General features: G+C 41.3%; 3 protein-coding genes across 7 annotated transcripts; 2 read left to right on the top strand and 1 right to left on the bottom strand.

The window, feature by feature from the left end:
• Positions 1 to 25,285: 25,285 nt before the first annotated feature.
• Positions 25,286 to 55,436, bottom strand: AREL1 (apoptosis resistant E3 ubiquitin protein ligase 1). Of its 2 annotated transcripts, XM_054971587.1 has the most exons (20): positions 55,144 to 55,435; positions 49,181 to 49,434; positions 48,407 to 48,466; positions 47,559 to 47,785; positions 46,750 to 46,987; positions 45,344 to 45,513; positions 45,085 to 45,265; positions 41,639 to 41,886; positions 40,661 to 40,738; positions 40,063 to 40,204; positions 39,142 to 39,263; positions 33,502 to 33,577; positions 32,877 to 32,986; positions 32,150 to 32,329; positions 31,919 to 32,044; positions 31,441 to 31,570; positions 31,285 to 31,343; positions 29,477 to 29,566; positions 28,366 to 28,541; positions 25,286 to 28,102 (listed from the first exon to the last, which is right to left on the bottom strand). In XM_054971587.1, the coding sequence occupies exons 3-20, from the start codon at positions 48,420 to 48,422 to the stop codon at positions 28,000 to 28,002; spliced, it is 2,472 nt and encodes an 823-aa protein (XP_054827562.1). In that variant the 5' UTR covers positions 48,423 to 48,466; positions 49,181 to 49,434; positions 55,144 to 55,435; the 3' UTR covers positions 25,286 to 27,999. The 2 variants fall into 2 exon arrangements, with proteins under 2 accessions (XP_054827562.1, XP_054827563.1); XM_054971588.1 differs by lacking the exon at positions 32,150 to 32,329 and having other exon boundaries at positions 55,144 to 55,436.
• A 36-nt stretch (positions 55,437 to 55,472) lies between these two features.
• Positions 55,473 to 65,520, top strand: FCF1 (FCF1 rRNA-processing protein). Of its 2 annotated transcripts, none has more exons than XM_054971589.1 (8): positions 55,473 to 55,534; positions 57,810 to 57,877; positions 60,319 to 60,390; positions 61,189 to 61,337; positions 62,362 to 62,434; positions 62,582 to 62,669; positions 62,973 to 63,067; positions 65,278 to 65,520. In XM_054971589.1, the coding sequence occupies exons 1-8, from the start codon at positions 55,532 to 55,534 to the stop codon at positions 65,324 to 65,326; spliced, it is 597 nt and encodes a 198-aa protein (XP_054827564.1). In that variant the 5' UTR covers positions 55,473 to 55,531; the 3' UTR covers positions 65,327 to 65,520. The 2 variants fall into 2 exon arrangements, with proteins under 2 accessions (XP_054827564.1, XP_054827565.1); XM_054971590.1 differs by having other exon boundaries at positions 55,504 to 55,534; positions 57,810 to 57,929.
• Positions 65,521 to 68,617: 3,097 nt separating this feature from the next.
• Positions 68,618 to 138,706, top strand: YLPM1 (YLP motif containing 1). 3 transcript variants are annotated; one of them, XM_054970828.1, is made up of 22 exons: positions 69,199 to 69,720; positions 78,517 to 78,747; positions 89,490 to 89,684; positions 90,435 to 90,729; positions 91,495 to 91,651; positions 93,201 to 95,312; positions 96,322 to 96,436; positions 99,505 to 100,003; positions 106,143 to 106,235; positions 106,964 to 107,141; positions 109,844 to 109,980; positions 111,827 to 111,981; positions 113,415 to 113,477; positions 113,830 to 113,949; positions 115,341 to 115,517; positions 116,405 to 116,488; positions 117,104 to 117,187; positions 118,925 to 119,005; positions 128,920 to 128,971; positions 134,121 to 134,251; positions 137,580 to 137,761; positions 138,324 to 138,706. In XM_054970828.1, exons 1-21 carry the CDS (start codon positions 69,205 to 69,207, stop codon positions 137,724 to 137,726), a joined length of 5,622 nt encoding a protein of 1,873 aa, XP_054826803.1. In that variant the 5' UTR covers positions 69,199 to 69,204; the 3' UTR covers positions 137,727 to 137,761; positions 138,324 to 138,706. The 3 variants fall into 3 exon arrangements, with proteins under 3 accessions (XP_054826802.1, XP_054826801.1, XP_054826803.1); XM_054970827.1 differs by having other exon boundaries at positions 68,618 to 69,720; positions 90,435 to 91,651; positions 109,847 to 109,980; XM_054970826.1 differs by having other exon boundaries at positions 68,618 to 69,720; positions 90,435 to 91,651.
• Positions 138,707 to 144,179: the final 5,473 nt, after the last annotated feature.

The following is a 144,179-nucleotide window of genomic DNA, read 5'->3' as shown; positions in this document are numbered from 1 at the left end:
CAGGAATCAACAGTCACATCAGCAGAAGAGAACTGAATGTTCCAATGGTAATGGGAGTGGGAAAATTTTTGAAGTTTAGCTACTGGGCAGCAGCAGTAGTAGAATGCGACATTGGCGGAGGATCTTTCACAGACAATGGCAGTGTCACTTCAACTAACCCTGGTTAGTACTGCGAAGTGGAAGAAGACAATGGTAAACCACTTGTGCTAAGCTCTTACCGTGAAAACTGTATGATGAGAGAATCCAAAATGAAAAAAGATATAGTGCTGGAAGACAGGACACCCAGGTCGGATGGCACTCAATTGGCTACTGGGGAAGAGCCGAGGACAAGTATGAATAGCACTATTCTTAATGATGGGAGTGGATCAAAGCCGAAAGGACATCCAGTTGCGGACATGAATAGATGCAAAAGGAACGTTCCTATTATGTGTGACACGCATAATAGGAACATGGAATGTGAGAAGTATGAAAACAGGTAAGCTAGAAATCGTAAAACAAGAAATGGAACATTTAAACATTGCAGTCCTGGGTGTGAGTGAACTACTGTGGACCAACTCAGGACATTTTCAGTCAGAAAATCACAGTGTTTACTGCAGAAATGAACTCAAAAGAAATGGTGTTGCTCTAATAGTGAGATGAGACATTGCACAGGCAGTTAAGAGCTACAACGCAAAGTCTGACCGAGTAATATCAATCAGACTTCAGGGAAAGCCTGTTAACATAACCATCATTCAAGTTTATGCTCCAACTACAGTTGCTGAGGAGGAAGAAACAGAAAACTTTTACACAAGTGTCCAAGAAGAAATTGACCATACACCTAAACAAGATTGATATGCTGATAATCATAGGTGACTGGAATGCAAAAGTAGGAGATAAAGCAGAATCAAACATAGTTGATTTATGAACAAATTAAATAGCACCAGCCCCAGTACCAAACCTTGTGGGACCCCACCCACTGCTTACTTCCCTCCATTTGAGAATTGTCTGTTTATACCTACTCCCTGGTTCCTGTTATTTAAACAATTTTTAATCCATAAGAGAATCCATCCTTTTATCCCAGTTCTGCTAAGCTTAATCAGGAGACTTTGGTAAGATACCTTGTCAAAAACTTTTTGAAAGTCCAAGCATATAATATCTACTGGGTCACCATTATCTACGTGCTTGTTCACTTTCTCAAACAACTCCAAAAGGCTGGTGAGGTAGGATTTCCTTTTGCAAAGCCATGCTGATTTTGTCTCAGGAAGCTTTGTTCCTCTGTGCTATGTGTTATGTGCCATCAAGTCACCTCTGACCTATGGCAGCCCTATGAATTAGACCTCCAAAATGTCCTATCATTAACAGACTTGCTCAGATCCTGTAAACCGGAGGACGTGACTTCTTTTATTGAGTAAAACCATCTCATTTTAGGACTTCCTCTTTTCCTACTCCCTCCCACTTTTCCTAGCATTATTGACTTTTCTAGAGAATCTTGTCTTCTCTTGATGTGACCAAAGTATGATAGCCTCAGTTTTGTCATTTTAGCTTCTAAGGAGAATTCAGGCTTGATTTGATCTAGAACGCACTTATTTGTCTTTTTGGCTGTCCATGGTATCTGCAACTCTCCTCCATCACCACATTTCAAATGAATCAATTTTCTTCCTGTCAGCTTTCTTCGTTGTCCAACTTTCACATCCATACATAGTAATAGGAAATACATAGTTTGGATTATCTTGATCTTGATCCCCAAAGAGACATCTAGTTCCCTCATGGCTGCTCTTCCAAATCTCAGTCTTCTTCTGATTTCTTGATTGCAGTCTCCCTTTTGGTTGATGATTGAGCCAAGGAATAGAAAATCTTGAACAATTTCAATTTCCTCTCTGTCAGCTTTAAAATTGTGTAATTCCTCAGTAGTCATGACTTTTGTCTTCTTGATGTTCCGCTGCAATCCTGCTTTGTTCCTCCATGGGCCTAATAATGTTTTATCTTTGATTACAGTTTCTATTAATTTGCCTGAGATAGATGTTAGAGTAAGTGGCCTGTAATTTCCTGATTCCCCTCTGGACCCTTTTTAAAAAATCAGTGTAGCATTTGCTACTCTCCAGTCTTCTGGTACAGAGGCTGATTTTAGAGACAATTTACATGTACTGGTTTGTAGATCAACAATCTCATATTTGCATTTTTAACAACAACATTTTGAGTGTATGCTTTCAGAACTTGGAGACTTTGGTTTTTCATTTCCTTAGTTATTACTTATAATTTCCTTTCCAAGTTGATAGAGAAACACTATTTTCCTACTTTGGGGAGGGAACACATTTGGTGAACTTAAGAGATCTCATTCCATTTCCATATTCTTTGATTAATTTAAAACATCAGCATTTCCATAGAATTGTCCCAGTTTAAAATCAGAAAAAATGGCTATTTCCATGATTGTGTAAAAGAGAAACTTCTCAGTTCTGTTCCCTGGGATAAGAGGCCTCCTGTTCTGCGCCTGGGGCATGGAGAGAATACAAAGAAGGGGGTGGAGTAATGAGTCCCTAGAAGATAATGAAGCGAACAGTGGAGACACGTCCTCTCTTGCAAGGACAAAACCGCCTCCACTGCTTGAAAGTGCATTGTATTAGGAAACTGCTTGTCTGCCAGAGAAATCCCTGGAAACAATCCATCCTGCAAAGGTTAGGAGAGGAATGTAGGGCTCCTGGGAGCTTTTGTATGGCTCCCCCCCACCCCGTACACATTTTTTCTAGGTGGCCCAGGGAACAACTCCCCTCCTGGCTCCCAAAGAGGTTCTATCTCACTATGCTACTGGGAAAAGGGAAGCCATATTTAGTACAATAGAGTCCTGTACAATGCATAATTGTAGCTCCCTTTCATGTGCAGAAAGAGAGGGCTGACCCTAACAACTAGTGGCAACCGAATGATGAAGGCCACTGTAGCTTTATCCAGGGAAAGCCCATATGTGTGAACTCACTCTGTCAGGAACCAACAAAGACTATGGGGTGGGGGGTGCCAGCTGTACCTGATGGGAAACAAGTCCGGAACGGTCTCACAAAATTAAAACTCAGCAGCCTTTTTTTCAGCCTCAGAACCCCCACTGAAATTAAAATGTGCCTGAATGGAATATGGTCCTTGAAATAAACATATGAACTAGTATGTATTTTATTACCATTACTCTATGAACTGTATGTATCTAAAAATACTATTGGATTCTCTTTGTGGAATTCAAGCCATGAGCCCAAGCCTTTGAAATGTTATATCTTTTTTCTTCTCTCTTCAAAGGTCTTGTTTGGTCCTTTCTAAAACTGGTTACATGTGTTACTAGTCCTTTTTTTAAAAAACAGCTTCTCTAAATTTCTTGTTTGGAAATCTTACATTTTGCAATTCATACATTTGAACTAGCAGCTATCAATATTGCTAGAAACACAGCTCGGTGTTCCAATCACATTGGTTATATCCATCGTTATTATTATCATTTGCTGTTATCACTATAATTGTTTTTCTGTATTGTTGATGCTCAAGACTGTAGTTGTAAGAGCAGAGAATAAAAGAAAATAATACTAGAAAAGCACAATAAAAACCCAGTCTCCTGTAATACTAGGCTTATCAGTTGCCCGTCAGTAGTGGGCAATCTCTTGGGGGTTTGCTGGGTTGCTTGCCGATCACTGGTGATCAGCAGGAGGTGGTGAATCCCCCCCCCCAGTAATTGCCCACCACCTGCAGGCAACTTGGAAAAGCACACACTGGGAGCACTCCTGGGGATGATGACATCACTTCCTGAAGTGCTCCTGCAGTGGGCTGATTTGGGCCCTAAATCAGATACAGCCCATTTGAGGCCCAAATTGGCCTGCTGAGTAGCCCAGAAGCACTCTTGGGGCAGTGCAACGACATTATCACTCCTGGGAGTGATGTCATTGCACCACCCTGGGAGCACACCCAGAAGGCCTGTTCCCCTGCCTTCCCTGGTGGTGGCAGGGGGGTGGATCTGGGATCTGGGATCTGGGATCCCTACTCCTGATGCATATGATCATGATTTTGTCTTGATGGGGCAATGTTTGTATTTTCAGATTTGATATACACATTGTTACCACACGTGGTAAATTGTGTAGATTAATTGGAAGAAAGGAGAACTATGTAAGTTTTGGGTCCTCAGTGTGGAGAAAGGCAGGATATAAATGAAGTAAAATAAAACATAACTGAAAAAGGCTATGGTGGGAGAGGAAAGACAGCTGTGCCAGAAAAAAAAACAGAATGTGTGTCATATTTTCCCCTTGTCCTTATTTAATTAGTACCAGTACATTTTTAGCCTGCCTTTCCTCCAAGGAACTCAAGGCAACATGCATTATTTTTCCCACTTCAATTTTTTTCCTCACTACAACCCTGTGAGGAAGAAGGGAGCTTTGACTCTTGAAAATGTAAACCTTGAAAATTTTATTAGTCTCTAAGATGCCACTGGACTAAAATCCTGTTGCACTACTGCAGAACAACACAGCTACCTACCTGTGAGGTAGGTTAGGCTGAGAGAGAATAACTGGCCCCAGATCACTGAGTTAGCTTTGTGGCAGGGTGGGGAATGTGAACCTGAATCTCCAACATCCTAGTCCAACACTCTAATGCTTTTTGATGCAAGATGGCCAAATTGCTGCACAACTACAACTTCCTCTGCCTGCAGATAGCCCCAGAATGGCAGTGTAGAGTTGTCACCTGCTTCTGTTATCCTGAGCAATAAGAAGAATTATGCCTCACATCAAGTTAGATGTGCAGCATTGTGTTAGTAAAATGTGGCATCCATATCTGTTTAATTATTTATTTGTTGCTAAAAAAAGAATGCAACAATCACTGAACTCCATTTTTATGATTCCATTTTAGTGGGATCAGGCATGCAGCTGCAAGACAGTGTTGTCTTTTGAATTTAATTTAATTTCAGCTATTCAGTACAATAAGAACATTTTTATTAATGATCTCCAGAAGCAATCTTTTACCTAATCACTCCCAATGCCTAATTCTCCCAGCAGGAATACAGAGATTGTTCATTCTCCAGTGCTTAGGTTTTTCATTTTTGCCTATCTTCCTTATGCCATTTCACTCTCCCTGTTTCTCTGGTTCTAATTTCTTCTGAAGAACTGGTGCCACTTAGACATATCATCTTCCTAGCCCTTCCCTCACAGCAGATTCTGGCATTCAGACTTGATTTATGAGATGCCCCAATGGAAACAGTAAGCACTGACAGTTATGACCCGAGGATACCCCATACATGGGAAATCCATATGTGGATTTGCAAGCACAACAAGCAGAATAAGAGTTCTCTCGTATTTTCCAACAAGCTGAAGAGAATACATGGGAAATTAACTTTGCCTTATCTTTGTTTTCCCTTTACTCATAACTGAATCAAAAGACTGGCATTGGTTTAAAAAGTTGCCAAATAAGGACCAAACGGTTTACAGAAACCTGATAGATAATAACTAAAATGCAATTTTAATGAAAGTGCCAATGAAATGAGTGCAAAAAGTGCAGGGTAAGTATTCCAGTATATATACTCCAAAAATACTAGGGACTATCCATCTGCACGCATGTAGCCCCAGTGCATGGAATACAGTCCATACAACTCATGTATAATAACATGCATATAAATAAAAAGTTCGTCTTTCAAAATGTACAGTTCCAATGGGTTGTTTCCTCTTTCTTACAGGCAAACTTGCCAATGAAGGGCGAAGAGGGTCCGAAGGGAGCCAGAAGGTCGATAAGGAAGCTTCCGGGCTGTTGGCAACGGGTGCGCTAGCAATTTAGACAGCCCGTTTCATGGTGTATTGCTTTGTCAAGCCATTCCTCTATTGCCTAAAATGTTAACACTAATACAATGTATACCATAAACAATGAACCGTACAAATGAAAAGGTCTGTGTCCATTTACTTACATCATCTTCTCCAAACAGCATTTTAACCAGCATTGGTAAGTTTCTTCCTGAGTCATGATGAGATAATGGGAGGTCAACCTCTTATATTGACTCAGTCAAGGCAATTGATGGGCAGGGAATTTTAAAAAATTTATCACAATGAGTCAGCAATTTGGTACTGCTAGCTAAATTTAAAGAAATATCATATATGAGTCAGCAAATTGGTACTGCTAGCTGAACAGCCTAATTAAAGAAATATCACTTATGAGTCAGCAATTTGGTACTGCTAGCTAAGTGGTATTATAATCCATTATAAAAAAGATGTAAAATCTATTTCATGGTTTAATCCTGCAGGAGCCAAACTGCCCAATCTAAAAATCCATTCTGGTTCCATACGCAACAGAAATTTATGAATGGCTGCACTCGGCAGGGATACCGCAACATGTATTACCGAAAACTTCAGTTCTCCTTCATGATGATGAAACTGACTAAAATGTGAAGTCAATGGAGCTTCAAGAGACTTATTTCTAATTTTTGAAAGTTGCTCTTGAATCCGTACCCTAATGGGATGTGTTGTACTCCCTACATATTTTAGACGGCCCCCTCTTAAAAAATCACGAGGGTTAGAATACGATACAGTCCTGTTCCTTAATGTCCAAACATTTGGTAGCTCGTCCCCAGATAAGTTATACTCCCCAGGACTGTATCGTACTCTAACCCTCGTGATTTTTTAAGAGGGAGCCGTTGACCCAGACAGGGGAGATTTTGAACTTAGTTTTTAATATTTTGGATTGACCCCTGATGGATATGGGAACACAGGTTCTTAATAAAGGGTTGGGCTTTGTGCCCACCCCAAAGTACAACGCCTTCCGCACTAGGGTGGATTTATTTAAATTATTTCGCCTCATTAAACTTAAAAAGCACTTTGGTAATCAGGACTCTCTAACTAGGATTGGAGGACTCAAATACAGGTCTACTTTTGTCCCCAGAATCACTGATGGGTTGATTGAAAGCTTTGAGAGACTAGTGCATAAGGATATAGAAAACCTTGAAGCAGCTAAGAGAAATGTTTGGTGTAACTTATCACGGACAGAACGACAAGCCTTAGATAATTTTAGCAAGGACAGTACAATTACTTTAAAGCCAGCAGACAAGGGCGGGGGTGTAATTGTATTAAATACTTCGGATTACTTAAAGGAAATTGCCTTACAACTTAGCAACAGGGCAAATTATAGACCTCTGATGCAAGATCCCCTCACTGACATCCAGAGGGTGATCAAAATAGTCTTGGATGAGGCTGCCATTGCAGGGGAATTGGATGGTAAGACTGTGAGATTTTTAACACAAGAATCACCGCAGACTCCAGTCTTCTATATATTACCCAAAATCCACAAAAATGTTTCTCCCCCCCTGGACAACTGATTGTTTCAGGTTCCAGTTCTATTTTGGAACCGCTGGCTTTCTTTTTGGATTTTCATCTGCAACCCTTAGTGCAGGCTTCTAGATCCCATATCAAGGATACCACATCCCTTATTAATATTATTGAGTCTCTCCATATTCTGAGTTCCGCTTGCCTCTTGACTCTAGATGTTGAGGCTTTATATATGTCTATTCCTCATGAGAAGGCAAGGCGTGTCATTGAATTGTATCTCGCTGACAGAACCGATTTGATTCCACCGACCCACTTGCTATTAAGCTTCCTTGATATCATTTTAGAAAGAAATTATTTCAGATTCAAGGACCAGTTTTTCTACCAAACTAAAGGGGTGGCTATGGGGTGCCCTGTGGCATCCAGTATAGCCAACTTATATATGACCCACTTTGAAAAATCAGCCTTTTTGAACTCCTCCATTAATCCTTTGTATGATAAAACTCTGTATTATGGTCGTTATATTGACGATATCCTGATGGTCATTGATGAGCGGAACTATGCCACACAACTTTTGGATTGGATGAACACCATAGATACCAATATTAGATTGTCTGGTACTGCACATGAGCAATGTGTAAATTTTTTGGACGTTGTTGTATTCAAACGGACAGCTTACACATTGGGAGTTAGGCCATTTTGGAAAATCACTGACAGGAGAGCTTATTTACGTTACGATTCTTTTCATGCCCGATCCCTCAAAGAAAGTATACCTCATAGTCAATTTTTGAGAGCAAAGAGGAATTCTTCTAAGGAGTGTGATTTCCATAGAGAAGTTGATAGAATGGGAGATGCATTCACTTCCAGGGAGTATCCCAAATTATTAATTGATCGGGCTAAGAGCAGGTCCATCAATATGAAGAGGGATAGAATTTTGGTACAACATCCCAAGAAAGCAGAACCCAACATCAAATGGTCTATAGAATATACACCATTAGCATCAGGGATAGTTAAGATCATCAAACGTAACTGGCATATAATTCAGAACATTCCAGGTTGTGAATTACCCCCTGTGGTGGGGTATAGACGCACCAGCAGCCTGAGAGAGAAACTTATACACTCTGATTTTAAGAACTATAGGAATAAGGATCGGTTTCCTTCAGGTCATCACGCTTGTGGGCACTGTAACGTGTGTGCTCTTTCTGTGAATACCAATTCCATCCTTAATCCCAAAACAGAAAGGAAATTATTTACCAATTCTTTTTCCACTTGTTTAACCTCCAACGTGGTATGTGTTATAGAATGCTTTTGTGGTCTACAATATGTAGGGAGTACAACACATCCCATTAGGGTACGAATTCAAGAGCATCTTTCAAAAATTAGAAATAAGTCTCTTGAAGCTCCATTGACTTCACATTTTAGTCAGTTTCATCATCATGAACGAGAACTGAAGTTTTCGGTAATACATGTTGCGGTATCCCTGCCGAGTGCAGCCATTCATAAATTTCTGTTGCGTATGGAAGCAGAATGGATTTTTAGATTGGGCAGTTTGGCTCCTGCAGGATTAAACCATGAAATAGATTTTACATCTTTTTTATAATGGATTATAATACCACTTAGCTAGCAGTACCAAACTGCTGACTCATATATGATATTTCTTTAAATTTAGCTAGCAGTACCAAATTGCTGACTCACTGTGATATATTTTTTAAAATTCCCTGCCCATCAATTGCCTTGACTGAGTCAATATAAGAGGTTGACCTCCCATTATCTCATCATGACTCAGGAAGAAACTTACCAATGCTGGTTAAAATGCTGTTTGGAGAAGATGATGTAAGTAAATGGACACAGACCTTTTCATTTGTACGGTTCATTGTTTATGGTATACATTGTATTAGTGTTAACATTTTAGGCAATAGAGGAATGGCTTGACAAAGCAATACACCATGAAACGGGCTGTCTAAATTGCTAGCGCACCCGTTGCCAACAGCCCGGAAGCTTCCTTATCGACCTTCTGGCTTCCTTTGGACCCTCTTCACCCTTCAATGGCAAGTTTGCCTGTAAGAAAGAGGAAACAACCCATTGGAACTGTACATTTTGAAAGACGAACTTTTTATTTATATGCATGTTATTATACATGTGTTGTATGGACTGTATTCCATGCACTGGGGCTACATGCATGCAGATGGATAGTCCCTAGTATTTTTGGAGTATATATATTGGAATACTTACCTTGCACTTTTTGCACTCATTTCATTGGCACTTTCATTAAAATTGCATTATTGTTATTATCTATCAGGTTTCTGTAGACAGTTTGGTCCTTAATTGGCAATATTTTGTTTGAAACCTGTCCCTACATGTTTGTGATACATTGGTTTAAAAAGACCTACATACCAAATGGCCCACCTTTCATTTTCATATGGATTGTATATGTTCTGGGTAGGACATTAGAAGTGGACAATACTGATGGAGACAGTTTGGGCAAATTTTTTGTGATGTCAGAAAGAATCATATACACAAAGAGCTGGATTTGAAGATTAAGTTTTTTTTTAAGTGTGGGTGTTTAATCTAATAGCCATGCACATACTATGAAAAAGACATCAGTGCAACAAAGGGGAAGAAATTTAAGGGAAAGTGAAGTCACATAGTATAAGGTGTTCTTAAATGCACAATTGCAACTCAAGATTGATAACTGGAGTTGGTAAGGGAATATCTTATTACCCAAGCTGAGTTCAAGTCTCCTGAACCAAATAAGTTATATCCTAGTAGACTGGGAAATGGAAAGGGCCCTGGAACAAGCACAGCTGAGCAGTTCCTGCTGTGCTATTGCAGGGCCAATCAGCTCAGTGGAGCTGACAATGGGCATTAGTCAATCCACTGCACGATTCCCCCAAACTGAAAGCAATGCAGGAGGAGACAGCTAATGAGCTGACACCAACTGCCATAGCTGATGAAGGGTCTGGGCCAAACAGCCCTTGAGTCTTGGGCAGAATCGCCACAGCTTGGCTGTGCTTGTTCCTGGCTACCAGTGACTGTTCAGGGCAGAGGCCCAACAGGAAGTTTCCTTGTAAGTTAAACAGTCTGCCTCCATCCTATGGTACAAGTAGAATTTGCTGTTGTACCCTCAGAAAATATTAGAATCTCTTTCTTTTAGAAATCCTGGAGAACAGGTAAAGTGCCATCTGATTGAATATGGGCAGATGTTGTTCTGATCTTCAAAAAGGAGGAAAGGATAGAAAAATCACTGTGACCTTGATACCAGGAATGATACTAGAACAGGTTATGAAATAGTCAATGTGTTAAGAGTCTTGAAAAAATTCAGTGATTAGTAGAAGCCAGTGTGGACTTATCAAGAATAAATCCTGCCAGACTACTCTCTTCTTTTTATCGGGTTACTGTCTTAATGGATTGTGGGAGTGCCATGGACATATTTGATTTCAGTAAAACATTTGACAAAGTTCCTCATGGCATTTTGATAAACTTATTAAATTCAGACTGGATGAGAGTATGGTCAGATGATTTCACAGCTGTTGGAAAAACTGAATTCAAGGAAAGATGAACTACCACTTATAATATGGAGGGGTATTTCAGGGTTCTGTCATGGGCCCAGTACTCTTCAACCACTTGTATTACTGGCTTTGATGAAGAGGTGGAGAGAATCTGTATAAAATTCGACATAAACCAGAACTGGAAAGAAATTTACACCTTAGAAAACAGAAATAAAATTCAAAGGGATCAATCTATAAGCATCTGAAGGACCACTCAGTGATCCAGGGAAGTCAGCATGGTTTTGTCCCTAACAGATCTTGCCAGACCAACCTGGTTTCCTTCTTTGATCGAGTGACCAGCTTACTGGATCGGGGGAACTCTATTGACGTGATTTATCTGGATTTCAGTAAAGCTTTTGATAAGGTCCCCCATGACATTCTGATGGGCAAACTGGAAGACTGTGGACTGGACTATAGGACAGTTCGGTGGATAGGGAACTGGTTAGAGGACCGCACCCAGAGTGGTGGTCCACTGCGTTTCATCAGATTGGAGGGAGGTGTCCAGTGGGGTGCCACAGGGCTTGGTTTTGGGCCCGGTACTTTTCAATATTTTTATCAATGATCTGGATGAAGGAGTGGAAGGGCTGCTCATTAAATTTGCTGATGATACCAAATTGGGAGGAGTAGCAAACACCCAAGAAGATAGAATTAAAATTCAACAAGACCTGAATACTCTGGAGAAGTGGGCAGCTGTGAATAGGATGCAGTTCAACAAAGACAAGTGCACAGTATTACATCTGGGCCACAAAAATGGGAAGCATAAATACTGGATGGGGGATACACTTCTGGGCAGTAGTATATGTGAAAGGGATCTTGGGGTAAGAGTGGACTGTAAATATGAGCAGTCAGTGTGATGCAGTGGCAAAAAAGGCTAATTCAATCTTGGGTTGTATCAAAGGGGCCATAGCGTCGAAATCGCAGGAGGTCATAGCCCCTCTCTATACTGCCTTGGTCAGGCCGCACCTGGAGTATTGTGTGCAGTTCTGGAGGCCTCACTTCAAAAAGGATGTGGACAAAATCGAGAGGGTGCAGAGGAGAGAGACGAGGATGATCAGGGGTCTGGAGACTGAGCCCTATGAGGAAAGGCTGAGGGCCTTGGGAATGTTTAGTTTGGAGAAGAAAAGTTTGAGGGGGGACATAATTACTCTCTTTAAATATTTGAAAGGCTGTCATTTGGAGGAGGGCAAGGAGCTGTTCCAGTTGGCAGCAGGGGGTAGGACCCGAAACAATGGGCTTAAATTACACACACAAAGGTACCGGCTGGATATTAGGAAAAACTTTTTCACGGTCAGAGTAGTTCAAAGGTGGAATCAGCTGCCTAGGGAGGTGGTGAGCTCCCCCTCACTGGCAGTTTTCAAGAGGCTGGATGAATATTTGTCAGAGATGCTTTAGGCTGATCCTGCACTGGGCAGGGTGTTGGACTAGATGGTCTGTACGGCCCCTTCCAACTCTATGATTCTATGACTATGACTATCCAGGTCAGGGCAAATTGATATGTCTTAATTTGCATCTTAAAATAAGTGACAGATAGTACCCATTTCTTGGGGAGGGGGGATATTCCCATTTCCCAAATTTAAAATGATTCAAAAGATAATCTTGGCTCCTAGTGGACACTTATCATACCTTCACAGAACAGGGTGCCTTGAGGAAGGCTCAGATCTTACTCAAAGTTTATAATGGAGAAGACATTCCATGAGGTTCTTTGGAAACAGACCATTTAGAACTTCATAGGGTAAAGCCAGCATCTTGATTTCTAATACTGAATTTTCACTAAATTTTCTCCACACGGCATCCAGATAGGTGCCTTTGACGAGCAACCCCCATGTACATGCTGATTGCATTAACTAGTACTTGCTGAGGAACAAAATTATACTATCCCAGCAACAACATATTGTGGTTGCGGCGCTGACAGGTTTAACTTGAGCCAAGGCTTGCCAGGACCTATTTTAAATGCCAGAAACATGTAACGTTTTCATTTCTAAACATGTGCAGAGCACATTTCCCTCACTGTTGTGAATTCTATTCATCTGGGATTAGGAAACAGGGCTTCTAGGTCAAAGAATGTAACTTCAAGAAAGGGCTGCCCCCTGGAACTCTTATCTAGAAATTAAGCATTGAAAATTAAGGATGTAAAATATCTTTAAAAGGTGCTCATAGAAGGGGAGCCAGGAAAATACAGTTTCATTTTCCTATTGACTATGACAATTAATGACACATTGGAATTCTCCAAAGGATCAATATTAGGACTAGTGCTGTTTAATGTTAACGTGATCTGGAGTCAGAACAGAGCAATGAGGTAGCCAGGTTTATAGATGAGATCAAATTTTTCTGTATGGTGACAATCCAAGCAGACCATGAAGAGCTCCAAGAGGCTCCTTCGAAGTTCAGTTAACAGGCATGATTGGGTTGGATCCACAGGAAGAGGTCGTGGAAAATATTGGCAGAGCAGCTCTTTCTTTGTGGCCTGAAGATTAGTTTGTCATTCCCTGTAACTTGTTCACTCTGCAAACAATCAAGGTGGAATATCTTGTCAGCTTGTCTAGATCTGTAAATAAATACTGCCAGAGGCGGCAAACAATCAAGGTGGAATATCTTGTCAGCTTGTCTAGATCTATAAATAAATATTGCCGGGGTGGCGCCAGGGTTTCTGGCACCCGCAGCTGCCCCTACGTGCATGCGCACATGCCCATACTGTGTGATGATGTCACTGCGTGATGCCATCATCATGCAGCAAGCCGGCCCCATTGGCCGGCGGGTGGCTGGACAGTGCAAGGAGGCTGCCTGCACTCCCAGTCGGGCATGGCAGGTAGCTAGGGAGGTTCCGCACACCGCCCCGGACGCCTGCCATGCCTGGCTCACGGCTGCTGTGCCCGGCCAGGGGCGTGTGTTGGTGGTGGCAGCGACGTGGGGCTGGTCGGCTACAGCAGCTGTGTGCCAGGCACGCCAGCTCTATGGCGAGTGCCTCCGCCCCCAGCACCCCCTCTGGAGCCCCCTTTGGTGCCTCAGCACCCACGGCACCCACCTCACCGCCTCAATGGTGGCGCCAGCCCTGAATACTGCAGAGAAATATAACTCTGATTATAACATAAGAATCCAGATCAAATGTCCAGCTAACCTGGCACAAAATTTTCAATAGTGGCCAATCAGATGTCCTTATCTTTGGAAAGTCCACACATCTCATGCCACAAGCAGGGCATAAAAGTAACAGCTCCCCTCTACTATTGATCCTTAGTGCTGGCATTCAGTGGCATGCTGCCTCTAAGAATGAAGGCTCCATTTAGCTGTCATGGGTAATAGGTATTTATAGACCTCTCCTCTGTGAATTAATATAATTTTCTTTTAAAGCTGGCTGAGTAGCCCCTAGCACATTCCATAGGCTAATTATGAATTGGGTTGGATCCCACCTGGGTTTCCGCAGGTATGGGAGGTGATTTTCCCTGTTCCCTCCCTCATGCACAGCCCCAAACACCCGCCAGTGCTGCTCCTGGAAGATGCGGGACCTTCAGGAATAGCTTAGGAAGGGAATCAGAGGTATCCTATGGGAGGGGGAATTGATGAAAAATCACCTCCAACATACACAGAAATTTAAGTGAATCCAAGCCATTCTGTAAAGAAATAGTTTCTTCCATTCATAGTGAATGTAGTGACAATCACTTTCATTAGTTGACCCCAAATTCCTCTATTATGAGAAACAAAGAAAAAGATTCATTTTTCATCTCAAACATAATTTTATACATTACCGGTTGGATGCAGCACAAGGATCCCGTCTTCCCTGCTCTCCAATCTAACCCACAGCCATTTCCAATCCTGTGGTGTTAAAAACTGTGTATAATATTCCCTCCACAGCTGGACTATAGATTTATACAGTCTGTTTTATTTTTATTCCTTTCCAAATAATCCTGAACATGTAATTGAAGTGGCTTAAAAAATAAAATACCATCATACAATGAAGTGATCCGCCATGACCCCAAGATAAGTTACCCTGGCATGAGAAACACATTTTTTAATAAAGAAAAGAATTATGCGCAGCTAATTTTTGGAAGCTGAATTAATATCCTACAGTAACACTCTAGGACATACATGTTTAGGCACTTGCAAGCTATAGCATTAACAGCCAATGCAAACATACAAGTCTTGTCAACGCTGCAGCCCAGAACAAGATGACAGCACTTCGTAGTATGCATGACCTCTCCAGACTCTTCTAAAAGTGTTTGTTTTGTCTGGAACTTGAATTTTCCAAAAGGAAACTGGCTGTTTATGGTCTTTGCTACGTCATAGTCCTTGCCAGTTCTAGAGAGCTTACTGAGGGAAACAGCCAAAGACCAGTTTCCTTGGTCAGTATAAGCATCATAATTAAGTCATTCTGACCTACACAAACTACAATGGTGGGAATGTATTAACCAGTTCATAAAATAAATGGGCACAAATCCCTTGGCTGCTTCTCTTTACCTTGGGACACTACATCAATAGAGAAATTAAGCTTTTAGGGACATCACCTAGGTTATGAATGCCTCTTGCTTCCTCCTCAAAAAAGAAGAGAATGAAAGCCTCGTGCTTCTCCTTGTATGGATTTCGATTCTAAGCTCCTTGAGACAGAGATGGACAGGCACAAGCAAAAGTCTACAAAGCACTAGGGTTGTTGATGCATAGCTATTTAACAGAATCCTCATTTTCATCTTCTAGCACAAATTTGCATTTCATTGCACGTTTCCTGCAGGCTTTGCCCCATCGTGAGGTAAATGTAATTCCAACAAATAAGGAAGAGCTATGATTCTCCCCAGGGAAGTGGAGAGCCTTTCAAAACTGTGGAAAAAAGGAGATGAAAGAAGAACAGAAACAATCAAAAAGAGCTTCTATCCTTGCATAAAATCTGTTTCCATTCTCTGAAACTCAGGGCTGCTAGCTTTGCTAGGTTGGAGGAGGGGCCCCCAGTCAAGTATGTTTGTGCCATTCTGCCTAATGGGGTGTTTTGTAACAGTAAGAGAAGTGACTGCATCAGGGACCCCAGCTGAGAACAGAGACTCTAAGCCCGCAGCCCAGAGAGATCTTGGAAAAAATATCTACATCTGTAGTATTGAATTAGGCTTATGGCTGCAAGGCTGACAGCTGACCCTGGCTGTTAGTGATGCCGAGGTGCGGTCCTTGCCAAATCAGCGCCAGGGAAAATTACCCTGACTAACTAGAAAGATGAGAGGCAGCCAGGGAGAATGAGCTAGAAATGAACAGACCACTCAGGCCCCCAGGGAACAGAAAAGGGCAAGTAACCATAAGGCTAGCATTCCGATTCTGGACCTGGCCCATGTCAAAGCATTGCCATCCTCCAGGGCCAAGGTCTAATGCCCAGTAAAATGACACAGGACAGAAAGAAACTAACTGTAGACAGAGAGGTTTAAAAAGAGTGAAAATGGAACCACCATCATGAGCCCATTTAAGATAATCTTAGTAAAGCTCTTCACTTATCTCATTCCAGTATTTTTAACAAGAACATTTAAGCACATCCCTTGTGTTTTTTTAAAAAAATTGACTCTTTTATAACAAGCCATATAGTGTCCATATTATCTTTTCGTCTGCTTTTCTGAAGAAAAAAAATTAAGCGCTAAAGGAATTTGCCAGTCTGGCCAATGTCTTCTTTTTCTATGTCAGTGTTAGAACAGCTTTAAAAAATCTGGAAAAAGTTTATAATGTAAGATTCCTTGCATTTTTGCTTTTCTTACAAACACAATTATAGTAAACTGTGAGGATATAAAGAATTTCATCTTTTTATCAGTTATTTTCCAATTTGATTTATTATCCTGTTTACATTTTTGTAAATGTTTGCTTTTCTTCATTTTTGATTGCTGAAATGCCACAATAAATAGACTAATGGTAGGGAGGGGGAAAGAGAAGGCATTGTAGCAAGGACTAGGATCTAATGGAGCATCTACAACTTGGGTTTAGATGGTGGTCATGCCATTAACTGCGCATTGGTATACCACTAATATCATCTCATCTTGCTTTAAGCAAAACATTGCAACAAGACTATCAAACAGATCATTTGTAGTTACGCAATATTATCTCTTCCCCAACTGTTCATTCAGCAGGGTTATTTCTCCCCCATTCAGTGTGGCCACGATATTGCACCACCACTGATACTGGATTCAAACAAGCACTATTTTAACTCTAATAAAAACCAATTCTTGGTGTAAGCTAGAAAGGTCCTAGGAAATACTTTTGCATTCTCGAAGGCTGACTCTAGGGGTTGCAGCTAACAAGACAATCAGGTTTTGATTTTCACTGACCTATTTGTCTCAACCTGCTGCATAACTTCTCTTTTTCTGTGGAAGACACAACTTTGGTCTAAACAGGTTTTTCTTTGATAATGTAATACAACAGTGGGGCTTCTATTCATACAAAATAAGATTTGAAAACAATTGCACCTGTAACATCTATCTATGTCAGAACTAGGGTGGGAGGAGGGGAGCAAAGCAATCCCATTCAATGAATTTTCAGTGTTGGTAGCAGGCAAACATGGTCACGCTTCTTACAGTGTCCTGGCTTCTGTTAAAAAGTGCCTGTGTACAATTTTTCTGCTACCTTTGTTGCTTCCTAGCACTGTTGCTGTCTTTGCTGCTTTTTCATTGCTAGCAACAACATTATTTACTAATTAATACTAAATTTAGGTGGGTAGCATGTTGGTCTACTGTAGGAGAACAAGATTTGAGTCCAATAGCATCTTAAAGACCAACCAGATTTCAAGGGTATAAGCTTTCAAGAGTCACGTTCCCTTTGTCAGATATACAGGTTAATACACATTGCCTAGCATCAGACAATTCAGTTTCAGAACTAGGAATGTCATTAAAATGGTGGGCAAGAGCCCTCTACAGTTGCACTTATGAGCCCCACTATTGTGATGGTACAATGACAGTGAATCATTGTTGGAGGAGGACCAGAGGGGTCTAACACAATAAACAAAAACCTCAGAGAAAGGCAACATAAGAGGGCAAATAAAACAGAGCAAAACCCAGCTCATCTTCTAAATGCCGAAGACGAGCTAATTATTCAGTATCTGTTTTTGCACACTATGCAATTAAAACCTTGGTTTGCTAACTGGTAGAGGCATTCACACATTAAAGCACACATCTAAAATGTACGTGGAAAGGCCTAAGTATTATTACATGCTCTTCACTTCCCTGAGTGGTGAGAAGGTACAGGGGCCAATTAGTGCTTACTTGGGTTAGTTTGCCATTTGCTTTATTTACAAATATAGAAGTAGCACACAGGTAGAGGTAAACAGGCACACTCATAGGGTAGCAGATCCACTACCTTACACAGTCATTTCACAAAAGTTTAGACCACTGAGGAGGTATCTAGTGTTATTCAGCAGCACTACCATTCTTATGTCATAGGTTCCGGCTTCCCCAGGTGTCATGATCTGGCTGTGCCAGGAAGGCCTAGCAAGGCCTCAGAAGCCTGTTAGCAGTGGGAGTAGACCTGCCTATGATTCCCAGGAGCCCCTGGGCTGTTTTGGCGCCCTTTTTAGCCAATCAGAACACAGGGGGCTAGTGCTATATAAGCCTGGGAGGGGAAAAAAGCCTCTGTTCTTTCTCCTGGGGAGCAGGCCAGAGGAGGATTCTGCTAGGGGGAGAGGCCCTCATCCAGGTAGGGTGAGAAGACAGGCCTGGCAGACAGAGGGACTGGGAGTTGAGTTGCACTAGGGCCTTTATTTTGCTTTCACCCATCTATTGTTTCTAATGCACCTTGCTTCTTGTTTGCTTGATATTAACTGACCTCCTTGTAAATAAATCCTTTTGTTTGTTGTTACTCTGCTGGGTCCTCATGCCTGTTTATTGGCCGACCTACAGAGGTTGGAAGGGTTGGGAGGGTACTCGGGGCCTTCCCAAGGGACCCTAAATTCCACAGTGGTGCCAGTGTAAGGTGGCTCACCCTACCTGAGGCATGACACCAGGACATCCTCCTTTACACTAAGTGCCTGTAGGATAGTCTAATTTAAAAAAAATTCCATGGTAACACGTTGAGCAGTTTTTTGTTTTGTTTTTGCAGTAGAAAAGCATTTGCATTCCGGAAGATAGAAGAGGTTTAGAACAGGTGCCTTTGCAGCCTGGCTAACAGACTTGGCTGAGCTTAATAAGATTAGGCCAAGCCAATTTTAAGTAAATTGAGACATTCTCTCTTCAGTTACCTCGATAAAGTGCCCCATTTGACTTGGTGCTTTTCAGCCTCACACAAGACAATAGACACTTAGCTCTCCTGTAATTAGCAATTGTAGCTTGGAAAGACTCAAGCTAAATGAAGTTGTCATTCTTTGATAATAGTGTCACACATAACCATACAGAATCATAAATTGTAGGAGGCAATTGCTGTATCAAGAGAAAAATTCTAGTGTCTGGTGCAATTAATATTAAGAAATGCAGACCAAGATACAAAGAATCAAGGAACTAGCTTGGTGAGCCCAAGGGGACTTTGGATTTGTTTCTTTTGAATGGCAGCCCCCTCCCTATGCTGCAGGGCAAACAACTTTTGAAACTAAGATTTCAAAAACAATGCAAGACAGCAAAGAGAAAAGCAAAACATTCTCCTTCTAGCCCCTAAGCAGCTTTTGGACCCCAGCAACAGCTAGTGGGCAAATTGGAAAAAAAAATCTTCCCCTTGGCCCACCCATCTGCAAGAGATTTGGTCACAAGAAGAAAAAAATTCCAAAGCCACACAACATGTTGAGCAGTTTTTTGTTTTGTTTCTGTAGAAGAAAAGCACTTGTATTCATTTTCACATTTAAGGCAAGGATATGCAAGTATATGCTAAATTGATGTAAATCATTGGTTTGGATCCAATGTGCCACAGAAGTTCACAGAGGTTTCCTGCCTCCCACTAGTACACCCGGAAATAATGCTCTTACTATTCTACGTTTCAGATAAATGGCAACTAGTCTTGCTTTTAAACCACATGCATCAGGGAAAATCAGAACCATATTTATGTAACAACTTTTGGTGCCATCAGAAATTCTCTTACGATGAATGCCCACCCTTACGGCAATGGAGTACTCAATACAGATGTGACAACATGCTCAAATATCCACTCACCCTTTACTCACAAACCTGAGTGGCAAGAGTATTAGAATATAGAATGAAAGTCTAGAAATTGTATATGGGATGTGTACCTAATGCCACTTGAGCTTTGAATGGAATTATTACCTGCTCTCATAATTACAATTCTTTATGTGCATTAGAATCTTTGCTCCACCTATCAATATCAGCTGAAAGCATGAAGGAAACATACTTTTGTTATGCTCTTTAAATGCCTAGGTGCAAATACAACAGGTTTTCTATGGTTACTAACTGTTCCCCTTTGTCATTTTAAAGTTGCATATATCTGTAGAGAATTATCTTCTAGATCAATGATGAATATGGGAATATGAGGGACTGAGGGTGCAGTTATTCTAGATGAATTATTCAGAGCTAGAAAGGATTGATTTTGTGTGTGTAATAACACGGATGCAGCGGATAACAGCTCCAAAAACTGATTTTATTTTTTAAAGTGACCAGTTTAAAGTATAGGCTTCCCTCTAGTGGACACAAAACAGCAGTAATTCAACTGGGAATTCAGTAAATGCAGTAATTCAGCTGAGAATTCAGGTACTATTATTTTCTTCTGCATCATCTTGACTGTCTAAATTGCAAAGATTGCTAGAAAAAGAATACTTCATGAAATCACCACAAAAGACTGCAGGACACCCAAACCTTCCCCACAAACACCTAATTAAAAAGTGATTGAGAGAGCAGTAGCTGACCAACTCCAGATCTTCTTGGAAAACTCTAGTGCTCTAGGCCCTTTCCAGTCTGGATTCAGACCAGGGCATGGGACAGAGACGGCACTAGTAGTGTTAGTGGATGATCTCTGTCTAAATATAGACAAAGGCCACATCTCCTTATTGCTCCTCCTGGATCTGTCTGCAGTCTTTGACACAGTAGACCATGCTGTCCTGATTGAAGCATTTAAAAACAGAAGTGGGCATCAAAGGATGTTTCTCATGGAACGGACTCAAAGGGTTGCCGTCGGAGATCAGCTATCTCCAGAATGGGAATTACCTTGTGGGGTCCTGCAGGGCGCAATCTTATCTCCCATGTTATTCAACCTTTGCGTAAAACCTTTAGGAGAACGCATTCACAGCTATGGAGTGGGATGTCATCAATATGCAAATGATATCCAACTCTATATCTCGCTATCTAGATCCCCACAGGATGCAGTAGAAACCTTAGATCACTGCATGACAGCCATAGTAAAATTGCTGGAAAATAACAAATTAAAATTGAACCCAGACAAGGCTGAAGTGATTTTTGTTGGGAAGTCAGAGATCTTGAAAAATGTACTCCCCACCTTTGATGGAGTTCGTTTGACCCTTGCAGACTCGGTGAAGAGCCTAGGGGTTATACTGGATCCCGCATTACTACTAGAAAAACAAGTAAAGGGAGCTGCAAAAAACGCTTACTACAATCTCACTCTAGCCTGGAAAATGGCTTATCTTGACACAGCCGACCTGGTCACCTGGATCCATGCTATGGTAACATCAAAACTTGACTATTGTAATGCATTATAAATTGGTGTCCCAAGTTAACTAGGAGGCTCCAATTGTTGCAAAATGCAGTGGCTCGATTATTATAAGGAGCGAGCAGGAGCTTGAACTCTCCCATCCTACAGCCGCTCTACTGGCTACTTATCAGTTACTGTGCTCAATTCAAGGCAATGTTTATTACATACAAAGCCCTTCACGGCCTTGGTCCAGCATACCTACGGGACCTCCTCTCTCCCTATGCCCCTCCACAGCAGCTTCGCTCATCTGAACAGGGTCTCTTGCAGGTGCCGGCCTGTACATGGGCGAAATCTTTCTCTGTGGTGGCCCCTACCCTATGGAACAGCCTGGCTGAGGAGGTCAGGAGAGCCCCCACCCTCCTGGCTTTCCACAAACAATGCAAAACTGAATTATTCAAAAAGGCCTTTTTTCTCAGCTAAGAGGGTGATATGGTAGGAAAGGGATCCCAGATGTTTCACTAAGGAGTTAGAAACCACAGATTTCACCATTATATTGCCTAACATATTATCTGTTGCTTTAAATAAGTACTCCTATATCTTACCTGTGCTTTATGTTCAGTGTAAGTCCTAGAATTATGTTCTGTTTCAGTAATTCCTCAACCCCATACTGGATCCTTGCTAATACTGTATCTTTGTAAACTTACATTATTTTACCCCATGGTATTGTTTATGGAAATGTTCTTGACGGTGTATGGAAATGTCTTCCCTTGTCCTTGCCACTAATTGTACTAATCTCACACAATGTAATCTGCCTTGAGTCTCAGTGAGAAAGGCGGAATATAAATTATATAAATTTAAAAAATAAAATAAAAAATTGTCCCCCTTTGGATAGTTTATATGTTGTTTAATATGTCAGTCTTGGAATTGTTTATGTTCTGTTTAGCATTTCTTCAACTCAGTTTTAGATTCCTAGTAGTTTTAAAGCTTTACAAATGTTCATTTATATATGGGATTACATTGTTTATTGAAATTGACTATGACTCACACTGTATAATCCACTTTGAGTTTCAGTGAGAAAGGTGGACTATAAATATCATAAATAAATATAATTCAAATTCAGAACATGTTACATTATAAAACATATATCATATACTAATAGCCAAGTGGCCCTGATCTGTGGATACTTAAACTTGGAAATTGGAGCCATGACTGGACAAAACAGATCTTCACACACACTAGCAAAATGCCCCTGGTTTGGAGAAAAATCTGAAAAAAATGGGTGTTTAGAAAAAAGCCCAAAAATGATAAAGAGGAGTTCCTGTATAACAACATAACATTCCATTTATATACTGCTGTTCAGGATAACTTAACACCCACTCAGAGCAGTTTACAAAGTATGCTGTTGTTATTCCCACAACAATCGCCTTGTGAGATGGATGGGGATGAGAGAGCTCTAAGAGAGCTGTGACTAACCCAAGATCATCCAGCTGGCTTCAAGCAGAGAAGTGGGAAATCAAACCTGGTTCTCCAGATTAAAGTCCTGCTGCTCTTAACCACTACACCAAACTATCCAGCTGCTCTCATGGCTGTTGCTAGGCAACCATAACAGTTTAGCCTCTATTCCAGGCTTCGTTTGAGTCAGTAAAAAGCAGGAGAGGGGGCAGGGCTCTTTTGGACATGCCCAGAAGCGAACATCAGGTGACTTGATACCACCTGGCATGACTCACCCAGGTTTAGAGTACAATGTGGGATACCCAGGTTTGAATCACTACTTTGCTGTGGAAGCTCACTAGGTAACTTTGATCCAGTCACACACACTCAGCCTAACCTACCTCTCAGGGTTGTTGCAAGGATAACTGGAGGCAAGCAGAATGATGTAAACTGCTTTGGGCCCCCATTGTGGAGAAAGGTAGTATATAAATGAAGTATATTAATAAATATAAATGAAGACAATTGGCATATAAAAGGTAAGTTTAGTAGGTTTGAAGGAGAGAAGGATATAGGTGAGCATATGGAAGCTGCTAGGAGGAGGGAAAGAAGAAATAGTGTAGGGGAGGGAATATGAGAAAAGTGAAGTGCCCCCTGCAAGTCCTTGCAGGTTCCCCACCATGCAACTGGGCCATAGGGAGAGGATGCTGGGTAGAAGGGAGAAAGAAGATGGGGGCAATCAAAGGTGGGTGAGGAAGGAGAGAAGGAAACAGGAACAGGCTATGGTGGGCAGGGAAGGGAAATATGACGTGGTGGGATATGGGAAAATGAGATGTCCCCCTGCAAGTCCTTGAGGGTCTGTTAGCAGTCAAACCTGCCCTCACGTTAATAGAAGGCTTATGAAAATGACAGTGTCATACGCCACTCTCCTTGTATGTTTTAACCATAGAAACACTGCCTAGCAAGTGGGAGCTGGAAAATTACTGGCATGAGTCATCAGGTGAGACTAGCTTTCAATCCCACACCCCTGGAAATGTGTAAAGATAAGACAAGTGTGTCTTCCAGGAGTTCCTCAGTCAATCACCTTCACACCCTGCCAATGTTCTCCTTGACTGCTTTCCCATTCTGGGCTATCCAGGGCTCTGATAGCACTCCCCATCTAGCCATCAGGGATTATCAAACATCATCGATAAACTTTAATTTCACTTAAGAAAGCTTAATCAAAGTTTCCCCAGTTCTTTGTCTCACCCCGGAGATGGCCATTAAGTTGTTTTGGGCAGAAGATTCAATCCTGCCACAGGATACATTCCACAGTATAATTGGGCTACCCTTCCACATTCGGATCCAGCATCCACCCTCAGACCCCCATCTGAGCCTCTCATTTTCCTGTCACAAAGTGTTGGTCGCTCAATGCTACTCTCTCAGGAACACACCCTTCTAGATTGGTAACTATTACCCAACCCAACAAATCTCATTTCCTCCCCGTTTTTCTAGTTTGCTGTGTGCGTGTGCATGTAGTGTGTAATCTGTGTGCAATTGGTCTTTGTTATTTTATAAATAAAATTCTTTTTGGATGAACATCCGCTTATTTATTAAAAGAGTTCTCTCGAGGAACAATCCCCCATATACACAGGTGGAGATCTCGCTCATTACCCCCTCTCCTTGCAACCGAGACCCCCATTTGGGTACCAGGTCCCCCACTTGTTACATGTCTTCTTTGGACCCCTCTAACAAAGTTGAGGGCAACAAACACACACATCAGCTGTATAACTAAACTGTGGGTGTTTGAGAGCTCTGCCTGGAGTTGGCAGCTCATTTTGTGTATTACAACTGCTACTGTGGTCTGCTGCATTTCTTTTGTACTATTACTGTATAATGCACACTTTTAAAATATGTTGCAGAGCTCAACATGGGTGCACCGTTTCATTCTTATTTTAATTCTTTATTTGTTGTTGATCAAACAGCCAGTTACTGGATAATTTTCATGTTATTTGGGTCAAATGGTTATGTTTTTATTGTATCTTTTAATTATGTATCTTGTTGGAAGCTGCCCTGAGCCCGCTTGCGGGAAGGGTGGGGTACGAACCAAATAAAATAAAATAATTTACAATTCAGGAGTTATAAAATGCATATCCCAAGTGTCCTAAGGATTAATCTGTGGTGTGATTATCATGAATACCCATACCAGAGTATGGATAATAGGTATTCAACAGTAATCACACAAAAAAAACCCTTTTAATCTGAAGGAAACCCACTACTAAGAAATAGGCAGCAAGTAGAATAATCCCAATTTAATGCTGGGGCCAATTCAAAACCTGGCAGCTGGTGAGTAGGTAAACTATTCAGATATTCTTATAGGCTTCTAATGTGCAAGTGTGGCTGTCATTTCCTTGTGAAATCTCAAAATCAGTCTGAACACAGTTTGTGCCACAAGAGAATGTCAAGAGCCAGTTCTAAAAGCCTGAGGAACAGTCACCATCCCATCAACTATTTAATGTAGCCTTACATGGGAAATAATATGAGAATAATTCCCATTATATGACAATCACACCATATTTTAAATATTTTTATTTATTGTACAAACTATTTACATCTATAGAGACTTACAGAATCTCACTTGAATACAGCCTGGAGCTGGCTAGCTGAAAACAGGCTCTGGTCTAGCTAAACTTAATAGATGTTGGTTTCTAAAACATGCAAGCTAGTTTTCAGAGACAGGGCAAGATCAAAGCCCTGTGGTATCCATTGCAATTCCAGCATTTAGAGACCTACTTGAGACAGTACCATAAAGTTAACCTCTACCCTGGAAACTGACATAGTTACATTAGATGGAACAAAGACAGTGAGAAAGGAACTTCAAAACTCACACATCTGCTATAGATGGCTAGAGCACAGCCTGTATCATGCCCCCACACTGGAATCCAGGCAACAGACATGGGTAGGAGAGAACAAGAAGCAAAATCAGATCCTCTGTATTGAAGTTATGAAGCCCTGGAACGATGGGACTGGCTAATGATGGGCGTAAAAGAACCCATGCAGAAGCACCTTATTAGCTAGGAACAAGCTGCACCATCCACTGTTCTGACTGTGCTTGTGTATGAAGAAAATCCTTGGCATCTGTACAGCTGCAAAAAGGCAACAAGTGCCAAATACATATTGTTATAGGAGAGTGGTTTCAAGCAGAGGATACCTGCTGAATTACCAGCCACTCGGTCCTTAGTATTAAAAAAGGACAGGATTCCTGAGGAAGATGTAGCAGAACCAACTTCAAGCCATGGCTGGAAAAAGCCTTCAATAGGTTAGGGAACAAGAAAAAAAAGGACAGCTGCAACAAGCAGCTCTCCTCAGCCATTCACTACAGCATTATCTCCTTTTGGTCCCTAAGGAGAGCAGTGGGTAGGTGCCAGAAGTCATTCAGGAACCTGAATTGCACTCTTTATACAAGTCATCTTTAGTGCAATATGATGGCATAAATATCAGCTTTGAAAAAGAGCTATTGCCTGAAGAAAAACGTCTGCCATGAAGGAAAATACAGTGGTGGTCTCTAAACAAGCCCCCAAAGGGAAAAGACTCCCTGAGCTGTCCCAATACTCAGAGTACTAACATTTTTTGGCAGAGTGATGGCTTGTACTTCTGTACAAATATGATCTGCATTCACCTATAGGAAAAAAATGAAAGCCTACTCCCCCCTTTAAATTCATATTATTTCATATTATCTTTAAAAAATGTCAATTTGTCATCTCAAAAAGCTGTAGCCATAATCTGGTTGAACTGGAAAAACTGGCACCACTGTCAACTATTTTTATTGAGTTCAATTTTATGAGACACCGAATTGAGATTCCAGCCTTGGGGGAAATCTCCCTTTGTCCAGACAGTTACAGTTGTTGCCTCCTCTCATTAAATAACCACCCACCAACATCTCTTTCTTGACTACAAGAAATGCACTTTAGGTGCCAACAGAGTATTGACTTCACAATCCACTCAGATTTTGGCTTTGCTGATGAGAACTGGCTACACCGCCAGCTAGGATCCCTGAATTCCCATTCCTTTATTGCCAAGGAAATAGGAGTAGTGGAGAAGTTGTAGTCAGAATTAGTCAGAGATACTGATCAGTTATACATGGCTGCTCCCACCATCTCCCAAATAGCCTGGAGAGTGGGTAGTACAGTAAGTTGTCTTGTAAGCCCACCTGCTTAAGTGCCTTATGGACAGCTCCAATTTAATCCCCATAAAAATAAATGGAATGTTTGGGACACAGAAAATAGGAGAACTGGACATGGGTTAACAACTCTGCCTGAAGCACGCTAATGAAATAAACTCTTGCTGTTTTGTGGTAGAGGTAGACATCACATCCCGTGGAAGATGAAGGTGCTAAGCTCTATCACTTGAATATACTTCTATACAAATAATAGCTGCCTCTTAACATACCACCATTACTTCCAAAGTACCCTCAAAGACAGGTCCTGGGATAGGCATTGGATCTCATGCACACTTATATTCATCCTGTATTAAGGAGGGGGGGAATCTCCTATTGAAGTTCATAATTACTGTCAGAACCAATGATTGAAAATTCCTTTTCCAGTTCAGTTGGTGGAAGTTACTGCTGCTGCCCAAATACATCCTGTTGCTAGCACCTGGCAGAGGTAGCACAGTGCCCCTGCCAGGGCCAGCCCTTGGGCTCCAGTGACAAAAATGCCACCTTCCCTTCCCAGCAAGCAATTGCAAGGTAGCAAAGAGAATTTAAAGCCCTAATGGATCAGGTACAAAAGGAGGAAGGGATGATTTTATGGTCCTTCTGCAATATCTAAATCGAAAAGGAATTATTTATGTGAAAAGTTGGGCCAATGCATGAAAAGGTATTAAGGCTTCCCATAATCTAGGAACTTGGAGCTCCATACTGGTCCATTTGTTCCCCAAAACAACCAATGTATTTTAAGTTAGAAGCCTTCTGCACCAGATAGCAACTTTTGCTTACATGCATCCTTCCTTCAGATGGCTGCACATATCACAACAGATGCATCTCACTTCATTTCATGTACCAAACTGAACTGAGGTGGAAAAGGGAAGAGGCAAGGTAAGCTCCCAATAATGTACTCCAGCTACTGGGAGGCCTCCATGAAACACTGCAGATAGACATTCCTGTTTGCATGATGCTTCTACTCCGCCTCCACTACTCCTAAGACGGGGTATTAGAATGAGCAGTGAAGTGGGGCTGGGCCTTGCCTGAAAAACAAAGGAAGCTAGATGGGTTTCTTTCTGGGCAATCAGAGCATGCCAAAACCCTCACAGCCTTCGCTGATGGCCAGTTGCAACATCTTGTGTACCTCTTCATAGGAATCGTAAGTGGGGAGGCACAGCTGGTTAAAACTGAAAGAAAAGAATAAATACTGATAAACACCACAAAACACCTACACTTGCATGATTTCAATAATTTTTAGGCAAGGCAATCTACTGCACTGGTATACAATAATATGCCATATATGTGAGCAGCTCAGTGGCCTTTAGTAGATCTCAAAATTGCAAGAACTAAAAGATACAGGAAGGGGCACTGTACATTATCAAAATACAGCTAACTACAGACAATTGAGAGACTTGCTATCGGTGTCTTACTGCCTCAAGAGGTAACTCACCAAGTATGGGCAGTTGGCAGTGTACTGTGCGTTGGAGCTGCAATGATCTGGAAAGATGGGCAGAGTGCAGCAAATCCTCCAGGAGGCAGCTGAGAAGAGCCAGTGGTGAACTGCAACAGCCTGGCCAGTTCTTCCTGTGTGAAACTGGAAACCACAGTCCAAAACCACCTCATAACCTAAAAGATGCAGTATGAAATCAGGGAAACAAAGGCAATTGCAGACCTCAGGGAGAAGAACCTTGTTAAAGTCCTTGCAAAACAAGCACTATATCCAGTTATACGGAATGGCCTATCACACATGCCAAACTGTTACCTCCTTACATTCCTGTATTTTTTTAAATGAATTTATATTATTTATTCAAAGCATTTGTAGACATGCTTTACCCTCAGAGGAGGTAACAATAAGATACATTATAAAACAAAATAATAATTAAAATAATCAACAAATTTAATTACATCTGATATTTCTTTGGAGGGGGGAGATATGATTTTGCAGCATCACGAGAATCTTCCCCAACAAAGATGATAAATAGTAAGATCACAGGAGCATGCAGATGGCTGTACTCCTCTTAATATTTAGACTGATCTAGGAGAGGTTGTTTCCTGTAAACCTGGCCTGAATAATATTTTTAATTCACTTTTATAATTTACTTTTATTGATTTACATAGTTTATACACCACTGTTTCCCCAGTGGGGACCGAAAGTGACTTATGCTGTCGTGTTCTCCATTTTATCCTCACAAGAACCCTGTGAGGTAGGTTAAGCTGAGCACATGATTGGCTCAAGATGGCCCAGCAAGGTTCTGTGCCAGAGTGGGAATTCAAACCTGGATGTCCCAGGTCCTACTTGAACACTTCAACCACACCACAGCACAAAACATGCATATAAAACAAAGAGCATTCCAGAGACTTTGGGGACAAAACCAAATGAAGATGTTATGAGATCATCAGAAAAGATGCACTTTAGTCTAAAAGTTTATATTCCAGTCTTTGCTTTTTCATTCATCCATATTTTCTACAGTTTTAGCATTTTAAATTTAGAAAGCATATTTTCCTTGTCAATGCACATTTGCAACCTTGATCCTTTGGGGATATGGCTTATTTCTACTTGCCTTTTCTCGGAAATGCCAGGAACCGCCCACCACCACAGCATGTGCTTTGAAATCACAGACACTGATGTCTCCAGTACCACACATCAGCAACTGAAGAAAACAAAAGTTAAGAAAACTGGGCTACAGGTTTTTTTCTTCAAACATCATTCAAACATAGCATAGCAAGTACATCAAGTGCTAAAACTCTGAGCTAGGGTCATGACTCTATATTTACTCTAATGGACTCCACAAAAAGAGTTCATTCAAGTTAAGAAGACTGAAAGGTACTGCTGTAGAAAAGAAGAAAAAGAAAGGGAGGAGCAACAATTATTGAAGCACAAAATAAAGGATGAGAATTCAGAGGACCGTAAGCTCTTAAAGAACCACAAGGTCATTTCAAAATAGTTCCTATTGTCCTCATGACTTAGGTGATAGAAGCTCATGTACTGCTACACAAAGTACCATTCCATAGATATCACACAAACCAGTATCAGCTATTATACATTTGGGCCAACCACTGCATAACCATTCAGTGTTACGCTCTTTTGGCCACAGCATTTCAAGGCCAAAAGAGCAGAAACATTCGTAAACAACTGCTACTCCCCATTTTAAAGCAACCTTAGGGACCTGGAAACTTGAGAAGACATCCTGAGCATATACAACATACAAGTTTGTGGTTAACAAAAATAATTGGCTTGGACAATGTTCATTTTCTACAGGAAGAAAGGCGTTTCGGTTGGGGATGTGGATTTCTTCCCACTAAAGACCCTCACTCATACCAGCACCATTCCTGAGGGTCCCTGAGCCCTGGCCACAGCATTTAAAGGGGTGCAGTGAGTTGTAAGGAGGAGGAGTTCTATTTTGCAAGGGGAGCTCTGCTTATAGCCCTCTAGATGTAACCTGTTGTCTAAATTTAAAGGACTCATAAGCAAGAGGCATTATTGGCTAAAATGCCCCTACTCCCAACTGCCTGCAAAGGTCAGTTTCCTCTTGGTGCCAGGCTGTATCAAAGAAACAGTGTATGAAGCTGCCTTATATGAAAATGGACCATTGATAAATCTAGGTCAGCACTGTCTACTCTGAGTGGCAGCAGTCCTCCAGGGCCTTAGGCAGAGAAAGGCCTTCCCCAACACTTGCCATCCAAGATCTTTTTGCATGGAGATGCTGAAAACTGGACCTGGAGCCTTCTTGTACTCGATCACCAAGACACAGCACACAGAAGGCACTACTGTTTAAGCTGTAGCTTCACAGATACTGAGGTTTGGAAGGAGGGGATGAAATGAGACAAAGGGAAGAGCAGTGACTCGACAGGGTTAGGGAGGCAGAGTGCTTTCTAAATTGCTCAGTGGTGATAAAGTACCACTGGTTAATCGATACATCCTTCTGAGTCAACATTAATTTTTATTGTGGGTGAACAAGATTTACCTGGTTTATGTGAACAGCTCTAAAAAGTAACTATGTACAGCATTTAATGCTGGAATTACAGCTCCTAATGCAAACTCCCACAGAGCCAGTTTGGTGCAGTGGTTAAAGAGCGACAGGACTCTAATCTGGAGAACCAGGTTTCATTCCCCAATCCCCATTCCTCTGCTTAAAGCCAGCTGGGTGACCCTGGGTCAGTCACAGTTCTTTCAGAGCTCTCTAAGTCCCACACACCTCGTAGGGCGATTGTTGTGAGGATAATAATAGCACACTTTGTAAACTGGTCTGAGTGAACGTTAACTTGTCCTGAAGGGTGGTATATAAATCAAATATTATTATTGTTATTATTAATCTGAGAATGAGAACAAAAATATGGCAGTTTCAAAGACGGAACCACCCAATCTTACCTCAAGTTCATTTTCATCAAAAATAGCTAGAAGGTTTTCAGGAACCAGCTCATTGAGACCTGAAAGAGAACAGCAGAATATGTATTTATTTAGAAAATAAGAACCATATGAATTAGAAAAGGACATCAACAATGTACACACCATATACTACATTACCTTTCAAGAAGTGATCTACTTCCTCTCTAACCTGATTGGCCAATCTGTACTGCGCAAGCAGATTCAAGTAGAAAATTTTGTTTTCATTAGTTACTGGTACTTGAGCACCGCCAGTTACCAACTCAACCACCTGAAACAATGAGAAACTGTTCATCTCCATGCAAATATATAACACCTCATAAATCCAAATAAATCCTAAATACATCTCTTGGGAAGGAAGGCAATATACTCATCAGATCTCAGAAGCTAAGCAGGGTCAGTCCTTGGATAGGAGACCACCAAGGAAGAATCTGCAGAGGATGGGAATGGCAAACCACCTCTGTTTCTTACTTGCCTTGAAAGCCCCTTGCTGGGGTCACCATAAGTTAGTTGTGATTTGATAGCACTTTACACTCACAATGTATCTGTTCCCTCCTGCTGAAACACTGTGGCATGCCAACTTTGCCCAAACGGTACAATTTCAACCAGTGCCTCTCACCTTCTCAAGTTGGCCCAATTTGTTGTATTTTTCCTCAGCAAAGACTAGTTCCATCTCACTCACATCATTGTTCAAGATGAAGCAAACTTTCGATTTATAAAACTCTGGGTCATCTGTCTCAAAATACTGAGAGGGAATGCAGCATGGATGGAAAGAGAAAAGAAATTAAAACATTTGCTGTGGAACCATGATTTTGTCGCTAAGCAATGCAAATGTGAAAAATGCTGTCACCTTATAATGCATCCGCAGTCCTATAATCTGAGCCAAGAAAGATCGAGTGAAACGAGCTCTCACTAGTTGCTTGTAAGCCCCTCCCAAAGATGACTCATAGAGACACTTTCCAACCAAGCGCCCCGCAAATTCATACACTTTCAGTCTCAAATGAGAAGGCCGATTGGGGTTGGGGTGCACCTATAAACAACAGAGCCCACAGTTACAAAAGTTACAACTTTGGTAACCTAAGCTACTGGGAAAGCACCCTTCTGCTCATACACTGTAGTCAAATGCCTTCACATCTTTGCAACAGTGCTTTTGAGGTAAAACTCAAGTATAGAGCTCTGTGAAGACTGGAGGGACCATCTTCTAGTCCGGCCCTAAACTAAAGAACATATAATTTAGTCTCAGTGCAGTACACAGAGATACTGTATGTAAAAGCACAGACATGGAAACATATGAAAACACATTATATAAGATCTGCTATGCACCTGAATTTCCTATAATTTGTAAAATGCTGCACACTGCCCATCCGCCAGCATTTTTACTATAAGCTCACACTAGTTTCTCCTCTAATTTAAATCTGTTTGCAGGTAGGCTCAGCTAAAGGGGTAAGCCAGCAGGTTTCCTGCCACTGAAAGACCTTGGACTACAGTATAAATGTTCAACCATAAGCCTCTGAATGGAAGCCTCAAGATGATATGCCTCTTCTTTTTCCACTAGTGAGTGAAGGAAAAACACTCACCAAAGCTTGGTTGTTGTCACTGAAGCGGGTGAAAAGCTGATTGATGGTGTCAAATAAAGTTTTGCAGATCAATTCAAACCACTCTCTGCGAGGGCCTCCCCAATCCAGGGCTACAAAACAGAAGAGGTTCAAGACCAATTAGATCTTGCAGCAGCACAACGCCTTCCAGAAATTAGCTGGCAAAAAAAAAGAAGAGATCCATCTCTCTTTGTGGAGTATTACTATAGTGTTTATGAAACATGATCCCTGACTACTTGGTGAGAGAAATGTAGCATCATTTTTTTCACATTAGTGCTTTGTATTGTTAGCCACTTTTGATAATAATGCAATATACTGAAGGGATATCTATAAATTAAAACTATAGCAGGGCTAAAAAAACTTGAAAGACCTTTTGGCTTTACTGCATATCTGCTACCTTCCCTTAAACTAGTCATGTAACCTATGCCCAATTTTTTTGATCTCTAAAATGAGAATTATTTTATATTGGATTTGTAAGATATTATGGAAAGCTTCAAAAATGTTGGTCATGAATAAGACAGTACAAAGCCAAACACTCCTCTTATCCTCTTTCCTTCCCCCCACCCCTCAAGTGCACAAATGATCTTGCAGTGGCAAATGAACTCACCTTCTTCATCCTGGAAAACGACTTCAAAGTTTTTGCTCCAATCAGAAACAGAAAAATTCCGTGTTGCTTTCAGAGACTGGGAATATGAAGGTAAGTATGTTAACAGCAATGACTTATATTTGTAAACCAGAAGGCAGACACGAGACCTTAGGCACTAACTCTAATTTTCAGCCAGGAAAATTCTTCTCACACTGAACTATAGAGATCACTTAATTTTGCAGTGGATTAATATTTCCCACTTATCCTCTGTAAATCCACTCCACCATGTAGTTCGCTGGATGACCCTGGGCCAGTCACTCTCAGCCTACCAAGCTGCACAAGGCTGTTGAAAGGATGAGCTCCTTGGAGGAAGTGCAGGATAAAAATGCTATGACAATCAGGCTTAGAACAGCAGTTAACTCCTGTTATAATGTCTTCTAGGTATTCAGATACAGTTCTCCTATTCTTCCCAGAACTACTTCTGCTTCCCTATTTATCAATCCATTTTGAATTTGGTTTCTATATTTATGTAAAGACACATACATAGCTTAGCTTTATGTTGAAAAAATGTTTCACTTCTCTGTTCTGATGCCACTTTATAATCTCTTTTTAGCTTTCTGCAATCCTGAAAATTATACTCTTGTTTTTCACCCAGCTCCTACATATAAAAAGCTGATTCAGTATAACTATACACCAGATGCACTGTATCTCCAGTTCATGCTTCTGTTCTGCTGGGATTGCATGGCACAATAAAAAAAATCCCAGTATAAATGCTAACAGAGATACAGAGGCATGGGGTGGGGAGAGAACAGGAAAACTGAATCCTTGTAGGCTTGTCACTGCCACCATTATGATAGCAAAGTGGGACCATGGGGAAGTGTAATTTTTACTGGCTTGGCACACATTGGTTTAATACAATTGTGCTCTTGAAAGGTTCATCACCTTCATTATTTAGCAGCATACTTTCTTAAATGCTCAGAAAACCAGTTGTTTCTTGATTCGTTCTCATAATACGTGCTTAACTTTCTAAAGCACTGATTCCACAAGACTAAGTTTGCTTTAAACAAAGCCTTGGAAGTGACTAGAAATACCTAGGCATAGATTCTCAACTCTTAGACTCGTGGGAACAATTGAGTAGTTGTTGTTTCTGGTTGCTTACACTTAGCAGGCAATGATTCTAAGCCTTTTTCTGCTAAGCAAAGGCCTACTCTCTGGTAATATTCACAGTATCATCCTCCACATCAAGTATTTTAATTTCACTCACATCAGTTCCCTTGATCAGATCTGTCATCAACAGCAGAACTAGAGCTAATTGTTTTTAAGAGTTTGCATAACAGAGAGACTGAGATTCAATGATAATTGCTTTTTAGAATTAAGAATGTTTTAACAGTGAGTCATTAGCAATAAATAACAGATCTATTTGGAGCTCCACGAAGAAGCTAAACGCAACATTACTGCATCATTTCTGAGCCAGAGTCAGTTCCTCTTGGGATAGCATACATAGCTTTCAAGTTGAGAAGAACTGTATGGACATGCAACAGTAAATCCTATGCAACTCTCAAGGTAACAATATGAATAACCCTATAGGTGGCCCTACGGAGTGGATACTCCTGCTCTCCACCAGCTTTTTGACATTTTGTAAAGTTCTCTTAACTAGCTACTCCTGATAGATCAAGTAAGGAAGCTATGAAGAATAACATACTCCTGGGCAGAAGCAAAATGGCGACAGACCGGTAGTACACAGGCTTTTGTGCTCCCACGCTGGCTGTTTCTGTGAAGGCAGGTTTATGAAAATAAACCCCAAGCCCGTCTCCTAATGATAGGAGATGTATCATCTAGGCATGCAGAGGAATATCAGAGGATATTTGAGTCCTTTTAATTAGGGGCTTAACGATCTTCTGGCTCTTCTTTCAACGCGACTACACCAAGCAAGAAACAGTCCATGCCAGCAGATGCCAAGTAAATCAGCCTTGCTAATTTCTTTTCTGGATCTTGGACTCGCTGGGACCTTATTTCTTTTTTCTTTTAAGTGATTTGTTCCTTCTCTCCCCCCTCCAAGAGACTGAAATTTTATTTTGTATCCTGTATCTGTGCTCAGGACGAAAGCTATTTCAACGCTATGTTTGCTAATCAACTTAGCATTGATGAATGTACTATATATTGTCGAAGGCTGTACTGACTGAGAGATAAAATACTGACTGAGATGAATGTACTGACTGAGAGATAAAATAATTGGGATTTCCTCTCTGGCAGGTTACTGATAAAAAAGAATTGAGTTTGGGAACTCAGCCAGTATTTTACTCTGCTCTTCTAATTGTTGGGAATTTTGCCAGATCTTCTCTGTCCTTCTTCTTTCACTTTGGGCTTGCTTTACTAAACTTTTTTTAGAAGGACTATGACAGTGTGTTTGTAAACAATCAGTTGGTTTCAGCATATTACATTATTGGGCCAACCTGGACTGTAAATCACCTAAAGGGAAGGATTCAAAACTCTTTATATCAGAGACTTAATAAATTTGTGGACATAAAAAAAGGGCGGGCGGGCGGGGGGGGGGAATATGGTGGATTTTGGAACTGTGTAGTTCACTATCTACTGCCATCTGCTGGACTGAAAAATGGTAGCCATGAATCAGCCTTGAGAAGAAATTATACAGAGGATCTCTTCCGCCCTCACAAAGAAACTGGAAAGTTTGCTAAGCGAAGTAAAACAAGATTATGGAAGTATTTTGGCCAACATTGGTCAAGGGGAGAAATATACACCAAAACTAAGTTCACAAGACAATGAACCAGTGCTGGTATCTCAACAACCTGATCAGGCCATGGAAGGAGTTCCTGAAGATCTTGATTATGGATTTGAACTATTTTCTGGACTGTCCAAAACAAATCAAGCATCTCAAAGAACCAATCAAGTCATCCAAGAACTCAAAAAACATTGGGAGAATACTACTGATGTGGGAAGGGGGACTGAATTTCGATATTCATTACAAGCAGATTTGGAATTAAGAAAAAACAATTTAGGCTTCCATGAAGACTCTGTGAAGGATCAATGGTGATCTTGACCCAGGAGGTTCCCCCCCACACACACACCGAGATTCCAAGGATGACAGATGCAAAGGAGATACTGAAGGCACACATTCTTTTATACGCAACTAGGGTTGATTATCTTGCAAAATTGACATCCATTTACTTGATATATAATAAGCAAAGTATGCTACATAGTAAAGTCTAAGAAAATTTGGTATTTATAACAAAAAATAAAAATTAGTTTAAGAGGTAAATTAATTAAATTAGAAATTTATGAGGCTAATAGTTTCTTAGAATGAGTAAATGTTGGAACTAATAGTAACTTTTTATTATATTATGTGCAAAATTGTCATCAATTGCCTCACATATAACAACTAAAAAAAATTAAAATAGCAATTTATGATAGTAAAAGCTTTCCAGAATGAGCAAATGCTGGAATTAAATATGGGGAATCTTCCCTTTAGATAAATGTAAAATTTAAAAGAATTTTTTTGTCTGTTTCTTCTCCCTGTTGGAATATCATTTCTCTTTTGCTGAAATATCATGTTTCTTAGTAGTTTCTTATTATTTTGTATGTTAATGGATTAACATATTAAATAAATAGCTAATTCTTTTACTGAAGATTAGTTTGCTAATTGTAGATAAATAACCATAAAAATGAATTAACTCATTGTTGACAGAGGGAAATTTTTTTATTGTTTTTTATTTTTCTTAGTTCAATTACTTATATACTTGCCTAGAATAACTGTTAAGTTTTGCTTTGTTTGAACTAATATGAATCTAATGTTGATAAATACTATATAGATGCTTATAGTCTCATTTATGTAGGATCTTTAATAATAGGTGGAAGTATAATCTGTATTGCTGTGGTCTATCAGCTTGGAATTGAGGAAGGGGTGTGAAAGAATGAAAAATAGTTCATATATTTTACTCATATTTTGTTGGTACTACAATGTATTGTTATTATTATTCAATGTATTTACAGCATATATAATCTGTTAGATTTATTTAATAGCTTTCTGTATAAGGTTCTATGCACTATCAATTGTTTTTTCTATTTCTTAAATAAAATCTACAATAAAAAAAAGAATAACATACTCCTGCAGCATCTGAACAAAACAAGTCAATACTTGGTGGCAGCAACAATGGCATCACCACAAAGGAGGCTGCCCAAGAAAAACTATGATCCTTTCTACTGTACAGGCCAGCTTTCCATTTCATTTCTACCATGTTAGAAAGGACAGATAATACAGAATTATTTGTTCATGGCCAATGCTACAAGTCTTGGAGAAGGGAACAGAGAAATATCATCCTAGCTACATCATACTCTAGCCTATTCTGGATCAGTGTGAAACAGGGCTCATTTGGAGGGGGAATGCACCGGAACGCTGTTCCAGTAGTTTCCCAAACAGTCAGGTGGCCCTGCCCACCTGACTTTGAAAAATTTGGGGCCGTTTAGGCCTTGATTGGGGCCAAAATGGCCCAAAACCGCCTGGATCGGGTTGGTGCCAAGCGGGGAAACACTCCCCTGCCTGGCACCAACCTGATCCTGGCTGTTTAGGCCCTAATCCGGGCCAAAACGGTCCCAAAATGGCCATTTTCAGCAATTTTGGGCCCGTTTGGGCCCAGACTGGGGCCTAAACGGCTGGGACTGCGTCAGTGCCAGGAGCAGGAAGCCTCCCCCATGCAGCACTGACCTGATCCCAGCCATTTAGGGTCTGATCTGGGCCAAAACGGGCCCAAAATGGACATATTCAGCCAGTTTGGGCCCGTTTCGGCCAGGATCAGGGCCAAAACCATCGGGATCAGGTCGGTGCTGGGTGGGGGAAGCTTTCTCCACCCGGCACCAACGCAGTTCCAGCCATTTAGGCCCCAATCCAGGCCAAAACAGGCCTAAAATGGCAGTTTGGGGCCCAATTCGGCCTGCATCCAATGAAACCGTCCTGATCAAGTTAGTATGAGGTGGGGGAAGCCGACCCGGTGCCTGCCATTTCAGTCCCAATCTGGGCCCAAAATGGCCATTTTTGGCCATTTTGGCCCCCTTTTCCACTGGGATCGGGGCCGGAACGGCCTGGATCGGGTCAGTGCCAGGCGAAGGAACCCTCCCCTGCATAGCACTGACTTGGTCTGGGCTGTTTCAGCCCTGATCCAGGCCCAAACAGGCCCCAAATGGCCATTTTTGGCCATTTGGGGCCCGTTTCAGCCGGGATCAGGGCCATAGCCCCCAGGATTGGGTCGGTGCCTGGTGGGGAACCCCTCCCCTGTGCGGCACCGACCCAATCTGTGCCTTTTGGGGACTGATCCAGGCCAAAACATGCCCAAAATGGCCGTTTTGGGCCCCTTTCGGCCTGGATTGGGGCCAAAACGGCCCTGATCAGGCCACTGCCAGGTGGGAGAACACTCCCCCCTCTGGCAACAGCCGAATCCAGGCTATTTTGGCCTGTTCAAGGGGTGTGTCATATGCTAATGAGCTATGCTAATGCGTTATGCTAATGAGTTCCAGCCGCTCTTTTTCTACGAAATGACCCCTGGTGTGAAAGAACATGAATGCCCTCTGGAAGAGGAAGGGAACAGTCTACACAGCCTGCTCTGAGAAACACACCACTTTCTAAAGAATTTGTATTATAGATATACTCACTGATTCCAAAAGACTGTGACGGCTGACTTTCAGAGTAACCTTGGAGTGGGGTCTCTTCATGTGCACTTGACGCAATTCCCTCTGGAAAAAGTTTACTTTGTCTTGAAAAGTTTCTGAACCTCCTGAAACCAATAATCTTATGGTCATATTTCAATTAACAAAGCACCACTAGCATCAAGACTATTCTGCCACGGAGAATGTAACACAACATTTGAGCTTCTTCTCACATTTATGTTTACAGCTAGTCAAGTCCATGACTCCCTGATCACAATAATTCTACCAAAACTGACAGGTTGCTTAAGCTGTCCCCAGAAGGGCTCACAATCTAAATATGAAGAACAAGAATATAAGAGATGGCTAAACATACTAAAACTGCAAGCATTATTTCACAAACTAAGCCCAACCTCTTTCTATCCACTCACATTTTCTTGTCCCATTATTCTCTCCCTTTCCCCACACCTATATTCTTGCGTAAATCCCAGCTCCTTCTCACATATATTCAGAGCCTCCAGGTTCAAATCTCTATTCACCTTCTTCAATCCTGAGACCATAAAAGGAGGCCAGACATTTAAAAAGGAGGAGGGAATGAATAATATCTACAGGAACATCTGCTGCAAATGTGCCAACTTCTTCAAAGGAATACCAGAAAAAAAAACAATGAGCTGGAAAGCAGGAGGATATGGCTTGTGATTGTTTTCTGGTCACTTAAACAATCCTGAATTAAGCTAAACTCCCTTTGCTAATAATTATAACAATATGTTATTAGAGACTGTGCAAAATGCACAAGTGATACAGTCTCCAAGGAGAATGCTTGCACTCTGTACCAAGTTAAAAATGCGAGTAGTTGTTTCTGTTATTTTATGCCAATTAAGATGCATTAGAGACTAAGCCATAGACGCTTATACCCCTTACTCTCTTTACCTATATTTTTATGTAGAGAGCGAATGAAAGTGGCTGCCAGGATGTTCCTCTCCTTGCAACTGAGCTCGACGGGGGGCTGTATCCCATCATCCACCACCAGTGTCAGCAGCTTGTGCACAGGATCAGGCCCATGGTAAGAAAACTAGCAGCAAAGAGATGCAGGAAAGGGGTGAAACCATCATTCACCAGAAAAGCGCAGCACACAGAGTAGATGTAGTAAGGTCACCCTCTGTACACATTCCCTTGCCCTTCTATCCAGAGCCAAGGCAGCTATCAAACATTCAGATAAGATGTTGCTTTTATCACCTCTGCTTCATGCAGGAAAAGCCTCAACAAGAGGGACCAGAGCTAGATGTTTCACAAGGGGCAGGAGAGAAAATTATAAAGACAGAAGATGAAAATTATGACCAGGAGCAGACTGCAGCATAAATGGAAACCACAGAAGGCTCCCAAGCTTGATACAGATATGACAGATGATTTCAAGTGCCTATGATTCTGGTTGATAAATGGGAATAATGCATTTTCCCAAAAGCCTCTTCCTCAAAAAAGACAGATACCAAAGTCCACCACTCTGCACACGGGAATTTCAAAAACCCACCTTGGTTCCAGGACAGACTCTAAAGGTAAAGAGGCGCCAAGGGATGATCTTCAAATAGAACTCCTTTACAGAGAATTGCTGTGAAGCCAAAGAAAGCTATTAATGAACGCAATACTGCAAAAAGTTTCAACAACAGACAAGCAAAAAAGTTCAATAATGGACAAGCCCAAAGAGAAAACCTTTTCTACCAGAGAGAAAAATGGTTTTAACAAGACTGGGCTGCACCAACTCTTTGTATGTACTTCCCTTCCATTAAGCTATTAAAATAAAGAAAAAAGGTGTATGTGTGTGGGGGGGGGGACTTTTGTACAGTATACAACAGCAGCACCTATGCTGCAATGACTGGGCAGACAAAGTGGAAGCCTCCCCCTACCAAAGAAAGTTGCATGAAACTATTAGCCTGTGGGTTAACATGTTTTCCAAACCATCCGATGCTGTCTATCCTTACTAACTTCATGCACTTTTGACATCTCAGCAACATCCCATGCTTTAATTGTCAATTTGTTTCTAGTAGGCATGATGACCATATTACATTAATTCCTCACAATTAGAATGTTTTAGCAACAGTCAAAACTAGTGATTTATTCATAATATTCATATGGCAGTCCCTCCCCCAATTAACACAAAAAATGAACACCGCAGGCTGGCAAACTGCAAAGAAATTAGTGCAATAGAAGATAATCACTTTACTTCTCATTTTCTCATCCTTAACATGGCAGCAGTGCTCTAAACTATATCTACCAAATTCAGTCACAATTCAAATCTCTGGTTAAAGGAAGGTTTGGACAGTTTGATTTTTAGTATCTTCATGCAAAGGTTCCTCAGCTGTTTTACAGTACTATGGATGATTTCCCAGAAAATAGTATCAACAGCCAAAGATCAGATTGAAGTGATTTTTATTAGTTAACAGCAGACATACAAAACAGAAGTAATAGGAGCTGTGCAAAATTTGTTGCCGTTTCCTTAATATATTCTTACCTTGGGTGAAACATAGCAATACACTTTTTTTGGTTTCTTGACTTTCTCAGGGGTCTGACTGTCAGAGGGAGAGTCCTCATCCTCATCTTCAGTAGCATTGGAAGGGCGGCGCTGAGAAACACCCAAATGGAGGGGTGGAAGGTGCCACTGTGTGTTGGCATAGCTACTAGCATTGTAAAGATAGGCCTCAAAGTAGATACTGACCCCTGAGGTAGAAACATTTCGCTCTACAATATTCTTCTCATTCTCTGCAACATACAAAAAGATGAGCATAAAGCCTAATGTGGCCAAAACTCACAAGGTGATATCAACACTGCTGCCTTACATTCACATCATTGGCCCATCAACGTCAGTATTGTGTACCAAACAGCAGCAGCTCTCCAGGAAGGTCATTCAACTGCTACATGATATTTTTAAATGAAGATGCTGGGGACTGAACCTGGAACCTTCTGCATGCAAAGCAGATGCTCTACTACTGAGCCATGGCCCCTCCATGAACTAACAGCTGGATATTTAAGCTTGACGGTGATTCCTGCGGAGGGGGGGCAGGGGGGCAGGGAGAATTATTGCAAGGGATCCACAAAAACATATGCACACTATGCATTTTCATTCTGATCTTTTTGCCATTATGTATCTTCGCAATCAACAGTTTCAATTACAACTAAATTCCTCCCCTCAAAAAATTTCACATATTCACTAGCCACTCATTCTTTGAGAGTTCTAAAAACAATAAAAGGGGCAGGGAAGCACAGTCTGATCGTATTTCCTTTAACATTATATACAATTATTCTTCTTTTGGGGTACATCACTTTTTTGCTTGAAATGCAAAGTTCTGTTTATTTATGATCATTTTAAGGTTGCACTTTGGATGCCAGTGTAAAAGATTTCTCTTAAATTTGATCCTTATTTATTTTGTTTTGGCCAATGGAAGAGAGGTTGCAGATTAGACAAACAGAGCTCAATCCAGAAATAGCAATTATGCTCAAATTCCATTGAAATCAATATTAGAAAAGGTTGATAATAATAATAACATAGCATTCGATTTATATACTGCCCTTCAGTACAACTTAATTCCCACTCAGAGCAGTTTACAAAGTATGTCATTATTAGACATGGGCACGATCCAAAAAAAAATACCGATCAAGCTGATCGTGCATCTGCGCTGGTGACGACCCCAGATCACTGATTCACTCCGATCAAGTCCCGTTTCCGATCTGGGAGGCCAAAGCGGAGGGGCGCGCCCCCCCACACACACTTAGAGCAGAGGGGGGGAAAGTTTTTAACCCGGCGACGAGCCGCCTCCCCTCAGGGAGGGGACGTTTTCTCACACACACACACACACACACACACACTTAGAGCAGGGGGGGAAGTTTTTAACCCGGCAACGAGCCGCCTCCTCTCAGGGAGGGGACGTTTTCTCACACACACACACACACACGCGTGCGCGCGCACTTAGAGCAGAGGGGGGGGGAGTTTTTAACCCGTCCCTGCCTCTCCAAATAGAGAGAGAGAGAGAGAGAGAGAGAGAGAGAGAGAGAGAGAGAGAGAGAGAGAGAGAGAGACACCCCGTCAACTAGTTTCAGCCAGCTTTTTTAAAAAAGCAGGGATAGAATCCTCCATTCCTCCCCACCCGATTTTAAAAGCAAGCAGCCAGTCTTCCAAAAGCATATTTTAAACAGGAAGAAAGTAAAACTAGGATCCACATGGATCCTCGCGGATCCTATGGTTTTTTAAATAGGAAAAACACAAATGAAACATCAAATCACATATCAACTTCTTGCAAAAAGGATGCAGACACATGGCTGAGAAGCCAGGAGGAGCGAGATATCTCTTTTCAGTGTTAACTCTTTCAACGCACTGAATGAACTCAGGAGGAGAGCGCAAAACAGCTTCAGTTGATAGCTGCTCTCAAAGCCAGGGGTTTTTGTTTTCATTCAGTGCGTTGAAAGAGTTAACACTGAGAAGAGATCTCTTCTCAGTGTTAACTCTTTCAACGCACTGAATGAACTCAGGAGGAGAGGAGCGCAAAACAGCTTCTGCTGATAGCCGCTCTCAAAGCCAGGGGTTTTTGTTTTCTCTCTCTCTCTTAACCCCTTCCTCTCCCAATCACTTTGCTTATATTTTTCTCAGGAAGCCACCTTTTCACTCACAACTGTTTGCTTTTCCTCGCTAGGGGAAATATTATCAAGTTTCTTGCCTTAAATTTCTTTTGCTAAAAAGTTAACCTCCGTGTGCAGTAAACCTCTGTGTGCAGCATGAAACCTCCGTGAAAGAAGGAGGGCAAACAGAGCTCAGGCATTCCCCTGCCTCCGTTGCCAGGGGAATAGATTGTTGGCGCCTGAATGTCTAGCTTCCCGATCCTATCACGATTGCCCCGGTCCAGCCCCCTCCCGACCGCTGGATCGTTTGCCGTGGAAGACAACGATCCACCAGGTCACGATCGGGCAATTGCCATTATCATGGAGTTTTTTTTATCGTAATGCAGGTCATGCCCATCTCTAGTCATTATCATCCCCACAACAATCACCCTGTGAGGTGGGTGGGGCTGTGAGAGCTCCAGAGAGCTGTGACTGACACAAAGTCACCCAGCTGGCTTCAAGCAGAGGAGTGGGGAATCAAACCCGGTTCTCCAGATTAGAGTCCTGCCGCTCTTAACCGCTACACCAAACTGGCTCTAGAACGTACGTGTTTGAGGGAACTGGCAACTAAAAGCTTCAATTTCTTTTCTTGTTGAAAAAGAAAAGCAACTTGGGGGAAGAGAATATATGAAGCAGAGAAGCAGTGGGGGTGGGGGAGAGGGAATGATTAACCCTTTTCCCTCCAGCTGCTTCTCCATTCCCAACTGTCAACTCTGAAAGAACTTTTTTAATTGAAAAGTTTTAGAGTACTGTTTACACACATATGCCTGCAATGTGTAGCTAAGCAATTTTTTTTTCAGACTGAACCGATGGGGAATGCACTTTATCAATGGAATGTTCCTATATAGTTTCACATTAGTAAACTCTTTATTCTTTGCCTCACTCAGGTACACAATTCAATGAACCCTTGTTCCATAATGGTTTTGCAAGGGTTCATTTGCCTTTTTTATCATCATTACCCCCATGAAATCAACAAGAGGACAAGAGATTCCACAAAACTGCCACTCTTCCAAGAGAGAGAACCTGTGAGCATGGTACAATAGCTACAATGTTAGGTTTGGAATGGGGAAACACAAAGTTGAAACCCCATTCAGTTATTAAACCCACTTGGCTGACTTGGGTAAGTCGCTACTTCCCTGCTTAGCTACCTTACAGATTTGCTGCATCACTAAAGCGTCAAATCTTGGGAGGAAGGGTGAGATATAAATCCAACAAATAAAAAACAATCAATGGTAAATGCTGTAGTAGGCAACAGCATTAAGTGGATGAGTTGAAATGGAGGCAACTGTGACATTCTTCTCAACTTACCACTTAAAACAATGATGTCAAACTCTCCATTGCTAATAGGCTGGCTTTGGTAGGAGATGCAGGCACGGAAACACCCCCTACGGAGCACGGTGAGTCTCAGGAAAACCTGACAAGTCTTTTGATTTGATACCACAGACTTTTCAAACAAAACATCAGAAGACTCCTCTTCTTGGGGACCAAGCTAGAGGGGGAAAAAGTATTTTATTAGGATAAATTGGTCTATTTCTGTCTTATCAGGGCCAGCACATGCCAATCTTACCTCATGGATGGAGAGGCTGTAATTGTGCTCATCTATCAGCGATACTGAGTTACTGGTAGGGTTATCATATTCATCTCTAGGGACTATCTGCAAAGTATGTGGCTGCCCACAAGTCAGCACCAGAGTGGAGAAATGGCAAACAATTTTGGTTTTGGATGGAACCACTGTCCCTGGAATAAATTAAAAAATTCAACTTAGCATCATGCTGGCGTTGTAAGAGACATTCATAGGGAATTAATAAAACATTGATAAGACAAAATGAAAAGAAGGTTACCCAAGTAGAATTTTAGCATCACCATCTGGCAGACTGTTAGTTTTCAATTTTGTTTGAGCACAGCACAGATTAATACTCTAATATGGGTGACCACAGTGCAGCACTTAGCATGGTGCTCTCTTAATTAAGGATTCAAGAACCCCAGAACTAAGTTAGAACCTGACTAAGGAATTAAAAGTTCAGAGGGTACAGCTAAGAAAAACTGAGACTATGTGCCAAGAAGGAGATATGTTAAATAGCAGTTAAATAAGTCAGTTACTGTAAGACCCTTTAGTAAATATCTGAAGGCAAGAAACAAGAGAAGTTCAGAAGTGTGTGGTTAAACTAGCCAAGCATCTATGAGGGAAAATTGGGGAACAGCTTGAGCAAAGTAATAATCAAAACTGGATCAACTGCTTGAAGTAATATGTAAAGATAGTGAAGAGAAAGGCAGTGCATGAATGCTTATTAATTATTAAAACTTGATTAAGCTTTTTCTTCATATGTACACTTCAAAGTAAGCGTCTTGGTCAAGATGTGGTGATACAATGAGCAGAAGAGACAGTGGCAACAAGATGGTGCAGCTGAGCTTCTGAGCTATTCGCCAAAAGTAGAGACATTTTCCCTTTAAATGAGGACATTGAGGCCCATGTAAATGGAGAAAATACCTAGACAGGAAAAACTCAGAAAGATACAATCCCAAGGAACCAAATCTGTTTCTCCAACTTCCAATGCAGCAGGGGCAGAGCTAGTTAGGACCATGGGTGTCTACTTCTTACTTGCCATCCTGGAGAAAACTAAACATATTATCTTTACCACTGAAATGAATGCCTGATCATCTTGTAGCTTTCAACAGCTACTATTAATTCTCTATGAGTGAAGTGTTTTTAGATATTTTAATTGATTGTTCACTACTGCTAGAAGAGTGTGCTATTGTGTTTAGCAAACCAGGTTGATTCATAAATCTAACCAACTGCGTGCAATAGAATCCTAAAGAGAACTTGGGACACTGTAGCTTACCCAGTGAGAAAAGCAGACTATAAATAACATAAATAAAATGCTAAATAACTGTTAAAAGAAAATAATAGTAGCAATGGGGCATATAATCAGTATGAACGTTTTCCCAACTATGTCTTGCTTACCCTGGACTTACCTGGCTGAAAGACTTTGTAATAAGGGCTGTATGCCACATTCAATCCCCCAATTTTTACACTGATCTCATAGCGCCCAGCCTTGCGCACAGTGAATGCCACCTTCACCACATTTGAATTGGATTCCTGAAGTACTTCCTGAGTCACTGGAATATCCACTGCTAGCTCGACGTGGCAGATGTGGACTCGTAACCCGACAGGACGATGAGCAGGGAAGGGTTGACCATTTTTATAGAACAACTGCATGAAGAATTAAGAAGCCCAGGTGAACAGCATGCCACAGACATAGTACAAACATGGTCAATTTTGTACCAGTGAAAAGGAAAGGACCTCAAAGCTCCATGTTGTGAATCATGCCCCAAATTAAGATAAGGTTCGTGTAGTGGAAGTAACTCCAAGCTTCCAACATGCTTTGATAGAAGTGTTTATATGATTTAAAAAGAAAAAAAGACAACTTTCTCAAAAAATGCTTCAACAAAGGTGATCTCCAAATTGTATGCCTGTATATACAGCAGTCTCAACAAAACTAAAGCCAGAAGCAAAGTGGACACAGCTACATCTTTTCAGGTAAATCATTAAGCTTAACTTGCCTAAACCTGGGAGCCCACAGAAACTTACTACAAAAGCATATGAGATGCCCCTAAACTTTTCTCAAGTCTTTGGTGATGATACACATCAGTATGGAAAAAAATTCAATCTGTGTAGTGACACCAACACAACAAGCTATGAGGGAAAGGTACTGGAACAGGCCACATACCCTAAACCTAGACCCACTCCCCAAAGTGTTGTGGAAACAGAAACATTCCCTTACATGCACTCGGAAGGCCATGCTGTGGCCCACCTCAAAGGGGTCCTTCCAATCCCAGGAAACTTTGCAAGAGCGGGGGTCCAAGTAGTTGCCTCGCACGTAGTCATAAATGGTCCGCTCCCCTCTGCGTTCCCGATCCTCATGCTGGAGGAAGCTGACTACACGTGCGGCAAGCTCAAAAAGGAACTTAATGGTGAAAAAGAAAGCTACCACAGATACTGTGATCCCACCTGTTACAAGCAGAAAATATACAGCAGTCAGAATTCAGAACTGCTGCTGAGGAAAGCACCTGATATTATTATACAGAGCCCCTAAAGAAGTGTCAGCGAAATGCATATGGGCAGTATATAGGAATAAAACTATTTTTTCCTCTGCACTACTGTTTTTTGATTCATGCACCGTACTTGGTGTGCTTCTCCAACAAGCAGAAAATACACAGCAGTCAGAACTCAGAAACACAAGAAGAATTCATAAATATGCAGCTTGAGAACTGCATGCTGCTCAGAACTACTCAAGATAGGAATTCATAAGCACCTGGAAGTCATACAGAGAGAACAATTCCACAATACAGGCAGCGTGAACAGCATATTATAAGGCATTGTTAAAGTATAGCTATATGTCAATTACTTTATCATATTTTTACTGGGGAGAAAAGGAGAAATTTGGATTTTTTTTTGTCTCTGGCACCAAAATGTCTTGGGTACTCTAACAAAAGGTTCAAAAAGGAAATGAGTGAGGACAATGGTATGCCAGAAGATGACATTCAAGGTCAATATTAACATACTGGACTTGGAAGATCACCTGACCTGAGAAAAAAAATGTGTCCCATGAGCAGTTAATTCTTTGCTTACCAATAACGTAAAACATTAGGTCCCTTCAATCAGACACACAGCCGAGGATCACAGCTGCATCTGGAATGCAAAAAGCAGAATCCATTCAGTATCTTACCCCCTTCTTTGCATGTGCGTAGCACTTATAAAATACAACATCAACCATTTTCTAACCCTTTCCAGCCTCATCCTCAATCTATTTTCTTCTTTAAAAAATTAAAAGCTGGTGATTTTTCTACACCATGAAATTGTAAAGTAAAATTGTAATGTCTGGTTGCAAGAACCGAGACAGTTTAACAATGCACAATATCTGACATATGTATTCCATAATAAAATAAGGAAAATGCAGAATGGCCTATAAAACCTTAAGCATGTGCGCTGCCTCTTCTTGGGCTAGCAACCTCATCACCAGCATTGTCCCAGTTTTAATCTATTATGCACAGTCTGAATCTATTATGCACAAAGATGTTAACACAGCAATTGTCAGTAGTAACCAGATTTTAAAAAGAGTGGGTCATCACACAGGAAAAGGAAGAGTTGTGTTTGTTTGTCTCTTTCATTTCACTTAAGTAAAAAATCAACATTGCCCAGGCTTCTCTACTCTAAACGGCCTGGAAAGACCCAGAAAGCACATAATGACACACCAAGTTTCTTTATGCATGTTACTATCTGCCAAAACAGCAGCAAATTGTTATGTTGAATTTTTTTTCTTTTCTGATGGTCAGTAATCTACAAAATTCTAACCAGTAGTTCACAGTTTGCCCAAGTAGGTCCTCCACCCCTGCAACCACATACCTTTACACAAACTCCCATGTCCTGAAAGATAGCAGGGGAATGCCCATTCCTCAGCACCTTTTTGTTCAGCACATAAATTCTTGGAAAGTGTCAAGAAGGGATGACTGCCAGGTCATCATGAAGAAAAGTAATTTGGGAGTTCACAATACAGGTTCACAGCTAGGGAATCACGCATACCAAAGAGCCGCCTATCCCAAAGAGTGGCACTCTGCATTGTCGCACCCTACATCCCTCAGATTTGCTGGCACATCCTTCTGAAATGAAAGACCAGAAATTAAAATTACATTTATGAAATGATCAAACGATTAGTCGAGCAGATAAGGGCAACATCCTTACTATTGCATTGTACACAGAGTTCCAATAACCACAAATGTTCTAGTGGAAGAACACAACATAGGAACACACAAAGTATTCCAACAGTCAAATGAAGGGAAAAGTACAGCTACGCCCATGCCTACAAAAGCATATCAATGAGTATCAAGCAAAAATTGGTGAAATTCCTTAATCTATGCTGAAGCACCAGTTCCCTTTCCTCTGTGATGTTTATAAAACTTTGGTGTTCTTCCTCTGCTCACTTCAAGTTTCCACATTCCTCAGATCCAGATGAAAAAAAATACAAGAAAATGTCACCAAAGACATTTAATTTGGGCTTCACAGAAGCCCAGTTTTCAAATGTTTCTCTTATACATAACAGGGAATATCCAACATGCTCAGGCACTTCTTCCTTTCCTAGCTGGGGATTCTAGATAGAAAATAGTGCCTAGTGCTCAGTTGTCTGTTTGAGAAATTAGACAAATTTTCCAGTTATGCACGACTTTCTGACATGCAGTCTGGAAAGGCAGTAGAGAGTTTCCACACTCAGCTGACTCACTGTACTTGGAAAAATGAAGGGGCAACAGACGCAAACAACAACTTGTGATACAGATTTGGAATAGATCCCCAAATTTTAATAAATATTTAGTAGAAACTTCTAAGTTTACAATGGTACAAGATGCTGAATAGAGGGATAATAGACACTATACCCTTTGAGCAGGCCTCTTAACTTTCCTGGAAAACAGTCATAAAGATCTACTAATGGTACCAATCCAAGTAGGCCAAGAACTCTTCTAGGATGGATGGACTGGGGTGGTGGTGGTAGGTCTAGGCCTTAAGACTAACTGGGAGTGGCTATACACAATTTTCGGTCAATTCCCTATAGTCAGTGGGGGGGGGAATCCTAGTTGTCTTTCTGGTACTGGATCCAACACTCATACTAGATGGGGATGAGGATTCTCACTGATGAAGGAAATAACAAACCACTCCATCCAAATCTAACCTTCCTGATTTTCCTCTCCACCCCAGCTATTTTCCTCTCCACCCCAGTTAATGCACACATGCCAGTCTCAGCCACAAGGAGAGTTTGCTTTACAGTCCGGGAGCTTAGTAATGCAAGGATCAATGCTTTTCCCCCTCCCAGGCTTTATCCAGGCTTGAAAGTTCCCTACCATCCATATAGATTCTGCCCTTCCTTTGGAAACCCTCCCATAGCATACCAAATTATCTATATATTGGGGAGATCAGAAACCAGACAAGGATGATTTTACCGCTCAAACTATCAGCAAATGGTTACAATGATTATAAAAATTCCAGATAATTTAAGTGCCATAGCCAAAGAGTAATTTTCCAGTGCAGGTTAAATCCAATGACTGAAACGTATTGTCCCCTTGGAATGCAACTTATATTTTCACGAAGGTGCTTACATGCATTGGGCTGCTTGCAAATGCCACTCAACAAGTTTGAAATTTTCCTTTCAAAGGAACTTCCAAACAATCATATACAAACATAGAACTTATCCTAGTCCTATGAGACATCATGGATCCCTTCTCCATAGGCCAGCCTACCATTAGCATCCATGTCTGAAAAATTACATAGGTATTTTCTGATTAAATTTTTTACCTGAAACCTGCCAACATCTTTCTTATTCTAGAGGTTTGTATTATGACAGCAATCTTTGACTATTTTTCAGTACACTATTTTAAAATTCCCCTTGCCTGAAAGCCTGTCTCACTCTGTAAGTAAATTTAACTCTGATTTCATTCGCTTTATGTGAAATGACAAGCAAGATGCCAGACTAGACAGACCAAAAACAGCAGAAGAGTTAACACATTCAAAACCTGTTCTTTTGCTCCAAATAAGCTAGAACCAGACATCAAACATATTAAGGGCACAGAGGATCAAGCTATTTTGCCCATTTAGCTAGTTTCAAAGACTCAAAAGTACAATGAAATTCATTATCAGATTAGAGAGATAATTCGACATCAAATGGATTGCAATAAGTAGGTACAAGCATAGGAACTAAGGGTAAAATGCCACATTACATGTAATTTGTTTTAAAAACATGGAAAAATAAAAGAACAGGCTACAGCCTTTGGGAGTGAAATTTAAATGGGAAAACTGGAAGGGGAAAGCATTTAATTCTTTGCCCTTGCACCTTTTCTGCTGAAAATTTACACTCCTAAACTGAATTTAGGCCTGCTTGGGAAATCTTATGGATGGTTCTATTGTAATAAAATCCAATCAAAAACTGCTTGTTTAAATAATTTATTATATTTATATTCTGCCCTTCCCGCATCAGCGGGCTCAGCGGGCTTATAGCCCATGTTTTATGGAAAAGAGACATTGTAATCTTTAGTTCCCAATTCCAAAACACGTGGATAATTCTTCTGTAACTCAAAGGAAGAATTTGATAATTTAAAAGCCCCATCACCAGTGACAATTTTTTTCCAAATAATCTGGAGATTCTTCAGATGCCCTAAATACAGTGCAATCTGATTTAGCATGTTTATTGTGGTTTATGTTTAGTAAACAAAGTTCTAAAAGTACTTCATATTAGTTTTCTGTTCCAGTGGCAACAAATACTTGAACTGCAATATTTGATTATTTAAAGAAAAACAAACAAACATGGTTTAAATGTAATATTCAAGCAAATTCAAATGTTTGTGGAAATTATGTTACTGAACTAATACTTACAATCATCTAAAAACAATATCACTTGTAATTTCTTTATATTTTAAATGTAAGAAAAAAATGGAAGAACTGAAAACTGTCGATATAATAATTGTAGCACATCCAAAGAACTGCACATGATATGTTGCAGACATGTGGAGCCATCATTTTCAACAGAAGCATACCACGGAGGTCATGGGGCACCTCAATTTCATTGTCACATTCTGTACCACCTCTTGCAGTACTTGTTAGTTCCATACCAGGCTGAAGAAAATCTGATTCAGATCTACTTTAATCATATTTCAAACTTCTCCAGTTCAAGATCAGACATAAGATATTGTGTTTGCGGAAACTGAAACAAAATCAGTCACAGTTTTGGTTGTGTTTTCACTTGTAGCCTGAGATGAAATAAGTTTGCCTTTGGTTTTGATACGACTTGGGCAGCCAGATGAATTCATAATTTGATTTTCTTATTTTGATTATTACACGCACTTGTGGTTTTATCATCACTCCATTTTCAAATCACTAACACACACGCACACATGCTTCTACACAATTCCTCTAAATATTGTTATTTTATCTTGTATATTTTATCTTCTGTTGTGACCTGCCCTGAGCCCGCTTGCGGGGAGGGCAGGATATAAATACAAATAATAATAATAATTAATTAATTAATAGCTGTTTATTTCACAAAACAATCCATCTTTAGAAATAAAACATTTTTCCATAGAAAAATTAGCAGTGGAAAATTACAGCCCCATATCTCTGCTATACTCCAAGCTAGATTCTAGGAAAATATCTGACATTTAAATGGGCAAATAGTATTAGGTAGACATATCACACAAATTAGTTGCAGCAAAACTAGAAGAGTCATATTACCACCTGCAGTATGCTCTATGCTCTTTTGCATGCTGCAAGGAGTTCTGTATGGATCTTCTTCCTGATCTTCTTGCCCTTTTGGATGCCATACCAATAAGCAGACATATTTTTACTTTACAGTTACCTGCAATTCAGCTTCAAGCAATTTTATATTCTCATTGAATGGAAGCATTAAGGGCAGTGATGTCTATGATGCAAAATCATAGACATCAGAATGCAAATAGAATTGAATCCCATCATTCTATAAGAGATGTCGTTTGGTGCTTTTTTCATATTTCCTAGAGTCTGTTAATAGATAATCAAGAATAGAAAAACAATTAAGCTGACCTGCACTCGCATCAACATTTAACCTCCAGCTGATTATAGCAACTTTATTTCCACTGTACCTTAACGTCAGCTAAGCATCGAGCTATGTAACAATGATTAACAGCAATTTGCCAACAACTGTGTGAAAAAAGCTTTACAGCCCATTGAACACACTGCACACCCTATTACTGCTTACGCAGTTAGAACCTAGACCACAAGCAAAGCAGAAATATATTTTAGCAGGCTTAGCTGGCAAATGCTGAAGAACATAAGCATCCATTAACTGTACATTCTTAACCTAGAATTGACATGGTATTACATGGCTGAGTCAGTACAAGTTGCAAAAGTCAAGTCCCTGTGTCACATCAATTGCCACCAATCCTTTGAAAAATCCTACCATTCTTGCAGGGCAGGAGCACCTTAAAGACTAACAAAATTTATTCCAGTTTGCCCATACTACAATGAATGTGCACATAGCCATTTCATACCATGTGCTTGGTAATTAGCTTTCTTTTGTGCTGGCATATGGTGAAATTGGCACATAACTCAGATCTCAGTGAGAAAAGTGGACTATAAATAAACAAACAAAAAATAAAATATACTAGCAACCAGATAAAATACAATCAGGGCTCTGCTGATCTTGGGAACACATTGCAAGCGCCAGTTAACACACAGGAATACTTGCAAATTAAGTTTAAAAAGAAGAATTTTCATTAGTCAGTTTTCACAGTAGTCAATGTAAGGAAAGCATAGGAATAGGAACAAACTATTACACGTAAGCCTAGAAACAATTTTAACCCACTTACTTGACATTTAAAACAAACCTTTTGTAAGACTTCTCTGCATAGAGAAGATTTTTACAAGGAGTAGCTATTTACAAGCCCATATTTCAAAACAACCATGCACATAAGAATAACTGCAGATAAGAACCACATAATCTATCTTCCTCCTACCTTATATGCAAGACTTACCAAGATGCCTTTTTACAGAAGAAGGGCAATATGGCACAGATTTTATAACATGACTTATTAGAAATATTTCATATTATGATTTAAAACATTCCCTTATGAATTTTAAATACCTCCAAATTACTGAATAAACATAAGGGGCAGGGGAGCAAAACTGCAACCGTGTTTGGGCCAGACAGTTCACATACAACAGTAAAAAGACACTGCTAGCTCATTTATACTGGGTAATTCTGACATCACCTCAGGCAAGCAGCACAAAAAAGTTCATGTTAAAGTACAGAAAACACGGTGGGAAAAAGAATTTCTTCCAGAACAACACTCTATTCAGGACAGCACCACCGGAACAATGAAGCGCCTCACTGCAGCAGAACAGGCGGGACATAAACAATGCAGAATCGATGGCACCAAAGCTTACAAGAACTGGGGCAAACTGAGATTCCCGTGTAAAAAAGATCAGTTGTTCTTCGGGGGGGGGGGGGAGATAAACATTTTACCACATCCAAAATCCTGAAACTGCCAACTCTGACTTTCGAGAGCGATTTAAACGACGGGAGAAGGACGGGACCCCCCCGCCCCCAATCTGTACAGACCCATGGAGGGACGAGGAAGAGACGCTAACGGAGAGAAGCCCTTCTTTCCAAAATCGCCCTTTCCCCAGCCTCTCCGCCGCTCTCCTTAGCCCGCAAACGGAGGGGGGTGTGGCGAGTAACAAAGCAAAAGGAACCAGCAACCCTCCCCCAGCGGCTTCCCTCGCCGGCACACTCTCTCTTCCAAACTCCCCTGCCCTGCCCGTTAGCAGGCTGGAGACTCCGGGAGGAAACCCACCGACGGGCCCGACTCTTCTGCGGGAGCGAAGACCGCCCAACCGCACGGCGCTCGGACGCGTCCCTTTCTTCAAGGCAGCAGAAGGAAAACGAGAGGAAGGGAAAGCCCAAGGGCGCCGCCCCCTTTCCCCACGGCGGTCGTCTCTTTGCCCTAGCTCCGAACTCGGCCCTCTCTGCGCTCCCCTCTGGAAGCAAAGCCTCGGCAGCGGCAAGGGGACTAACGGCACCAACTGTCGGTCTCAGCGGTTGCCCAAACCGCGGGCTACAGCCGCCGCCTTCTGCCCGCCCTAGTAGCCGGAAGTGACGTAAGAAACCATTGGGCGAACGAGCGCGCCGGAAGAGAGAGGAGGTACGGTGGATCCTCGTGTAGATGCCGGAGGGGCTACAATATGGTGAGTAGAGGGTTCCTCGCAGGGATCGGCTGATCTCGGTCTCAGCAATCCTGCCTATGGAAGGATTCTCACCAGATTCATGTGTGTGAATCCTACATAGAGTAACTTCAGTCTGTAGTAGCCTGTTTTTAAAATAGCTTTACGTTTTAACAACTTTATGCTATTTTATGATTACTGTTTTTGTGAGAGCCGTAACGAGGTTTTCTGAACTAGCGGGATATACACTTTCTAAATAAACTAGCCTAGTGGAGTAATTCTGTATAGGAATTCCTCTGAGAAACGAGTCAGATCAAGAGGTGTGTAATTCAGCATTCTGTTTTTGCCAGTAGCCAACCATGTGACCCCAGACTGCCCCCAACCAAGGGTAAACAGGCCAAAGCCTCTCTGTATTGTAGTCGCTTACCCTCCTGGCAACTGGCATGCAAAGATATGCTGCTTCTAGGAGAGGGGGGTTTGTTCCATTTGTCCATTATGGCTAATACCTATGGATAGGCCTGTAGTAATCCATCCCCTCTCCTTGCTGGAGAGTGCTCAAGAGGCAATGGGGGAAATTGCATGTGAGTGAGGGGGCTAGCCCACTTACCCCCTTTCCTCCTATCAAATGGAATAGGTTTCTGCTACCACTCAAACTTATCTGCATTTCCCAGGCTATCTGCTGTTTGAGGCACTGACAGTGATATCCTGCATGTGTGAGCACTCACTGTTGCACACTGCCCTTCCCCCTGCTCTGCTAGCCCTTTAGCCCAGTCAGGAGTACGGTCTGTGTTGTTGAATGGCTAGGTGCTTGGGTATGAACTTTTGGACACAGTCTGAGATCTTTAGAAGGGAAAAAAGATTGGCATTTGTTAACATAAACCTCTAGTTTCTAGGAGCACAAGAATATAGGAAGCTAGTCTCAAAATATTAGCAACAATGTTACAGAAGCTAAAGTAAAATAAACAAGCCCAAGAGCTAACTAAGCGTTACAAGTCACAGAGTTTACCTTGACATCCTTCCCAAGGGATGGACACAAACTAAGCTAGAACTTTGAAAGAGAGGCTGGTTGATACAGACTTCACTCTATTTTACCTTGGCTTGTCTGCTATCACAGTGTGTGCTAAACCTTGTAACTCTTCCTTCCCCTCTGGGAGGGGTTCTTTTTGATCTATCCTGAAATTGGATTTGATTCCCCATGTGTGCAGCCCTGTGCCTTTACCTAATCATAACATGATCACGTTCTCAGCGTTTATGACCCTAACTTAGGATATCCAATCTTACTTCTGCCTGGTAGGTGGCCAAATGGTCATCTCCATCCTGCCTCAGTTGTCTCCATATAGGGAAATCCTCTCATCTCAGCCTGAAATTTAAGGATTTTATTGCTTTGTTTCCAGGAAAGAGGGTGACCTGTCTGTGGACTAGTGCCTCTTATGTGTTTATCCTTGTATTGGTTTTTGGGCTCATTCTGTCATGCTGTTTGTTCTGTTCTAATTACAATGTATTGGGCAGTCAGGTTGTAGTGTTAGACATGTCTGTAATGAAGAAGGGGAGGAGAAAGGGGAAAAAACAAGAGCTCGCTAGCCAAAAGATATGCTGCTCCTTAAGGGATCTTTAAATACTTCCTGTTATTTTTTATGTTTTGCCTCATATTAATCAGTACATGCAAGTTTGCTCTTCCTTCCACATGATGCACTTTATGGAGGAACATGTTCTTGGGTGGTTCAGCTGGTGGGTAGTGGAATCAGTTGCTAAGGCAGGTTTTTAAATAAGGGCAGCTCTTGCAACATTAGAAAGAAGCAATCCTGTTCATGTATGGCTGTGTGATCCTATGGTTGTGATGTGCTGGAACAATGTCATAGTCAGGGTGGTATAGAAGATTTGGACTAGGAGAGGGAAGATCCAAGTTTAATTACCCATTCTGGCCAAAACTGTGAGTGATCTTGGAGCAATCACTCTCTTCAGTTCTAACTTGCCTCACGTGGCTGTTATGAGGATTAAAATGGAGGAGGGGAGAACCAATTATGTCAGAGAAGGAAGTTGGGGGTGGGATGACTTACACATCAGCCTAATTTGCATGAAGACTTGCTGAAGCTTTGATCCAGATGCTTATTTTAATTACTAGGGACATGATAATAAAGAACATGTATGGACTGTCTTTCTCTCACATGGTCAGTAACCATAAATAACATACCTGATCCTTAGGCAGGGTTGTGTTTTTGCATCTTTCATTTTATAAATCAAGCAAGACTCCATGATATTGCTACAGAAAAATGACTGTTTATTAATGTATACTTTTCAGGGGAAACAGAAGAAAGCAAGAAAATATGCTACTATGAAACGCATGATCAGCCTTCGTGACCAGCGCCTGTGAGTCTCTTGGTGTTACTAAGTGGAGAAAGCTGATGAGTTTTGAGATAAGGTTGTTGGTTTTAGTTGATCCTCCTTTAGATAATTAGTCACCTTTGAAGGACTAAAAATCTGGCCCTGATTAATTAGGTAGAGAGATTTTAAATTATGTTTAATACAAAACAGCTGGAGGTAGCTGCCATTTTAGGGGGGGAAATCCCACTGAAAAAAATTCTCAGACAGAAGGCAGGTTACACGTTACAAACAATGCAATTCAAGCAGTATGGAATTGCAAAATTAGAACAGTGCGCTAAAGATTATACAACATACAGTTAAAGTAGTAAAATTTATTCAACAAACAATGAAACAAAACTGGATTTTACAGAATTAGAGAAATGGTGTAACAGCATAGTTTATGCAATGAATAGAGCAATGACAACTCTCTATACATTTATTGACATTAACAATAACCCTATTCCTTTATAAAAAGGCCCTCCTGAACAATTCCTACACATTCTGTGGAACAATAGAAGTGTGGGAGCCTTACTGACCATATCAGGCAGGCCATTCCACCAGGTAGGAGCCACAATGGAGAATACTTGGGTAGCAGCAACTGTAGGGTGGCACCTTCAGAAGGCCAAGATAGCAAGACAGGATCTTGCTGTGTAAGATAATACCTCTCCTTTACTAGCATTTGTTACCTAGAGGTACTAGCTTGTGCTATTACATTGTGTCATTCTTGTCTGATACAACACAACCTCAAAAGAAATTTACTTCTGTTCAGAATAAAGGCATAAGGTTGGGACCTGTTTAAACAATCCAGAGCAGGGTAACTTTAAATCTGAATTGTAAGATTTGGCATCCTAGAATTTTGTAGAAAGAACTGAAGTATTCTGGAAAACTATCAAATAATCACATAGAACTAAAAAGAGGAAAAAACATAGGTAGTGTCTGGGGATGAGCTGTCTGCACCCCCCGGACTTGCCACTGCCACAGCAGGCAGAAAGCAAGGTGATGCCAGGGCCTGGAGGAGCCACAGATGAGCAAGAAGGCAGCCTGCAGATGCGGAGACCCAGGAGCAGCCCCAGACAAGCCCAAGATCTCTCCCCAGGCGCAAGGCACTGGAGGGCAAAACACCCCCCCCCCAAACAGCCTAGTAGACAGGCAGGAAATCCCCCCACCCAGGCACACGTGGTGTGAAGCCGGCAAGCAGGGCATCAGGTACACAGAAATGCCCCCTGCCCAGGGCACCTGTCTAGCTGCACGGGCGCCCCTGGAGAGGTGGCTACTAAGCCGCCTTGCCTGGAAAGGCCCTGCAAGCCCCATCCTCCAAGTAGGGAATAACAAAAAAGGAAGCAGACAGAGCTGGGGAGAGACACCTGGGAGCTTTCCCCGCTGGCCAAGATCAGAGGCAAGCAGCCCAGGAGAAGAAGGGTGCCGATCAGGGCAGGGAGGGATACCTGGAGGCCTCCCCAGCTGGCCAAGATCAAGAACAATCAGCCCAGAAGAGGAAGGGAGGAGAGCAGAACAGGAAGCCCTATATAAGTAGGTTCAGTAGGGAGCCAAAGGGGTGGAAAGTTGAGTGGATAGCGAGAGAGAAGTGAGTGTGTGGTGCTGAGAACAAACAGGAGGAGGAGAGATGAGGAGGAGGAGAATAATAATGGGGCTGCATATGGAAGGGAGTGAGAAAGGAGGCAGCAGGCTGTCAAGGCAATGGAGTGGACAAGAGGGTGCGTGGGTGATGTATACTCTTCCTCCGGCCATGAACTCAATGTGTGACGAGCCCCAAGGCACCTCCCCAAAGTCCCTGCCAGGCACGAGAGTGCCCCGTGTGGCAGCACCCTGGCCAAGTTGGGGCAAGGCTGCTTAAAGCCTCAGCAAGACGCCAAGCGTCCAAGTGCAGCTGGGCCCCAGCTGAGGCCAGGCAAGTCTGTTTACCTGAAGTCCCTGACAGGCAGCAAGGTGCCAGGTGTAGCCATGCCTTGACGGGGGCCTGACAGGTAGTATCATCTTAATTCCATGTTGCTGATATATTGTAGAAGGGTAAATGGAAGTATACTTTTCTATTTTGCTGTCTAATGACTGAATATAGAGAATTTTGTTTGTTTTACTACTTTGTGTTAAATTGCAGACGTTCAGGCTGTAGTTAAGGGTATGAATCCCTTGATTTTGTGTTATTTAACACCTGCCACTTGTTTCAGAAAAGTAAACAAAGTCCTTGCCCAGTGGCACTTATAGCTGGAAAGTGCCTTCCACTTAAAACAGATGCCACTGGAGTAACAGATAAGCTGCAAGCATCCCTGGGGTGCCACCTAATTCCAAGGATGGAAGTAAATGTGGCTCTTTGGGTTGATGGTAATTAGTAATGTGGTTCCTTGTAAGCCCCGGAGTGAGCTCCACTGGTATAAAGGTTTATTGAAACTGCAATACACAAATGTTCTGAAACCTTTTGTCATTCCTAGCAAGGAGCAAGACCGAGCAAAAGCCAAAAAGAAAAAAAAAGATGATCCAAGTGCTATCAAAGAGAGAGAGGTGTAAGTATTAAATGATTTCTTGCTTTCTGTGTAGTATTCACCAGATGCATTGTGGCAAATAACAAATATTCCATGTGTGTATCTGGGACCAGGTCTCATTGCAAGCACTGTGGATGTTTGATTAACTGACTACATTTTTATACCACTTTTCCTCATTGCTCAAAAGTGGCTTACAATAAAAACAAACAGATGAAAAATCTACCAGAAACCTAACGTATTTAAAATAGGTTACTTATAATACACTGTTGGCCACGCACACACATAAAGAGTGCACAATAAAATCCAATGAAATACATCAAATGAATTAACAGTTTAAAACGAAAACTACCAGGAAGCCTCCAGCTGGAAATGCTAGCCTCCATTTAACAAAACACCCTTCTAAGAAGAGCATTGTTGCAGGCCTTACTAAGAGCCAAAGAGATGGCTCAATCCCTGTCCGTAGGCTGTTCTGTCAGGTTGGGGCTACCCCCAAGGTACCACACAAGTATAGGCAGAGGCTGTTCTAACTACCCTGGGAAGCGGGCCAGCCAGCAGCATCTCTTCATGGCAAAGGAGTGTAATTGGAGTTCTGCTTTATAGGCAGAAATGCTTGGAAGCTTCCTAAACACGACACCGAATTTCTCTGGTTTCAGTGGTTATATTTGAGCATTTTCAAGATATTTTCCACAGCTATAAAACCTAACAAGAATCTGTATGCCAAGAAAAGGTGCTTTGAGGCCCAACAATTTGTAGACAGTATGTTTTGTATCCCTATTTTGAAGCAACTTGTCTGAATTTGTCTTGTATGTGTCTTTGCAGCCCTCAATATCCCTCCTGTTTGTTCTTCCAATATAACACACAACTAGGGCCTCCCTACTACATCCTGGTTGACACCAACTTTATCAATTTCTCCATTAAAGCCAAACTGGACCTGGTGCAGTCAATGATGGATTGCCTCTATGCCAAATGTAAGTATCTGCACTGTAACAAAAATTTTTTTTTTAAAAAAGCTCCATTAATGCAATAGGCTGAATCCTGTGAATTGTGAGCAGTAGATACATGGACTGGTGGATTTTCCCCATTCTTTGCCTTCCAATCAGCATCTCCTTAAGATATACCCATAAACCAATGTGTAGTGGTGGGATGGAGGGGAAGGGGCTTGTGATGAGAGAACTGAGCAAAATCACTAGACTACTACTTGGACCAATTGAAAGTTTCATTTGCCACTCTTTCTCCACTTACGGTAGGAACAAAAGTAGGGATGCCTTTGCCCAGTTCCCGTTCTTTACTTCAGGTGGATGTGTGTGTTCAATTTTATTAATAATTTTTTTATTAATGATTCAGAAGATTGTACTGAGATAATTTCAGGCAGGTAACCATGTTGGTCTATAGTAGAAAAACAAGATTTGAGTCCAATGGCACCTTAGAGACCAACAAGATTTTCAGGGGATAAACTTTCAAGAGTCCAAACTCCCTTCTTCAGCTATTGAATGAGTATCGAATCTTGCACTGAGATAATCCATCTCTTAGTGGGGCTGATGGAATGACAGAATGAGTGAATATTCATCACTATCTCTAATAGTAAACTGGCTGGGCCCCTGTCTGGATAGTGAAAACTGTACAACAGGGGCCCTCCACAGCCAAGGTAGCAGGGCTACCCTGGTATGCTGAAAAAGGGGGCATTGTAAGTGAACCAAAATGGGGGTGAGGTGGGTGGGAACTAGCATGTAACTGATTGCAAAAGCTCCCAAAGAGAGAGACTGTAAAGGGTTAAAGAAGAGGAAGAGAAAAGCCTGATCAAGACCATGAGACTTAGAGAATCCTGGAGGGGAGACTTTGAGGGGTGGGATTTCCAGACTGTTGCCCTGCCTGCAATCTGTTGCAAGGCCCCAGCTTGTATGATTTAAATCCCAGTATTTTTCTGTAATGTCATCTGTAGGGGTTGGTAGCATGCTGCATATTAGTGAAACCATATTTATTCTATTCCTGTAGGCATTCCCTGTATCACAGATTGTGTCATGGCTGAAATTGAGAAATTAGGACAGAAATATCGTGTGGCTTTAAGGTAGGAGCATGACAACTGAACTTCGTTTCACATTCTGACTCTTTTTTAGAGTAGACAAATTGTAATATTCCATAATGCTAGAAAAGATGGCTTCTGTTAGCAGTCTGCTAACTTCTACATATCCTATTTTTTTTTATGATTCTGCAGGATAGCCAAAGACCCACGATTTGAACGCTTGCCATGCACTCACAAAGGCACCTATGCGGATGACTGTTTGGTGCAGAGAGTGACTCAGGTAACCTTCTTGCTGTAGGACTTTCTATGCCATATTTAGAGGTACTTAATTCCTTTCAGTACCGGTGATTTTCAAAGAATCAGATTCTAGGTTGTATTGACTTCTTCATACACAGCCATGACCATTACAAAGAATTATTGTGGAAGGGAGATCCACTTCCTGTACTAAAACAACCTTGGATATTCCAGATACAAAGGCAGCCAGCATTCAGAGGCTTGTTGTTTCTGTGTATCCTATGATACTTTGAAGTCAAAGAAAAGTTGCCAATGTTGAATTGATGGCCTTCTCTCCCCTCCCTCCCAGCATAAATGTTACATAGTGGCTACTGTAGACAGAGACCTCAAGAGAAGAATACGGAAGATCCCTGGAGTCCCTATAATGTATATATCTAACCACAGGTAGGTGAGCTCTCAAATGGTAGTCTAACATCAAAGCAAGATTGCCATTTTGTTTTATGTCCTACAGTTTATCATTATAATACTGTTCTAATTTTTGCCAGCTCATATAGTGTACAGTACCCATGTGAAAAGGGCTTAATAATAAAAACAATATTTGCAACTATGGCATTTTAAAACTTGATGATGGAGTGAGCCATCTACACTGGCTCATCTAGGTCTGTATACAGTTGTCTGTGTTTGGCTGAATAAGCTTGTACATTACTATGTATTTGCTTTTCTTTGGCATATTGAATGATACTTGCCTCAAGTATCATGGCAGATTATAAACAGATCTGTGTTTGTGGCATAACTAATAATCTTAAATTAAGAGATGTACTGACAGGATATTTATCTGTAACTACAGTAAAAAGATGGGAAATTCTGAAAAGTGGTCACTCAAGACTATATACAGCCAAAAGCTGTATATATTGAGATGCCTCAGTTCTCCCCTCCTACTGAAATAAAGTAAAAGTGCTCATAACTGCATTTGTTCACATTCATGCCTTTTCCTGTTCCTCCTCTCTCTCTATTAATGCTTTCTCCCATTTACTCTTTCCCTTTCCATTTCCTTCCCTATGTCTTCTCTCTGCACCCACTGTTGAATTACATATATATTTCCAAATGGGGACCCAAAGTAGCTTATATCTTTCTCCTTTCCTCCATTTTATCCTCACAACATCTCTGTGAGGTAAGTTAGGCTGAGAGTGTGTGACTGGCTCAAGGTCACCCAGTGAGCTTCCATGGCAGAGTGGGGATCTGAACCTGGGTCTCCCAGATCCTAGTCTGACACTAACTAGTACACCACACTAGCTCCCTCACTGAATTTTGATATTTCTAAGCTCCTTGGGGATAGGGACTTTTTGTTAATGATGTGCAGTATATACATTAATAGTGTTGTATAAGTAATGTGTACCTTGCTCATTATTTCTATCAATATCAATCAATATATTTAATTCTCAATGCTGGCAAATCTTTGGATTCTTAAATCTGGAGACTAGGGCCATGAACAGAACAGACAGATCGTTCTAAAACTTTTTAAAAGCTTCAGATTTTCAGAGTCTGAACTCTTTTTTTTAAAAAAGAGTTGGAGAAGTAAAAGCCCTCACCCAAATAATAGAAGTAGCACTTGTAGCTTTAGGAAAAGCCCTCTGTGGTCATTGTGGGGGCAGGCACAACAGTATTTGCCAGCCTTCAAGCCTTGGTTTCTGTCAATAAAAGGCAGGAGGAAGGGGCAGGGCCATTTCCAGAGCTATTTTGGCCTTTGAGGGAGCTCATCAGGCCAAGCTAACCAGCAACCACAAGACAACTTGATACCACACAACTTGCATGATTAATCAGGACTGGCTGCATGCTACTATTCAACAGTAGCCATCCTATGAAAGCCAGCATTGTTTAGTGGTTAGAGTTTCAGAGATCCAGTTTTGAATAAGCACTCTGCTGTGTAAGTTCACTGGGTAATCTTGAGCCAGTTACACATTCTCAACCTAACCAACCTCACAATTATTGTGAGGATAAAATAGAGGGAAGAAGAATGATTTAAGCTGCTTTGGATCCCCCATTATGGAAAAGGGTGGGGTATGAAGAAGTAAATAAATATAGCTGAAGATGTGGGAGGCAAATAAAAGTTTGCTGTGTAGGTGGGAAAGAGAGAAGGAAGCAGGAAAAGTTGAGATATGGGGGCTGCCAGGAGGAAAGAGAGAAGTAACAGCATGCTGAGGGGGATACAGGAGAAAGTGAGGTGCAAGGCCTTGAAGGTTCCCCACTGTGAAACTGGGCCAGAGTTTTCCCAAGTAGCGCTTCCAGGGAGAGGGCTGGAGAGAAAGCTCAAGATGGAGGAGGGCACATAAAAGTTGACTGGTGGGTGAGAATGAAAGAGGGCCTGGGGGGGGCTTTCAGGGAAGGAAAAGAAGAAATAGTGGGAGAGGAGAAATGAGATGTCCCGTGCAAATTCTTGCAGGTCCCCTGCTTGTATAGTGATATTTATCTGTCACTCATTCCTGTTAGTGAGCCTAAATACCTCTTAGCTCACTAAACTTTTTAAAAAGTGATTTTCCCTTTTGTTCAGTTGCATCATACAGTTCCAAAGCCAACAAAGATCAGGCGGCCTCTCATCATGGCCTTCCACAGAGGAACTCTGATGGATTGCTTAATAATGTTTGTTCTTATTCTAGGTATAACATCGAGAGGATGCCAGATGACTATGGAGCTCCTCGATTTTAGTCTTGTGTTGGAAAGAGTCCAATATAAGCCTGCTGTGTCAAACCCTCAAATTCCAGAACTCTGCCTGCTGTTTCTAATTGTGCTGGAAGCTGAACTGATTTTATGGAGTTCCTCTGTTCTTCCAGAAAAAGTATGCTAGATCTGTTTCTTTGTTCTATGTTCCAGAATAAACATTGTTTATGGTTTAGAAGTGAGCTGTTGAGACTGTCTCCATTTATATTTACCTCATTTATATCCCACTTTTCTCTCCAGTAAGGACCCAAAGTGGCTTACATCATTATCTACACTTCCCTTTTATCTTCACATCAATCCTACGAGGTAGGTTAGGCTCTGTGTGTGTAAGAGAGAGACTAGCCCAAAGTCACTCCACAAGCTTCCATGGCAGAGTAGAAATTTGAACCAGTGACTCAGTTTGTTTGTGTAAAATTGTTGTGATCTACTCCTAAGACTACACATTTATAAATAATTTTCATTCAACTGGGACTTCTAAACTTTGTTTATTTAGGATTAGGGAATAAGATTTATTCTTTTTCTGCAGACGTCAGGCAGGTTGAGGGGGAGTCCTATGTTATCTCCAGTGGTGCATTAGTGATTTGGCAGCCAACCTCAGAAGTGCTGTCCAACATGCTTTGATGATTTTTTAAAAAACATTTCACAAATGGGAATTATTCTGCACTCTTTAAAAAAAATGCTTCTCCAGATTTATTTTTCCCCTTGACAAACATGCCCAGCCTCTTTCCTACAGAGGCTTCCATGTGCTTTCAAATAGTGTTTGGTGTGGGATGTGTGGATGTAGCTTATAGTACATGCACATGAATTACTTTCCAGAAATTGTTTGAGATAGATGTGCAGTTCAACTGCTACAGGTAACTGTAATTCAAATTCTTGTAAATACCAACTTTATGCCACACTGTAAGAAACAAAATCCCCAAATGTCACAGCCTATTAAAATTATCTTGGCCTTAACAACCCACAGCCCTAAAACATCACTTAACAACAGCACCCACCAACATTCTGTATAATAGTAATTAAAATTTGCTATTTTGATATGGATTCAAGACATATGCCAGAAGTATATGGCAAATATGGGGAGGGTGTGTTGCAGGGAAAATTTAAACATAACCTCTTAACAGTGCACTGTTTGTTTAGAAAATTTAAATGGTGCCTTTCCAGAGGCCTGCTCAAGATGGCTCACAAAGTAAAAACAATACTATAAAATCATGAAAAACATTATAAAAACTATGAATAAGAGGACAAGCCATTAAAGAAAGCAAGGGGCATTAAACTGACCTTTAAAAATGCAACAAGTTAAAGATGGGTAAAAACATTTTTGACTGGCACCTCAGGAACAGTCAACAGTGCCATCCTAAATACAATTACTCTCTACTAGAGATGGTCACAAACCACAAAAAAGGTTCATGGATTTTCACAAACCGGGAACTGGGGCAAGTTTACAGACCAGTTCGTGGTTCCTGGGGTTTAAATGCCTCTTTCCAGCTGCTTAGCAGCAGCAGGGAAAGGGCCATTTGACAGTTTAAAGGGCTCTTACCTGCCTTGCAAGTGGCAGATCCCTTTAAATTATCAGCTGGCAGGCAGCAGGGGGGGATCCCCCTTCACCGCATGTCAGCTGATAGTTTAAAGGGATCCGCAATCCATATACAATGATAATACAACAATTTAAACGCTCACATGAGCAACATTTCAACAAAGTGCAAGGAAAAAGGAGTACAGGCAAGCGTAGCTGTGGTGAGCCTAGATGTCTCAGGTAAGTGACCACCAGTCCCGTATAGGGTGTAAAAGCCAAGGGGCCAAAGCCGACAGGTAGATGCGGGGCAAAATTTCCACTTCCCATTTCGCGTCTTCTTCTTGGGCAATTATCTGGTGGGGCACTGGTCACCCGCGTGCTTGTTGCTCCATGTACTCACTGCACTCCAAGACCCAGCCCCACACTTACCTTGCCCTGTGGGCTCGCGGCGTTCTCCCCCTGCAAGGGGCAGGAAGGCTGTTTTTGGCCTCTTCCACTGCTGCGTAGGCCCGCAGAGTGGCGGAGGCCTTCCCGCCCCTCAAATGGTGGCTGTGGTGGTCATTTGAGGGGTGGGAAAGCCGTTTTTGGCCTCCGCCACCCTGTGGGCCCTGCAGAGGCCATTTGAGGGGCAGGAAGACTGTTTTCAGCCTCCTCTGCTGCCTTGCAGGCCCACACAGCGGCGGAAGAGGCCAAAAACGGCCTTCCCATCCCTCGCAGGAGGAGGGGGAGGATGTCGTGGGCCCACAGGGCAAGGTAAGTGTGGGGCTGGTGGCGTTGGGGGGCTGGGGTTTGGGCAGTTTAAAGGGCCCTTCGGCTTGCAAGCGGCAGATCCCTTTAAATTATCAGCTGGCAGGCGGCAAGGGGGGGTGTCCCCCGCCACCTGCCAGCTAATAGTTTAAAGGGATCTGCCGCTTGCAAGCTGCAGGAAAACTGCCCCTTTATGACCCAAACAAACCAGTAGACCAGTTCGTGGAAATGAGCTTCCACGAACCACTGGTTCATGAACCATAAACCGGCCTGGTTCGTGTGGGGTTTTTGGGTCATGATTCGATTCGTGCCCATCTCTACTGATTCCACTGAAGTCAGTGAGATTCGATAAGTGAAACTTTCATCATAGTGACCATAGTTTTTATAGCTTATGAATTGTTTTTTAAAAATCATTCTAAGCAATACAAATAATTAATAAACCATTTAATAACTGAATTACTAGCTTCTTGGGCTTGTGAACGAGCAGAGAGTGAGTTTTGAGGAAATGCAAACCCAGGGAATAATGATAGGCCTTTGAAGAAACTTTTTTATGGTGACAACTAGTAAGGGAGGGGTTATTCACATCTGTAATAAAGCCTATTTGAAATAAAAGCAAAGCACCAAGGCGGTGATCTTTTATTGATTCAAACTACTGATTATTTTGTATAATGCCCCAATTCAGTTGGTAACAGATTTTAAATTTAATTTCTCACAAGTAACTTGAATAAAGTGCAGGCGGCGAGTGCTGAGACGAGGGTGCACGCAGCCACGAGTCTTCTGAAACGTTATGACGCAAAAACCGCTGCGGGCGGCGGGTGGTCAGTCACTCCTGGGTCGCCAACAACCACCGACGTTCGGCGGAGATAAAGGCGAGCATCGTTTCCCTCCCAGCTGTCCCTTGACATCCCGGCAGGTGGCGCTGTACCTTCCACTCCACCATTCTGCCCGTATTCCTCCGCCGACCCGGAAACGCTCTAGCTGTTCGGAAAGTTCGCTCTATGGCTTTGGCGGTTCTGGCGCTTCCGCACGCGCTCTTGCCGTCGCCCGCCGCTCTTGCGGCCTGTGGAGGGACGATCCACTCTTTGCTCTCGGCGACCCTGACTGCGCTCCTCTGTCCGACCCCATGTTCCCGACGTGGGGTCTGTACGGGGCGGCCCCGGGGCCTTACCCGCCGCCGCCCACCCTGATGCCGCCCCCACCGCTACCTGGGCCACCGCCGTCTGTGCTGTCCGCCTCCCTGCCGCCGCAGGTCTCCGTGGTGCCGCCACCGTATGCGGCCTCCTCGGCAGCTCCAGCCGCTGCCCCGGGGAGCGGCGCGTCGGGCTTCCTGAGCCTGCAGGAGCAGCACCTGGCCCAACTCCAGCAGCTCCAGCAGATGCACCAGAAACAGTTGCAGTCGGTGCTGCTGGGGGGGCCCCCTCCGCCTGGGGCGCCCCCGCCCAGCCTACCGCCACCCCCCCTGCCCAGCGCCTCGGCCCCCACCGCCTCCTGGCAGCCGCCGGTCCCTGCCGGCCCACCCCCCGCCCGCACTTACCCCAAGCAGTTCAAACACCGCGACCCACCGCCGCCGCCCCCTCCCCGCGAAGCGCAGTTGCGGAACCCCCCTATGCCCCCACTTCCCCGGACTGAGGAAACAGCAGAGCCCCCTCAGGCCCCCCAGGACTGGGAGGTCGCAGCCTCCCCGGGCAACCCCGACATGGATATGGACATGGACTTGTCCTCCCCACCGCAGTCGCCCTCCCAGTCCTACATGGCCCCTCTCGATACTGACCCTTACACCCTCTCCTCTCAGCTTCTGCCCTCCCAGACCCACAGCCCACCCCCTCAACCTTACCAGGCCCATTCCCAGTTGCCTCAGACCTTCTCAGAACAGGCGTTCTCCGAACCAGCCATTTCTCAGTCTTACTTGCCTCTCTCTCAACCTTACCAACCTTCTTCCCAGTCAGTCCAGTCCAGTGCTCCTTCCATCTCCCCGTCTGAATCTCACTTCACTACATCCCAGATCTCACAGTCTGCTCCTGAAGCTCAAGAGTTCAGACAAGGTGGTGGTGAGAACACAGATAACAGGTGTGAGCGCCTACAAAGCACCTCCCATGCAGACCTTTCTACAATGACTCCTCAGGTAAGAATGAACTGTGTCTTTCACCCTTACCTAGACAAGGGATCCAGCTAAAAAACTTCCAGAATTGGTATGTTGGAGAGAGAACCTGGTAAAGATTCCATATAGGTGGCGCCTGGTTTAAGATTAAATCAAGGGATCCTAAAGTTCATGTGTCTAGGTTGACTGAAATAAATTGGAGTTCCTGTTTTCAACATAAAAATCTGTTCAGTTAGAAATATGATCATTGTGTGAGATGGTTGTTGCTCTGCATACCTATTCTGTATTCACAAGATGCCTGAGTTTGCCCACATTTAACTGTCTTAACAGTTTTCACATTATTTCTTACAATGAAGTGTTTTCAAGGCTGAGAAACACACGTTTAAAGTTTCCCTCCCTCAGCACTGCTTGTCTCTATGTATTTGAGATTAAGAAATAATAGTCTTTTACCTTGTCCCCTATCTTTGTCATCATTGTCAATGGAACTTCTAGGTAAGTTTATTTAGGATTGCAGCCTTTGGAAATTAACCTCTGGGTATCTTAAGAGCAAAGTGACATCTTTAAATATCAATTACCCTTTGCTAGATCTGGTATGTTCAAAGGGGGCTGAGCAGAGCTATGAAAATTTTGAGTTTCTGTACTCTGTCATCCAAAATATGGCTACTTCAAAGTGAGTAGTCCCAAAGATGTACAGCTGTTTGTACACCTACTATTTCCCATTGAGCTGTGTCCAGACTGACTTGCGTTTGGAGAGATAGGAAAGTGTAGATTATTGTGCCTGATAAACAATTAAGCACTGGTTTTAGTGCTTAGTCAGTGATATGTGTGACTATATCCTTGCTAAGCATCTGGCTACTTTCATGAGCTTGGAGACTGTATTTGAATAGAATTTATGGGTTTGGATTTTTAGACTTTTTAAATATATTTGTTTACCATTGATTTATTGGAAATAATCTGTACTTTTAATGTTGTGTAGAATATATAGATACTTTCTGTATGGAGAGTTTCTGGGGAGCATTTTTCATTGCCACCCCCTGAAATTACTATTTAGCCAAGTCTCCATAAACCTTGTGCTGGAACCAGGGCTGTATTAATCCGGGGCTGGGCCCCTAGGCATCCAGGTATTTCAGGCCCCCTCCAGCACTTCAATCTTTCACCCCACTACAGCTGACAGCCTGACCCTGGTACGGTAGGTACTAGACCACAGTACATAGCCCTATATCCATTTTGAGGGTCTCCTGAAGAATTCTATTCACAATTTTAAAAATATTTTATTGTGCTAGTAGAACTCTTCAGGAAAGCACATTTTTGGATATAATTGTTCGATACTGTAATATTTTGAAGTGAATAACATTTTTATTATTTATTAAAATATATAGTTTATGGATAATTGTTTTAATATAAGAGACATTTGTTTCACTTCAGTAAGGAAGCAGTTAATCTTATTAATAGAGGTTGTATAAGAGAATCAGTTAATTGTAATTTATGTGGGGTGTGCCTTAGGAGAAAAAATTGACGGGCCCCTAGTCCCTGCAGGGCCCCTTGTCTTCAGCCTAGTTAGTCTTATAAATAGTACGGCCCTGGCTGAAACCTTTAATTATTTGTATGTTTTGGCATTTGAAGGCAACTTGTAAGTTGATAGGGAGTTTGAAGGAAAGGGGAAGATGCTCCAGGCCTTGCAGCTCTAGTGGGTCTGATTTTAGAGATGAAAAAATGAAGCTGCAGAAAGAAAGGGACAAGAATGTTAAAATGCTTAATTTCTGCTCTGATATTGCTGTGGATGAATTTATATGCTCTTAGCTTAATATTCTTTGCTGTACCTGTAGTATAATCAAGGCAGTTCAGACTTTGGGGCCCCATTGCCACTTCATTAATCTCTGGTAGATCATATAACCTAAATTATGAGAGAATAGCATCAGTTATTTCATTTTCTTCATTGCTTATATCCAAGATACATTTGTGAAAGGAATTATAACTCAGTTTGACACATTGTTGCAAGATTACTGCCAGCAGTGGGACACTCACTGGTGCTTATCAGTAGCACTGGCAGTCTGTACTTTGCCTTAAATGAATTAATACTAGAGGTTAATATGATACCAGCAGTGTTTGACTGTCCTGTTCCCTTCGTGCTTTGCGGTCTCTTCTGCTACCACTGTTGCTACCAATAATTAATGCAGTGCTTTGATATTTATGTGCTTATCATGGATTTAACCGTTGTCCTCAGTTCTGTATAAAAGACCAGGGCTATTCTGGAAAACCTTCTTCTGGAATTGTTTTTGTATAGCTGTTCTTCAACAACAGGGCCTTTCTCTTGTCAATAAACTTTCATATAATGATTGAGGAAAACATTTCCTCAAGAATGAAACATGCTGCATTTACCATGGTATTTCCTATTTCTTCTTGAGCTGGGCTTCTTGAAGAAGAGGTTCAGATTTGTGCCTCAGTGGCTTCTTCCTTGTTCTATGCAGGGTGTTCAAGTCAATAGATTCTAAGGCATTGAGAGATGTGTTCAGATTAACAACAGTAAGGTTAGTGGAAAGCAGCTTTAGTCTTCGTGTCTTAAAATGATTGCCAATGTGATTTATCAGCTATTATTATTGCAAATACTCAATATATTAACTTTGTATACTTAAATTGTTACTTTGCATATATTCTATAGGTTCTCATGTCTACTTGTAATACTGCAACAATACTGGACCCCCAAAGAAGGTGCCCCCACCTATTCTCTATTACTCCCTATGGGGAAAAATATATGGGGGCTCTCCAGGGGCTGGGGGGTGGCATTTTTCGTGGAAACTCCACCATATTTTCAGGGGACCTTCTTCTGACTATCCTGTGAAGAACTCTCAAGTTTCAGGAAGATTGGACCCCAGGGGCCAATTCTATGAGCCCCTGAGTAAGGTGCCCCCAGCCATCCATTGTTTCCTATGGGAAAAGAGCTGACTCGCATTGCAGAAACACACATTGGGCAAGGCTGCCATGGCCAAGGCACACTCCCAAATGCAAGCTGAGCTCATCCCAGAGAAAGCCCAATAGAACCAAAATGATACACAGGAATGGAATCCCCCCAGAACCAAAGTGAAGCAAGGTAAACAACATCACATCAGAGAATCACATTCATTCCACCCAAACCAAACTGAAGCAAGGTATACTGTTGCAACATAGTGCAACAGAAGCAAACTGAAGCACAGGAATGAACCCCCCACCCCCCCAGAACCAAAATGAAGCAAGTGGAAAATCTAGGGAGTAAACATAGAGCCTCTCAAAGAACAGTCTCCCAAGGTTGAATCTCTGGGGAACTGAGAGTCAGCTCCTCAGGTGTTACTAATCAGCCCAGCCATCACATATCTGAGCTCGGCCACAACCCAACAACACTTACAATTCTGAGTTCAGACATTTTTACCAAAACCCTGGCTTTGGCTGGCAATTTTTTTACGGTATGTTTATGCAAGAACTGTTAAAGGGAATTAAAGGATTATATATGGGGAAGTCAAAGGTACAAAAATAATGTTACTATCAGATCTTCTAGTAAGAGTATAAGCTGTAATCCCTGTTTAGGCCTTGAATTATATAGTTGAATTCTGAATAAACTCCTATTCCACTACCTTGCATTCTGTATGTCTGTTTGAATATAACAGTTTGAGAATGGTTATTCTTAGGTGTCTGATGGAATGACCTGGGTGGTTAAAATATTCTCTCATGGGCTTTTTAGAATAGTTCTTTATGTCAGTTTTATGTCCATTTAAATGAATAAGTTGGTAGAATTTTGTGCTGTGTGTACTTTCCTCGCTCATAACCAAAGCCTATTGTCTGCCCTATGGCAGCAGAGCAGTTGATTGGGTTCGGGTTCCTCAGACAAAAAAAAGGGGAAATTGTCCTCAGTTGACCCAAAATTGAGGGGCGGATTGTTAAGGAAGAGTTGAAATAGGTCATAATCGTTCAGCTGAACATAAGCAAATAACCAATTAGTTGTAAACTGTAATTTATCTTAAAACAAAAAGTATAATGTGCAGATTACAATCTCACCAGAATTAACACCAACCTTTTCAGAGAACAAGCTTTGTAGTATTTATTTTCATAATATTGGGAACTGGGATGAGTAATTTGTTTGGCTCTGGAAGAATATATTGCATGCTTTTCCCCATAATACTTTTGTTTGCATCAGAAACCATGAGGATTCAAAACAGTAACACTCAGGCCACATGCCTGGTATCTTTAGAGACCCCATGTTGGCTACCTTGCTACAACTTGTAGAAATATTTTTGAGAATAGAATAAACTCTTCTTTATCTGACCATTTGTAACCTGACCTACTTAAACATTTTACGTTAGGAATAGAAGAGTGTTAAATCATGTTTTTAAAATCTTAGTTTTATATTTCAAAATATGCTTCCATATTAAAAAGCTAACACTTTACCCTTCCTCCCTTAGAATCTTGGTAATTTTTGTTTTAATTTTCCCAGAAAATGGGTGAACATTTTTATGGGTGGTGAAAGAATGTATCCTTTCCTGCTTTGCAAAAGGGATTCTCTGGCACTATCTGTACTACAAATCTAGAATAATTCTTATTTTGGATACTGTAAAAATATTTATCTTGTCAGGTTCTAGCTAAAGCTCTTGATGGTGAATACTTTCAAAATCTTGTATAACTTGTAAAATCCTGCTTAGAATAATTCCTTGTAATAAAAAATATTTCCTGGGCAAAATACCCTACAGTTGCTTATTAATAAAACCCTCAGTTTTATCAAACATTTTTCTCCACTTTGTATTGGTATGAAATAAGCTTAATTTAATCAACTTCCCACTTATATAAATACAGTTTTAATTAATAACAGTTGTTTTTCTATAACTTCAAACTTTATCTGTTAGCGTATTTATTTGCTACAACACTAACAAATAATTTTTATTGTATTATAATGCCTGTCCTCAGGCATCTCGTTGTTGGAAACTGGAGGAACCTGAACAATCAGTCAGGCTATCTGAATCGTCTGCTTTTATCAAACCAGTTGACTACTACTATGTCTCATTTCTTTCCATAGGGATCTCTTGCGTCCATCCAAAACTGCTCATTCATATTATTTCTCTATATCCATCATAAGACTTCTCATTAGTATTAATACTAAAGTTAGGTATTAGTAAATAATTTTTCAGTCTATTTTTGGCTTGCTTGTTTTAATAATTTATGAAGGTATCCCCTATCCTGCCATTCTTGTATTCAATGATTGGCCCCTTTCTTGAAAAAAATCTACATATTACATACAGTTCTTCTTCAGACTCTCAGAAGCTTATACTTTTGAAAAATCTTGTTGGTCTCTAATCCTGTTCTATTGCAGGCCAACACAGCTACCCACCAGTAAATGTGAATTAACTTCTGTTGATTTTTCTGTACCCATCTCTCTTTTTAAAATTTTTTTATTTAAAGTTAAACTTTAACTGTACCCATCTCTGATCAACAGAACATTCTTTCAGCACCCCCAAAAGTGCATTGCTTCTTTTTTTTACTTAATACCAAATCTCGTTGTATTTTTATAATTTATAAGCATAAGATTTCTCAAGTAGATTTTCTGTACCTTTCCAAACTATAAATACGTCATCCAAATACCTTTTATAAATACAGTTATAAATTGATAATTCTCTTGCAGTATATAACATTTGTTCAGATCAATCCAAAAAATATTAAGCCGCTCAGAAGCAAATTTACAGCCCATGCTAGAGCATAACTGCACCCTAATTTATCAGTTGAACGTAATTTTTCACAGATGCCAATCACACCAAAGCACATGTAAATGCAGTGTGGGATCACATGGATGTATGTTTGTTCAGTGTTTCCTCAGTTGTCATTATTGCCTCTCTCTGTGGAATGTTTGTATGTAAAGAATGACTAACCATGCTAATTTTAAATCCAGTTTAATATTATCAGTTCTTTAAAGAGTATCATTAAGAAAATCTTCTCTGCCACAATCTTACCATTTGGTTACTACCTTGCTGGATCAGGGGAATGCTGTAGACATAGCTTATCTTGATTTCAGTAAGGCTTTTGATAAGGTTCCACATAATATTCTTGTTGAAAAGTTGGTAAAATGTGGATTGGATCCTGTTACTGTTAGGTGGATCTGTAATTGGTTGACAAATTGCACCCAAAGAGTGCTTGTTAATGGTTCCTCATCCTCTTGGAGAAGAGTGACAAGTGGAGTGCCTCAGGGATTGGTCCTGGGACCTGTTCTGTTCAATATTTTTATAAATGATTTGGATGAAGGAATAGAAGGAATAGTTATTAAATTTGCAGATGATACTAAACTGGGAGGGGTAGCAAATATGGTAGAAGATAGAGTCAGGATACAGGATGATCTTGTCAGGCTGGAAAACTGGGCTAAAACAAAATGAATTTCAACAGGGATAAATGTAAAGTTCTGCATTTAGGTAGAAAAATCAAATGCATAATTATAGGCTGGGGGAGACTTGTCTTGACAGTAGTATGTGCGAAAAGGATCTAGCGGTCTTAGTAGACTATACACTGAACATGAGTCAGAAGTGTGATGTAGCTAAAAAGGCAAATGCGATTTTAGGCTGTATAAACAGAAGTATAGTATCCAGATCACGTGAAGTGATGGTATCACTCTACTCTGCTTTGTTTAGAACTCACCTAGAGTATTGTGTTCAGTTTGGGGCACCACAATTTCAGAAGGATATAGAAAAGCTGGAACAAGTCCAGAGAAGGGCAACGAAGACGGTGAGAGGTCTGGAGACCAAGTCCTATGAGGAAAGGTTGAAGGAGTTTGGTATGTTTAGCCTGGAGAGGAGACGACTGAGACCTCTCACCGTCTTCGTTGCCCTTCTCTGGACTTGTTCCAGCTTTTTTATATCCTTCTGAAATTGTGATACTTGAAGGGCAGTCATATAGAGGATGGTGTGGAGTCATTTTCCATTGCCCCAGAAGGTTGGACCAGAACCATTGGGTTGAAATTAAATCAAAAGAGCTTTCGGCTAACATTAGGAAGAACTTCCTGACAGTTAGAGCGGTCCCTCAGGGGAACAGGCATCCTCGGGAGGTGGTGGGTTCTCCTTTGGAGTTTTTTAAGCAGAGGCTAGATGGCCACCTGACAGCAATGCTGATTCTGTGAACCTAGGCAGATCATGAGAGGGAGGGCAGGAAGGGTTACATCAGTGCTAAGTTGTCGTGACCCCTTCATACATGCCCAGGGTAATTGACCATCCACCCCCCATATATGAGCGACCATGCATGGTTAAGCCACACCTCCACTTCTGTTTTTATACGGCAAGCAGGTTTTTTATGAGAAAGCTGTGTTAATTTATTATTATTTTATCTTGTATATTTTATCTTTTGTTGTAACCCGCCCTGAGCCTGCTTGCGGGGAGGGTGGGATATGATGATGATGATGATGATGATGATGATGATGATGATGATGATGATGATGATGATGATGATGATGATGATGATGATGATGATGATGATGATGATGCCAGTCGCCACCTTGGGGTCAGGTAGCAATTTTCCCCAGGCCAGTTCAGCTAGGGATCCTGACAGTATGCCATATTCTTGGCATGGAGTAAGGGTCACTGGGTGTATGTGGGGGAAGGGGAGGTAGTTGTGAATTTCCTGCATTGTGCAGGGGGTTGGACTAGATGACCCTGGAGGTCCCTTCCAACCCTATGATTCTATGATTCTAAGTTGTTTCCCCTTAGTCTTTGTAAAGGTGTGAGAGGTAAAGACAGCTGTTTGGGTGGGAAGGAATTGTGTGTGGGACAGGTGGGAAAAGTTGGAGTAGATGTTGGGAGCTTAGGGCAGAACTAGGATGCATTTTCGTGCACCATCATTTTGGGGAGGCCATAAGCCACCACTGGTTAGGGCATCAGACCCACTATATAATTCTGCCTTTGATTTCTTTTTTTCCTCATCTATTAAATCAGTGGCCAACAAGCAGATGGCTTGAGGCATAGTGTGAGAATTCAGGTCCATACCAGTTTCCATGAGCATGCTTATGGTGTTCTGGTGCTGAAAGTCCCACATCAGCAGAGTCTGTCAAAAAACAAAGAAGCACCAGGATCACTGTTTGTGTGTGTGAAAGCCTACTGTGCCTGTTGCCTCTCCTTTGAAAGCCAACTGTGAGACATTTTATATAAAGGAGCGTTTGGGTTCTAGAAAAGTGCCTGGGTACATAGTGGGTCAGGCCAGTGGGAAAATCACCTGTGCAGTAGATTAGATCATACAGAGTTGCCTGCCTCTAGATGTTATAAAACGTTTGATATGCTTCATTTAAGGTTAAATGCTTCCAAACAAACACAAAATGCTTTCTCTGCAAGCGCTCAGCATTACCTCAGATCTTCTAAAAAGTGGTTTTCTGTGCTGAAGTGTCTCTAATACGTTTAAAGATTTTATTAAATGTATTTTCTTGAAGTGTACATATTACATTCTCTGCCAAACAAAGTGGTACCCAAATCGCTATATAAAATAGATAAAACAAAACTAAAATAATTTTAAATCCAGAAAGTCCAATTTACAACACGTTCCACAACCAAAACCTTGGTGAAAATGACAAATCTGACAAAATGAGCTTTGACTAAAGCTTATAACCTAGAAAATTTTGTTGGTCTTTAAAATGCTATTAGACTCAAATTTTGGTGACAAACTTTTGAAGTTTATTGCTGTACCAACTGGGTTTTCTTTAAAAGAGACAACTATTCTATTTATGAACTGTGTTCTTTTTCCATTTCTAGGTGATGAATCTATCTTAATTCTAGGATATGATCTTCTTATTTAAGCCTTGAAACTACTGTTCTTCTTGCATCTTTTCTATTATAGGAACAGCAGCAATATTGGTATCAACAGCATCTGCTTACTCTGCAGCAGAGAGCAAAAGCACATGCGCTGGGACAGCAGCTGCCACAAGATCTAGGCATTGCAAATGATACTCCTGAGCAAAAGCAAGAAGAAAGGGAAATTTCTCTTTCTGACCAGCTTTCTGACCATTACGAACCCCTATTACCACATCCTAAAGATGATGACCTTCCTTTGTCATCTGTTGAACCCAAGGTAGGCTGTGCACAGAGATGTCAGTCTGTGTATTGTGTTCATTCGTAGAGATTTGTTTCCCTCTTTGCCATTTCAAATTTATGTCTCATAGTTGGAAGGCCTTGCTGGAAAAAAACTGTGCCATGGCATTATAGAGCACCAAGATGATTAATAAGAGCCATTTGCAGGTCTGTTGGGGCTCTAATCCAGGGCTGAAAAGCTTTTTGACTTCTTTTCATACTTAATAATAATAATAATAACAACAACAACAACAACATTCAATTTATATACCGCCCTTCAGGATGACTTAACACCCACTCAGAGTGGTTCACAAACAAAACACCCTGGGAAGTGGGTGGGGCTGAGAGAGCTAGAAGCTGTGACTGACCCAAGGTCACCCAGCTGGCTTCAAGTGGAGGAGTGAGGAATCAAACCCAGTTCTCCAGATTAGAGTCCCGTGCTCTTAACCACTACACCAAACTGGCTCTCAGTTTGGTGTATATAAGTTAAGTTGATGTATATTTGTTTTGTGGTGAGTATATGAATTTGCCCTGCATCTGCAGTATAGAGTGAGAAGAGAACTTTTCAGCGAAGCTCAAATGAGCCACAGCTCTTCCTCTCAGTGGGGCTGAAGAGCCATTTTGGCTTAAAGATCAAGGCTGGTAACACTCTAGTTTGTGCAGTGATGTCAGCGGGTAGGGATGCTGAAAGGCATAGAGGCTTCAGAGTAGAAGGACTCAAAACCGGCATTGTGATTCAGAGCTTATGTTGGGTTTACATCAGACTGGTAAAGCCCATCAGTGATATCACATTACACAATATCCTTTCCATGTCCTTCAGCATTGGCTTGGAGATCCAGGCACAGGCCCTATAACATTATTTTTCCAGTACTGTGTAACTGATACTGGGATCTAACATTAAGGAGGAGAAGCTTACTTTGGTGAGTCAGACCAAGGCCTGTCTAATTCAGAATTTTGTTTCCAGCTGTACCCAGCCCGGATGTTTTTGGAAACTTTCAGGTGGCTAATGATAATAATAAGGATTCCGTGTTGTTTATCCCCAACAATTTGCAAACACAGGTCCACTGGCTTTTTATTATGGGGGTTCCAGTTAGTTTTCAAAACTAATACCTTTTCGTGGACCTGTTCTCTGTGAATTTTCCTCATCTCTATAAAAGGCCAGCTGAGCTACTGACTGTCTGAGTTTCTTTTGGTAGTGAATTCTAAATGTACTGTGTGAAGTAGTACATTGGCCTATCAGTAGAAAAATTTGAGTGACATCAAGTTCTAACATTATAGATGAAAGAAATTTCTTTTCTTGTTCTCTCCACCATAATTTTATAAAGCCTTATTATGACCCTTTTTTATACACTAAAAAGTGTCGAAGTCTTCAGACTTTCCCCATAGGTAAGGTGCTCCAATGATTTGATCATTTGAAATGCTCTTTATGGTTTTCATTAAGTGGATCCATCTTTTTAGCTGTGTTGTGGTCTGCTCCAAGCCTGATGATCATTTTAGACTGCTCTGTTTATTGTTTGCTGCTTTTTATGTCCTTGCAGGTTTTTATTGACTGGATCTTACAGGCTTTACTTGTTTTAATGTTTTATTTGATTGTTAGTATTGTTTTACTGTGAGCCACCTTGAGTAGCTTCTGGAGAGGTAGCATGTGAATTTCTAAATACATAAATAAATGTATCTTTTCCAGCTCTCTGATGCTCTTTGTAAAATGGAGTGGTCAAAACTGTATCCATTCTATTTTTTTGTCTGCAGACTCTGCACCATAGGTTTATATAATGGCATCATGCTGCTTTATTTTGATTTTTGGTCTCTTTCCCAGTAATTCCTAGCAGTGAATTTGCCTGTTTTAGGGTCGCAGCATGGTGAATGTATGCTTTCAGTTTACTCAAGATCTGTTTCCTGGATAGTTGCAGCCTATTTAGACATCATGTGAAGTTAGGATTTTTGAAGCATTGTCCGTCACTTGGCATGTACATGGGACTCTTATCTGCTCTTTCTTGAGTCAGTGGTAGAGGGGATGTACTTTTCATGCACAGATTCTCAGGTTCAATCCTGGGTATCTTTAGGTAACAAATCTCAGGGAGTACGTGTTGAGGTAAGAGTTTTTCTGATCCTGGAGAGCTGTAGCCAGAGAGTGAGCACTGTGGTCAGTGTTCTGTCTTGGTATAAGGTTGTTTTCTGTGTGTGTGCGTGTGTGTGCGTGTGCGCTCGCTCAAATGAAAAACAAGAACCCTAAATATTCATTCACCTAAGTTAAAGAAATCTTTTTGTCATTCTTCACATGTTCTTGGATTCTACGTCCCTGAATAATTTGATGATAAACATGAGAGTGGCTACCTGACAGTATTGTCCCTACTTCCAGATTATGTATGAATAATATCACATCTTACTACAGATTTTGTGGAACCCCACTGCTTATATACCTCCAGATTGAAGACTGTTGATTTATCCCCATGCTTTTGCTTAGAAAGCTTGTTTTTATGTTTGCCAGTTCTAGCTTTAATCATCCTTTCCTCCAATTTACTTCAGACTTATGTTAGGCTGACAGGTGTTTCATTTCATGGGTGTCCTCTGAATCATCTTCCGAAAACTGTGTTATATATCTATCTATTCTTCGATGATGAGGTTGACTTCAGCATTGCATGTTTTGCTTTAGAAGGCCATCCAAGTTCTTTGAATATTCTCGGTTTTAATGCCTTTTAACCATGCTGTGCACTGCTGGTGTAAGGGCTACTGCATCCAGTTAGGGCTGGAGACACTTGGGTTCAAGTCCCGAATCAGCCATGAAGTGCTCTGGGTAATTTTTGCCCAATTATCCCACCCCGCCCCACCTCCCACCCTCACAAAAAGGCTATAAAGGAAGAGGGGATGTTGCTCGTTATTATCTGATTTCTTTTTACATTTCAATCACAGATATTTCAGGATAGTAGAGAGATAAAGGGTGCTTCCATGTGGAAGGGGCTTTCCATGGTGATTGTATTGCTGGTATGATTGTTGGCCCATTCATATTAGTAATGGAGATTCCATGTGTCACAGGCGAATACAGGTTTTCCACATTTATTGCTGTGAGTTTCCCTTTTACACAAGATACAGGCTGCATCCATGCTGGTGCTGTAGTCAGGTACTCATAGTTCTCTATCCCAACTTAAAATATATATCTATTTGGTACATACATAGAACTCTCTAGAATAGCTCAGTACTAGAATCCTTGAATCACTATGCCAAGGTCTTTTCTGACCATTGGATGGCTGTTAGAGACATTTTTAAAGAGAGTCCAGTAGCACCTTTAAGACTAACCAATTTTATTGTAGCATAAGCTTTCGAGAATCAAGTTCTCTTCATCAGATGCCTGATCAAAACTGGGCTGCCCAGTTTTGATCAGGCATCTGATGAAGAGAACTTGATTCTCGAAAGCTTATGCTACAATAAAATTGGTTAGTCTTAAAGGTGCTACTGGACTCTTTTTGATTTTGCTACTACAGACTAACACGGCTAACTCCTCTGGATCTAGAGACATTTTTGTTATTGTTGTTGCAATTTCATTATAGCGCTATTTATCTCTTGAATTATTTCAGTCTCTTTCTGAATAAAAATTCAGGATATTGCTTGGATCTAGCAGTGTGCAAACGGAAATTCATTATTCATTTTAAACTTTTCTGTACCTCCTTTCGACCAAATTTAGGATCCTCAAGGAAGTAAACATTACAGTAAGTGAAATATTAAATCATTTAAAGCAGCATTTAAAATATATATTAAATATTTTACATAAGCATATATAAACACACACACACACAGAGAAGAGGGCTAATAAAAGTTAGTGAGGGAACACCAAACAAAACAAAAAAGTTCACCTGCTGGTAGAAGACAATAACAGAGGGAGACAGATGAAAGTGCTTGTAGAGGGAGTTGCACAGTTTCGGTGCCACAACCAGGAGTTTCTCTACATGAGACATCTTACACAGGGATGCTCAAGTGTAGAGAGACACAATGTTAGCTGAGAAGTGTAGTTTCAATTTCAACTCTCTACATGAGAGTAGTTTAAAAAACAAAGGCATGGAGATTGCTCTTCAGAAGGTTTATTAGTTTTATTTTCACCTCCCTGAAATTGTCAGAGGGAGGTGGGGATGATTAAACTATGCTTCCCAGCTAACATTGCGTTGCCACCCATCTAGACTGAGAGTGGAACTATACGAGACATGCAGGCTCTCTCTCTCTCCCCCCACCCCATCTCCCTCTCCCTCCCTCTCTCATACACACACACACACACACAATACCCTTGGCTCGGTGTTCCTCCTGGAGCTTGGACATGGTGAGTGGGAGGAAGAACAATGAGACAGATTGGGATTTTGCAAAAAGCCTCAGCTTTTTCTTTCCTTCTCTTATGTCATCATTCTCCTCTCCCTCCCGAGCTCCTGGAGGGTTTTCGAAAGAGAGAGAGACACTCCCTCCAGTTGCGATTCTCCCTGGCTGAGAATCACATTGAGCGGCTGGGTTTTTTTAAAGACTACTCTTCCCAGGTAAGCTTGTGAGACCTGTGTCTGGCATCTCGTGTAGTTTGGCCCTCAGATGGTGGGGCCACTTGAAGCAGGGTGTCATGGCCCAGTCTGAGAGTGAGGTCTCCTCTGGAGGAGAGGAGCCTTGTGTAGCCAGCCAGGACTCCTCAGGAGAAGAGGAGCCCTGTGTAGCCAGCCCTAGCCCTGATTCAGCAGAAGCCAGCAATCAGGAGCAACAGCTGCTGGCTGATCAGAGCTTACAGCCAGCAGCTGAGGCACCAGCACCCTCTAGCTCCAATACTACAGAGGAAGCTCAGCCAGGGACTTCTACAGGTGCAGCGCAGCCAAGAGCCTCCACCCCCCCAGGTTCACCCACGCCCAAGGAACGCCACAGGCAGCGCCAGAGACTGGAACTGCAGGAGAGACGGCGCAGTGCTCGCCTCTTGAGCCAACGCCAGCTGCTGGAGAGTGACGATGAGTAGTGGCAGGATAGAGCCCCAGCAGCTGGCTGAAAACCACGCCTGGCTATAAGCGCCAGTCTGGAGGAACTGCTGGGTGTGGAAGCAACGTGTCTACTGCCTGCAACCACTCCGTGTTCTGTGAACCTTGCCCGTGCCTGCTTTTGGACCTGACACTATCGGTGACTGACCTTGGACTGTGCCTGACCTCGCTCTTGGACTCTGGACTCACTCCTGGCTTTATCTCGTGCTCTGACCACCGGTTTGACTTGGCTTTTGCTCTTGGAACTCCCCTTTGACTTTGGCCTTAAGGTTTGGACTTGAACCACTCTGCTTGGGCTGGCCCAGCCCGTGATACAGGGCCTCCAAAGGGGACTGGAGAGGTAGGATAGGTCCATGTAGAAGTAGATGGTCCTTACAGTATGCTGGCGCCAGGTTGTGTAGGGCTTTAAATGTCAATACCAACCCCTTGAATTGGGCCAGGAAGCAAACGGGACCAGTGTAGATGGAAAGAACTCGTGTGATATGGTTCCTACAATCCACATCATTCTGTACTAACTGAAGCTTCTGGACAGTATTCAGGGCAGCTCCATGTACAGCACATTGCAGCAATCTAAAGGAATCAAATCTAGATGTTATCAGGGCATGCAGTAGCAAGATTTTTTCTGCCCAGAAAGGGCTGCAGTTGGTGAAAGGCACACTGGAAAAACAAAAGCCCACTTTCTATAAATCACTGGGTTGAAGATCTTATAAACTTGCCAACATTTGAATGTATCACGTGGAGAAGGCAATTGTATATGGACTTATTTTTAGATATTTGGAATTTTTTATAGATGTGTGTAGAGTGTTTTTGCATTTATTAATGTCATTTATAGTCCGAGGTGTGAGATTCGTACAGTCAGTAGCAAGGACATTTGCATAAACAGTGCCACAGAGTAAATAAATACAAGTTTACAAAGACATAGGATTAGCAAGAATCCAATACAGAGTTGAAGAAATGCTGAAACAGAACATAAGCAATTCTAGGACTGATATTAGACAACACAAAGCACAGATAGCTCATAGGAGCACATATTTAAAGCAACAGATAGTATGTAAGGCAACATAATGGTGAAGTCTGTGTTCCCTAACTCATTAGCAACGCATTTGAGACCCATTCTCTACAATACAGCCCTCCTATCTGAGTAAAAAGCCTTTTTGAATAATTCGGTTTTGCATTGTTTACAGAAATCCAGGAGAGTGGGGGCTCTTCTGACCTCCTCAGACAGGCCATTCCATGGATCACTACAGAAAAAGCCCGTATATGGGCTGCTATTGATTTCACCCATATGCAGGGTGGCACCTGCAGGAGACCCTGTTGTAGCCAGCACTGTTTTCTTTTTTTCCTTCTGTTTGCTTTGTTTCCTGTTTTACACTAATAAAATTTAAAAATTAAATTAAAAGAAAGAATCTGGTAAAAGGCTCCCTTGGGCACCGCTGCTACCTGTTTAACAGGAGAGCCTGGTTCAGCAACAACCCCCAAGCTATGAATCTTCTCTTTTAGGGGGAGTACAACCCCATCCAGAACAGAATACATTCCGATTCCCACTACCAGGATTATGTTTCAGTTTGTTAGCCCTCATCCATCACCAAACTGCCTCTAGGCACCTGTTCAGTTTACACAGTCTCCTTGGAATCTGCGGGAAGTCCAAGATAGAGCTGAGTGTCATCCACATATTGGTGCCAATCAGCCCAAATGTCTGGATTACCACTCCCAGTGGCTTTATATACATATTAGAAAGCATGAGGGGACAAGATGGAACCTTGTGGGACCCTGTAGGCCAGATGTCAAGGGGCTAAGCAGCAATCCCTCAGCACCACAATCTAAAACCTACCTTTCAGGTAGGCCCAAAACCACGGCGAAGAAAACGAGGGGAACGGTCCGAACATCACAAACCAAGAAAAGGCAAGTCGAAAAAATGAGCCAACAGACTGTTGTGTAGCTACTCCAATGTGTATTCGTAACTAAGGCAACAAGCAAGCCGACAACAAAAGGAAAGGGGAGCGCCTGTGAATCTTGGCTGCTCCCGACGGGAAATTGGCAACGGGCTTGCCAGGCTAAATTATCCCGTTTCGCAGTAAATTAGGCTTCTTCAACGGCCAATACAATAAACTCCGTTTTAACATAGATCTCTTCACTTTAAACATAAATTTAGACAGACAGATGGGAGAATCTACATGGGTAATTGAGATTGAGAAGAAACGTCTTGTTCCTGTCTGACAGCCGATAAATTTATGTTTAAAGTGAAGAGATCTATGTTGAAACGGAGTTTATTGGATTCTGTTTTTGAAAGGTTTCTGTTGAACTACAGTGACCTTTAAGTCCTTGATGGAATGTCCTGATAGATTGAAGTGTTCTCCCACTGGTTTCTGGATGTTGCCATTTTTAATGTCAAATTTGTGTCCATTTATTCTTTTGCGCAGAGGTTGGCTGTTTTGTCCAATGTACAGAGCAGATGGACATTGTTGGCACATGAGGGCATATATCACGTTGGAGTATGAACAGCTGTAAGAGCCAGAGATAGTGTAGTTGACGCCATTGGGTCCTGTAATTGTATTTCCTGGGTAGATATGAGGGCAGAGCTGGCATCTGGGTCTGTTGCAGGGTCTGGTGCCTGTGTTGGTGACTCTGCTAGCTGATTGATGGTTGTAGGTGAGAAGTTGTTTAAGGTTGGGGGCTGTCTGTAGGCAAGGAGAGGTCTTCCATCCAAGGCTTGTGAGAGTGAGGCATCATTTTCCAGGATGGGTTGTAGCTCACTGATGATACATTGGATGTGTTTGAGCTGGGAACTGTAGGTGACAACTAGTGGTGTTCTGTTGTTAGTTCCTTTAGGTTTGTCCTGGAGCAGGCTGTTTCTGGGTACTAGTCTGGCCCTGTTGATTTGTTTCCTCACTTCATTGGGTGGGTACTGTAGCCCCAAAAATGCTTGTTGTAAATCTCTTTAAGTGGGAGTCCCGATCAAGAGCATTGGAGCAGATACAATTGTAACGTAAGGCTTGGCTGTAGACAATCGACTGAGTGGTATGTTTAGGGTGGTCACTGGAGGCATGTAGATATGAGTATCAGTTGGTGGGTTTCCGGTATAAGGTGATATTTATCTGTCCATTATGTAGTTGTACAGTGGTGTCCAGGAAGTGTGCCTGTTGTGTAGAGTGGTCCAGGCTCAGGTTGATAGTAGGGTGAAAGTTGTTGAAGTCCTGATGAAATCTCTCAAGGGCTTCCTTCCCATGGGTCCAAATGATGAAGATGTCATTCAAGAATCTTAAGTACAGGAGTGGTTCCAGTGGATGGGAGATGAGGAAGCATTGCTCCAAGTCCACCATGAATATGTTAGCATATTGTGGTGCCATGCGTGTGCCCATGGCTGTGCCATTAACCTGTAGATATAAACTGTCACCAGATTTGAAGTAATTATGAGTGAGTACGAAGTGGCAAAGTTCAGTGGCAAGGTGTGCTGTGGTTTTGTCCGGGATAATATTCCTGATGGCTTGCAGTCCATCTGCATGTGGGATATTGGTGTACAGAGCCTCCACATCCATGGTTGCTAGGATGGTATCATCTGGTAGGTTGTCAATGGACTGTATTTTCCTGAGAAAGTCAGTAGTGTCTCGTAAATAGCTGGGTGTGCTGGTGGCATAGGGCCAGAGGATAGAGTCCATATATCCTGAGACTCCTACTGTGATAGTAGCAATTCCTGAAACAATGGGGCGTCCTGGGTTACCTGGTTTGTGGATTTTGGGTAATAGGTAGAATGTTCCTGGTCGTGGTTCCTGGGGTGTGTCCGCATGGATACGTTCTTGTATGTCCATGGGGAGTGTCTTTAATATTTTATTGAGTTCTCTTTTGTATTGCTCCGTAGGGTCAGAAGGTAGTATTTTATAGAATGTTGTGTTGGAGAGTTGACTCTCTGCTTCCTGTATGTAGTTATGTTTGTCCATGATGACAACTGCACCGCCTTTGTCAGCTTCCTTAATTATGATGCCAGAATTATTTTGGAGGCTGTTTATGGCATTTCTTTCTGCACGGCTGAGATTCTGCTTTAAGTGGTGTTGTTTGTCAATTATCTCAGCCTGGGTATGTTGATGGAAGCATTCAGTGTAAAAGTTCAATGAGGAGTTGCAGCCCTCGGGGGGTGTCCATGTGGGATTCTTTTTTCTGGAGCTTTGTAACGATGATTGTGCATTGCTGGGTTGGGAGGGTGATTGCTGCTGTAATGGTGTCTGTTCAGTGCTTTGTTCATCGTTTTGTTCAGTGGAGTGGTTGAAAAATTCCTTCAGTCTTAGGCGTCTAAAATAGGCCTCCAGGTCTCCACAAAGTTGTAATTCTTGAGTTTGTCACCCATTCTGTTCATTTGTTAATACAGTTTGTCAGTATCTGAAATTGCTATTCTTTCTCCTAGTATGATCTGGGTGCTAATTTGGATATTTCTTATACAATAACATACTCTATAAGAGAGTTAGTCAGCCAGGTATCTGATCTAGTACCTGTTAGATTGTTCTGTTTCTACTGGATTGGGTTAGCTGTCTGCAGTTTCTATGATAACAGATACAAGATTAGAGTTGAAAGCATATTTACTTGAATATGCATTTGTTAAAGAAAGTTGCACAGTGGCTAGAGTATACAACTAGGAGAGAAGAATGATGTAAGTTGCTTTGGGTCCCCATTGGGTAGAAAGGTGGAGTATAAATAAAGTAAAATAAATAAAAATAAATTATTGCACACAATTTCCATGGATGCTTTTCTAGCTGGTTTCTGTGGTAATCACCATTGTTCTGTGCTATTTTCTGTTGATTTATTTTATTTTGTTGTAGCATTTACTGTCTAACCTCCTGAGTTGCTCAAGTCTAAGACCATTGGTTTCCACTGGGTTTAGAGTTTAGTAACTGAGTCTAGGATTGCACTCTTCATTAGTCTTCACCTAGTGCTCAGTGTTTAATACATTGTAATAAAGTTAATGGATCTCAGTATGGCTTTGTTGGTACTTACGAACACATTCCATGAATGAAATTTAGAAAATATCCTGGCTCCCAAGCCAGAAGTTCAGCTTTAGGTATGTTTTATAGAAGTTTATATCTAGGTAACTGTGAAACTCTGTGAAAGCTTTAAAATGTAATAAAAATTGTTAATGATTTCTTTTGAAAATCCAGAAACATAATCCAGCTGTATCGTGTACTGATAGTTCATGCTTGGGGAATGCAGTTCTATAATGGCATGTTTGAACCAGTATAATTTCCTAGTGAGGAAAAATCAGCAGGCGCACACAAATACATTGGATCATGAATAGAGTTAGTTTGCAAAAGGGATCTTTGCATTATAGAAGAAATCCCATGCTTCAGGAAGCCTGCAGAAGGAATCTTTGCTGTGTGGAAGGGATCCTTTGTCTGAAGAGCAGCATTGGATGTATGTTTATAGCCAGAAGGGATCATTGAAAGGAATTGCCCATTCTCACTGTTCCATGAGCAGAGCAAACAGCTTGTACAAGAGAAATCTGCTGATTTTCCCCTTCCCATTGTAGTCCTTTGATCACATTTCTTGTCATTCCTGAGGGTCCTGTGATCCCCAGGAGTTATTTTTCTGGGGACATGGGACTGCAGTTGGAAGGGTAGTGTGGCAAAGATCTCTTCCTTGAATTTGCTCTGTGATTGATTGCATCTAACCCATATGCCAGTATCTTCAGTGATGAAAGCTATACAGTTCCAGTGCTGTATGTTTGAATAAACTTTCTTTTGGTTCTGACATTTGTTTGTGTCTTCAGCTGAACTTTGAACCACCAGAGGATCCTGAGGAAAATTTGAGGTTGCAGCAGTTGCAGGCAGCAGCAACCCAATGGCAGCAGCATCCACAGCAGCGAGTGGGCTTCCAGTACCAGAGAATTATGCAAAAGCATGCACAGTTGCAACAAATTCTTCATCGTTATCAGCAGATCATACAACAACAACCACTTTTGCCTGTGAGTCATTAAAATAATAGGATTTGATTCCTACTTTCTGCTGCTTTACTGAAGTTGTTGCTGTGCTTTAAAGATGAGCATGATTATTCTTCATAATGGCAGGATTTGAGTACAGTGACAGCTTAGAGATCTACAAGATTTTGGGAGTATAAGCTTTCAAGAGTCAAAACTCCCTTCTTCAGATACCTTCAGATATTCTTTATAATGGTCTCTTATCTGTGTAGACCTTTGCCTGCTTTTTAAACATTAGCTTCTTGTTCTCTTCTTCAGATGTTACATTCCAACAGAAAGGTGGGGGGATTCATACTGCCGTTCTAGTTTGAAATGCATTATGTAGAAAGAATTCCTGTTTACTTCAATGGGACTTAAGCAATATGTTTAGGATCAGAGTGAAAACTACAGTAGTTTTTATGTTTGTTTTGTCACTTGCATGATTTTATTATATTGTTTTAACTTAGTGAGCCTTCTTGGGCAGGTATCTGGAGAGAGGGCTTAAATGTTTTCTAAATAAATGATAGACACTTCATGTGAGAGTAATGGGGTGGGGTGAGGAAAGTCATTTTCCCAGGCTCCAATGTATGGCTTCGCCATCAAAGCGCAGTAATAATTCAACAGTGACAATAGTCATTGTTTTGTTTAAGATGGTAGGTCTACGTTAAGATGGTAGATGCTACATTGACTAAATTAAAGACGTTCAAGTTTATAAAACCTAGCTTATGTGCCTTCATTATCACATTCTGTTTCACATAGACAATGTCAGCAGAGATGCAGCTACAGCATTACGAGACACAGCATAAAAAATTCCTACCACTTTATAAAGAGTGGGAACGTGAATTTCAGCAGTGGCAGGATCAGCTCCAGGCCTATCCTCACAAGGACCAGCTTCATGAATGCGAGAAACAGTGGAAGATGTGGCAGGGGCAGATGAAAGTCACTCAGAACCACTTGCAGGAGAAAGTGAAATCCCTTCGGAAGATGAACAGTCAATATACTGGGAGTACAACTGTTCCACCTCAGTTTTCTCCATATTCTCAAACTAGTCAAGGTGGGATGCCCATTATGCCCTCTACTTTGCCCTCAGCAACCCTGTCTGTGGCATCCACCGGGTTCTCTTCTGGCCCTCATGCATCTAATATATCTGTTCCCAAAGAATCTGGTCCTCAGAGCACCCAAATCACTGAAACTGCAAGGCCAACCGCATTTCCTTCCTCAGCTGCTTTCTCATTTAAATTAGCTGAGTCACCTGCCACTTCCCATACAACAGAGATGACCAGACCAGCTCTTCTTCCTACACCCACATCTCCTTATACATTTAAAGCAACAGAATCACCTGCCACCTCTCAGACAATGGATACGACCAGGACAGCTCTCCTTCCTACCCCTGCCCCTAGTTCTCTTTCATTTAAAATGACTGATTCTTCTGGCACTTCCCAGGCCATGGAGACAGGCAGAACAGCTCTCCTTCCTACCCCTGCCTCTGCTTCCTTTTCATTTAAATTGACTGAGTCACCTACCACCTCCCAGGCCATTGAGACAGCCAGGCCTGCTCTACTTCCTACCCCTGCCGCTGCTTCCTTTTCATTTAAATTGACTGATTCACCTACCACCTCCCAAGCCATCGAGACAGCCAGGCCTCCTCTACTTCCTACTCCTGCCCCTTCTTCTTTTTCTTATAAAGCTTCAGATTCATCTACCACTTTGCCTTACCACTCAAATGTTATGTCATCTGCTAGTTCTTCTGACCAAGGCAGTTCTTGCGTTCCTCTGGGCAAACAAGCAATGCCATTTGGTTCTGTCTCATCTGAACTAGGCTCCGCTGAAGGAAAGCTCCCTTCTACAATGTCCTCGTCATCTGTAGCCACCACCACCACCACCACCACCACCACCTATCAGAACAAACCAGTGAGATCAGCTGGGTTTCCTGAATCTCCCAGAGGGCCTTGCTTTGATGGTCCCAGGGGTCCAAGGTAGTTTTTTTCCTCCTTTATAGTTCTCACACACTGTTGTACAACTGTGTAGCAGAAAGACTGTTAGCTTTATTTTAAATATAGTTTTACAATATTTAGCACTGTAGAGATGAAACAGTGTGAATTTGCTTGTCCGCATTGTAATGATCACTGCCCACCAGTGAGCTCCCTTTTTGGTCATGTGACTTATAATGATGTCAACTTGTACATATCAAACAAATATTTATTCCTTCTGGACTGAAATGTATTGTGTATTATAGTCTTTAACAATATGTAGCACAGGCCCGTTTGTCCTACTAAGACCAATTGCAAGTGTGCTCATGTGTGTAGGGCTACATCTTTAATGTTTTTCTGCAGGGTGATCAAGAGCAATTTGCAGGACATCCAGTACTTTCTTGAAGTTGGTGTCCTTTTATCAGAATTACTGCTTTCATGTAGCAAAGCAACAAAAATTCTTCCCCATAAATACCTTGATTTAAGGGTGATCTAAGGGCCAGACTACATGTCATGTGAGTGATTAGATCTTCTGAAATTTTTATTTTTACTAAACGCAGGTACAAGATGGAGTGTGGGCTAGAGGAGGGCTTTGAATTGTGTCTGAGCTGTGATACTGGTGGAGAGGGTATTTTACCCTTTTCCTGCTATGTTTCTGATATAAATGACAGTGTTCATAGATCTTAATATTTTCCTTTGTTGTACCAAGACAAACATTCAGATATCAGAACCTCGAGTCTCAGATGAGCTGCTTGATTGTTACTTTCTGTGGTCTTGTTTGTAAAACAACTTTTCTCATCTAATGCATAAATAGAGTATAAGGGTACATTGTTAAAAAGTGGCTGTTCACATATATAACCTGTTCTTGTCTCTTGTCTTAACTATTTTCCCTCACCTCATGTGATGTCTTTCTGTACTTGATTAACATAAACTTTAAAAAAATTCTGTATAGAAAATAGCCAATAGTTTTCTAAACTGAATCATTTTAATCAAAGTTGTCTATATTTAAAATTCTTTCGGAAATTCTAAACTTCTGTGTTCTTTAACTGTGGAATCGGGCATACATTTGTTTGGGGATGTGGTCTGAGAGGGAGGGAGTTTCACAGTCACACAGACCTGTGTTTGTCCTCATTTCTGCTTTCCTCACCAACCAAAATGACACCTGATCCAGCAGAATACTGCATTTTGAATCTCCTTGAACAGATTAATGTAGCATTCTGCTGGGTCAGATGTTCTTTTCCATCTAAGAGGATGGAGCATGAGGGTAGGAACCCAAGACTCACTCTTTGTCAGGCTTCATTCAGGAAGCAACATTTGACTAGGCTTTGGGCTTCTTCTGTCACATACTATGCTAACCCTGTTTTGTTGAGTTTATCTATATGTATGTTATGTAAGTCATTTCAAGTTTTCTTGTTATTATCATGGATCATTATTACTTCATGAGGCTTGAATTTGGCAGATTCTTAAATTGTCTTACTTGGATTTATTTGTTGTTTATGAGATTTTATACCCCTTCAGAGTCCTGCTCAAATAAAATGTCTCTTTCTGAACACAGATTTGATGGACCACGAGGAAGGAACTTTGAGAGATTTGAAACTCCAAGACAGAGAGGGCCCCATTTTCAAGGCCAACGTTTAGAAGGGCCAAGGCCAAGGCTTCAAAATCAGCACATGGATGGATCTTCCAGCAAACAAGGGGCAATCCCCCGAGGTCCAGCAGCAGCATTTTATTCTCCTCCAAGCACATCACAAACGCAGGCTTCCCAATCAAGTGGACCACGGTGGCGTGGGTCCACGCCTATGTTAGGACAGCAGCATCCTCAAGCAGACAGTAATGATCCTTTCAGTGATGTGGGAAGCAGTCAGGCAGTGGAGGTTCATTCTAAACCTCCACTAGATAGAAAAAATTCTGGTCCACTTCAGCCAGGTAAAGGCCCGTCTAATGTACACCAAAATACATCCAGAATAGATGGCAAAGAAGTAACATCAGAAGCAAAAAAATGGAGCACCTCAGAGTCTGGGCTGCAGACAGAAGCATCCAAAGCAGCTGCTCATCCATCATCAGTTTCTACTCATCCTCCAAAACCAGGAGGGAAGAAAACATTGCTACCTACTCCCGGACTAGGAAATAAAGACTTGAACTCCACAGACAGTAAATTGACTTCATCTGAAAATAATCAGAACAAGGAATCATCTAAACTGGACAACAGAGCAAGGACACAAATTAAGCCTGGAGATAATCAAGCAAAAGGACCAGCTGGTAGAGGCAGGGGCCAGAGTAGAATAGAAGATACTAGAGGTAGAGGCCAGCCCCGACTAGAAAATGCCAGGGGGAGGGGAATGCAGGGTAGAGGTAGAGGTCAGACTAGAGACATACCTGGCAGAGGCTTAAATAGTGGGTCAGAAATCCACGAGAAGCTGCCAGAGGGACAGTCAGGCAGCTGGGAAACAGGAAAGCAGGAGAGAGTACAGGGTCGGCGATCCAGGAGTCAAGACAGAGGGTTGCCAGCTAGAGATAGAGAGTCAGGTAATCGGATGGGCAGCAGAGAGAGAGGCCGTCCAAGTAGCCGGGAGAGAGAATCAGTCAGACGGCCTAGTAGCCGGGAGAGGGGACTGGATCGGCAAGCAAGTAACCGGGAAAGGGGCCCCAGCCGAAGAGCTGGTAGCAGAGAGAGAGGCCCAGATCGACGACCTACTAGCCGAGACAGAGACCCAGTCAGAAGGCCTGGTAGCCAGGAAAGGGAGCCTCGTAGGCATGATGTAGGCCTTGGAGGCAATACTGAAAATTTACCTCCATTTCGTGAGGAACCACACAGGCCTCCGTGGGCTTATGGGGATTCAGGCATAGACGAAAGACATCCATTTGAATACAGAGATGTTCCTCCATTAGAGCGCAGACGATTGGAGGATTGGGAAAATGACAGATACTGGCCTGATCGTGACCGCCGATATCGTGATGATCCTCCTGATCCATATGAGAGAGATGATTCAATAGCACATCGTCGTCCATTGCCCCCTCTTTCACCTCTCCCTCCTCTTCCTCCTTTACCTCCATTGTCTGCTGACCTTGACAGACGAGATCCATTTTGGGATGACTGGGAGAGGCCAACAGTTAGAGAGAGGGAGATGGACAGAGATCTAGACAGGATCAGAAGACCTTTGGATGTATATGATCGTGAATTTGAAAGAAACTGGGACAGAGATTACATAAGACCACTGGGTGACAGAGATACACTGAGTCGTGATCTAGACATACCCCCTCTCCCACCTTTGCCTCCCCTTCCGCCACTTCCTCCTTTGGACAGGTATCGTGAAGAGCGATGGCTGGAGGACAGAGACAAAGATTTCTTCGACCGCGATCCAAGAGACAGAGGGGAACTCAGAATCAGAGAGTACCCAGATACATGGAGGGAGCCATCTGATTTTCCTCCTGACAGGAATGATTGGGAGAGGAAAAGACTTTCAGACAAGTGGTATCCAGAGGACATGGATAGATTTCCATCTTTAGTGGATCATCTGGAACCGCCACCTCTGCCACCACTCTCATCTGACATACTGAGAGAAGAGCCAAATTCAGCTTCTGACCAGTCACTAGGAGGAGTAATGGTCCTTAGTCAAAGGCAACATGAAATAATCTTGAAGGCTGCCCAGGAGCTGAAAATGCTAAGGTGAGCTGGTTGCTCTTGTTGTTTATCATAGAAAAACTCTTTTCCCCCAGTCCATAATAACAACTGTTCCTCTTTCTTCCTTCCATCCCAGAACATTAACTAAAATCATGGTGCTACTCAAAATAGATAAGAGAGAAAACTTCTGGGTACCTTAATTGACGATGATTACTGTTATCCCGGGATCTGGGCTGAGCAGAAGAACCATGCTCATGCAGACCTGCAGTATTTTTAGAGGCAAGGGGGGCACTATGGAAGGAAGAAGTCTGTAGAAATGATTGGTTGATCATTGATCTTTCATGTTTCATGGAGAAAAGTCATTTTCTCTCCTGATTCATATGGAAAGTAATGCTAGAAGAGTTCAGAGGACAGCTATTGCCTCCCCTATGAATTATCATTCATTGTGATGCCTCCTTGTGAATGGATGAAGCAAAATCAAGGATTCGGTTGTAAAAGCAGACTTTCTTCACATACAGCAAATAATGCAGAAGTCCCATTTCTGTTTTAATATAAATGAATAGCTGAAAACCATCCTCTGAAACATTGAACTGTATTCAGATTATGTGCTCTACAATGCCATGTCCTGCCTATGCATTAGATTCTCTGTAAGTCAGTTGATGTGTCTTGACATAGTCTTGTTTGCTTGATAATAGAGATAGGAGAAATAATGGAAATATGGAGATTTTTAAAAATCTGTATGTTCCTGTGGTAGAATGTTTTTGCCACTTACTGGGTTCGTTTGTGTATATTAAGATTCTGATCTGAAGGGTTTCTTAGTGAGGACTACAATTTTTCTTTCTTTCAGAACCAAGTTCATATTCTCAGAAACAGTAACAATTACTTTTAGGTGAGGGTATAAAGAAATGCATCTTGGGGGATGAGTGCAAAGTGTTGGCAGCTCATTTTTGGCACTAATTTGCCAAATTTGGTAGATTGTATATTTTATTGATGTCAGTATGGATTCTTAAAAGAGATACTTATATGGCAAATGCTGTATTTCTTGGCTCTTCAGAGAACAGAAAGAACAGATGCAGAAGATGCAAGATTTTGTTCCTGAGCATGATCTGCCACCACAGGAAATGGTTCGAGTGCAAAATACAGCAGCTCCTAGGCAGGAGAGCTTTCAGGTAAGTTAACTGCCAAGGATTTACTGTGTGGGTGTAAATTTGTTGTATTGTGCATGTGTATTTGTTTTGAAGAGTTATTATTTTTTCCTCCAGAAAATAAGCTCAAAGTTGGTTTGACTGCTGACATAAATCATTGTCAACAAAACCAGAATTCTCTATTAACATAATACCATCAACAATCAAATAAAAACACAAGGCAGCTAAAACTGAAAGCTACTTGTATCCCAGTAAAAAAGTTATGCCTGGCTTAATAAATATGTTTTGTATGGGCTTCCTAATTGATTGTAAAGTTCGAATGTTTGTAAACTTCTCCACCTAGATCAACTGTAGGGATAAGTCCATGTGAGAGAAGGAGCATCCTGTCCTGCACTCCCTGACACAGTTTCTATAAATAAAGCAACACCCTGGCTACTAAAATCTTGTAATGACCACATAAAAGAGCCCTTGATGTCTACCATAAATCAGTCACTAACTCAAGGCAACTTCCCTCAGCCTCTCAAAGAGGCAGTCATTTGCCCACAACTTTAAGAAACATCCTTAGACAATAATGATGTAGCCAATTTTCACCCAGTCTCTAATTTGCTGTTTCTGGGCAAAGTGGTTGAGAGAGCAGTAGCTGACCAATTTCAGGCCTTCTTGGATAATTCTTGTGCTCTGGGCCCTTTTCAATCTGGTTTTAGGCCAGGCTATGTGACAGAGACAGCTCTAGTTGATTACCTCCTTCTGAAAGTAGACAAAGGCCATGCTTCATTGTTGCTTCTTCTGGATCTATCTGCACCCTTTGTTACAGTAGACCATGCCATCCTGTTGAAACGTTTGCAGGCAGAAGTAGGTATCAAGGGATGCATCATGGACTAGAGCCAGTTTTGTGTAGTGGTTATGAACAGGGGACTGTAATCTGGAGAGCCGGGTTTGATTCCCCACTCCTCCACTTGAAGCCAGCTGGGTGACCTTGGGCTAGTCACAGATCTCTGGAGCTCTCTCAGCCCCACCCACCTCACAAGGTGTTTTGTTGTGGGGATAATGATAACATACTTTGTAAACCGCTCTGAGTGGACATTAAGTTGTCCTGAAGGGTGGTATATAAATTTTTAGTAGTAGTAGTATTTTAAATTGTTCCTCGTAGGACAAACTCAAAGGATTGCTATTGGAGAGCAGCTGTCCTCAGAGTGGGAATTATCTTGTGGGGTTCTGTAAGGTACAATCTTATCCCCCACATTATTCGACCTTTATGTAAAGCCTTTAGTAGAAATCATTCATAGATGTGGCAGTGGATGTCATCAGTATGCAGATGATACCCAGCTCTATGTCTCATTATACAAATCCCCTGGTGATGCTGTAGAGGTACTGAGTCGCTGCTTGACAGCTGTTGTCAAATGACTGAAAACAAACAAATTGAAATTGAACCCAGAGAAAATCAAAGTGATGCTGGTTGGAAAAGCAGAGATCTTGAAAGACATTCTGCTTCTAACCTTTGATGGGGTCCAGTTGATCCTGGCTGACTTAGTGAAAAGCCTAGAGGTTATACTGGATCCAACACTGCTGCGAGTAAATGCAGTGGCAAAAAAGGCCTTCTCCCAACTTAGACTAGCCTGGAAGATGTCCCCCTACCATGACATGGCTAATCTGGCTACTTGGATTCATACCACAGTAATGAGTCTAGACTACTGTAATTTGCTCTACATAGGTCTCCCCTCACAATCAACTCAGATACTCCGGCTGGTGCAAAACACTTCAGCTCATTTACTTTCAGGAGCAAAAGGGAGCATGCATATCATTCCCATTATGCAGTCACTCCATTTGCTATTATCACTTAAAAGACTCAATTCATGACTATTACATTCAAAGCCCTTTATAGCCTAGGCCCCACACATTTTAGAACTGCCTCTCTCCCTATATTCCACCATGGCAGCTTTGCTTATCTGAACAGGGCCTTCTGCAGATGCCACCCTGAAGTTGGGCTAAATCAACAACTGCCAGTGTAATGTGCTTTCTCTGTGGTAGCCCACACTTTGTGGAATGGCTTGCCTGAGGAGGTCAGGAAAGCTCCCACTTTCCTGGCTTTCTGCAAACTATGCAAAACAGAATTATTCAAGAGGGCTTTCTACCCAAATTACAGGGCTGTGTCATAAGAAAAAGGAACAGGTAAGGGTAAGGAATATGGACTATAGGTATTGGATACTATCTGCAGATGTAGATACACTCCTATTGTGTAGTTTGACGTTGCTAACAATGTCACGTTAATCACTTACGCTTTAATTCAGAAAGGGCTCATCTATGCATGTATCGTTTTTCTTTGAATGTCCCAACTGCTGATCATATTGGATTTTTACTGTGAATGTCCTAGTTATTGAATGACCTAGTTATTGATTATATTATATTCATCTACAGATTCACTTGCAGTATGTAATCATCCTTGGATCTCAGTAAGAAAGGCAGACTGTAAATAAACAACAACAACAATAATAATTTTAACATCCACCACTTTGGGGAAATGCCAATTTCATCTGTAGCCTTGTTGACTTGACCTGGCTCTGAGAGAACCAGGTAGGAAGCTGCTTTGGACAAACACATTGAGTAAGGTCATTTGGGTCCAAAAAGTATAGACGTTAGATATTTATTATCTGTGAGTCTGCCTTTCTCACTGAGACTCAAAGCAGGATTACGCAGTGTAAATCAGTGTATGTCAATAGGATGGGGCATCAAATAAGCAGTGTAACAGGAAGTAGAATTGCAGAAATTAAAACCAAGTAAAAATCTGGAACAAAGCTGAAACAAATCATAAGTATTAGCATGACATATTAACTGATGCAAATATTACATAATACATACAGCAACAGATAGTATGTACTATTCACAGTAGTATAGTCCACAGTTTCTTTCCCTTTATTAAAGTATTCTTCTAGAATCATTCCATTATCATAAAACCATATTACCATAGAAACTGTATGGAGCAAGTATGTTTTGAAAAATAGCTTAGATATATTTACCCTTCTCTACCACTGAACATCCCCCCAAAGGTACATTAGGTTACATTTTAGGACTATTAAATGTTTCCTTTTATCTAGCCCTCTTCTGAAATGCCGCCTGAAATACCACTAGAGGAACAGCCAATTAAACCATCTCCAGCTGTAATTATAAAGCCACCAGTTTTGTTTCGGAAGCCTACCCCAACAACAAAAGCATCCACACCTGTAGCAAAGCTTTCTGCCCCAGCTGTGAGGCTACCTGTTCCAGCTGCAAAAGTCCCTCTTCCCATGGCCAGGCCACCAGGTCCACCAATGCAGCCAGATGCTCCAGTTCCCATTTCAACTTCAGCAGCTACTCAAGTTTCAGCTCCGGTGGTAAAATCATCACCTGCTACAAACCAAGAGCGTTGGGATGAAGATTCTTTCCATGGACTTTGGGATACCAGTGAAGATAAAGGAATAAAATCAGAGTATGACTTAGCTAAATTGGAGCCTTCACCAATCCCAACATGTGTTGCATCAGGTATGCCACAAATTTCCAAGCCACCCGTTATTCATCAAACTGTCGACTACGGACATGGGCATGGCCATGGTCAAGGTGAGAACTGTTAATATTATTAAAACATTCATTATGCCTGTTACATAAAGGAAACAAGGGCTTCTATCTTCAGAGCAATACGCTGGAGTGTATTCTCTGCATTGTAAATGAGCTGCTGAAGGCACCTTTATGTAAAATATTTTTTTTTTAAAAAGGTCTCAAAATCTCATCCTACCTGCTAGAAGAAGGAACTTTTATAGACCTTCTGGCCTGAGTTCTGCCTGGTTTGATGTTGGAATAAAATAAAGATTTATAAAATCATGAACAGCTAGAGCAAATGAATAGAAATGTTTACCCTTCCTGTGTAATGCTGGAACTTGGAGTAATCTGATTAAATATATTCAGGACTAACAAAAGAAAGTGTCCCTTTATAGAATGCATAACTAATGTATGAAGTTTTAAGGCATTGTTTCTCAAACTGGAGTCTAAGGAACCCTGGTGTCTGCAAGAAAGTATTCCAGGGGATCCGAGAGTCCTCTGGAAGGTTGAGTGGCTGAGCACTTCTCATTCTCTGCCATGGCGGAGGGACCATGACTCAGTGGTAGAGCATCTGCTTGGCATGTAGAAGGTCCCTTTAATTTAAAAGGATTGGATAATAGGTGATGTGAAAGGCTTGCACCTGAGATTCTGGATAGCCTGAAACCTTGGAGTGCTGCTGTCAGTCCAAGTAGACAATATTAACCTTGATGGACCAATGGTCTGAGTCAATATAAGCCAGCTTCATATGTTCATTTGTATCTGGCTAACATAAAAATGAAACATCTTAGTTTTCTGCAAATGAGGGCAGGGACTCTCCACCCCAGAGAAGGAGGACTGAATCAACTTCCCCCCTATTTTGTGTTAGCTGAGTGCAAACAGAGCAGAGAAGTTACGCTGTGCTGATTAAAGAGGCAAAAAGTTTATTTGAGGAAATACATACTTGATAGTAAAGAAGGAGAGATAGGGATAGATTCCTTGCTATCTGACTACATCTTGTAGAGAGAATGAATAAGGCAGGAGAGAGAAGAAGCAGGATATTGCCCTGTTTAGCCCAATAGGAGACAAGACAATGACCCCCAGGAAACAAGAGAGATGCTGCTCTCACTGTCCTAACTAAGTGATCCTTGCTGCCCCCTGCATAGAAGGCTCATCTTCCCTTCTTGCTGCTGCAGTACACCAAACATTGCAATTTCCAACACCCCTTCTCAATGTCTAGTGTACAAAGTCCACAAAGTTTAGTCTTTCACGTAGACTTTGAAACTTCTCTTTGGCGTGGCTTGGTGAGAACGTCTGCTATCATTTCTTCTGTGGGTCAGTACTGTAGCTCAACAAGCCCTTCTTGCATATTCCTCACAGTGTGATTCTTTATGTCAATATGCTTGGTTCTTGATCCAATTCTTTCTGTAATTGCAAGTTTTGTGTGAGATTGATTATCTTCAAAAAGTTGTATAGGTTTGTGTTCATCTATCCCAAAGTCTTCTAACAGTTGTAGAATCCACTTGAGTTCTTGGCATGCTTCTGCTGCTGATATGTATTCAGCTTCTGTAGTTGATGCTGCTACAAGGTCTTGTTTACTGCTTGTCCAACTGATTGCTTCTCCACCGCAGAAGAACACTTGCAAGTTTTATGCGAGATTGATTATCTTCAAAAAGTTGTATAGGTTTGTGTTCATCTATCCCAAAGTCTTCTAACAGTTGTAGAATCCACTTGAGTTCTTGGCATGCTTCTGCTGCTGATATGTATTCAGCTTCTGTAGTTGATGCTGCTACAAGGTCTTGTTTTCTGCTTGTCCAACTGATTGCTTCTCCACCGCAGAAGAACACTCGTCCACTGGTAGACTTTCTGTCTGTAGTGTCTTCTGCCCAGTCTGCATCCATGAATCCCACTAGTCTGAGATTGTCGCTTGCTGGTAACTTGAGCTTCAGTTGTGCAGTGCCTCTTAGGTATCTTGCCAGTCTTTTGACTGCTTGCCAGTCATTCACACTTGTTGATGCACTTTTCCTGCAGAGTATTCCAACTGCTGCTGCTATGTCAGGTCTGGTTACTGTACTTATGTAGAGCAGTTCTCCAGTTGCTTCTCTGTACACTTTGATGTTTCTCAGAGGTTCATTGTTTCCATCTTGCTTCAGGAAATCTGTTTCCATTGAAGTACATGTTGGTTTTTCATCTTTCATATCCATGTAGTCTAGGAAGTCCATGATCTTTTGCTTTTGATTGAGAAGATAGCTTCCATCTTCCTCTCGCTCTAGCTGAACGCCGAGGTAAAAGCTGACATTTCCAAGACGCTTCATCTCAACTTCTTGGTTCAGATGCTGAATTATTTCATCACAATCTTGTTGATTTTCATAACAAAGGAGAAGATCATCTACATAAATTAGAATAAAAGTATTTGTTGTCTTTCTTTCTTGAGTACAGGCAGCGTTCTGCCCCGCCTTGCCTGAATCCTTCTTTGATGAGCATTTGGTTTAGTTTCTGGTTCCAGGCCCTTGCAGCCTGTTTTAGTCCATAAATGCTTTTCTGCAGTTTGCAAACAAGTCCTCTGTCTTTGGACTGTTCAAATCCAGGAGGCTGTGTTATATACATATCTTCCTTCAGCTCTCCATGTAGAAAAGCAGTCTTCACATCCAGATGCTCCACATGCATCTTCCTTATGGCTGCTATGCTCAGTAGTGTTCTTACTGAAGTGTGTTTCACTACTGGTGCAAAGGTTTCATCATAGTCTTCTCCATACTTCTGGGAATATCCCTTTGCAACTAGTCTTGCTTTGTACTTCTGTACTTCTACATCTGCATCAAGTTTGGTTTTGAAGATCCATTTGCATCCTACTGTCCTCTTTCCAGGTGGTAGTTCTGTGAGAATCCATGTCTTGTTCTGGATCAGAGAGTCAATTTCTTCTTTTGCAGCTTTTCTCCATTTCTCTGCTTCTCTTGCTGGCATTCCTTCTATGTCTTCCCAGCTAGAAGGTTCTGGTACAGCTTCTGCTTTTGCCAGGTAAGAAAATTTCATTGGTGGAACTCCTTTGTTTGTTCTGGCTGAGCGTCTGACACTTGGCCCTGCTTCCCTTTCTCTTTCTGTGGGCTCTGCAGATGTCTCATTTGTCTCAGTCAGGTCCCAGAGTTGCACAATCTCTGGCTGCTGTGCTGCATCAGCTTCTCTTGGTGTAGATTCTCTGGTGTCTGGTTTGCTTGCCTTCTCTCTTTCATCAATGTATACCATGTTGTGAATCTTCACCGTGTCTGTCTCTGGGTTGAGGATTCGGTATCCTTTGAATCCCAGTGCATATCCAACAAATATGCCTTCTTCTGTTCTGAGATCCATCTTAGACCTCTTTTCCTTTGGAACATAAGTGTAGGCCTTTGATCCAAACGCTCTCAGATGCCTTACATTGGGCTTGCGGTTGTACCACAGTTCAAATGGTGTGCTGCTTGCACCCTTTGTAGGCAGCATGTTCTGCAGATAGGTAGCAGTGTTGACAGCTTCTCCCCAATATTTTTGAGGTAGCTCTGCTTCTTGGAGCATACTTCTGCACATTTCTGTGAGAGAACTATTTTTCCTCTCCACTATCCCATTGAGTTCGGGCGTGTAGGGCACGGTCAGGTGATGCTCTATTCCTTCAACTGCTAGGAAGCCCAGATAGCCATTGGTTTTCTCTGGAATCTGTTCTGCACCATTGCTAGATACAGCTTGAATTTTTCCAGTTCTTGGCTCTTCTCTCTGAGCAGGTAAGTTACAGTAAATCTTGAAAAATCATCAGTAAAAGTCAGAATGTACTTACCTCCACTGGGTGTCTCTGTTCCGATTGGTCCACATAGATCACTGTGAATCAGCACCAGTGGTATTGTGGTTTGCTTCTTACTCTGCTTGGTGAAAGAAGGTCTGGTGCCTTTGGCTTGAATACAGCAAACACATTTCTCTGCATCAGGACATTTTCTCATTTGCAAATCATTAGTCAGATTCTGCCTTTCAAGCTGATATATATAATCTATATTAGCATGTCCAAGCCTTCTATGAAAAAGCTGAGAACAGTTCTTGTGATTGCATCCTTTAACTAGATTCACTCCCCTTTTAGGGCAATCAAGCATATACAGTCCATCCTTTAATGTGCCTTGTGCAATCAATTCACCTTTATTGCTAATAAAACATTTCTCTCCTTTGAACACAGTTTTTATCCCCTTCTGAGCCATTGCTGAGACAGGAGGTTGCTTTTCAGTTCAGGTATATAAAGACAGTCAATAATCTGCACTTCTCTAACTTAGCCACTAGGTAGCGAACAATACACTGTTACATGGCCTCATCCCTTTGCAATCAGCGTTTCCCCATTCGCAGTATAGAGCCTTTCATTATGTGTATTCAATTTATCAAATAACTCTTTATCTTTGCACAAATGATGGCTGCATCCACTGTCAATTGTCCATTGGAATACACTTTCACCTTTTGGGGCAACATTTAAGCAGTTCTTGTTTGATCTGCCGTCATTAGGTCGGCTATTAGCATTAGGTGAGCCATTGACTTTATCTGCATTCCTAAAGCCCTTTGTGTCTTTCCCTCGTGGCTGGAAACCGCTGCTCACCTTTTGTGATTCAAAAAAATGGCAGTTTCCTTTTAGATGGCCCCTCTTCCCACAGAAACTGCAGGAGAAATCACTTCTTGTGCTACCTTTCAGGGCATGTTCATTGGACTGATTTTTATGAAACTGTTTGCTAAGTCTTTCCTCTTCCAATTCTGCAAGCACATAATTCAGGCTTAAGTTTTCCTGCATTTCTAAAGCATGGACAACGTTTGCATAGGATTGAGGAAGGCTACTTAACAAATTATTGACAAATCCTCATCTTGTATGTCTTTTCCAAGACCCCTTAATTTCTGTGATAATTCCATAAAATTTGAAATATGGTCTCTCAGGTCTTGATGAGGCTGCATTAGAATCCGATACAACTGTTTAATGAGCAAAAAATTTGTTTTAATTGATTCCTGCTTACTCATGTTTGAAAGAGTGCCACATTTCACCAGCAGTTAGCTCATGAATAACTCTTAACAACTGTTTATCACTTAAAGCATTAATGATAATGGATCTTGCCCGGTTGTCGTCTTTTACCCATTTGGTTTCTTTCTGCGGGTCCCCGGTAGGTTTCGCATCTTTCACCGCGTCCCACACTTCTAGTTCAACAAGTCGAGCCTTGATCCTTTCCGCCAAATTTGGTAATTCTCATCACTTAATCGGTCGACATAGAACCCCTGCTGCGCTCCCCACGAGTCCGCCATCTTTCCTCTATTGTCTGCCATGCTATTGCTTTTGCCTGTGGCTATTTGAGCTCTGGCAGAGTTAATTGCTCTCTCTAATTACAGCACGCATGATTCCTGGGCCCATAACCCTGTTAGCTGAGTGCAAACAGAGCAGAGAAGTTACGCTGTACTGATTAAAGAGGCAAAAAGTTTATTTGAGGAAATATATACTTGATAGTGAAGAAGGAGAGATAGGGATAGATTCCTTGCTATCTGACTACATCTTGTAGAGAGAATGAATAAAGCAGGAGAGAGAAGAAGCAGGATATTGCCCTGTTTAGCCCAATAGGAGACAAGACAAGGAAATGACCCCCAGGAAACAAGAGAGATGCTGCTCTCACTGTCCTAAGTGATCCTTGCTGCCCCCTGCATAGAAGGCTCATCTTCCCTTCTTGCTGCTACAGTACACCAGACATTGCAATTTCCAACATTTTGAAGGGCAGAATCTGCCACCATCCACATTCATCTCACTTCCAAATTATCTTGGAGCACTTGCCACAAAACAGTTATTGGAGGATAAATTTTTCAGTGGGCATTGTTTGAGTCGTGTATCTGCTGTGTGATGAGCCATCATTAACAAAATTAGCACCTGCTCCTTTGCTTTTGGAGACAGAAATGTTAGATACATAGCTGGATTGTTAAGGAGTTTTCTGTTGAGAATTTTAGCCAGGCAATGGCTGTTTTTGATTTAATTACGCATTTATTAGTATGGAGAAATACAGAACCTTTGTTCTGAGTGTAATTTGCTGACCTCAGCCGTCAATAATTTTTTTGAAGAGCAAATTCCTGTTCCTTCCTTGCAAGCTTTTGACTAAAGAAAACAGTTGTGTTGTAAGACTGGGACAATATCTTTATATTATTGCCCATTTGTATTTAACAGATATAACCACCAATAAAGGTGGACAAATTCCTTATGGGGAGCGAATAAGTCTGCGTCCAGAACCTCCTCATGAGAGACAGTCTTTTTCAAAAGGTGGGTGTGTCTTTGGTGATTCTTTGAAGAAAGGCAGACATCAGTTTGGTTGTTGGCAGGATCCGTATTAAGAAACAAAATGCACTTTCCTCTTCCCTTTTATATAAAAATGTAATTTGAGTGCTTCTGTCATGCTTTGGATTATTTTACATGTTCAAAATTATAGCCATTATAGTAATTGCAGTCTTCTGGACTTGTACCACTTCAGGCTGCTGGTGAGAGAGAGAGAAATTTTTGAATCTCTCTTTCATAAAAATAAAAATACTCCTTGCATGTAGGAAACTAGCATTTTATGAAGAGGACTGTACTAATTTTGTATATGAAGGGAGTATTTAGTGTAGCAGAGTGCTCAAAAATGTAATCTTTCACTTGCAGTTTGACTTTGTTCAGACAGTTTGTTACTTCACTCTGCAACCTAAATCTGTATAATTTGTCCCCAGCTTATGCAAGCAGAGGAATGAAATAGTGAAACGTTTTATATGGTAGGTGGAGCGTTTGCATGTTTTGAATGCTCTCCCATGAAAAAATTCACTTCAAGAGTTCAGCCTAACTGTCTCCCTGCCATGCTGTTTTATTTCATATAGAATTTTATTTATTTATTTAGCCTTCCAAAATGCAACTCCTGCCTGCAACCTGAGGTGATACTCAAGAAAAACTTTACTGCTTGGTTCTGTTGATGAATCTTTAAACTGGGTCTTTTAAAAAGATTATTTGATTTTTTTTTTCAGAGCATCCAGGCCAAAGAGATCGATACATCAAGGAGAGAGAAGGTTACTTTGAGCGACAGAATAATACAAATGCAGACCATAGAGATTTCAGAAGGGATCGAGAACCATATAGGGACCGAGGTTCTGGAGACCACGAACGGGAAAGATTTGACAAAGATCGTTATCCACGAGAAGACAGGTATGCAGTATGGGAACAACTGGCACATAAAAGATGTTGTAATCATTGCTGATCAGAGGTCTTACATTTCAGTTCGATCAACATTTTAAACATTTTTCTAGTGAGAAGTATGATTTCATTCATATGTATCTTTGCACAAAATGACAATGATCTTAATGTAGGTAAAATGTATTTATAATGCTTCTGACAAATCAGAGTGTTTTTTTACTAGCAACCTGAATAGCCCAGCTTATCTTGGGCTCATGAGACTTTGGAAGCTAAGCAGGGTCGGCCATGGGTAATAATTGGATGGGAAATCACCAAGGAAAATCAAGCATGGTAAAAATGTCCTTGCAAAAATAACCTGTTGCCTAAACATAAATAATGGTTAACAAATAGCCAAGCAAGAAATACAGGTGATATAATTTCCATGTCAGGAAATTATCATCCCCAAACCAGGTTTTCAGTAAAAATGGCTGAGCTCAAGTTCAGAATTATAAGTGTTGTCAGACTCTGGCCTAGGCTGATTAGTAATACCTGTGGAGCAGCCTCTGAGTTCCCCTGAGATTCGACTTTGGGAAACTGTTTTCAGAGAGGTTCACTCCCTAGATTTTCACACAGATGAAACACTAAATAATAGCTCAGTTCTGATTGGCTCTTGACTTGCTGAGTGATTCACTGAGTCCTGAATAAGATGGCTTTTCAGCTCACCCTGTCCCCATTCTTTTCCTCTCTGAGCTAGCTTTCTTCAACCAAGCTCAGACCATGATGCAGGCATGCCAGAGAGAAACTAAAAGCTGCATGCTATTCATCTCCTTAGCATGTCCTTATGCCAAACCAGCTAGGCATGTGAGAGGGCTCACATTCTAATAGACAGGTGAAATAAGCAACAAATGGATGTGAAATGGAGATGCCTAGATAGCTAGATATCAAATTTTTAGATAGGCAGATTTTATTCAGTAGCAACAGTAAGGTTTTCTTTTTTATTGGGTAGCAACAGTAAGGTTTTCTTAATGTTTGTTGCCTGTGTAAGAGTGCTTTATGCTTTTTGCAAACACACCTTAAGCTAATAAACTTATTTAAGCTTGAGTCTGGAATTCATGACTTGGGCGTGAGTACATCCCAGAACAAACCTGGAGACTGAAAAGCCAAGGCCTTTGGGAAAGATAGAGCTTTCATTCTCACTAACAAAAGGGAATGCATCTCACCTGCCTGATTGCTGAAGTGGCTGTGATCAGTGCTCAGAATTAGGAGGAAGGAAGGTGTCAGTCCCAACAGAAGCCACACATTTTGACTGGCTTTGGTAGCCAGCCATTGTTTCTAATTGCCATTGAGGCTTGGGTTTTTTATACTGTACTCCAAAGTCCCTTTTGTACTTGCTGCCCAACAAAGAAATTTTCTCTGGTCAGGGGAAAAGCTGACCAGAGAAAATTTCTTTGTTGGGCAGCAAGTACAAAAGGGACTTTGGAGTACAGTATAAAAAACCCAAAACTCATACAAGAGTAGAAGATAATTTTACCCGATTCCCCATCATTGTAGCAGAGCCTTGTGTTGCATTTTGTTTGCAAAGCCCTCTCAGCTGCCAAGCAATTTTCAGGACAAATAGCAGGTTTCCTTGGGATGGCAGGGAAAGATCCAGTCCACCAGCTTATTCCACAAGCTTTTCCACTAGATCTCTTAGATTTCCAGTTGCCGTACTATACATGAACCTGTCAGTAAATTGGACTGTTGTGGAGACCTCAGAAGTGTAGCTAATTAACTAGTCATGGTTTTTATTCATTATATGACTAATTCATTGTGTAGTTAGGTTGCTACTAAGTGTTGAATTCCTTATAATGTTTTGAGCTTGTTTGAAAGGAAAGAATGTGAAATAAGGAAAAAGTCACCAGAAATTCTTTCAAATTCTTGGAACATTTACCTATAAAAGTATATCACGGGGAGAGTGTACTAGGCTGTGTTCATTATATTCATGTATGGGTGGCCTTCAGTTAGGTGTTAAAAACACACATGTATTAGGAATATTGGTTTTTCTAATTTGTAAGTAATACATTGACTAATTGATCATGTGGTGCCTGCATCTCCAGTAGCCATATGTGCCTTCCCCCGTGGTAAAAAAAATTCTGACAGCAAGACTACCCAGGGATATAATAAAGGTTTTTACAAACCCAAGGGGAATGTTCATGTTTTGAAAGAAAGAAAGAAATCCACTCTGATTTGTGAAAAACAAAAAAGGAATTAAAAACACTCAAGTGATAAAAGCAACACTTGTATGTGGATTGTAACTTCCTGAAATTTGAGTGACATTTTGGATTTGCCACAGAAATAAAAAAATGTCATCTGCAGTTGCCAGCAGGTAGGATAGTGAGAGTCAGGGAGAAGAGGAGGAGGAGGAGGAGGGGAAAGAGATGCTGCAGTGGGGATAGAAGGGGAAGGGAGGAGAAAAGAGGCAAAGAGACTAAAGGAAGTGGAGCAGCAGGAGGAACTGGTGGGTGGAAGCAGAGTTAGACCAATCAGGGATGGAGAGGAAGGGTAGCTGAAAGGTTGGGCGCAACAATAACCAGAGGCAGCCAGTGTGAAGTGGAGGTGAGGCTGGGGCAGGGAAAGAAAAAACGGGGGCAGGGGAAGTAGAGCCAGTGTCGAGTAGTGAACCAGAGGGACTTTCTTTTCTCAATGACTCTTCACAGGACTCAAACTTGTATGTTACTAAACACTGTCTCTGTTAGCAGACCATCTCCTTCAAGAACTCAATCTTACCGTGAGAAAGACCATTCAAACTCAAGAAGGGGGGGATTTGAAAGACAGTCATATGAAAGAAAACCAGATCGTCCTCCTTATGATCATGGACCTTCCATGTTTGGAGGTAAAGTTCTCCAACCTTGGAGAAATGCTAGACAATTTGGGGGTTAGAATGGGGATGAGAGCTTGAGCTTGCTTGATTCTTCCACTGTAAAGGGTGTAACTGTGATTATTGAAGGTACCTTAATGATGTATAGTTTCCTTGATTCCAGTGTAATAACAGTAATTATATTTCAGTTAATCTTACTGATCAGAATAGTACAGGAATTCAGCTGTGCCACACCTCATTGTTAATCTGAGTAAGCATCAACTCCTGGTCTAAGGGTTAGAAAGAATATTCCATGAAGTAATCCTGTACAATAAACATGACATGAAATACATTTGATTTTTTGTATTGAGGCAAAGTGGGAAAAGAGGAATTATTTTGTCTTTGCCACTTATTACAATTTTGCTGTAAGAGAAAAAAAAGGCATTGGCCACTGGCAACATAAGGCTTCCAAAAAGTTATGCAGGCAAAGGGGTTCTTCGACATGAAAGAGACTGGTTACATCACTTACACACATTTTGGTGGGAAGGGATTATGAGTTACTTCTCTCAGAAGTGAATCTTTAATTTTATTGCAGTATGTTAACTAGCTTAAAACGGAAACACTAATTGCCCATGAATAAGTTTGATTAGGAAAGAAAATGTCAATACAATTTTCAAAGCAACAGAATTTCCCTATAGCCTCATTTAATGTGGCTTCCATTTTCAAGTTTGCATTGTTCTAAAAACAAAGTCCAAACCCTAAAATTCTACAAAAAGATATGTGCAGGATCCAAAGAATCATGAACAGAGTTCTGCTTGTGCAGTGGTGCTTTCCTAAGCTGCAGTCCCTTGCCATCCCCCTGAACAATCTCTCCTGAGGGCTATGAGATCCTTTGCATGGTAGGAGTTGTAGCTTGAGGGGAATTCTGATATAAGAGGCAGGGGGAGGTTTTCACTCACTTGCTTTGCCAATGTAACCCACATTACATGATTTTTCTGTACAGCGTTCCCCACACCCAATACTTTGCATCACGTTTTCAAGACTCAGGTAGCTGCTGGGGAAGGCAAGAAAGAGATGCCTTCTTCTATCACTAGATAGGAACAACTCTCTGTCCATCATTGAGGAAAGGAACAGCTAAATGCTGAAGACTTGCCTCCATCTTCATTCAGCCATTAGTGGTTCATGAAATTTTACTAAAGATAAGAATTTAGAAACTTGCTTTTTAAAAAGTTCTGCAGTTTCTACACTTCTGTGCAGGGTTGGATCCAGCATGGCATTTCCATGGACACAATGACTTTTGCCTGCATAGCATCACAGTCTCCACCCATCCCCCAGAAGAGTATTCTGCGGAGCATTTCTGGCTGCCACAGAAGGGGGGAGCTGAGAAAGTTGTGCTCCTTAGACAGCAGTGCTTGACCCACAGAAACGCTTTGCTGGATCCAACCCAGTGTGCATGCTGTTCTGCTTATTTTACTAAAGACAAGAATTTATAAGAAAACAATATATGCTAATAATTCTTATTGCACTTGCTTTTCTAAATATATATGTTATATTGTATATGAATGAACTAAGCTCTTGCATGCAGGTATTTATCCAAAATATTCAAGGGTGTTACACGTTGTGTAAGAGAGATTAACTATGCTACAGAAGGGATCAGTGCCTGTGGCTTGCAGGAAACGGCTCTGCATTTTATTGTTTTTTATTACACCATAGTGTACTTCTGTTATTTTAAATATGTTGTTTTGAAATAAATTGGGGAAATGTCCAGATAGAAAAATTACTAATGATGTGTGTCAGAAATGGAAGAAAAATGGTCTGTTTCCATTCAGTGCAGATGTTTATTTTGATTCTCCTTCTTTCTGTATGCAAACGTTATATTAAGGTGACCGGAGAAATTACCCTGAGGAAAGAATGCCTATTCCTGCTCCATCAATGCCCCGGCAGCCACCGCCTGCACCACGTGTAGAGAAGAAACCAGAATCTAAAAACGTGGATGATATACTGAAGCCACCTGGACGGGAGAGTAGGCCAGAGAGGGTGAGTGTTACATTCTGAAGCAGCAGAACATGTGGGAAGTAAGTGTGGGAGTCTGTTATTCTTAAGTTTTGAGTTGAGTTTTATGCCCTCTCTTACATACAGGGCCGCTCCACCATCAGTGTATCCTTCCTGTATAGCTTATTCAGGCATAGCCAGTGATTTCTTTCCCTGTTCACCTATATGTGGTTTTGTATGTCAAGTGTCCTTGACTTCCACTTCCCCCTACAACTCTGTCATCTCCTTAAATAATTGCCATTTCCTAACATATCCTCACTTGCCAGATTCTAACTGTTTCCCTCTAGGTTATCCTGACCAGTTAACCCATTATCCCTTAGTGATGAGTCATCCCAAACCAGATGCCTTTCTCTTCTTGTCAGCTTTCCTTAAGAGTTACATTTTTTGTTTTGAAAACTTTAACAAAATTTAACCACCAGTAGTCTGGTTCCATTTCAATTCAAGTGGAATCTTTATCTTTCATTCAAGGCTTGCCCCAAAATGTTCCCTAGTGCCTACCAAATCCAAATCTTTTATGCCAGCACCATCACTGCATTCACACATTGAGACCCCAAATCACCATCTGTCTAGCTGGCTTTGCATTTGGAACAAGCAGCATTTTTTAGAATGCTGTTTTGAAGGTTTTGAACCATAATTTCCTAATTTTTTCCTAAAGAACTGCATAACTACACTTCCCAATGTTGTTGGTGCTCATATGCATGATGGCCATTGGTTCCTTCCTATACTACCTACCAACCCATCTAGACAGCATGTGATCTCCATGAAATCATGCAGTCAAACTGCCCATTACAGACCCATCTCTCTAGATTCCTAAGGATCAGCTCACATTGCCAAGAGGCCCCAAACCCAGAGGAGTATCTTTGGCACAAGAGGGTATTGGTAATGGAGCAGGTCCATTCTAAGAGGTTGTTTCACTGCTTCTCAGCCCTAGACCTTCATTTTCCCTGACAGCTGATAAGTATCATATACGTACCTTTTAACTTCTCTAGGCCAGAATCTTAGCATCAAGGGTACAGATGTGTACCCCAAGAGCCAGGAGTTCATTGCTGCAAGCACACACCTGCAACTTCTGTCTGTACTGTGCAGTTTACTGGATAACCTCCCTCACCTTGCTGTCTTCTTGTCATTTGATTGGATTTGTCTTTTGGTGCCTAAGGTGCTTACTTGGAACTAACTATGCAGTGTTCTAAAAGTGAGGGGAGGATAGTCTAGTGCCCTGTTGCTCTACTCAGAAAATTGCTCAATTCTCTTACCTCTTATCCTTTTCATATAATTTGTCGCTATGGCTGTGATACTTCCTCTTTTTCCAGAGGAGCTGAGCTATAGTACACACAGAGAGAACTATGTTGTGTACTCTGAACTCCTTCTTCATATTTGGTAGATGGTCAGCCTTCCATTTGTGCTGTCTTTTGTTCTAGATTGTCATTATCATGAGAGGATTGCCTGGCAGTGGAAAAACACATGTTGCTAAGCTCATCAGGGTAAGTAATAAAGCCACATGTTCTCAGATTGTACTGAAGAATGCAATTTGGTTGTATCTTGTCTCATCCATTTATGAGCACATTTACCTTTCTTATCCATTCAGTACACAAAGGAGATGAATGTTTCATATATCCTTGGTGAAAGCAAATTTTGGCTTCTTAAGCCCTGCCATCTTCTACTTATACCTTGGATGCCTCTTCTATATGTGGCAGGTGTTAACGGTAATAAAGAGTTGAAAGCAGAATGTTCTGTTACTAATGACAAAGAGACTGTAGTTAGAGCTTTGTATGTTCTAAACAGAAGTGCTCATAGCAGAAATACAAATTACTTTCCTTTATATTTCCTTCCCAGGATAAGGAAGTTGAATGTGGTGGAGCCGCACCTAGAGTGCTCAGCCTGGATGACTATTTTATCATTGAAACAGAAAAAGAGGAACGAGACCCAGATACAAAGAAAAGAGTGAAAAAGAAGGTACTCTTAATGCCTTTGCCCTTGTAACTGAGCTCTTCCCAAGGAAGAATGGAACAATGCAGTAGCATTCATAGCTATTTTTAACAGGCAGAGATCATGCAGGTCCAAATAACAGTGCTTTTTAAAATAAGAACACAAGGTTTTTTAGCCAAGCAAAGTGTGGCCTTGTTTTAAACCATGTCTTTTATATTTTCTACTCGTAATTTTATGTCTTCCCTGAATGCTGAGTCTGTGAAAAGGAAAATCCACCAGTAAACTTCTAATGCCCCAGGGCCCCATAAGTGACCGCCTGTCAGCCCGTGGGTCATATCCAACCCTCTAAAAAAACATTTTATTCAATCCATGATAGTTCTTTCAGATTTAAATTAAAAAACAGTAAAAGATTTACTCAGAGTATCACTTGAAGGAAAAGGAAAATATTCTCAAGTTACAAGAGGGTATAACTTGCATTTTAAAGCTGTATCTTTCTGGCATTTGTATATAAGTACATTATATGGCTGATCACATGGTGTTCCATAATTATGAAGCTGTTGGTTCTAGTTAGTGCCTGATTTATTATAGCGACTAATAATCGATGAACACATCTGTTTGGTTTTTGTGGATTTTCCGGGCTGTATCACCGTGGTCTTGGTATTGCAGTTCCTGACGTTTCGCCAGCAGCTGAGACTGGCATCTTCAGAGGTGTAGCACCGAAAGACAGAGAAGATGCCAGTCACAGCTGCTGGTGAAACGTCAGGAACTACAATGCCAAGACCACGGCGATACAGCCCGGAAAATCCACAACAACCATCGTTCTCCGGCCGTGAAAACCTTCAATATAACACATCTGTTTGTTTGGAGAAATATGCTACTTGCCCACAAACTGCTGTCAGAGATTAGAGTGACCCTTGAGTGTAGAAAATGGTCACTTCAGTCTTAGGCCACATTGGCAGAATTTTAATGTCTTGATCCAACATTGCAGGGACGTAGACTAAACCCTGATTTAAACATGATGCCAGCAAGGCAAAAGAACTTACGCATAGGATTTTGCATATGCTCAGTATCTCACTCATCCAATATAATAGCGGTTAGATTGTTGGACCAGAAGCTGAGAAACCCAGGATGAAATTCCTGCTCATGCATGGATCTCACTAGGCAAACTTGGGACAGGGTTGTTGTGAGAGAACCATGTAAGCCACCCTGAACTCCTTGGAGAAAGGGTGGGATAAAAATATACTAGATTTTTAAAGAACTTAAACGGCTGCTCCAAATGCAAAGCAGCCATGCATGCTTAGTAAGCAAGCCAGCCCAACACTTGCCTGTGCTACAACCTGTGATCGTAGGAGCTGAAATTGCACTCTTAGAAGGGAAGCTTGTTCTCTTTTTGCCTAATGTGCTGTTTTCTGGAGCAGATTATGGAGTATGAATATGAAGCTGATATGGAAGAGGTCTACCGTGCTAGCATGTTCAAAACCTTCAAAAAGACTTTGGATGATGGGTTTTTCCCCTTTATTATCCTTGATGCCATCAATGACAAAGTGCGTCACTTTGAGCAATTCTGGAGTGCTGCAAAAACTAAAGGGTTTGAGGTAAACTTACTTGCATGAACATTTCAGTGGTTAGTACCTCTAAAATGACCTATGAGAGTCGGCACTTGGGCTGTAACCAGCCAAGGCAGAGCCAGGCCTCAAGTCCCTGGAGGATCTGAGGCCAACATTGCTAAAGAGTTCTAGCAGCAGCTGAACCAAAGCTCAAGTTATCTCTAGCCCAAAAGTAGCAGTCCACAGACTCCGGGATGCATTGACATAGCAGCCAGGCAGGCTGTACAAAAAGGTAGTCAGCCCACAGGACAAGACCTAAAGTAGACTGTTGCAACAATACAGGCCTGACTTGGAAACATATACTTAACAGGGAGAATGGATAGACTGAGAGTAGCGGAGTCTGTGACAGTCATTGTGCTGCTCTGTTTCCTCTCTGCAGCCTAGAGCAGTAGCCCAGCTGTGGAATTTTCTGCCAACAGAGTTCTATAAATCTCCCTCCTGTTTTCCTTTAGACAGGTGACTCAATCAACTCTGTTCCTAGTTAACTTTGTTGTAACAAAATGAGCTAGTTATTGATAGGGGGGTGGCTTTTGCTGTGTTTTACCATAGAGTTACTCTTTTATTCCTTCCTTGGATGTTGTATTTATGATTTACTTTAGGTTGGGATTTTTTGAGGTTGATTTATTGTTAATGGTGTCCAAGGGCATTGCTAGAAAATGGTATAGAGACCCAAGAGAAAAGGGGGGCACCAGTACACAGAGGAGCAGGTTCCAAGCATCAGTCCAAATCATTTTAACGTTGTCCCTTCCTTAGCCTTGCTTGTTTTTGTCTTAGTTTGCATATCACCCAGTGTGCTCACAAGTTCTCCTTAGGTTACCAAGAAGACTTTGGATGAGGTATGTTTAGCACATCTTCTTATCTCCTATGCATTTTAGGTCTATGTAGCAGAAATAACTGCTGACAACCAGACTTGTTGCAAAAGAAATGTCCATGGACGCAAGCTCAAGGAAATCAACAGGGTAACTCTATAAACATGCAGAGGCAAAGATACTGCTGAAATTAGTTTTTGGGCTGGCAGAATTTCTGGGAGCTAGGGGCACTTTCAGGAAAATATCAGTTCTAACCATGTTGGTGTATTTATTTTAGTAAGCAAAAAGCCAATGTAGTGTAATGGTTAGAGTGTTGGACTAGGTCTGGGAGACCTACTCTGCCATGGAAGTTTGCTTGGACCATTCAGTCCTCTAACCCCAACTGATCTCACAGGGTTGTGGCTGTGAAGATAAAATGGAAGAGGAAGGAATACTGTTGTCAGGAACTTTGGTTCCCCATTGAGGAGAAAAGCAATCTATAAATACCTAAATAAATAAATTCCATTTATCAACTACTAATTTTTTTACATCTTCTGTCATCATATGCTGTTTTCATTTGGAAGATGTTACTGTCATGCATGCAATGTAATAAAGTTTACCAACATTTAACAGGCAAATTGGAAACTGGGTTAGATTTGCGTTTCTTGCAAAACGCTAATATCCCTGTACTCAGGAAAAATATTACTTTTCCAGACTAAATGCAGCATTTTTCATTTGAAATGAATTAATATAAACGCTCTCAGTTCCCATTCTTCCTTTTTTCAGATGGCCGATTATTGGGAGATGGCACCCCGTCACATGATACGTTTAGACATTCGTTCATTGCTTCAAGATGCTGCTATTGAAGAGGTGAGATTTGTAAGATGCAAAAACATACAGATCCAATCATTATATGTGACTGGTTAAAAGCTGTGAATTTTGCAGAGTGTAACCTGGTTACTAGCACGGGGCTTGACTACAGACTGAGGAATTCTTTGTTCAGTGAAATTATAAGCAGAAAAATACTAGAGGTCTGGAAGAATTTGTTAACTCCTGAGTATGCCAAAGTACTCCTGTGAGCAAACTGATAGCCAAGTGCTTTCAGTAACGCATTACTTGGAAAGAAAATTTTCTTGCTGTGTCCTCATAGTCTTGCCATGCATTCTCAGTACTAGTTCAAGGCATATTATACAGATGTACAAATAACATACAGTTTGAGTGCTGCACACTTGGATTTTGATATTAGAAGCTGCTGGAAGAGCCAGGCAAGGAACAAGAATTCTGCCAAAAAACTGCTGCCTGGTAACTCTTGACTTCGCATGTCCTGTGATACCACTGCTTACTTCAATTTAGTAATCTCAGAGGGAGAAGCAAGAGCGTTAACTTTCAGGAAGAGAGAGCTATCTGAGTAAAAAATCTCAGTTATCAGACAGAGATGACTGTGTTTGTGGGCTCTGTTCTGTTCCAGTATGGGCCATTAAATCTGGACCCCACGAGCTGTGATACATATTTAATATACTCCTCTGTCTAACTGTATAAACATTAGAAAATACATACACATGATACAGGCATAAAATGTTTCTGGTGATACTAGCTTGTATATAACCATGCAGTTCAGAAAGCATCAGTGTCATTAAATTATCTCTAAAGGCCAGTTCTGCCTACTCACACCACAGTCCTCTGAGCATCCTGAAATTTTGTTCCTGCTGTGTCAGCAGGTTTCAGGAACTGCATAATGGGAGGGGAATGGAGTGAGACTGGGGAACTGAACAAAAGTTGCTGCTCGCTCTTAGGAGAACTTCAAGGGCACTTTCTGCACTGTTTGTTTGACTTTTAGTCTGCCTACCCCGCAAGCAGGCTCTGAGTGGATTACAACAGTATAAAATTTAAAACATGGTAGCATAAGAGTAAAATCACAATAAATATCATTAGCAGCGCACAAATAATGCAACAACCCTCCAACATTGTCAGAGCCCGTGGGGCAGGGTGACCAGTTGTTATAACAGCAGAAACCAGGAGGACTTGCGTCCCCCTATGGCAGGAGGCCGGCTGGATGCCTCGCCTGTCTCAACCACCATATGCCCAGCAGAACATCTCTGTCTTACAGCCCCAGTGAAGTGATAGCAAATCCACAGACAAAGAGTTCCACCAGGCAAGTGCTAGGGCCAAAAACACCCTGGACCTGGTCGAGGCAAGGCGAACATCCTTGGGGCCAACTACGTGATTGGATACCAGGGATTAATCGTTAATCTTTTTCAATTGACTACCACTGTAGTAAAGCATAGAATGGACAGTACTGCATTTTGGAGCAAACACATATATTAAAAAATGGTTAGAATATCATAAACTGACATTTCGTTGTTGCCAAAGAATATATGTGGATGGAGCAAGCAAGCTTGCAGAAGTAGCGTCCATTTATGTGACAAAAGGCCTAAAATACAAAGCTGTAGAAAGGAAAAACAGTTATTTATATATTGTATGTGTAAGTTAATGTCATTGTTTGTTTCTTTTTTATCTATTATTTTAGTTTACAACCTTTGCTGCAGAACTTCCTATCTGAGCAGGTATTGCAGTTTTGCTATATTCTTATAATTATGTGTTACTTAGGTAGAGATGGAGGATTTTGATGCTAACATTGAAGACCAGAAAGAAGACAAGAAAGACGCAGATGAAGAAGAGAACGAACTGGTAGGAAATACATCAGACACCCTCAGCAAAAAAATATTTTCTGACAGGACGCTATCAGGGACTGTGTCTGTCTTAAACCACCACCCCAACCTGCAGTCACCACATACAGTAGTGTAGAAGAACTGATTATGTGAGAGTTTCTTAGCAACCATCAGATCTAGACTCTTTATTAATTAATGTTGGTTAAAGCTCTGATGATATTTTCTGTGAGTAGAAGTTATACTCCAGATAAATTTGGAAACACAAACAAGGAATTTTTAAAACTATAGCTCAGGGCCTTGGAAGAGGTCAGGTTCAAAATATTTCCAGGTAGGGGACGGAGACATTTCATTTTAAATTCTGAATGTAGAGAGAGGGGAAGGGGGGTTTCTAGAGACTGCTCTCAGTTGAGCTGTTTTCTAGCTCTATTACAAATAAAACCTGTCTTAAAAGACTTGAGGATGTCTTTATTCTCGTTCAGTTAGTAGAAGAGCAGTCTGCAAAGAGCTACTTCCTTATCCAGCTCAGAAAGCAGGGGAAACAAACATGACACTTCTATCAAAGAGAATTTCAGTCCTGCTTTCTGACTAGGACCCAAAGTCAGCTTTTGTCTCAGATGTACCTGCATGAAACATTGATCTTTGTCTTTTTATATCTGCCTCCTCTCTTGACTTATTAGGCTGGAGGGAAAGGCAAGGCAAAGTTTGGATATATTTAATCTCAGTGGTCCATGCAGGCACACAGTTTAACTACCCATTCTCAGATGATCTCTCCCTGCCCACCCCTCAGTATCTTAATGGGGAAGATGCGAGGAGTTCTCTAATGTGCTCCTTTCTTCTTTATGGCACTTTTTCTAGCATAGATATTGCTTTGAGAGCAGTAGCTATTTTAAAGACAGGACAGATTCTCTTTGTGTGAAAGAGACCGGATGCAGGTTGCGTTGAAGACAAAGCCTGCCAGAGAGAGACGATACGATCACCTTGAAGGGAGAGGAGGTGCTTGCCTTCACACTACTCGGAGCCCCTCTGGGAAACAGTTGCGAGGGAAACTGGATTAAGGCTGAAGGTAGGCCCCCCCCACACACACACACACCATGAGCCCAGATTTAACAGACTCGAAGGAAAGTGGCAAGGCCTAGGATACCACAGTCTGTGCAGGGGAGCAGCCAGCATTTCCTTACATCCACCAGATTCTGTTATAGGCCGTAGTGATGAAGAAAACAAGGAGTTATGCGATGCTGCTTCAGTCTTCATGCTGGGTCTGAACAGGAAAGGAGAATGTTTTTGCTGCTTCTGATGATCTCCAACCAACAAGGGCTTCTGCATCCTCCACTCAAACCATACATTGTGGGAGGGGTGTGTGCGGAGATCCATGGAAATCCAAATGATAAGAATATTCCCCATGGAGATCTGTGAGGTTTTCCTCATGTTATCCTAATCTTAAGCATATGGACCCAGTCTCAGATTCTTCAAGAGGGGTTAAAGGACCAAGCAGTGGGCAGAATCCCTTGTAATCTAAACCTATGGACATGCTCAGAGAATGCATACTTTTGCATCAGCCTTAACATCTGCCAATGGTAGTTCCAAGATGCTTAGGAGCTGCAGAGACATCCATGCGGTGGAAGATCTGTAAGGACCTGTTACTGTATTAAGTTAGCCTAGGTGGCAGCACTTAGGTGCATGTGGTCCAGTGTGATGATAACCTGGAGAAATGCATGACTAAAACACTGAAATGTGAGTTTCAAGCACTCCTGTGTTCTTAGGAGCGTGGTCAAGCAGATCCTGTTGGATAATGGAGAAAAAGGAAGATTCTTCTTCCATTTTTTCCAAGAGAGCAGAAACTAGCAGAATGAACATCCTTGGAGAAGCTAGTGGACCTAACGCCTGTTCATGCCAGAAACTGGCCATCAAGCAGCTTGACAGCCCCTTCCAATGCTAACAAAAGCAGGAACAGACTGGGAGGACAGCAACTGGCAGCCTGAGCCAAGGCCCTTACTAGTGGGTGTGAGTGATTATAATTTTAGTTTAATTTATTAGATTTATATTCTGCCCTCCCCACACCAGCAGGCTCAAGGCGGATATGACATCTCTTTTACCACCAACTCTTTTAACAGTCTCAAACAACTGTGTTCTGGGAAGAGCGCAATGGGCTTGTTCCCTGGAAGTAAACAGCATGTCATGGGACAGGTTTGTCCTAACTTCAACAAACAGATCAAGCAAAAAAGTTCAGAAGTTCTTGATGGCATTTTTTTTCTTGATGGCATTTTTTTTTCTTTTGCGGGGAGACAGAAACTAACTGGGTAGATTGACATCTCTGAAGATCTTTTCTCCTCCTCCATGTAAGCCAGTTTCTAAAATGGGAAGTGGAAAGCAGTTTCTGAACTTTAAGATCCTGGACCAGTTTTGTTGCATCCCCATCCCAACCCCCAGAAAGAATTCTGAATGGAAGTGGTTGGAGGTCAGAGGAGGAGCTCATCAGTCTGGTGTTGACTGCTTTGACCATTTTAACTGAATTACCATGTGCTTTTCCATGAGAATAGCTGCAGAGACATTTCAAGAAATAACTGAGAAGTAGAGGAGGCCCTTTGTAATGGACCAGCCTGCCACATTGGCCCAGGTGAAAGCTACCCTGCCCCTGGAGTGACTTCCTTCAATTCCCTTTATATATTCCTGTCATTTTGCTGGAAGAATTTGAGCAATGAGGTGATCCTGATTCCCTCAGGTTGACAACTGAGTTTGTCTCATAGTCTGCCTTTGAATGAACTTTGAACTGCCATAAGTCTCATCCAGTGCCTATAATTAAATTGCTTGTGTTGTGTGTGTTGTTGGAGGTTGAGTAGCAGCAGCTGAGGTTGAAGAGGATATGCCTGACAGTGATCAACACCATTTTGGCTTCTTGTAAAGCATCCCAACAGCTATGGCAGCAAATGCTATATGGAAAGCATTTCACAAGTATAATTGTGGGAGCCCTTCTCTTCAGCAGATGCCTTGGTTCATCTGTTGGAGGTGAGAAAAAAATGTCTGAACCTAGCAAGCATAAAACAAGTTCATTGATACATAATCCCACATCTCAAAAGATTTCATAATTTACAACAAGTATAGCTTTAAGTGCTTCACTGTGCATATTACTTTAAAAGTTCCCAACTTTTCTTCTCTCCTACAGCAAGATCATTTTCTGGAAATTGCTGGTTGATACAACTAACCTTCTGGAAGTTTGCTGGTTGATACAAGCTAACAAGCCTTGTCCCTTGTTTTTGCAGGAATGTATGCTGCTTTTTTTAAAAAGGACATGAAAAATGTAATTTTTAAAAATCCTTTTTAAAGGATTCTAATTTGGATTGACCGTATAGTGTATATACTGAATATGAGGTTCTTATCATGAATTTTGAGGTGATGTACTTACGTTCTATGAGAGCATGGGGAAGTTTCCTTGTCCAGAATTAGCTATTTTAATTTGTAGCGCTTGCATTATTGAACTTTAATATACTAGTGTGAAGTTCCTCTTTGTCTTCCTTACTAGATTTTTGTACCAAAATGTGTTTCTGGGTAGAACTCTGATTGTCCAGAAGCTTCAGTTGAGTATATATGCACAGTAAAGTGTTCCAATAACATATCACCGAAGTGAGAAGAGATGTTGCCATGGCATGGCATAGAAGATTAAGGATATACCTCGGAAGATGAAGATCAGATGCTCAAATTCTGTTCACTTTATGTAAACAGTAGGCTGTAGTGGTTGTAAGCATCCATATCCAGCATCATCCCATGGATTACGAAAAACATAGACATTTGCCTGAAGGGGACTGTTGCTTCCTTCAAAGGAATATCTATACAGGGCTGTAACTCAGGTCTCACAGAAGTCTCCGTAGAGGCCTTCGTTGGACAGGATTCATACAAATACTGAAATAGGATGCAGCTTTATTCCAATGATGTTCCGTTCCTTGGATGTGGATTCTGTTGCTGTAGAGCTGCTCTCTTATCTGCAGAATGAGAAAGAAAAGCTGGACTTGCTATGAGATTCTTTTCTATTCAGCAGATAGGAGATCGGTCAGGCCCAGCCTTGTAACTACATTCACTGGGAATGGGTCTCAAGACCACAGGTCTCTGCAAAGAATAAAATACACACTCCCAGTGATGTCCATCTCTTCTATCAGCCCCCTCCCTCTTTTATGGTTTTCATGCCTAGAGGTTGGCTGAAAGCTTGTCACTTTAGAAGGTGAACCACCTTTTTCCAATCTCTGCTTCCAAACTTGTTAGGAATTCTTCCCCCAAAGGAGTGTCAGGTTTGCAAGTGATACCTTCTGGGTTTGTGGTTAATCCTTTGCTGATTGCTCTTCTGCTTGCTTCACAGCAAGGCACTTCATGAGGCATCTAGCTTCTTTTCCCATCAAGGTATTCTTTCAGAGAGATGTTTCTGCCCCATGTCATTTAGACTATGTAATTTAGATAAATTAAAATTAGAGTACAAAATAAAAGTTCTTTTAATTAAATAAAAAAACATAATATGACTTCTGTCTCCTAGATATTAACAGAGTTCTAGCTCTTAACTGTTTCACATGAAGTTCCTCCCCTACTGAGAAGTGAATGTATATGAGCGATAGACAAGCCTTTTGCATTTCTTAAGAAAGGAATTAAGCATTAGTTCTTTCTAGAATGGAAGCTTCTTGTAAAATGAGAGTATGCTTAGAAAATGTTAGGATGTACTTTAGGGGGGGAAATCTGAACCTAACGTGTTTAGGATCTCTGTACAAAGATCCTTCCGTGTTGTACAGAAGCATATTTACTAATGACTATATTGTAGCTTACTTCTAGCAGGCTTTGTTTCTGAGAACTTTTCTTTATTTTCTCTCACTTCCTGGGTCAGAAGAGTATGCACTGGTGATGGACAGAGGTCATTAACTATAGTATTTACAGAGACCAGTCAGAGATATGCAGAAGTTAAGAAAGCTTGTTAGTTCACTAATTTATGTAATGAAAAAGTGCCATATATAAAGAATGCTTGCTCAGATACAGAAGACAGCAAACCACCATTTCAGAACAGCCTGTTTAGCATTGGCTGGTTTTACAACAAGGGAAGGGGACGTGGTGGCCTCTGGTAGCACATTTTGGAGGAATAGAAGCAAGACATGAGAGATCAGGAAGCCCTATTGGGAGTGTGTGGTTGTGAGCGCTGCTTGAAGGTGCCTGAGGAATGAGAGAGCCATTGCTTCAGCTCCTGGGATGAGGGAAGAGCACAGGTGCTGACAGTCTCAGGCAACTCCCCTTGTGAGCCACCACTGCCTGTGAGGCAAGCAGAGAGAGTCAGATTAGAAGTCAGCTGACTCTTGGTTGTGTCATAGAGCAGATTATTGTCCTTGTGTTTAGTTTGCTTTTGCTACCTCTTGAAAGGACAGGTTTGAAGTTTCAGTTACATATATAGGCCACAGGACTAACAGATGTCTCTGGGTATAGTGCTTAAGGATCCACTTACTTTTGAGTGGTCCTCCTGTTGAAGTCCTGTTGAAAGTAGTGGATAGAAATTTCAGCTGACTGAACCAACAGTTTATATCTTAACTGTGTTATATACTTGAAAACAAATAGGCATTTTTGGTGGTGTTTCTATCCATGTGTAACTCATGCAAGTCAGGAGTCCTTTTAAGAGTGTGTGTATAAATAAAATAGTTATCACTTCCTACTTTTAAAGCATTTGATCATATATTAGCTTTATATGTAGAAGTGTCTGGATTCTAGTTGGAATAGTATTCCAAGTCTGTGCAGTTGTACTGCCTGTTAAATTACTGGTGTGCTTATGCCTTTTTAAGTATAATAATGTTTGAAAGAACAGTGGGATCAACAGAGAAAGAACTTCTCAAAATCTATAAACTGAAACCTCATGAAATCCCTTAGGAAGGCACTATGTTTATTTCTTTTAAAAGAAGATCTTGTTAAAGATTAATGTCAGATTAATGTCCATATAATGTAGTGTACTTACTGTTGGTAGTGTATTTACAAAAGCAAGGGCTAAAGTACACACTGCATGAAGTGCTGTGTAAATTTTTTCCGCTTTTTATTGTAAACTAGCCATTGGAGCCTGCAATCAGGACTACAGAGAAAGGCAGGTGGGGGTTGAAAAAACAGCTGAGGGAAGGCAATTTGGAGAGGAAAAATTACCAGGAGGAAAGGGGTTAAGCACCTGCTCTTTCTTTCCTCCTGATTCTGCAGTTTCTAGCACAATACTTTAAAAAAAAAACGGTGCCTGTAAATGGTCTAAAAATACCTGAATCTGCAGCACTGCTGAAGATATTCTGGGGTGGGTGTGAGTCTACCTTTTGAATGGCAGGTTACTGAGATGTAATAATTTGTTTTAAAGTTGGAGGCAATTTCATGGCGAGTTTAGTGTGAATAAATAAGCTTGCACTGAGTAAAATGACTTATAACGATAAAATATAGAAAACATATTTTCTTAAAGTTCAAACCATTGATTTGAATGACTTGTCTAAATAGGATTAAAATATAAGCCTTATATAAATTTGAGTAAATCAGTTAGCAAAGTATACCAAACAATGTTTGCATTATGATAGGTTTTTTTTAAAAAGAATTTTTATTGGATTAGAAACATATAATAACAATTATAATCACATTCTTTAATTTTTTCTAATTCTAACCCCCTCCCTTTCCCCCCCCTTTTTATTGACTTCCAACAGTTTTCCAACCCCCTATCCACTTTCGCTCTACTCCTTCATATTTATTTTATTTGTTTATTACAATATACTTTCAGATTCTTCTAAGCACTATTTCCACTTCCTTTCACATATAAATTGTCATATAAATTGTCATATAAATAAAATCCTCTTAATCTATCTTCTTCATTAAAACTACTAATAATATTCATTTTGATAACCTGTGTTTTATCTTACTCCTTCTATTCTCTTCAATATGGGACAAACAATTTGCCCCCCTTTATACATCAATTCCAATACTTCTATACACATACTTATTATACACACTTATTGTTGAATTTACGTATGTATGTATATATTCACTCTATGTTATACGGTTATCTTTCCAAAAAATATAGATTAGTTAATTTCTATCCCATTAATTCTCATAGTATCAACGCTATTACTACTTAATATAATACTTAAAAATCATATAAAGTTGCTTAGAATTTTTCCATTAACTCTCCACCCCCTCGGTATAGTCACTTCTCTCCTCCTGTGTACCTCAATAATTTTCAAACTGCCACAGTTCTCCTCTCACCTCCCATTTTTTCACCAAATATTGTTTCAGCTTTCCCCAGTCCGTGTTAAACTGCCCTGGATCAAGGTCTCTCAGTTTTCTTGTCATTTTGTCCATCTCCGCCATGTACAGCAATTTGTAAATCCAGTCCTCAGTAGTTGGCACTTCTTGTACTTTCCACTTCTGCGCATACAAAAGTCTGGCTGCTGCCGTCATATAGAATATCAATGTCCTATGTTGTGCTGGGATGTCTTCCATTCCCAAGTTCAGTAGCAGGAGTTCTGGGTTCTTGTTAACTTGAAATTGTAAAATCTCACTCATTACTCTTATTATTTCCCCCCAGTACTGCCTAGCTACCTCGCAAGTCCACCACATATGATACATTGATCCCTCATGTTTTTTACATTTCCAGCATTTATTAGACATATTCGAGTTCCCTAGCGCAATCTTCTTTGGCGTCAGATACCAACGGTAAATCATTTTGTAAATATTCTCTTTAATATTGGTACATGTCGTGATTTTCAATGTATGTTTCCACAAGTATTCCCACGCCTCCATTGTTATTTCTTTGTTAAAGTTTATAGCCCACTTCACCATTTGCACTTTGACTGTCTCATCTTCAGTATACCATTTTAACAACACTTTGTAGTCCTTAGAAATTTCCTTTTGGTCTTCTTGTAAAATTACTTTCTCTAATTCTGAGTCTTCCATCCTTATCCCTCCCTTCGCACAGTCTGAGTAATAAAGATCTCTAACTTGTCTATATTGAAACCAGTCGTAGTTTGGAGACATCTCTTGTTGCGTTCTTATTCTTATTTTAAAGGATTCTATTTGAGTTATCTCCTTATACGTTAAACACTGTTGTTCATTATCGACCGTTCTTGGATCTATTACTTCATATGGAACCACCCAGGAGGGAATTCCTTCTTGTAGGTATTCTTTGTACTTCTTCCAAATTGTGAAGAGGCTTCTCCGAATATAGTGATTCAGGAACATAGAATCTGCTTTTACTTTATCATACCATAGGTATGCATGCCATCCAAATAATTTTTTGTATCCCTCTAAGGCCAGCAGTTTGCGATTTTTCAATGTGATCCAATCCTTCAACCATACCAGACAGATTGCATCATAATAAAGTCTCAAGTTGGGCAGTTGCATTCCCCCTCTTTCTTTTGCATCCTGTAACACTTTCATTTTCACTCGAGGCTTCCTGCCTGCCCACACAAACTCTGATATTTTCCTCTGCCATTTATCAAATTGCTTGGAGTCCCTAATGATTGGTATCGTCTGTAACAGAAACATAACTCTTGGTAACACGTTCATCTTGATTACTGCAATTCTTCCCAACCATGACAAGTTCAGCCTATTCCATTTGATCAAATCATGCTCTATTTGAGTCCATAATTTCTCATAGTTATTCTTAAATAGATCTATATTTTTTGCAGTCAATTCAATTCCCAAGTACTTCACCTTACTTGTTACCTCACAGTCTGTTATTTCCATTAATAACTGTTGCTTTTGTTTAATCATATTCTTACATAAAATCTTTGATTTCTTTTTGTTTACATAGAAACCTGCCAAGTCTCCAAACACTTTTATTTTTTCTATTACCTTAGGCATGTTTTCAATTGGATCTTCCACAATTAACATTATATCATCTGCAAACGCTCTGGCATTATGATAGGTTTTTGTTTGTTTAATTAGAGACTCCCTCAGAGATCCAGTTAGGCGTAATACATATTGATCTCTAGCTGGTTGTGGCATCATGTGCTACACACCTGCTACATTCACAGTTCTCCTTTCTGATCCAGGAGCTAGGACTGTGCATGTCTTAGGTCTGTTAAAAAGCTTGAGTCATATTGGTCAGCTGTTTGGTAGGACAAGTAAAGGACTGGCAGGGTTTCAGTTTTGCTTTTTTGCAAGGGTTACATATAAAGACCTAGCTGCTTCACAGGTGCTGCATTGGGCCTGAGCCAGAGTTCTTTAAAAGTTCAGGTGTGTTCACATGTTACATGTTGCACTGGTAATTGTTACCCCACAATCATAACGTTTTATTTAAACTGGCAAAAGATTAAAAATAAGTGTACACATAATTCTTATGTTGAAAAATATACTTGCTTTGTGCATACTGATTTTTTTTTAAGTTTCTTTTAACTTAAGTATCTAATAAAGTCTGACTGAGTTACAATGAAATACGCTAATGAAGAGGATTGGTACTTCATAGCAATTATTTGCAGCTGTATTTGTGGAAACTATTCTGGGCAGGATCCAAAGAACAACTACTCAGATCCTCTTCCTACCGCAACCCCTGTGCCTCCTTCACACAACCTCTGTAATAAGTTGGGGCACTATAGCGCAGCATGTGAAATTACAGTTGTGGGGCAGGGAACCAGGAGAGTCATGGGTGCGCATGCAGAAATGCATGTCTCTTTGCATCCAGACAGTTGCACTGAAGCTAATGTTTAGCAAAGATCATGTACATTGAGGAATATGCCAGTTTTGCCTATATGATTGTTGCCTAGAAAGTGCTTCAAGAACTCTTTGTTATTATCTTGCATTGCATGCCAAATGAATGTATGAAAGTTTGCAGTATTTCACACTTTAAGATCTTTTCTTTTATTTCACCATTCAGAAGGAAATGTTTGCAGTATAGTGCTGTTGAGATGTGACATGTTTGTGTATCTCTCTAATCCTTCGAGCTTCTCTCTGTATATGATTTAGGGTTACATTCCGAAAAGCAAATGGGAGATGGATACTTCTGAAGCAAAACTAGGTGGGTATTTGATTTCTTTAACAAAAAATAATCTGATGAAAGTATTTGCACAGCTTTAGTTCTGTCTCTGAAAAAGAGAACTATCTGTGCCTCAGGCAAAATGAAATGAAATGAATTGGTTATGATATATCTGAAGATACAGATTTATCTAAGAAATGTAACACATTTTCTGTCTTCTGCAGTAGTCAGGGTTCAAATAATTAAATACTTTATAGCTTTTATATGGCTTGTGTAATACAATTATTTCTATACTGGTGTTCAAATAAATTTGTTGTGTCCAAAAAGGAAGCATTTGCAATGTGTTAATTATTGCTGCAGAGTTTGAAGAAGAGCATGCCATCAAGTCACACCTGACTCATGGTGACTCCTTTCACAGGACATTCCTGGCAAGAAATGAGCAGAGATTATTTGCCATTTCCTTCCCCTGTGTAGTGGACCCAGTCTTCCTTAGTGGTCTTCCATCCAATACTGACCGAGGCCAATCCTATCTAGCTTCCAAGTTCTGATGAGCTCAGGATAAGCTGGGCTATTTGGGCTGCTGCAGAGTTTGCCAAAGTTAATATAATTAATGTTTTACAGTTCATTCTGTGTTTTTTGTTAATGATGCATACTTGCTAAACTCTTAATGATTTTAAATCCATTGTTCAGCATTATGCCTTGTTTGTCACAGTTAGGGGTAGTAAGTGACCCCCATTTTGTTTTTCCAAGCACTGTTAGTGAGAAGTTGCAGCTGCATGACATAATTGATCATCAGTTCATTCTTTAGGGACCTCAACATTATTCAGAAAAAAGGAAGTATGAAAAATGAGTTAGTTTGTCTCATATACATGTTCAAAAATCTTCCTTAATCACAGTATTTTGTTTTCCTAGAAACCATAGCTGTAAAACAGTAATTTGACTGGACAGTTTCAGCATATCCTTTCCTGGTTTTGAATCTAGTTATAACCAGCCATATCCTTGCTGTGTTCTTTCAGAAGCTTTAAATGCTGACCTGACACAATATTCACTAGAGCTCTTATGGAAGTAGAGTCTTTAAACATTATAATATTATTAGTGCCTTTTGTAGCAAAACATCCCTGGCAAGAATCAAGAAGATACAGTGCATGTAATAATGCTGAACAATGGTGCTTGTGTTGACATCAGAGAACTTCTATGATGCTTCCATTTCCGTATCATATACTGATTTAAATCACAGGTACATATGTTTCAATATTGTGTCTCCTGTGAATATTCATATTGTGTAGCACAGAATAGTAAGAATGCTCAGTCCCCTTCCATGTTCTTTCACATTCTTGGAGTTGAATATATTTGTAGCACATCAGCACAAAGATGATTGAGCATGCTACCTAATTGCTATTACTATACTTATATATGAAAATGATTACTTTGGATTGCATTTATTTAACAGACTAGCTGACTGAGTGAGTGTAAGTTTATGCAAAAGCCCTTGGAAGAATTACTCTGGATATTGGTACATGCCACTGAATCCTGTGTACATGCCCTAACATTTTAGAGTACAGTAAGAGAAACTTTAATTATTCCTGGGACTATTCACATAAAACAGCTTTTGTCAATCCTTGACACTTTTTCTGCTGTGCTATGTTAATGAGCTGTTGACACTTCATCATGACTTCTGGACACCTGTAGCATGCCCAATGAAAGGGCATTGCTGGAGGGGGGGAATCCTTTACAACCCTACCCTATGTGCATTCATAGGTCTGAGATCTTAGCTGTCCCTTAAACTGATTGCTTAAGGTCATGATTTTTTTATATTTGCATATAAAAATAGTATTTTAATAGGAATGTGAGTAATTACGTAACTGTCACATACAAACACACACAAAAATACAGTTACCGTATGATGTTGGTTTCTCATGCAGCAGGGATTTTTTGTCTAAATCTGAAAGTTCGGTCACTTGATTTTATCCTGCAGTCAACCTAGACATATCATATGATCTTCCTATTACAGATACTTCATTTGATAATTTCAGCATCCTAGTTGGTCCCCACATGCTTTCAGTTTTCTAGGATGCATAGACATCCAGGAACTCGGTGCTGGAGGCCAAGGTTGCTGATGTTATATCTGGAAGAGAGACATGTGAGCACAACTTCATAAGAAGTCAGCATGTCCAAATATGCATAAGTATGGCAGATGGTGAGGCTGTACTTTCTGCTTTGTCCCATGGGGATGAAGCAGGAAAAGAGTTTTACGTTGGAAGACCCCTTCCCTTACTGCGTGACTGGGGATTCACAGCTACAGTACTGCAAATGGTATTAAAAAGTCGGGTTGTAGTGGTGCCCAAATTATTGGGTGGACACTGCAAATGACATGTAGGTAAGTGTCTGTAAATCTGTGATTGGCTTCATGCACTCAATGTAGCGTTTTGGCTTGTTTTCATATGATTGCTGTGAACATACAATATTCTTAAGAGATTATTAGTATGTATATTGAGCTTGAATCACTTCCAGTAGCAACATTTGTATAGTAAAGAAGAAGTATTTAAAGACAAAATCACTAATGCTGATGAGCATTATAGTCCATCTTTCAAAGTAAAATGGAAGTTTAAATTACATTTGAATGTTGTAAACTGATCTAGCTGTCCAGATTCTTCCTCTGTGGATGCTCTCTGATCAGTTGATAAAATGCTTCTCTGTATTCTGTTCTTGATTCATAGAAATATGTAAGATGTTAAACTTTGGAGGTTGATTTTTTCCCCTGTAACTTAAACAGAAGTGCTAGAATCTTTGCTATGTTAGTAGTGCATTCTTCTGAATAGTGTGTCCCTGGGACTTCTTACATAGCTTATTTGCCAACAAAGCAATTTATTTAGTTATGTTTTTAACTGCTGCAGTGTTGCCTTGAGTCCATCTCTGACATTTGTTTTTGAAATAAATGCTTGCTTGCATTTGTTTCAAAATGATTTCAATACAAAAAGCAGATCTCATGGAAACACATTGATTCTACTAGAGATTAGATATTTCCTGTGCTCAGTAGTTTCACAAAAGTTATGGTTGTATGAAATTGCTGATTATTCTGGGAGCTGTTATCATAAGTTGCTCTTTGATCTTTTTCTAATTATTAAGGTGAGTATTCATTACATTATGCAGGATTTTAAGATAATCACATCACATTTTTAAAAACATAGTAAGGCAGGAATAAAACTTGGAAACCATTCAAGAAATCAGAGAATAATATTATGAAGTAGTTTTGCTGAACAAAGATTTTCTGCTCAGTACTTAGCGCACCCTTTTCTTTAATCTGAACACTGCACAGTCTTCTAACATTTGATCTGGAATCCAGAGCTTTTGTTCCCTTACCATCACTGTAGCCCCTTGAACACATATTCCACACCACCACCACGTGCTCCTGAAGGTCAGGAAACCCTCTGAAGTGGCATTTGGCACTGTGAACAGGCTGCAAATGGAATGGAAAATTAACCATCTGTGAATGGAATTCCTTTCTGCTCTCCATCAGGCTATTTTTATCTTGCTTCTAATTTTTTGGGTTGTTCTTTTATGCCTGTAACTCAGCTTCTGCCTATTTTTTGTAACTTATGTCTGAGATTCCTAAATGTGGCTATATGTTTCTCCTTTGAGTGCATTTTAAAATTGATGCTGTTCATAATTTAAGCTCTCTAATAGGAAATGGCTTATGAAGCTAATTGTGAATCAACTTCAGAACTCATTTTGGGTAGTTCCCATATCTGGGTATAGCCAATGCCATATTTCTGTAGAATTGAAATTGCCACTTTGATCAGGATATTGGTGATGTTTAGCTGATGCTTGTAAAAATACAGTTAAAAGTAGCTGTTTTCAATAGCAGCTATAGTTAATTTAATACATCATCATTATTAATGAATATAATTGACAATTCTCAGGCCATGTTGCAGTCTTTAATGAGTATTACTGTGAATTTATAAACTCCGCTGCCAAATACAAAATTTCTGTTGTCCTTTGATGTTAAATTACATATAGCTGCCACTCTTCTGTTTGCTGTATTACAGGAAAAAATGACCATTTTCTGCAATATGGCAAGTACGCAGCTTTATGTTTATGATTTGGGTAAGGGTCTTTCTTACAAATAGGAAGAAGGCAGGATTTGCTAATCTTTATTTTTTTAAAAAAAATTATTTTATTACAGCAAACAAAGGTTCACATAAAGAAACAAAAACATAAAAACAAACAAATAAACAAGAACATGGAGACATACCATTTAAACATTTTACAGAATTTTTTTTCTTAGTACTTAATAACTCTTCTGTAATACCCATATCTTAACTAAACGTATAACTTCGACTTTATTGTGAAGATATCTGCATTTTTTCCGCTTACTTCAGCCTATCATTTGTTGCCAACCTTATAACTCTAATTTTCAAATTAATTTTCAGAGTTAGAGTTGGAAATTAGGGTTTGCTAATCTTTAATAGCAAACTGTGGTAGCCATTTAGTCTACACATAACTCTGAAATGCAATGTTCTGCTCTTAAACATGAACAAAATTATAAAAACCATTTAATGTTTTGATAAAGTTTACTGCCTAATATTGTGATAGTGTTATAAATATAAAGTATGCAGATAGGAAGAAAATGTGTGTCTTTCACAAGTCAGTTTCACATATTCATACCTGTGTACACAAGTCATAATAGAAATCTGCTTTGTAATAACAGAAGGTTTGAATGATATTGTTAAGGGAAAAGTCACAACACTGGAGTGGCAAGTTCAGCCAAAGGAAGAAAATGGTAAACTGTGGGCAGCCTCAGCCCTCTTGTTACTGAGATTCTGCACTACAGTAAGTGTTAATCTGACACAAGATATGAAACATCACTTGTGACTGTTAAACTGCTGGTAACTGGAGTGTTAGTTTTAGAACACATTCAAGTATCACTACATTTTATGGACTCTACTGGGATTATCCAAGACCAAGACACTTTTCTCCCTTCTGCATACATATATTGCAGACACAAGATTGATTCAAAAAGATGGTAATGGATTTATCTACTTCTTAAAGTTTATCCTACTCCCGAAGACACCCAGGAACAGGCAGCTCATGCTGCCATAAGATACCATCTTGCCCTCTTAAGTTGTCTTGTTTGTGTTGGGCATTACACAAGTTTTCTTCTTTAACCCTAAGGCTATGTGTTTGTTCTCAGACAAATTGGATGGGCTGCGAACTGGTGCTAAGCGGAAACGTGATTGGGAGGCAATTGCCAGCAGAATGGAAGATTATCTTCAGCTTCCAGATGACTATGATACCCGTGCTTCTGAACCTGGAAAGAAGAGGGTAATAAATGTCATTTTGGGTTTAAAATTTCAGAGAGACTTGGTTCAGAAGCATTTCACAAAGCAACAGTTGTCTAATTCAATTCATCTATCAGGTCATTACACCAATTTCATTGTTCGTTGAATTTCCATTTCATTGAGTTTCCATTTCTCTTACTGAATGATTCTCAGAATCATAGTCTCCGATCAGGAGCATGATGTAGATGGGATTAAAGAGAAAAATATTAATCTGTATATAATTGAAGGAAATGGGAAACATGCAGCTATTTATTAGACTAGTATTGTGGGCTGAATGTTTTCTATTCATAAGTTTCCAAAGAACATCAGTTCCGTTAGTGCTCTACTGAATTTTCGTCAGGATCGTTTTTTGTTTCAAAAGTGTCTATCCTTACACTGTCGTTGTGATTCATTTCATACATGTTTGTAGCCATTAGTCTTCTGGGGGCATAACACATCCGTGATGCCAAGGCAGCCAGCTGTCATTCCCTGCTGTGCCACAGCAAGACTTTAACCCTGATTCAACTCTAATTATAAGTAGTTGCACATAATTAAATTGGGGCAGAATGTGAATGCAGATGTACATTCCTCTGATTGTAATGCAACACAGATTTAGTCCACCAATATTGCATTATTTTCAGCAAGAATCATATCCAAATGTGCTTCCCCATCTGCATTCTGTCCTAATTTGTCAACTAAGTGTGAGTACATCGGAGTCAGGACTCACTGACCCAGTTGTCTCAGCCCAGAAATGTATTTCATCACCTGACATTCACACTCTTCTATTTCACTTTGCAAAAGGGATGAAAAAATTTGTTGGTGGGAAGTACATTCTCTCTCCCCTACCCTCAGCTCATTATTATTTTTATTACACTCTATGATGGCAAAGTTTGAGGGTGAATAAAAGTGTTCAGCACATCTTTTTGCTCCTTGCTGCCTCAATTTTTCTGTCACAGTTTGAAACAGAGGCAGGTGCATGTAGTAGGTACCACCATACCATGCACATTCCTGCAAATAAGAGGGGATGAGTATATTTGGATGTAAATCTGGTGTGCTGTTTCTCCAGAAAGAAGAGACACTTCTATTGAATAGATCAACTTTTATTGACTAATAAATGGATAATGGCAGTTAATAATGGCAATTAAAGCAAACATATATTTACAGACAGTAGTTCTCTCTCTTCAGAGAGAACCAGAGTAGATGAAAAAATCCAGGGGAAATTGAGGGAGAGAAAATGAGGGCATCGGGATGGTGTGAGGAGTCACTAACAGGAGGTGGTTGGATGAACAAGGGAGGTGTCAGTTGAGAAGCTGGGCTAGGTAGGGGCATGTGACAGCAAAACATCTTTTGGGGGGTAGAAGAACCAGCATGGAGTGCCAGGAGGGGTATGGGCCAGAGAGGGAGCGGCTAGTTATCTGGAGTGAGTAGCAGGGAGGGCTTCGATAGGCAGAGTAGGATGCAGGGCCAGGGTACTATGGAGAATCTGAGGGCAGTATTGGGAACTGTTGGGTAGAGAAGGGTGTGAGAGCAGGTGAGGTAGTAGACGAGCAGTAAGAGGAGGGAAGGAGAGAGATGAGGGCACACTGAAGTACATGCATTTTCTTGGTGGTGGTGAAGAAGTCTAGAGAAGGAACTTAAACTGAAGCCTGATTAGACCTTGAATTATTTACCACATTTCTTAATGGGGTAGAGGGTTGTAACTTTTTAGAGCTCAAACATTACCTCACTGGAGGATGCTTTGAGGCAGTTTTTGTGACTGAATCAGGAAGCAGGCTAGATTGCCCTGTTTGGATGGGCTAGGTATTCTGAGACCCAGTTAAGTGTCCTTGAATGTTTGTCAGTATCCTTCCGGTTAATGGCCATTCTTATGAAGGCTGGTGTGTGGAGTGACCTCAGTAAGCCCAGAAGCAAGCCTCCGGGCTGGACTGCATACTTTTTCATAGGACACCTACTTGAGATGGCATATAACCTTGATTTCCATATAGGAAATTAACAGTCTTTGGGCCGCAATTAAGAACGAGTCTCCCTCTTGCTTTTAGGCTCTAGGCTTCAGGAGTGGGGTGTCAGCTGTGCTATTTTCCCTGATATCCTATGGCACTATATGGCCCCAGGAGTCTTCTGGGTTAACATTACCAACTGATTTACATAGGTTATGCAGGTTAATGATATAGATGGGGGATAATGCAGCTTAACGAGTCATGCTAACCATTAGACTAGTGAATGTTTATGCTAAACACTTGGGTAACAGATATGCTAGATCTTTTGCTGGAACTCAAGACAATTAAGGGAACTAAGTTTGAAATTAAACTATCAGAGGTTTACTATATGCCAACTCCATATATACCACATAAGCATGCATGTGTACAAATGACAAATAAACTGCAAAATACATTATGAGCATCCATGTAGTGTCTCAGGAGAGACCTTCAGTACTCGAACAGGAAAGAACAAAAACATGATCACATGTTCAGAGAAGAAGCCAAATCTTTTGCTGCTTAGGAAAAGCACCTTTCATTTTTAGTGAATTCGAGTAGAAGGAACTTGGAACAACTTCTCTAGGACAAGATGCATGAATTCCTAATGTTTGTGGAACCTCCATATTTTGTTGCACATGAGATTGTGCACCTTCTCCATTCAAATGTTACCCAGAAAGAAAAAAAACAAAAATCACAAGTCTGCTTTTTGTTACTTCTTTTTGGAAATACAGAATGAGGGAAATGGTTGATAATGCATGAAAAAAATTGTTAGGCCCTGTATGCCAATTTGACTGGCAAATTGGTTGCTAGATGGTACAGTATCCTCTAGTGAATTATAGAATTACAAGTTCATCTTCTGTGCAGTCCCACATTAATACTGTGCCAGGCTAAACGTGTGCCTTCACAAAAGACCACTTGATGAACAACAGTTACAGATAAATGCAACCCTGTTTTCTTCCCTGGAAAAGTGTGCGTTTTTTTTCCTATGTGGAACTATACTTTCATTCAGGCAGCATTGTTCATTATGGAGGCAAGACAAGAATGATCCTGTCACTGTGTTGTCTTGTATTCTTTCCTTATAAGCAAAATCTCTATCACAACATTTAGAAACGGGGATAAATTCAAGGATATAGAACCGAAAGCGGGCAAGGTTAAGCTTCGTTCTTAATCTGTATAAAGTGGCTCTTAGGCCACATTCACTTTTCAGATGCTCAACAATGAAGAGTGAGGGGTTGGGAGTGGCTATGCTTTTTTCTGCATAGTCTTAGATCTTTGCTATATGCAAAACTACCAGGGTGAAAAATGCATTGCTGCTTTATTCTCAAGTGAGTATCATCCCAACACTGTTCTTTGTAGGTGAGGTGGGCAGACCTCGAAGAGAAAAAGGATGCAGACAGAAAAAGGGCCATCGGTTTTGTTGTTGGACAAACAGATTGGGAGAAAATCACAGATGAAAGTGGTCATCTTGCTGAGAGAGCCCTCAATCGCACCAAATATATCTGATGTGATTGTTTCATGGGATTTTTCAAACTTTTAAGGTAAGTGCTATGCCTCTTCTGTCTTTAATGAGGTGTGAGGGTTATGTGTAGAGGATATGTTAAAGCATGTGTTGGTGGAAAGTGCCATCAGGTCACAGCTGACTTACGGCAATCCCGTAGGGTTTTCAAGGCAAGCGACAAACAGAGGTGGTTTGGCATTGTCTGCCTTATGTATAGTAGTAGAATTCTCTAGATACTGCCTTGGATCCAGCAATTTGCAAATGGAACCAAAAGCAGACATAATTCAGTTCAGCTTGTGCAATATCTTATGAAACACTTAGTACTTCCCCCTATATATTGTAGTGGCCAGTAATTGGTTGCACAAGATCTTGCACCAGTGGAAACATGAATGGGAATACAATAAGTTTGACTTGTCAACTATAGATGTTTGTTAATGTCTAATTTCCAATGTGGCATATTATAACTGGAGGAAACTGAATGCCAAAGTTCAGAAAATCAGTTATAAACTTCATAAGGAAGGTTACTGACTCAGCAGTGTGATTATTTCTGTCATTGGCTAGATACCAATTGATAATCTCTAACAATTTTCTTTTCTCTGCAGGCCATTTGCTTTGATGAGAACTCGCTGAGGATGGTTTCCCCCCATCTTGAGCATTGTGGGGTTTCTTTCTTTTGAAAATTTTATTTTGCTGTGTTCTTTGAAATTTTGACTAGTGATGTCCAGCAGCCCCAAGTTATATGGAATCCTGTTGCACCTAAATGTGAAAGAAGGTTTTTGTGTTAAGATAGTAGTTTTAGCTTTTATGCGCGCAGTAGGATGGAAAGATTAGGCCGAGGACATTTCCACTGCTGTATTTGTCACAGGATAGCTGCATTTACATTCATTGCGTTGTTGCTTTGTGGCTGTTATTTTATACTGTACAAACTTTATAGTTTATTGTACTACAAAATGGAACAATAAACTTTCATTATGAACCCAGTGAATGATGTAGTCGGCCATATATTATATGGGTTGTGGTGTGTGTGTAAGTACTTTTATCTTTAAAATATGCGCTTTTTACCTCTTGAAAGAATGTCAGAATCAGAAACCAATACAGCAGAAGACTTATGAATGATGCAATCAGTGATGATCCGCAAATATTTTTTGGACATTACCAGGTCACATTATCTTAATAAGTCTTCTCTAAAGCATTTTTACTCTCCGTTCAAAAATATTTCTCAAACAAAAATTAAGCTTGCATTCAGACATCAGACAGAGTCTATGTGGAAACAGACTGAAGGACACCTCTGTTGTCCCAAGAAGGAAAAAATTATTTGTCTTCTAGAGGATGGCTGAACAACTTCATAAACGATGTTCTCTCTGTCATATAATATACACAGCTCAACATGTTTACTAATGAACAAACTTAATTGTCTCCTTCTGCATTTCCAGTCCAGTGGTTAGTGTTGCATGGATGGCAAACGTACCGGGATGCCTGAATGAGATCATTTCCATTAGTGAAATATTTGAAATTGCTGACTTTAAGTTTTGTACCAAAATAAAAAAGCTTCAAAACTGCTTCAGCAATTCTTGCTAACCCATCTTCATAGTCGATTGCCTTGAAGCCTTTTCTGCTCATGAATACATTAGTACTGATCAGGGTGTTTTGCTACATTGAAAGAGTCAACTGTTACGTATTTGATGAATAGTTTAGTATGGTAATGCACTTGTTTGTTTGACATTTTTCCACTCTGATTAATTATGTATAATTTGAAAGCTATTCCCGGTACGAATAATCAAATATTTGAATGTAGTGCAAACTGTTAAAAGGTCATAAAAGCTTATTCATATGTATACTTTTCCATTATGCATCAGTAAGACTTACTCTTAATAAGCTATTTTTGGACCCGCATTATTAGCTAAAAAGAGCCATGAATTACTTGGAGCTAAGAAGTTTGTAACCTTTTGAAGGTCATGAATTGCCCGCTTACTTTGCTAAACAAAATCCGCCATTTGATGAGAAGACTAAGAGGTCTTACACTGTTTTCAAGTCATATAATAAATGGATCTCTCAGGCATAGATGCTCTGGAGAATATCTTGCTTTAACACTTTATATATAATCATCTTTATAATTGATTCTTATCTAATTATGCTTCTCTTATCTGAATCAGCCTCATTATTCATTTTCCTCTTCTTTACTCTCCAGAAGAGGACAAGAGTTGCTTACCACAGAGTGATATGGTCTAATGTTCTTACATTAAATGAAGAAACAAAGGGAAGACCCACAAGCCTTGGTGATTTAAAAAAAAGTTCTTCCAAAGAGCAGTTCTGTGTGTTGCCTAAGTAGTGTGAATGAAATCTGATGACAGGATATAATTTGGCGCAAAATAACAAAATGGCTTTGATTAAAAGACACTGTTCATTGTCCATCTTCTGTGCAGTCCCACATGGGACTGCACATGCATAAGCCTGCCGATCAGACAGGTTTTCTACCTAGGGGGCACTCGCCTCCTAGTGCGCATGAGCGAGCCTTCCCACCAAAACGGCACTGGGAGGTGGTGCCCCCAACCCTCTAGTTCCCTTTTTGCCACCGGTCGAGAAGGTTCTAATTTCACTCCACTCGTTCTAAGGTTGCGATACCGAAGATTGTTGGTGAGATCTTTCCTTAACAATGGCCGATACAGCCTTATTTAAGAAATGCGCTACGTGCGCAACCAAGATGACCAAGACAGACAGTCATTCCATCTGTCTGGAGTGTTTGGGGGAGGGCCATAATGTCCAGGCCTGTGGACATTGTAAGAGCTTCACCCCCAAGGCCAGAACTGAGAGAGCCAAGCGTCTGATGTTCCAAAGATCCTTTTCCCCTCTTCGTCGGTGAGGCAGCTGCCCAGGCCCTTGAAAAGGCTGCCTTGCCACCTGTCATCAGTCCTGTCAATCGACGGTGTCCTCAGATCCATCTTGGAATCAACCTCGACTCCATGGAGCAGGGTCGCAGGTTCTGTTGCAGCTCAGATTCACACTCCTGCAAAGTCAGCTGCGGTGTCAGATCCACTGGCATCCAGCGCCCCTAAGAAGAAGAGACGGCTGGGCTGGACTCAACTCGTGGAGAACATTGAGAGACTCCGAGATCAAACACCTCAGAGCCAAGAAAGTCTGGCTCTGGTACTCAGTTCCAAAGATATCAACACCCAACAAGATCAGATCCGAAGTGGTTGGACCTGAAGCCCTTGAATCCAAGCAACTTGGATCCGAAGGGGTTGGAGGGGAAGGAACTGGCTCGCTCTTCAGAGCCTCGGTCTTTACACACAAAGGCTAAGTATAAGGCCAAGCATATTGAACTGGTCTCTGAAGACAGACCGTTTACTCCTTCCGTACAGTCAGCTTCCCCTTCATACCACTCCTCAGCTGAAGAAGCTGAGCTGCAGGAGGGTTTTCTGTTGGATGATCCCTTGCACTCCAAAACTGACTTTCGACTGCGATATTCGCCTAGATCTGAGTGGCCTCATTTGAGACCATCCTGCTACAGTCTCGACCTAGGAGAGCCTTACCATACTCAATCTATAGCTTCTGGATTTGAGACCTTTGAAGAACACAGGGGCTCTAGATTGCCCTATGGGATTCCTTACTCGGCCATGTCCTATCATCTATCTGACAGAAGTAGGGAACAGAGTCCTAGCCCAGTGTCTGACCCATCTCCTGATGAAATCATCATCAGATCCGGCCAAGTCTCTCCCAGTGAGGACTACTGTATGTATACGGAACAGCTTCTTAGGATGGCCCGCTCATTGGAGATTGAAGTGGCTGCAGTTGATCTCAAACCTAAGGATAAGATCCTACAGCACATTTACTCAGGAAACCCTTCGACAGTGGCGTTCCCAATAATCGAGGAATTCGTGGCCATCATTAATACCATCTGTGAGAAGCCTGCCTCCACTCAACCAACCTCTGAGGTCCGAGGGCCTCTACAAGACATGGGAAGACATTTGTGCTTTCTTGTTTCAGCATCCCCCTCTCCTTTCTTTCTAGCGATGGAGGAGATGCAAATGTGCCAAAGACAGGGCTTGCACCATACCCCCTCAGATAAGGAGAGCCAAAAGCTCGATGCGCTGGGGAGGAAGCTGTACTCTTCTGCTTCGTTGAATGTCAAGATTGCTAATTATACTGAAATCATAGGGGCTTACCAGGTTTTTCTGTGGAACCGGATGTCCTCCTTCATCGACAGATTACCTCAAGACCAAAAGGTCTTAGCAAAGGTCATCCAGAAGGAGGGGTTGGAGCTCTCTAAGCAACAAATCAATGCAGGTTGCAATACCGTTGACACATCTGTGAGAGTGTTGGCCTCATCTGTAGTTTTCCGCCGTCACGCTTGGTTGCGGATGGCCGCCCTGCCCCTGGAAACAAGGAGCAAGATTGAAGACTTCCTGTTGGAGGGTGCTACCCTGTTTTCTTCCAAAACAGATGACTACCTCTCACAAAAGAGGAAGGACCGTTTGACAGCTAGCTTCTATGGAGTACTTCCCAAGTACCCACCAAACCCACGATATCCATACCCAGGGCTTTTTTTCTGGGAAAAGAGGTGGTGGAACTCAGTGGGTTGCCCTTGGAGAAAATGGTCACATGGCTGGTGGCCCCGCCCCCTGATCTCCAGACATGGCATGGAGGGCAATCTAAACTTCCCCCCAGTCTGGAGATCAGGGGGTGGGGCCACCAGCCATGTGACCATTTTCAAGAGGTTCCGGAACTCTGTTCCACTGTGTTCCAGCTGAAAAAAAGCCCTGTCCATACTGCCAACAGCGTTTGGAACACTAGGCTTACTGAGGAAGATCTTGTCAGATACCAACCATATCCTCATTATGGTTTTCGCCAGCAACCCCAACAGGGACATTTTCAGAGGAGGCAGTCCAATAACCACGGCAGGCAAAGTCAGCAGTGGCGGTGGCCAAACAGAAGCAGTTCTGACTAGGGCTGGAACAGCCAATAGTTTTTGGAGACAGATTGGCTAATTTTTTCTCTGCCTGGGAGGAGATAACCTCCAATAGATGGGTGTTACAAATTGTTCAGTTTGGCTATAAAATTGAATTCAAATGTTACTCATCTCAGACTCTCCCTAAATTTGTGTCATGCCCCTCCTCGGAGGGTTTACAGGCAGAGATAGGAGAGCTTTTGGCCAAGGGTGCAATACAGCAGGTCTCCCCAGAGGAGCCTCTTTTGGGCTTCTACTCAAATATGTTCTCAGTTGATAAGAAGGATAGAGGAACAAGGCTTATCTTGGACCTCAGGCAGCTTAATAAGCACATTCAGCAAAAGAAGTTTAGAATGGTGACATTGAACATGGTACTGCAGCTGCTCCCGCAGGATGCTTGGTTTGCCGTCTTAGATTTGAAAGACGCCTATTTCCACACTTCAATACACCCCTCGCATAGGCGATTTTTACGTTTTATTTGTAACGGCAACTTGTATTAGTACCAGGTCCTATATTTCGGTCTTTCTACGGCCTCTAGGGTCTTCACCAAATGTATGGCCATAGTAATGGCCCATCTCAGAAAGCAGGGTTGCTTTCTGTACGCTTACCTGGACAATTGGTTGCTTACTGACTCGTTTGTGGAGGCCCTCCAGGATTATGTGGCCTTAGTGGTTAGTACCTGCAATAGATTGGGTCTGATTGTTAACTTTAAGAAATCTTCCCTAACTCCAGAGGTTTCTTTCCAGTAGACAGGGAGAGACGGATCTGCTGCATGGTAAAACGCTTTCAATGCTGCAGGTTCAAATCTGCCTTGGCCATCCAGACTTTACTGGGGTTTATGGCAGCCATTACGTTTGTCACCCCTTGGACTAGAATGCACATGCGGGTGCTCCAGTTATGGTTTCTTTCTGTACATAATTTTGAGATTCAGGACTTGAGCAAAAAATGCTGTATTCCCCAGAAGGGGGATCAGTTCTCTGTCTTGGTGGACCAACAATTTAAACTTGCTCAGGGGTACAGAATTTGGAACTCCCCAGATTGATGTATCTATTTCTACTGATGCCTCCACATCCTGATGGGGGGGGGCACACTGTGGGTTCCTGAGTTCACATGGGAGATGACTTACTCATGAGAGTCAATTGCACATTAATGTACTGGAATTACATGCCATTTGTTATGCCCTTATAGCATTCTCAGATGCTGTTCAAAACAAGAGAGTTCAGGTTTTGATGGACAATTGCATGGCCACGTTCTGTTTAAACAAACAAAGTGGCACCACGTCCAGAACACTGTGCGAGGAAGTCATGAGAATATGGGAGTGGGCCGTTGCCAGAGGCTTTTCTTTGCAGGCTGTTCACATTCCAGGCACTGTGAATATAATGGCAGACATGCTGAGCAGACTGAAGTCGGAGAACCACAAGTGGTCCTTGACGGACGTGTATCTAGAGCCTGTGTTCGAGCAATGGGGTTATCCAGAGGTGGACCTTTTTGCAAGAGGAGGAAACCAGAAGGC

This window comes from Eublepharis macularius, chromosome 2 (genome assembly GCF_028583425.1).
Source record: "Eublepharis macularius isolate TG4126 chromosome 2, MPM_Emac_v1.0, whole genome shotgun sequence".
NCBI classification, from domain to species: Eukaryota; Metazoa; Chordata; class Lepidosauria; order Squamata; family Eublepharidae; genus Eublepharis; species Eublepharis macularius.
The sequence above is the reverse complement of the archived record's forward strand: the minus strand, read 5'-3'. Positions and strand labels throughout refer to the sequence as shown.

What these genes read in the sequence shown, in the direction of transcription:
- AREL1 (XM_054971587.1), bottom strand. An exon ending in CGTTTTCCAGGATGAAGAAG is followed by an intron (nt 32,987 to 33,501) that starts GTGAGTTCATTT and finishes TCTGTTTTGTAG; the next exon opens with CCCTGGATTGGGGAGGCCCT. An exon ending in AGTAGATCACTTCTTGAAAG is followed by an intron (nt 31,344 to 31,440) that starts GTAATGTAGTAT and finishes GTTCTCTTTCAG; the next exon opens with GTCTCAATGAGCTGGTTCCT.
- FCF1 (XM_054971589.1), top strand. An exon ending in GGATTGCCTCTATGCCAAAT is followed by an intron (nt 61,338 to 62,361) that starts GTAAGTATCTGC and finishes CTATTCCTGTAG; the next exon opens with GCATTCCCTGTATCACAGAT. An exon ending in TGGTGCAGAGAGTGACTCAG is followed by an intron (nt 62,670 to 62,972) that starts GTAACCTTCTTG and finishes CCTCCCTCCCAG; the next exon opens with CATAAATGTTACATAGTGGC.
- YLPM1 (XM_054970826.1), top strand. Translation starts at nt 68,722, where the DNA reads ATGTTCCCGACGTGGGGTCTGTACGGGGCGGCCCCGGGGCCTTACCCG. An exon ending in AGCTCAAGGAAATCAACAGG is followed by an intron (nt 116,489 to 117,103) that starts GTAACTCTATAA and finishes TCCTTTTTTCAG; the next exon opens with ATGGCCGATTATTGGGAGAT. An exon ending in ATGAAGAAGAGAACGAACTG is followed by an intron (nt 119,006 to 128,919) that starts GTAGGAAATACA and finishes TATATGATTTAG; the next exon opens with GGTTACATTCCGAAAAGCAA.